The sequence below is a fragment of the Microtus pennsylvanicus genome, chromosome 5, assembly GCF_037038515.1.
Source record: "Microtus pennsylvanicus isolate mMicPen1 chromosome 5, mMicPen1.hap1, whole genome shotgun sequence".
NCBI lineage: Eukaryota > Metazoa > Chordata > Mammalia > Rodentia > Cricetidae > Microtus > Microtus pennsylvanicus.
In genome coordinates, this window is record NC_134583.1 from 34,583,045 (window position 1) to 34,727,223 (window position 144,179).

A 144,179-nucleotide genomic window follows, 5' to 3' on the forward strand; every position below is an offset into this window, starting at 1 on the left:
CTGTTAGTCTAGTGTAGATGAATCTCCTGCCCCCTGAGGATTGTTTCTAATGAATGGCTTGGATATGAGCTTTGATAGAACACGTGTTCTGTAGCTATAAAATTTTCAGGTTGATTTCCACTGTCTACAAAAAAGAAAATCCACAATTTATACCAATTTTGTTTGTTTTAATGGTGAGAGATGGGGTCTCTTGTTCACCACAGCATATGCCAAAATGGCTGGTCAGTAAACACAAAGGAAGTCTTCAGACCCCACCTCATGGGAGTTCTGGGATCACAGATGGACACCCCACCTCATGGGAGTTCTGGAGATACAGATGTGCACCCCACCTCATGGGAGTTCTGGGGTCACAAGTGAACACGCCACCTCATGGGAATTCTGAGATTACAGATGTATACTATTTTTTCTGGCCTGAGGTGGGTTCTAGAAATAAAAACTCAAACTATTTCCACAACCTTTTATTTAATGTTTTATTTAAATTGCATAAAGATAGAACTAATTTAAGCCAACCGTGCATCTTTAGATACTCTTTTTCTTTCAAAAAGAAGTCACTGCATTACTGATGAGGGAAATTCCACCATGCCCCTTCTTGCTCTGAAACAACTGGAAATTATCTAGAAAGGTAAAGCTTAATAGTTTTGAGCCCTGAAACGTCCTTTATTGCTATAAATTATAGAAGTTATGCTAGGCTCCTACTACCTGTGCCCTAAGAACTGTTTATTGTGGAAAACTGTTCACGTGTTAAATACAATGAAGTGGGCAGGAGAGCTGTCTCTGTGGTTTAATGCACTTGCTGCTCTGCCAGAGGATTCAGGTGGCTCACAATTGTTATCTGTAACTCCAGCCCCAGGGGTTATGATGCCCCCTTCTGGCCTCCTTCGCAATGCCCATATGGTGCACTGACATACAAGCAGGCAAAACACTCATACATGTAAAAGCAAATAATTTAAAAAACAAATAAAAAAAAACCTCTGCTTTATGGAAAGAGACATTCAAACATTTTCAAAACTATTTTACTCTTTAGTTGCACTTAATGTTCCACTTATATAATTATTAACTTTTTTCCTTATTCCTTTTCATCTAAGATTTAATTAATTTTTATTTTACATGCATGAGTGTTTTGTCTGCATGTATATATGTGCACCATTTGCATGCATGGTACCCACAGAAGCCAAAAGAGAATGTCAGATCCTCTCGGACTAGAATTACAAGCCTTGCAAGCCAGCATGGGGATGATGGGAACTGAACTGACCTCTGCAAGAGCAGCCAGCACTCTTAACTGCTGAGCCGTCTTTCCAGCCTCTAGCATCTGCTCTTACCAGTTCAAAATAATGGGTTTTGTGGGCTGGCCTTAATACATAAGTATGACATAAAACATTGATCCCATTGGAGATTATATAACAAATATCTGAAAAGCAGCTTACAGCAGAAACTCCCATCAACAGAACAGCTCAGAAACTCTTGGACTTCTCTTTCTATTATGAAAATACTTATTTCCTTATTGAAGGTTTAGTCCGGTGGTTCTCAACCTGTGGGTCGTGACCCCTTAGGTCACATATCAGATTACATTGCAATTCTTAACAGTAGAAAAATTACAGTTATGAAGTGTCAACAAAAGTTTTATTGTGGGGGCTCACCATAACATGAACTGTATTAAAGGGTCGCAGCATTAGGAAGGTTGAGAACGACTGACTTAGTCCACACATTCATAGACACAAAGCAAAACCATACACTCTTACATCCACAAGCTATGACGGGTGTGAGATCTCAAACTGCTGCTCATAAACTTTTCATTATTCTACAAGGTACCACATTAATCGTTTAGGTATATTTTCTATCTAAAATACAGTTTCAAGTCCAAAAACACTTTTGAGTTTCCACACAAGTGAATAAGTCAGTCACTGAGAACATGTGCTTTGGAAACAGATCAGCCTGAACCCAAATATTTATTGCTGGTTCTGTTCATTTGTCCAAGCTGTTAACCCGCTTAGGTCTAAAATTTTACAATGGAGAGGATAGGAACATCTCATAAGAGCCACAGGATGTTTAAACAAAACAAAGGTGTTTATTATGCCACCACTACAAGCTAAGTAAAGGTATTGATACAAATAGTTCTACTTACCTGTCCTGCTAGCCAACAATCGAAAATAACCCATTGACACAGACACTAAGGAGAGACAAGCCGCTGTACCACTCCAGACAGGAGCACTGTTGGAACGTGGAAAGCGCAAAGCTTGGTAACTGGTTCTCAATTTTATTTTTCTTTCCATCTTTGATTCTTACTTTTATCACATTTTGTGGCATGAATCCAAACACTTTTTTTTACATAATTTTAAGAACAGAAATACAACGATTCTATAAATGGAAATATAACCTAGGCCTTCGAGGTTGCATGGTCGTTCCTCCCAACTCAAATAACAAAGCTGAAGGTGTACCTGTTTTTAATTAAAACTCTAAATCCCTCTGGCCAAATCCAGGGGGCAATCGCATATCGAAATGATAGATGAATTGTCAGATAACCACTCCCCACAAATAATTTCCTTGTAGGAGCTGGAAATGACATTGATTGAGAAACAGCAGGCTATTACTCACAAAGGCTGTTAGCTGAGACGTCCCTCGCTCCCCAGGGTGGCGTTCCAGCATTCAGTGCCAGTCCAGCACTGAGGTGTGCTCTGAAGGAGAGCATGTCCACCCGAGGCAGCACTTCCCGTAAGGCCTCTGCGGTGAGGAAACGGGCTCATATGTCTTTGTCTGGAGAATCCATCTTCCACTTAGTTTCCCCATCCCCTGACAGATGAGGGAATGTTCTTCCAATCACTCAAATTCCAACCAAGAAAGAAGAAAAATTGAAGTCTAATTAACCTACTGGTGGAAAACTGAAGCTACGATTCTCCAGCGTAAAAGGATTCTGAACACTGGAAAATGAGTCTTGGAGAGTCCATTAATATTAAAGCCTCAGGCACAACGCAGGTGCATCTGGCCACTTGGTTAAAAACCATTCTGAACCCCTCTGACGTTATCCACCCTGGGGGTGACAATTCCTCCCAAAGGACGAACCTCCATTAAAGGTTAGACTTTCAAATACTAAACAGGGAGAACTGAAAGTTTCTAGAATGCCAAAATGTGCCTTGTCCTTAAATATGAAATACCTCCTTCCCCAAAACCCAAAGGCTCCATTAACACTGACTTCCCTTCCTCTGCACACATCACTTACCCCTCTATGTTTGAGTATAATATAATAATCAAGGACAATAACAGAATTCTCTTCCTTTGCATTCTTGGTTTCTTTACTTTTTAGAAGAACATATACCACAAATATATCTCCCCACTTCCTGAGAACAGATGAACAACAGCCTTTATATTGAAACTATATAAAAAAGAAACTATTCTCTGTGCATGTCTCTCTTTTTACTATAAGCTCCTAAGAAAGATCTAAGCCAAAAAAAGCATCCTGGAAGTATTATGCATGACATTGCCTGGAAATTGCACTTCTGTTTTTAATCTAATGTGTTTGCATTTCAATAAGACTCAGCATGAAAAATATCTGTGGCTAAATTTGAGAGTGAGTTTGAGTTGATATTATTTAAAGGTGAAGGCACTTTGTTTCTGTCAAATATTAATGTGTTATCTACCTGTGGAATCAGAACCTTAAAAAGTACATCACTTCATGTAACGAAGGTAGCATTGCAAATCAGGGAGAAAAGCAGGGATCCTGTCAAATCGTGTTTGAAAAACATAAAAAGAAACATTAAGTCTTTCACATTAACAAATCAAAGATCTAAAAGATAAAGGAGCAGGAAATTGGCTGTGAGATTATGGATGTCTCCTCAAAATGTCGGAGAAGCTACACCCAGGAAGTCTCACCAACATGGCTGTCTGACCATGGCCTGAGCAAGGAAGACACCAATAGGCATGCTAGTGTGATAGGGGAAGGCTCACAAGGCCTCAACCCTACACAAAGGACAGGCAACTAAGGAGTATACAGAGCAATAGAAATAGTCTTCCCCAGGGAAGAGCACACCAACTGCTCATTTAATACAAGCCTGAGAACACATACACAAAAATAACATTAAACTGACTGAAGAAGTTGCATTTATATATTAGGAAGATATGTGACAACATTTAAAGAAAAAGAGGCCTTGAAAAAAGTGAATATAATATAGATGTCTGATAAAACATATTTTGTGGCATTCATGAAATTTAATAAGTTATCAATACGTATTTTTGCACAGTTTGGAATAAATTGTTCTAACACTGTCATAGCACATTTAGATGTTATCTTTTTTGCTTTGCTTTAAGACAGGCATTTGCAATGGCACCAGGCTGGCCTCAAACTCACTAAGTCAGCTTTGATCTTACTGTGCCTCTGGCCTCCAGGTCTTCATGCTGAGATTATAGGTATCCATGGCCTCGCATGGCTCATATAGTGTCTTTAAGACAGTGCTGCTTGCCTTGTAGGGAAGACCAAACATTCAAGGTCATCCTGACCTATGTAGAAAGACCCTGTCTCAAATCACCAAAATGAATTAAAAGACAGGTATAGAAGAAGAAGTGAAATGAAAATAGGAGGAAAAAATAAAGGAAGGAAGGAAGGAAGGAAGGAAGGAAGGAAGGAGGGAGGGAGGGAGGAGAGAGGGAAGGAAGGAAGGAAGGAAGGAAGGAAGGAAGGAAGGAAGGAAGGAAGGAAGGAAGGAAGGAAAATAAAAACTTATTATGTTCCTGGAGAGATATCTTATCCATTAATCTATCATAACTTTTCAACAGATTCTGATTGTTAAATTTAACAGCACAAATTCTTTCAGATAATTCTGTCAAATTGATTCTGTCCCTCTCCATAGTATTGATCTTCTCAACTAGCTGTCCATCATTAGTCTGTAAAGACTCTGTTATTTCTTTCTTTTTTTTTTTTTTTTTTTTTTTTTGGTTTTTCGAGACAGGGTTTCTCTGTGGCTTTGGAGCCTGTCCTGGAACTAGCTCTGTAGACCAGGCTGGTCTCGAACTCACAGAGATCCGCCTGCCTCTGCCTCCCGAGTGCTGGGATTAAAGGCGTGCACCACCACCGCCTGGCAAGACTCTGTTATTTCTAAAAGTGCCTCATTCTTGGCCCTGTTGTCAAACCATTTTTAATGAGATAATACAAAAAACAAGACTAATTCCTAGAATCAAATAAAGGTATGTAGATGGAAAATAAGCTTTGTAGAATACCATCCATAGTATCAGCAAAACAATTATTGAACTCCTGGATAGTTATCAGTAATTTTGGAGGTTTCAGTTCTTACCTGTCCTAAGGCAATGACAATGAATTGGAACAGGTGTAATAATTGTTATTGGCCAGAAGGTGTCACAGTTGCAGCCACATGGCCTAGAGACACTAGCAGCAGAGAACAGCAAGTGTTGCTTACTTGGGAACTGAAAAATATGTTGTGTTTAACAAAATAAGAGCAGTTATTAAGGTGATCAAATGATTCCGAGAGGTGGGGCCCAGGAAAAAGTGAAAATCCAAAGTTTTCATTTAATGCAAGTTGTGGACTATGTGTGCTGGGGGTCTTAACAGCCCACCTGAAAGCTCTAGAAAAAAAAGAAGCAGACGCGCCCAGGAGAAGTAGAAGACTGGAAATAATAAAACTGAGGGCCAAAATCAACAAAATAGAAACACAGAAAACAGTCCAAAGAATCAATGAAACAAAAAGCTGGTTCTTGGAGAAAGTCAACAAGATCGACAAACCCCTATCCAAACAAATGAAACGACAGAGAGAGAACACACAAATAAATAAGATCAGAAATGAAAAGGGGGACATAACCACAGACACAGAGGAAATTCAGAGAATCATTGGATCTTACTACAAAAGCCTGTATAACACAAAACTGGAAAATATAAAAGAAATGGACACTTTTTTAGATAAATACCATATACCAAAGTTAAACCAGGACCAGGTGAACAATCTAAACAGACCTGTTAGTCACGAAGAATTAGAAGCGGTTATCAAAAACCTCCCTACCAAAAAAAGCACAGGACCAGATGGTTTCAATGCGGAATTCTACCAGAACTTCAAAGAAGAGCTAATTCCTATACTCCTTAATGTATTCCACAATATAGAAACAGAAGGGTCATTACCAAACTCCTTCTATGAAGCTACAGTTACTTTGATACCAAAACCACACAAAGACTCAACCAGGAAAGAGAATTACAGGCCAATCTCACTCATGAACATCGACGCAAAAATCCTCAACAAAATACTGGCAAACCGAATCCAAGAACACATTAGAAAAATTATCCATTATGATCAAGTAGGCTTCATCCCAGAGATGCAGGGCTGGTTCAACATACGAAAATCTATCAATGTAATCCACCATATAAATAAACTGAAAGAAAAAAATCATATGATCATTTCATTAGATGGTGAAAAAGCATTCGAAAAAATTCAACACCCCTTTATGATAAAGGTCTTAAAGAGAATAGGGATACAAGGATCCTACCTAAATATAATAAAAGCTATTTACAGCAAGCCAACAGCTAACATTAAATTGAACGGAGAAAAACTCAAAGCCATCCCACTAAAATGAGGAACACGACAAGGATATCCACTCTCTCCATACCTCTTCAATATAGTGCTTGAAGTTCTAGCAATAGCAATAAGACAACATAAGGAGATCAAGGGGATTTGTATTGGAAAGGAAGAAGTTAAGCTTTCGTTATTTGCAGATGATATGATAGTATACATAAGCGACCCCAAAAACTCTACCAAAGAACTCCTATAGCTGATAAACACCTTTAGTAATGTGGCAGGATACAAGATCAACTCAAAAAATCAGTTGCCTTCCTTTACACTAAGGATAAGGAAGCAGAGAGGGAAATCAGAGAAGCATCACCTTTCACGATAGCCACAGATAGCATAAAATATCTAGGGGTAACCCTGACCAAGGAAGTGAAAGACCTATTCGACAAGAACTATAAGTCTTTGAAGAAAGAAATTGAAGAAGACACCAGAAAATGGAAGGACCTCCCTTGCTCTTGGATTGGGAGGATCAACATAGTAAAAATGGCAATTCTACCAAAAGCAATCTATAGATTCAATGCAATCCCCATCAAAATCCCATCAAAATTCTTCACAGATCTGGAGAAGACAATAATCAACTTTATATGGAGGAACAAAAAATCCAGGATAGCCAGAACAATCTTATACAATAAAGGATTGTCTGGAGGCATTACCATCCCTGACTTCAAACTCTATTATAGAGCTACAGTATTGAAAACAGCCTGGTATTGGCATAAAAACAGAGAAGTCGACCAATGGAATCGAATAGAAGACCCTGACTTTAACCCACAAACCTTTGAGCACCTGATTTTCGATAAAGGAGCTAAAAGTATACAATGGAAAAAAGACAGCATTTTCAACAAATTGTGCTGGCAAAACTGGATGTCAATCTGTAAAAGAATGAAAATAGATCCATATCTATCACCATGCACAAAACTCAAGTCCAAATGGATTAAAGACCTCAATATCAGTCCGAACACACTGAACCTGATAGAAGAGAAAGTGGGAAGTACTCTACAGCACATGGGCACAGGAGACCACTTCCTACGTATAACCCCAGCAGCACAGACACTAAGGGCATCATTGAATAAATGGGACCTCCTGAGGCTGAGAAGCTTCTGTAAAGCAAAGGACACTGTCACTAAGACAAAAAGGCAACCCACTTACTGGGAGAAGATTTTCACCAACCCCGCAACTGACAAAGGTCTGATCTCCAAAATATATAAAGAAATCAAGAAACTAGACCGTAAAAGGCTAATCAATCCAATTATAAAATGGGGCACTGAGCTGAACAGAGAATTCTCAACAGAAGAACTTCAAATGGCCAAAAGACACTTAAGGTCATGCTCAACTTCCTTAGCGATCAGGGAAATGCAAATCAAGACAACTTTAAGATACCATCTTACACCTGTCAGAATGGCTAAAATAAAAAACACCAATGATAGCCTTTGCTGGAGAAGTTGTGGAGAAAGGGGGACACTCACCCATTGCTGGTGGGAATGCAAACTTGTGCAACCACTCTGGAAAGCAGTGTTTCGGTTTCTCAGGAAATTCGGGATCAACCTACCCCTGGATCCAGCAATACCACTCTTGGGAATATACCCAAGAGAGGCCCTATCATACAACAAAAGTATATGCTCAACTATGTTCATGGCAGCATTGTTTGTAATAGCCAGAACCTGGAAACAACCTAGATGCCCTTCAACGGAAGAATGGATGAAGAAAGTATGGAATATATACATATTAGAGTATTACTCAGCAGTAAAAAACAAGGACTTCTTGAATTTTGCATACAAATGGATGGAAATAGAAAACACTATCCTGAGTGAGGTAAGCCAGACCCAAAAAGAGGAACATGGGATGTACTCACTCATATTTGGTTTCTAGCCATAAATAAAGGACATTGGGCTTATAATGCATGTTCCTAGAGAAGCTAAGTAAGAAGGTGAACCCAAAGACAAACACATAGGCATCCTCATGAATATTAACCTTCATCAGGCGATTAAAGGAGACAGAGACAGAGGAGCACGGGACAGAAATCTCAAGGTCCAAATCAGGAGCAGGAGAAAGAGCACGAGCAAGGAACTCAGGACCGCGAGGGGTGCACCCACACACTGAGACAATGGGGATGTTCTATCAGGAACTCACCAAGGCCAGCTGGCCTGGGTCTGAAAAAGCATGGGACAAATCCGGACTAGCTGAACATAGAGGACAATGAGGAATACTGAGAACTCAAGAACAATCGCAGTGGGTTTTTGATCCTACTGCACGTACTGGCTTTGGGGGAGCCTAGGCAGTTTGGATGCTCACCTTAGGAGACCTGGATAGAGGTGGGCGGTCCTTGGGCTTCCCACAGGTCAGGGAACCCTGATTGCTCTTTGAGCAGATGAGGGAGGGTGACTTGATCGGGGGAGGGGGAGGGAAATGGGAGGCGGTTGCAGGGAGGAGGCAGAAATCCTTAATAAATAAATAAATTTAAAAAAAAAAGATTTCCTCTCTCCAAACAACTTTAGCTCGTGTCAAGTTGACGTAAAACTAGCCTGCCCAAGGCCCTGCACCTCACCAGAGCAGCACAACTGAGCCAACAGCTATAGTACAGATATATATGAGCCAGGCCCAGACGTGACCATGGGAGAGCTGTCCCCACTTTTCACCTGGTGACCAAACCCTACAGCTGCCCAGGCCCAGACCCAGGGTTATAAGGTTATGACTTGGCCTGCCCCAACCTTTATCTCATCAATGATCTGCTGGAGCATGTGAAGGAACCTTACCAGCAGGCCCAAAGCTGCAGGATCTCCACAACACAGGGCACCAGAAGGATGTCCAGCAAGAGTCCTAACAGGGGTCCAGCACTGGAAATGTAGTGGGGATGAGGGGCCTCAAACCAGACTCTTCACAATGAATACTTACAAGTAGAGATTATGGACAAAGGAGTACACAGCATGACTTGTTGGGTCGCACTGCAGTATCTGTGACAAGATTTTAATTCCTTCCCTTTTTTTATTTTACTCATTTTATTTCCTTCCTTTTTTTCTCTTGAATTTTGTTTAATTTGAAGGGAATGCAGGAGCAGACAGCAGATGCAAAGGGATAGGAGACTAATTGGATCAAGATACATGATTTAAAAACACATTAAATAAATTAATAATTAAATAAATAAATGCAATTAAAAAATAAGGAAAGGGAAAAAACTTGTCTGCACAAATACCTTAGATTCATTGTATGTTTGATTTTGAATTAATTTTTGGTTATTGCACATTCATAAAGATTTCACCATTGCCATATTTTTCACAAAACCCCCACTTAATTATATGACTTTATGTGACTCAGTTTAAGAATCTATAATTTGAAATATATAGAGTACTGTCTTTAGGTTATATTTAAATACTTTATTGCTGTATATAAGATGCTTAGGAAACCACATATTTTGGTATCTGTGGAAGATCCTCTACAGTTACCAGTAGATATCTCATATTACCTACAAAGCTACTATATTTATTAATCAGGGTTATCAAGAGAAATAGAACCAAAAGGAAATAATGATAGATGCTAGATACATGGTAGACTGATATAGATAGATAGATAGATAGATAGATAGATAGATAGATAGATAGATAGACAAACAGATGATGATGATGATGATAGATAGATAGATAGATAGATAGACAGATAGATAGATATACAGATGATAGATAGATAGATAGATAGATAGATAGATAGATAGATAGATAGGCAGATAGATAGGCAGATAGATAGGCAGATAGATAGGCAGATAGACAGGCAGATAGAAGATAGATACATAGATACATACATAGATAGATACATAGATAATAAATAAGATAATGGTTGATTGATTTTTTTTTAAAAAAATTAATTAATGTAAAGGCCCTGTACTGTTTGTGCCTTTAATCCCAGCACTTGGGAGGCAGTAGCAAGCAGATCTCAGTGAATTCAAGGCCAGCCTCATTTACATAGAAAGTTCCAGGACAGTTAGCATTACACAGAGACCCTGTCTCAAAAATTATTATCATTATTAGTGTTACTATTACTATTATTATCATTACTGTGATTATAAAAACTGGGAAGCCCTACATTAGGCATTTGAAAGCTGGAGAAACAAGGAGACCAAAAAAATGTTTGTTCCAGGGGTCTGGAGAGATGGCTCAGAGGTTAAGAGTACTGGCTGCTCTTCCTGAGTTCAATTTCCTGCAACCACATGGTGGCTCACAACCATCCATAATGAGATATGGTGCCCTCTTCTGGCCTGCAAACATGCATGCAGACAGAACACTTGAAAAAAAAAAAATATTTGCCACAGTGTCAAGACTACAGAAACATGGCACATTTCCTAGTCTAAGAGTGAAAACTGAGAGCCTAGCAGTCAGTCTACTTGCAAGTCCCAACTTCTAGATATTGAAAGAGATGGAGTTCTGGTATCCAATAGAAGAAGAAAGTGTCCTAACTCTGATGGTTAGATTCAGTTTTCAACTTGACACAATCTAGAGTCACCAAGGGAAAGAATTAATCTAGATTAATGATCTAGATTAGATTAGTCTGTGGGTACATCTGTGGGTGATTATCTTCATTTTGCTAATTTGGGCAGTAGAGGTGACTCACTGGCTAAGACTGCAAGAACTGTTCTTACAGTGGACCTGAATTCTATTCTTAGAACCCCCATCAGGCAGCTCACAATGACTATAACTCTAACCTCAGAGAAACTGGTGCTCTCTTCTGTCTTCTGTGGGCATGTTCACTCACATGCACACGCGCACACACACACACAAACACACACACACACGTGCGCGCACATGCACACTTACAGATAAAATAAATATTTAATTACGTTCATTCTGATGTAAAAGAGTGAAGAAAGTACGCTGTGTGCACTAATGCATTGCTCTCTGCTCCTGACTATGGATGGAATATGACCAATTGCTCCAAGTAGCTGTTGCCTTGACTGCCCTGCAATGATAAACTACAACCTAGAACTGTGATCCAAATAAATCCTTTCTCTTTTAAGTTGCTTTTGTCAAGGTATTTGATCATGGTGACAGGAAACAAGACTGAAACTATGCTTCTACTTTTTGTTCTTTCTGAATCTCCAGTCAGATATGTGGTGCCCAACCACCTTGAAGGAGAATCTTCTCCACACAGTCCAATAACATGCTTGTCAGTCTACTGCAAAGAATACCTACAAAAATGAGTTTATTTTGGTTAGCTAGATGTCCCTTAATTCATCCAAATTGTCACTCAACATTAACTACTATTGCTCTCGTAATCAAAAATAACATGGTAGTGGCATAAAAATCAGGCATGAGGACCAATGAAACAGAAAAGGGAGATCAGGAAGATAAAAAAATAAACTCAAATATTTACCATCAGGTGATTGTAAGTGATGATGCCACTTGTATTTCATGATAAAAAAATATAGAATTAGGAAAGGCCAGCACTTTTAATATGTAGTTGGGAAAATGAATATTCACGAGTAAAAAATGAAATTGGACCTCTCTCTCATACCATCCACATCGCAACTCAAATTAGACTTAAACATAAACACAAGCACATGCACATCTGCTCCTGCTGTGTGAGGATGGGGGAAGACGTCCCGCAGTGGTCAGGGGGACGATATTTTTATATGAGCCCCAAATACAGGCAACAATAGCAAAAAGAGACAAACAGAATTTCATCAGGTTTAAATTTTATTATACATCAAAAGAGACAACATAATTTAAAGACATAGGGAAATATTAGGATTTCCTATGGAGCGGAAGAAAACATTTCAAACTATACCTTTGACAACAGTTTAGTACCAAAAGCATATAAAGAATTCAACCAATCTATTTGGTTTCAAGGCAAGAAGCACGCTAGCTGGTGCCTCCCCCCCATTTCAGAAACTTGCATCTGACCCCACTGTTGTGGATAACAGGAAGCATGGAGAACTAAGTCCCCCAGCCAACTACTTCTGCTAGTCAGGCCACAATGCATAAAGGCGCTACAACCTCCCAGGACAGTGTCATCAGCTGAGGGGACTGAGAGCTTAAACACACCAGCCTGTGGGGGATGTTTCATTACCAATCTGTAGCAAATCCGAATAGATATCCATGAAAGGAAAATAGGGAAGTCTGGCAGGTATGGGGAAAGGTTTAGATCACCATTGGTCACTGAGGAAAAGGCCAGTGAGGTAACATGGCAAACTTATTCAGGGTGATCCTAAAAGACAGAGGGAATGAGTGCTAGCAAGAATATGGAGGGGGAAAGCTAGATATGACATTGGCGGTGCAGCCGTTATGGGAAACAGTAAGTGCCTCACAATGTTTAGAATGCCCTTGCTGTACAGTCATCTTCTGAGCTTATATCCTGGCAGTGGTGTCGGCATGTCAAAGAGATATTTGCATCTGCAGGCTCCTTGCACAGTCAAGGAGAAAACCTAAGAACTCATCAGCAGAAGTATGTGTAAGATATCATTTCTGTTGCAAAACCTTTGCTTCTGAAAAGGTCATGGTTGCTAATGTCTGTATATACTTGCTATTACATTCACTTTAAATATATTTTCTATTCGAAAGCAATAAAAAAAGTCTTAGATGTAAGTACAAAAACTTACGCCTCTAGCTGACATAATGACCATTTTCCTATAAAATCCTTTTGATAATGGCTTTCTGAATTTCAGAATAGGCCATAAAATAAGAATAAAATTCTTTTAAAATAAATTAAGACATAAATTAAATATGAAATGATGTTATAAGATATATGTAAAGTAAAATAGTTACTAAGATAAAACAAATTAATGTCTCCATCATTTCATAAAGCTTCAAATTTTCCCCATTTGTGATTTTAAAAAAAAAGCTGTGAAATACTCATTTAACACAAACCCTAAATATAAACCAGGCATGATGACACATCCATGGATCCCAACATGTGGGAGGCTGAGACAGAAGGATAAAGAATCGAAGGCTGCCTGGCCTATAGTGAGTCCCAGTTCAGACTGGGCTCCATGGTATGTGCTTGTCTCCAAGAGCAAATGAAAATCCTGAATATAACGCACACCCATGAACTGGGGCCTTAGGTCTTTCTAGTCATCTTCATCATACCCATTCTGTGTTTAGGAACTTTGGCTTAAATCTAAAATTAGGGAATTCCTGCCACCACTCTGACTCTGATAGCTAATGTTTTCATCTCTTTGTCTAGATTTCTAGATACTTGATCTCTCTCTCTCTCTCTCTCTCTCTCTCTCTCTCTCTCTCTCTCTCTCTCTCTCTCTCTCATTACATACATAAATGAGAACTAGCAGTCTTCTTTCTGTGCCTGTATTATTTCAGCTCAGATGATGTCCTTTCTTGTTCCCACAACCCTTGGGGCCTCTTAAATGAATCACTCATTTTACTCTTTAACCTTACAAAGGGTGGGTGCTGGAAATAAAACATTGTAAGTCTTCATAAACCAATTTTATTCACTCACCACAAAAGCAAACTAACCTAGTAACCCTCTAGTATCAGAGACTGTTTTCTTTCTTAAACAGGCATTACAAGTATTCCTGAATTCCCTAACTACATAAAATCTCCCTTATTACAGGTCATAGTATAGGCTATCCTACATGGTGCCCATCCTCAAGTCTATTCTTTCTGATGTATCTCGTAACAGTGCAGCTCTCTACTGTGCTTACGGGGGCTAGTGGCAGGGGCTTGAGTTGGATGGAGCCCACAGTGCTCTTGCCTCACTTTCTACACTGCCTCTTTAATCAAGAAGAAGCCTCACAATTCCTAAGCAACACCCAACACTGCTTAAGCAACCTTATCCCCACTTCTAAATTTTTCTTCTGCTGTTAGCCAAACATTTCCTCAACATGAATCCACCTCCGTGGTTGTTTTCTCCTCGAGATAAATTTTATGACTATTTAGTAGATGACTTATTCTAATTGTCTAATATTTTCCTAGAAACCTCAGTGTACCATTGGTTAATAATTCATATCTTGAAGTAACATCGTTTTTGTGCCATGTGCCTATTTTCTGTAAGCTATCTCATGAAAGGCTCAAGCTGGCATGGCTTGAAAATTGATCACAACAGCTTTGTATCACAACCCCATGCAGCAGCACCTAAGAGAGAGTGCTTTGTGAACGACACTCATTGAGGCGTACAGTTGGGCTCAACGTCTCTGAAAGAAAAGGAAAGAGAAGCAAGATTGGCAAAGCAAACTACATTGTAAAACAGGACCTGAGAGTAGAACATCTTTCAGAACTGGGACCCATTATAGGAAGTCCTGAAGCTAGGCTGATCTTTCAGAACTGGGATCCATTACAGGAAGTTCTGAAGCCAGGCTGATCTTTCAGAATTGGGACCCAACATAGGAAGCTCTGAAGCCAGGTTGATCTTTCAGAATTGGGACCCACTAGCAATGGATGAGTGTACCCCTTTCTCCACAACCTCTCCAACAAAGGCTATCATTGGTATTTTTGATTTTAGCCATTCTGACAGGTGTAAGATGGAATGCAAACTTGTGCAACCACTTTGGAAGGCAGTATGGCGGTTTCTCAGGAAATTCGGGATCAACTTACCCTTGGACCCAGCAATACCACTCTTGGGAATATACCCAAGAGAGGCCTTATCATACAACAAAAGTATATGCTCTACAATGTTCATAGCAGCATTGTTTGTGATAGCCAGAACCTGGAAACAACCTAGATGCCCTTCAATGGAAGAATGGATGAAGAAAGTATGGAATTTATACATATTAGAGTAGTACTCAGCAATAAAAAACAAGGACTTCATGAATTTTGCATACAAATGGATGGAAATAGAAAACACTATCCTGAGTGAGGTAAGCCAGACCCAAAAAGAGGAACATGGGATGTACTCACTCATATTTGGTTTCTAGCCATAAACCAAGGACATTGAGCTTATAATTAGTGATCCTAGAGAAGCTAAATAAGGAGAACCCAAAGAAAAACATATAGGCATCCTCCTGAATATTAACCTTCAGCAAGCGATGAAAGGAGACAGAGACAGAGACCCAAATTGGAGCACAGGACTGAAATCTCAAGGTCCAAATCAGGAGCAGAAGGAGAGAGAGCACGAGCATGGAACTCAGGACCGCGAGGGGTGCACCCACACACTGAAACAATGGGGATGTTCTGTTGGGAACTCACCAAGGCCAGCTGGCCTGGGTCTGGAAAAGCCTGGGATAGGGCCGGACTCTCTGAACGTGGCGGACAGTGGGGACTACTGAGAACTCAAGAACAATGGCGGTGGGTTTCTGATCCTACTGCACGCACTGGCTTTGTGGGAGCCTAGGCAGGTTGGATGCTCAACTTACTGGACCTGGATGGAGGTGGGGGTTCCTTGGACTTCCCACGGGACAGGGAGCCCTGATTGCTTTTCGGGCTGGGGGGAGACTTAATTGGGGGAGGGGGAGGGAAATGGGAAGCGGTGGCGGGGAGGAGACAGAAATCTTTAATAAATAAATAAATAAAAAAACAAAAAAAAAAAGAATTGGGACCCACTATAAGAAGAAAAGGCTGAAATTTCACTCAGAAATAGTCAGGCTACAGATGAAGGATTCAGAGGGAGAGAACCCACTTTGAATAAAACAAACTGGAGATAATTTTTAGAAGTACTAATAACCAAACAGTAGATCCTTCCAGAAGGGAAATTCAGCATCCTGTCACAATTCTACAGATATGGCATAGAATCAAATCTAAATTTATAAAATACTGCAATCAATTATGAAGAAGGAAGAAATGACTTGCCTGCCTGCGCTCAATGTGCCAAAGAAATCTTTGTTAGAAATTAAAGCTCACTTTGCTGAGGGGGAAAAGTCACTCTGTTTGTAGACTGTGTTACACAAAACACCTTTCTGATGCTTAAATGTGTGTGTCAGCTTAACATAGCCACATCTGATGTTTGGCATGTGTCTTAGTTACTTTTCTGTTGCTGTGAAGAAAACACCATGACCAAGGCAACTTATTAAAGAAAACCTTTAACTGGGGCTTTGCTTACAGTTCAGAGGGCAAGGTCATAACTATCACAGCAGGAAGCATGGCGGAGGCAGATAGCTATGGATTGGAGAAGTAGCTGAGAGTTCACATCTGATTCACAAGCCTAAGCCAAAGAGAGAAATAACCAGGAGTATCATGGACAATTGGAACTTAAAAGTCCACCCCCAGTGACACACTTCCTCCCAGAAGGACACACATCCTAATCCTTCCCAAACTCTTCCAACAATAGGAGACCAAGCTTTCAAATGAGGATACTCTCATTCAAATCACCACAGCAAACATTATTATTATTATACTGTTTGAATCAATAGACTAAGGAGAGCAGGGTATCTTCTCCATTATTACTGGGCATCATCTAATCACTTAAGTGCCTAAACAGAAGGAAAGGCTGTCTCTGTCAGAAGGTCTTTCAGCTTCAGCCTCAGTCTTGTACCTTTGTGTTTGGACTAGACCTTAAACCAGGAGCTGTCTTGTTTCTTGGGATCTTCTCGCCTATATAACCATGCAAATTGATTCCTAAAGATAACTAAATAAATCAACCTTACACATGGTTATTCTGTAAGACATTCATTCTGCTTATCTAGAGACGCTTAACTAATACAACTCATTACTGATTGTGTTACTAATGGTGTTAAATGAAATTTTCCTCTCTGACCAGAAGAACTTTATCAAAAATAACCATCTATCCTTTTAAGAAAGAGAAACTGTATCATCACTGCTTGCTGTATAAGGATAGATTTAGATATTCCTAAGTCATTTCTATCTAGAACGGCATGAAATACTCACCGTGGCAAAAGCAGATTGGTCCAAATGTCTCAAAAATACTGGGAAAATGTTGCATCTCAGTGGTAAACACTTGCCTTACATGTACAAGGCCACAAGTTCAAGGCATCACAAAGTTTATAAAATATGTATATAATACATGATATATATATATTATATATGTACATATTTTTCCTGTATAAGGCTAAACAAGTGAACCACCCTTGCTTTTTCTCTAATAATCATAAATATGAGGAAACCACAAAAACAAGGCAAGATTCACAATTCCACAAAAAGCTCAAACAGACTTTAGTGGTATTTCTAAACTCTTCTGGTCATACTGAAGTTTCCTCTTGCTGGAATCATAATATTCTACCTTTGGAGAGAGTTGCTGTGTGCTCTGAATTTCCTCTTTACAGATGATATGCTCTAGAGGTCATAAGTTCTTTCTTTAAGATATGTGAAACAGAACTTTCATCCTCTATTAGCCTCAAAGTTCTAAGAAGGTAAAATTTATTAATTATACCCTTTTCACATTTTATTTTGAAAGTTTTAAGTATTTAATATAGTGCATGAATGTTTCGATGAGCTGTATACCTTCACCTCCACTCACTAATTTTAACATTTTGCACATATTCTTTTTAGCTCTCTCCTTTCTCACTCTTGAATAATTATATTCATATTTCATATAAATAATAAAATTTTCATAATCCCTACTGGACCATTTGAGAATTGATTACCTATATGATGTCCCTTTACTCCTAATTACTTTTACATTTGCCTAAGAATAAGAACATTGCTCTACATAAACAATAGTACAGATGTCAAATACAGAAAATCCTATATGATTTAATATATTATAATGTGCAATCTGTGTTACAATCTCACCAAGTATTCCAAAGCAATCTTTATATAGATTTGTATTTATCCGGAATCTAATCCATGATCACTTACTGCAATTACTTCATATCATTTAATTTCTCTTCATCTAAAAATATTTCTTACCTTTCTTTGTTTTTACCATCTTCATTGTTTAACAGAGTGTCCTCATAATATACAGTTTTAATGCTTGCCCACCATTTGTTACATGTATTAGGTAAGAATATCATTGACCCACTGTCCCAATAGACAGTGGTGCTGGGTATCTTCAAAAGGCTCCTCAAAGGATAGGAGAGGAAAGGGTAAGAAGAAGGAATAACCAGCATTGCAGATGCTTGAAAAGCTACACGAAAGTCTACTATTATAAAGTTGATATGATATCTATATTTGTGTGTATGAATATATTATATTATAATAATATATATGATGCTTTCATACAAAAGAGTTTATCTGCTCCCTACACAGGAAGTCTGGAGTTGCCAAACACCAACCCGAGTTTCAGGAATACTTTCTCCATGCAGTTAGGAAGTGACCTATCATCTTTCTTCTTCAAATATTTCTTCTATCCCAGTTCCTTATAGAGCAGAACATTATTGTCTTACTCCAAAACAAAACCTGGATATTCTCTGTATTCATTAGACAAGGGTATAATTGCTCCTAAGTTCATTGAGTGCACAGACTGAGTTTCAATATTTCTTAGGAAATATAGATCTTCAGGGATGAAAAGGATGGCTCAGTAGTTAAAAGAGTGCATACTGCTCCTGTTGAGGACAAGACTTCAGTGCCGAGCACTCAGGTCAGGTGGCTCACAGCCATCTGTAATTCCAGCTACAGGAGATCCAACACCCTCCCTGTTCTCAGGCAACTGTAAAGACACAAGCATACACTCTGAAAACACACATGCATACATAAAATTTTGAAAGGACAAAAAATAATTCTTAATAAAAGAAATATATGCTCTTGGTATCTCAAATAACAGATCAAGAAATGTATAATTGTAAATATGTATGGTACTATGGCTTCATGTACCTCTAAGTCTACTAACATAACAAGATTCTTTCCTAGTTTCTCCAGTTTCAGATATGTATCTATTATCCCACAGAAATAAGCCTAGATCCAAACAATGAGACTACATTAGTTCATTTTATTAACCTTACTATATATGCAAAATGACTTTGGAATTTCATCACTGTACTATACAAACAATGAATTATTTAAAAATATTGGAGATTTTCTTTAAGGATATAAAATCAAATTAATATGTTTAAAAGTTTTACATTGTTACTTAAAACCAGAATGGTCTTATTTACAAAAGGATTTAATATCCCTCATCCTGATATAGCTTAAAATGTAAAATACATTATAAAACCTTCACTCCTTTATTAGATAGTAATAGATTTTATATTTTCATTTTTTATATTTTCATTTTTTGAGTATTTTCCAGACCTATGGTCAGATTTGAAGCCATAGCAAACAGGTACTTGCTGCATTTCCTAAAGAAATGCCTGTGAACACGGCCCTATGATAGTCACCATGTGGTTATATACAAAGAGACACCACTGGGACCCAATCTTAGAACTAGATTGAAAAAAAAAATAAGTGCTTTGAACCACTGATGTTAATATTGCCAGCACTCAAACTCCAGAGAATTCCACCTGTGGGCTCTCCCTTCTCAATGCAAACACATAAAGAATCTTGCTGGGTGATTATGCACCAGCACCGGAATTCTAATGCCAGCCTCACTTAAAGACCTACAAAAGCAAGAAGTTGACAGAATAAACAGAGAGTTGCTATAGCAGCCAACCTGTCAATTATAGATTTCTTGTGCAGCCCATGCCCTTCCAAAAAATATTAGCCTCGGCACATCTAACTCATGTAATTCAGTTGAATTCTAGCCTCATGCCAGAATTACTAATATCATCTATTGATTAGGAGCCTCAAATTCACCATGGAATGTCAGGGAGCAGAAAGAGAAGAATGACTTATACTGCAAGTTATGGTCACTATTTTCCCATCGATCAGTTCAGAACTATCACCTGATTTTCCGAAGCTGACCTAAGTTCCTGCTCTTTGGAATTAGACCAACATGCACTCAGACAGCCACTGACATCAACGGTGATTATCTTTATATTCTCTCAACACACACCCAAGGGATCATTTTTCCTGCATAATGGGATGGTCTATCCAAGCTACTGCCTTCAAAATGTGACCTGTACTTTGTCAATATCACTCTGCCTTTGCAAGGATTGAGAACAAATCCTTTTGTTTCTTTACCTAGAAAAGACTGCATGATGATTTATCAGAGAAGCCTTCAAAACATATATATATTGGTTAAGATAATCCTACTTAATAAAATTGTCTCTGACTATTTGTAACCAACACCTGTATAAAAACTTCAAGAAAAGCCAGGTGGTGACATGCCTTTAACCCAGCACCCAAAGGCAGTGGCAGGTGGATTTCTGTGAGTTCTCAGCCAGTCTGTCCTACAGTCCTACAGAGCTTGTTCTGGGACCAGCCAAGGCTACACAAAGAAACCCTATCTGAAAAAAAATACAAAAGAATAGGAACTTCAAGGAAAGTGGAATCATTAATTAATTATAAAGGATAAAGTAACATACTATTCAAAACTGATATTCCTAAGAGTGTGTGTGTGTGTGTGTGTGTGTGCGTGCGTGCGCGCGCGCGCGCACGCACGCTGCACTGGAGATTGAATTTAGGACTTCATACTAAGTAAGGACTCAACCATTGAATAATACCCTAGTGCTTGTTTTGTTTGTTTTTGGAGATGGGGTTTCTCTGTGTAAATGTGGAGCCTATACTGGAGCTCACTCTGTGACCAGGCTAGCCTTGAACCCACAGATATCTGCCTGGTTCTGCCTCTAAGGTGCTGTTGTGCACCACCACCTCCCAGTTTGTTTTACATTTTATATTGAAGATACTATCACTAAAATATCCAGGAAGGTCTTGGATTTGCTCTCTAGCTCAGTCAGCTCTAGAATTTGGAAATACTCCTGCAAGTCCTCCCAAGAAGCTGAGATTATAGGCTAACACCACCAGAGGCAGCTCAGATACTTTTTTATATCCATTGGTATTTTGTGTGCATGTATGTCTGTGTGAAGGTGTCAGATCCCCTGAAACTAGAGTTAGAGATGCTGTGAGCTGCCATATGGGAACAGGGAATTGAATCCAGGTCCTCAGGAAAAGCAGTCAGTGCTTTTAACTGTGAGACATCTCTCCATCCATCAGATATTTCTTAATGTTTATGGTTATCCTTATACTTATTTTGGTACTGAATAATAAAGAAGCTGAAAACAGTGCACTGCCATTATGCCTTGCTGACCACATTGTGGTCTCACTGAGCTATAGCAAATATACCATAAACTGGAGGCTTATAGACTTTAACATGTGTTCCCAACAGGTCTGAAAACTAGGAGATGAAAGACTGAGGGACAGATTTCTAGCTGTGTCATCGCACACAGAAGAGCAAGGGCACTCTCTTGGGTCTCTTTTATGAGGCACCAACCCATTTACCAGGATCCATTCTCATGACCTAATCCCTCTCTATTGCCATCACCTAGTTCTGTCATTGTAGGGCTTCAGCACATGCATTGGGGACATGTGTAAACTTCAGTTCATTAGAGTGCCACAGCAAAAATATTAGGACATCATGGCTCAACTAGTCGATTTTGACCAAAATTATCATAATTCATAGATGGTAGTCTCCAACTGAGAAAATTAAAGTGTTCAGGAAAAGTCTAACAGAGACTTGAACAAGAACCACGTCATTGCTTTGTGCTGCTTTCTGTCACAATATTTTGCAGTAAACTCTCCCTTTGTAGAAAACATTTCCCCTAAGTTTTAACTAATCAACTTGCCCAAGGACAAAGCTATGCTTCCGTGTTGCTATGTCTGCAGTGACTTCTGCATTCCCATCCCTTCCCTTAATTCCAGAACCGACCTTCGGCACATGTGACTCAACAACAGCCCTGCTTTTAATTAAGCTAAATACACCTGAGTCATTCTTTTATCAGATGATATTGAATCTATTCCCTTAATGGTTGGCTCCCATTTACAGAAAGCATTGAAACAAATTAAATGACCACCACACTGGATATAAACAGCCACATCCAAAATGTTAGAAGTTTCAGTAAAGCCATTAACCCACTTTCCATAATAAACAGAAGACAGGAATCTGAAACAAAGAAGGGAGTTGTGTTGCAGTATAACCTCATTTGAGACTTGCAGAGAAGAGACTTGTAGTGAGTGGTACTTGAATAGTATTTAAAACAAGGCTCCTACAGAATAGCATTATTAAAACAATCATGAAAATGTTATTGTGGACTGAGTGTTAGATGGTATCAATAAATTATAATTTGTATCAGAAATGTGGATATTTTATTAAGGATACATACTAAGAATTTATTTAAGTAATGTCTTAGATTTCCTTTTAAAAAATGTCTCAAAGACAAAAACAAATCAGTGAAAGCAAGAAAACCTTAGCAATCTTTTTACTTCACTGACGCCCTTCTTCCAAATCAGTTCAAATAGACCATGACAAAATTTTAAGTTTGATGTTTTTATGCTTTGATATAAATATTTGAGTCTTCCACAGCTCTTGGAATGCTCTTTCAGGAGAGGACCTTTCTTGTGCATTCTAAATAGAAACTCAGCAATGTATTTGAGAAGATAGCAATTTATTTGGTGGTACAATAAGTGGGAAAGAGTTGCTCATTGCTCTGGTTTTGCTGAACAGAATCCTAAAAATGAGTGGTTTCTCAGCCCATAATTCAGAAACAACCAGCACCCCCCAAAAAAAACTGAAAAAAGAAAGAGTCCTTCAAGATGTGAAAAGACAAAGAAAACTGAAATGAGATTCTATGTTCTTCAGTTTCATTTAAGACTGTGTTAATGAGTTGAATTTTTTATCAAGTAGCCTTTCAAAATGCTGCTATGTCTTTTCATTTAGTTCTGTTTGATAATATACTAGGAAAGAGTGGGAGAAGTTCAGAGGGTCAAAGAATTAGTTAATAAAGAACACACAAAAAGATCTCTCTGGAAGCCAACGTCATGTAACCCTTTTAGAGTTAAGGTTAAAGTCCTTTTCCTCTTGAAATCTTACTCCTTCCCTACCCATTGTAACAGAAGAATTTTTAAGCAACAAACAATTAATGTTAGCTAAATAGTCATTGTAGGGCTCCCCTTTTAAAGGAAAGAGCTTGTGTAAGAAATAGAATAGGTCATATTTCCAGACTTCTTTTCTGGGCACTTCTAGGACCATCACACTTGTATGCTCACGCAAGGCTTGTGAACTAAGAAACTGAGTGGAAACCCGAGGGCAACCAAACTCTTAGCTTCAATAATGTCCAACTAATATTCTCCCTGGATGTTAAGCTGCAAAGCAACTCAGAAAGAGAGGGAAGATGTTGTAGTAATGACTGCTAAGACAGCAAATAATTTTTCAACCTCTTCAATATAATGAAAAGATTAAGTTTATTAGGTTCAGACCAGTCTTTTATGATTAGAGTGAGTTCATTTCCCGAAGTTCAATTGCAAAACCATCAATAGTATTTACTTATTTCACTAAGTCTCTTTGCTTCTGGGGCAAATTATTTTAATTACTAATATACATAACTCACACAGAGGCATAAAGAAAACCTTAGGTACAAAAAAAAGGACATAAAAATTAACTAAATGTTCTTGAGTTGTAGATAATTAATATCTGAGGAAAATAATAAAATACTATTTATTCATCATCTCAAAAATAGTGGTAAAATACAAACATGGAGAGATTGTGTGTTAGAAAGATGATGACTGCATTTGCTTTCTGGACACTGCAATGAAATGGCATATATGGGCTCACAAGGCAAGTGACAGAATACAGAAGACATACAAGAGTTCCAGCCAGATACATTATCAGCATGAGGACAGGAAGTACATACAATGTTCCATCCCTAAAGGAGGAGCTTTGGCAATTGGCAGTCTCTTGGAGAGGCCATATCATTTTTCTTTAGATATGTGGCTCCTACTAGGTCAACCAAGATCCAGTGGACAGTTTCACACGCAAGAGTATATGGGCAGCACAGTTGAACTCAGTGGGTTAAAATGTAAAAAGGGGACACAAAGTCAGGTGGGTAGGGAAAGGATGCATCTGAAACAAGTTGGTGCAGGGGTGAATATAATCAAAATACATTGTATTAAATCCTCAAAAGGCTAATAAAGATAAAAATAATGCTAACATATAAACAACACAGACTGCAATGTTAGCAAAAAACACCAGATCTTTCTCTATGGGTTGACTTTCTTGTCAAATAATACATATGTACATTTCTACTAAATACTATTTTTTATTTCTTAGCAATCTATACTGATATAAGCATGTCAAAAATAAAACTACTAATCAATTAGCTATTTTTTCAAGTGTGATTTTGTAACTACAAAATATCCTAAATTTCTAAATACCTGACAACATCTGTGCTGTCTTTGTGTTGCTTTCATTAATTAATAAAGAAACTGCTTTGGGCCTGTTAATAGGGAAGAACTTAGGTAGGCAGGGAAGACAGAACTGAATGCTGGGAGAAAGAAGGGAGGAGTCAGAGAGACGCCATGGAGCTGCTGCTAAAACTTTGTGTGTAGACCATGACTTTGTGATAATGCAAAGATTAATGGAGATGGGTTAAATTAAATTGTAAGAGTTAGCCAGTAAGAAGTTGGAGCTAATGGGCCAAGCTGTGATTTAATTAACATAGTTTCTGTGTGATTATTTCGGGGCTAAGCTAACCAGGCAGCGAGGACGAACAAACAGCTCCCTGCAACGCATCTGTGACTCATTTCTTTCTATTTTTTTTTTGTAATCAGATGAAGTCAGATTCAAGCAATTCAAGTGCAGCAATACTGTTTCATATTTTAGTAACTTTTAATAATTACTGTGGGATTATTTCCCAGATATTTGATTTATTAATAGCAAAATCATATGACTGTATTGGATGACATCAGCACCCAAAGCAACTGTTATTCTCTGATCTGGAAGGAAACCAACCCCTCAGGCCTCTTCTCAGAGACAAGTGCAATAGGCTGAGCTAGAGAAATAAAAAGGACGCTAATACAACTTTGACTTCCACAAGTTCAGCTTGTCGCCATTGAAGGAAACAAAGTTTGCCTTTGTTCTCCAACTAGTGTGAATCCTATTGACTTCTGTCCTTTGAGAGATGATTAAGACATAAATAAACAATATCATGTCTGACACATGCTTTCAATATGAACTCAGCAGAAGTGGCTGTAAGTACTGACACAGAGCTTGGAGATTTGCAATCATCTCAACAAAGTGTTGCTGCTTATTATAATTAATGTTGTAAGCATTTATTGATCTATCATGTGAATCATGCATCCAAGTGTTATTAGAAAACTAATAAAGGTATTTATCACTTGGTCCATGCTCTTTAAATGTTTCAGTGTGTTACAGCCATAAACACAGCCACAGAACCTACAATTAATTGTGTGTTATAATAATGAAAGACACTTATATATGGTAACCTGTCAGTTAAACAAAATCCCTATGCTACTATCCCTAGTCTACAGTAGACTTTAAGGGTACCTGTTCTTTAATCTGAGTGATTTCCAGTAGCCATCAAAAGCATTTGCTACAGGAAAATATGACTACAATATACTCTGTTTTATGATAACATGAGCCAAGAAATTCCATTTCATTTTCAGAGGCAATGTGTGGTTGTTTGGTTCTGGTTTTCTTTCTATTATTTGCAAGCAACTGTGCTCTAACTGATTTAAAAGATGATTGTCATCTTGTAAAGTTAATAACATTTTATTATGGAAGAAGGGCTGTGTTTTTCTTCATTTTATACTTTTTAGACAATAAGGAAAAACTTAGCTGGGTTCATAATATAATAATACTAAAACTTCATTAAAGAGGTAGCTGTGGAATAGCTGAGCCAACTGAAGAAGTGAGTAAATAGACAAAGTGCTGCATAGGAAAGAACTTTCCTGTTTCTAATTTACCATAATTTCCCAGATCAAGAAGCATGGTAGCACACTGCAATACCAAAAGAAAATAAAAAGCATTAATTAATATAGACCCATATCTTTTAATTCATGTCAACCTCTCTTCCTGTTGACAATAACTCATTATCTTTCTGTTTTGCAGACTCATTATCTTTCTGTTTTGCAGTAATTTATATTAGCCTATTTGCTCCCTGCTTGGCATCACTGGAACAACCATGCAGAAGTGCGGTGAGGTGGCTATCACCCAAAAAGCCAAGAGAGAACAATTGAAACCACTCATTTCTATTTGTCTCTGTGTGCACTGACTTCCTTATCACATTCCTGTCCATCAGGACGGCACAGTCACCAGAGAGTGAGAAAGGAGGACAGTAGAATGAGTGTTTTGTTTTGTGCTCACAAGAGCAATAGATCTCCCTGACATGCCAATCGTAGCTGTTAGAGACATTATGCCATGACTGAAGGCCCTGTCCTCCAAGAGAGCTGAAGAATGTATAGGGACAGCACACAGCCTGGGAAGAAGGGTGTGGCAGAGAAAGATACTAGTTACACAGGCAAGCAAACTACCCTATGAGAAGGAAGACGCTCTCACATTTGTACTGAGAGATGGCTTTTGAGGGGGAGAAAACGGTAATTTATTTCCAGCCCCTGCCGATTTCCATACTGTACCATAGTCGTAGGCCTGTCCAATGACAGGAACAATAATTTCTGATCTTGCTGCTCGGGAAATAATTTTAGTGATCTCCACTTTATTTTTTTATTTTTCCAGTGACTCAGCAGGTCAGAAATGCTCCCGTTCCAGTAGTTTCCTATCATTTAGCAAGTCATCCAGAGTGTTAAAATGCCTTTACAAGTTAATGGGAACTGCAGAGTGATTTCAGCACCAAGGAGAGTGCTCTGTCTTTCCCTCTTGTGCGGTTCAGCTGTGCAAGATGTTAAAAAGAAATTTTAGAACATAAATTAATAGCTACCAAAAAGCTTACTAATGGAATAAAACAATGTTGATACCTTTAAAATTAGACAGTGTTTCATACATGTTCATGAATGCAACAGCGTTCTTTTTTTTCATCTCTGAGATGAAAGTAGCTTTTCCTCGCTATTTTAAAATACTTAAGCCACAATTTCTCCATGGATTTAGGTTAATTTGATGGCAACACGATAGAATTCAGTCATGTTGGATTAAAAATTTCATAAGCACAAGTCCAAAAAATATCATTGCTGCTGTTTCTTTGGTGTTGTCAACATGCTCAATAAATGAATGAATTGAGAAATAATAGACTAAAAGTATGTTTAAGTGAATGAGTGACTGCCTTGTTTATAACTGGTTTCAAATGCCCTTGCATGCCATACTGCTTAATCTGAGCTGTGAATGCAGCTCTCTTACTCCTTTGTATCATGTCCTTAGATGGAACACATCTCTGTGCCCAAGTAGTCAAGGGTTCCTTTGCTGTGCTAAAGAGAGAAAAGGCCAGGCCTCCCTGTCCTATGAGACTCTCCTGAGTTCATGGACTCGGGAGTCCAACTACACAAGGAGGAAAGAACAGTAGCCCTGCTCATTCCTGAGCTGCCACCACAGTCAGACATGAGCTGGTTTGGGAAGTCCATCATCTGTTAGGGAAGTCAGCATCCACCAAGGACAGGGCCAAAGGTGAAAGAGAAAACAAGAACACAGGCTTTAAACAGATTCTCCCGACTGGGCATTGGGATGACTTCTCAGACCCCTGAGTCTTTCCCTTCTCCTCGTCAGTCTATGCAATGACACATGTTTGAGCAAAGTATAGCCTCCAGGGTACAGGTAGGCACAGCCCAGTCCTTAGCTCCTAGGAGGCTTCCAGGCTAAGGCGCCACTCCACTTGGACTGTACTATCAGGCTCTAAAATGGGGGGAGCTTCCAGGCAAGGACTGATTTCCATTTCAAACTGCATTCTGGTACTTTGTACTCCAGCACCATTGGCCGATCAATATTTAATGCTTGGAGATTCTGACTCTGCGGGAGTCATGTCAGGGGACCCTGGGAGCCAATCTGCTTGAGCTTCTGCGTGATAATTATTCATAGGCTCCTGCCTCCTGCTCTTTCTCTAGCACGGTCCCACTCTGCAGACTCAGTGCCTTACTCAGACTCCTCTCTCGCTCTCGCCGCGGCTACAGCAGGACCCTTCTTTGCCTTTGCCACCACTTCGCGTGCACATCCCTACAATGGCTAAAACAGCAATGGGTAAGAATCGCGCTTCTCTCTCCCCAAGCTCAAGCAGAAGCCCTTCTCTCTGAGGGCTCTGAAGACATTGAGAGCTATTTTATAAAGGAAAAGACATTCATGATACATGGGATCTGGAAAGGTCGGAGGCAGGAGGAGGATATGAGAGGGTAACGAGGAGGTCTTTGAAAACCTAACGCTAAGGATTTATTTTTTAAAAGATAGACGTAGATAAGTTGGCCTCCGATGGGTAAAAATTTTATTCTACTTCCGTATTTAAAATTAAAATGCCATGGGAGGGGAAGGGGCTACCTTAACTCTGCCTTCAGTGAGAAGAAGGGACATTTCAGAAAGTGGTTTGTAACGTCTTATATTCGTTCTGTAGTTTATAAAGAAAATAGAACTGGTAGGGGTTGAGGTTGGGAGAAAAGAGAAAATGCAAAGTCAAAGCGGTCCCATCCGGGCGGTTTGAGCAATGGGTGGGAACGGGGGAGGGGAGTGGACACATTTAATGGTATTGTCTCTGTTGGAAAAACCGCTAGTCTTGGGGCGCGGTGCGGGGAGGTAAGCGGCCGGAGGGGTGGGGTAAGACCTTAGCTTCTTTGTTTTAGGGAGAGGGAGGGGAAGGAGGAAGAGGGCGTGGAGGGCAGGGATGGGCAGCTGCAGGGGCGGAGAAGCGTGTGAGGCGGGGAGGGGTAGAGGGACCAGGCTCCCAAGACGCCGGGGTGGGGTTTCTTTGTGTGTGGAGATACGGTCCCCCGGGTGGGGAGGGGGGCACCTGCAGCGCTGGGCACACTGTGTGGACCGCCCCACCCTGTGCGGAGTCAAGCGGTCTCCACCCTGACCTAGCTGCGCGCTCTCAGTGGAAAGGGGGGCGGGTGGGAAGCGCAGCGCGACACCAGAGAACCAAGCCCTGCGTGGACAGAGGAGCCCCGCCACGCCCCGTGCACACACTAGCAGCCTGCTTATGCCAGAGACCTGACCGCTAACCTCGGCTGCCGCACCCTGGCCTCATTGTTCTCCAATAGGGCTAGAGGAGAGTGGGTTAACATATTTTTCAAAACCACATTAAATAGGATATTCAGACATAATAGCAAAAAGAAAAGGAAAAAAAGAAAAACGGGTTACTCCCAACTCCTTTGGTCGTTTCGGGGCGGGGGGCGGGGGAAGAAGAAGTTTAGGGGAGCCTAGAAGGCTGTACAGAAAATAATACAGATAAAGAAGTGTGAGCATGATAAAAGGCAAAAGAGGTCAAGGTCTTTAAGAGGAACCACGTGCAATTTCCATTTTGTGGGTCGGACAGGGCCAATTATTAGGAAGTCTTTTGAGCTATGTAAAACCGTAGGAGATTCCAGATCCAGAGCCTTCGTTCTGAATAGGTGCTGTGCCTCGTGTGCGTGGCCCAAGGGTGAATAGACTGTGAGGGGCCTGTACCCAGGAGGAGACTGGAAGTTCCCCCCTCCCCATGCCCGGCTCTGGGTGCGGAGCAGGGAAAAAGATGTGGACTGGCTCCACCCTGCCCTGCCCCACCCTGTCCGTGGAACCCCGCAGATTCAGATTCCAGGCTGACTGACCATGAACTTGGGTGGGGCTCCTGAACAGTCTGCAGTACAGACACCCTTCTTCCAAGCCCTGCTTCCCAGAACAGCCCTGAACCCCTCAGGGGATGCAGACACCTGGCCTCGCTCATGGTCGCAGCGCCAAGCCCCTCCCAGCGGAGGGGGGCTGTGCAGAAAGGCGAGCCCCGCCCGGCCACACAAAGACTCGGCCGCGCCCTGCCAGACCTTGGACCGCAGAGGTGACCCCTTCTCTGTAGTTCGAGAAGGTGTCCTCGCCCACGCACAGCCCACAGAGCCCAGGGACCTTATCCCCAGCCCAAGCCCATGGTCCACTGTGTTCCAGGAAAGAGACCCCCATTGAGGGTCCTCCAGTGGGGCGTGGCTCGGCCCCACCCCTCGCTGCTAGACCGGGAGTGGCGAGCCAGGCTGGCGCGCACGTGGTGATCCCGCGCGTGGACTGTGGCCAGCCCTGCAGCGCTCGCCTTTCGGAACTGGGCGTTCGCCCCCGCAGGAGCATCCCAGGAGAGGGTTCTGCGCAGTGTCCTGAGCTACTCCCGCTTGCCAAGATGCGCAGTCAATCAGCTTGTCCAGGGGGCTTCTGATGTGGGTTGGGGTGATCTTCATGCACTGTACTCCCACCAAGAGGTTTCAGCTGCAGACGACTGGCTAGTTACTCCTCATCACCAGAACTGTGATTCCAAGTCACCCTGATTGTTATTCCAATATTCACTCTCTCCTTAGTCTCGGCTGTTCAAAAGGAATGCTCGTCCTTTTGATACTGATAAACCCCTTGCCACTAATTCTTCTTGATCATCTTCCCCTGCCTCCACCTCTTCCCCACCCACAACCCAAAGATGATTTTGTCTCCTATTATTCAAGTTTCTATCAAGCAAATACGTTTTGGCTTCCCTTTGCTGTTGTATGTTCATGAGGCTGGGACGCATGTGCTAGTGCTTGCTAAGGGCAGCCTCCTGTGCGCCAAAGATCGCTGAATAATTCTCCACGGAATTGTTTGTGGTTTCAATGGGCAAAACCTATATATAATCGAGATTATACCCCTCCACAAGAGGGTACATATATAAACATTTAAATATAGGTTTTGCACACAATTTTTATTGTTTTCCCCCCCAAATCTGCTCTTAGAAGTGCTTTTTGATACAGTCTCAATTCTACCCAGAAACAAGGATCGTGAAATGGTAACCGCCAACCAATGAAACGCCCACCCCACATATGACAGGTGCAAAGGTCTTTCTGCCTTAGTCTGCACTCGTGAACCTCTGCAGTGAGAAAAGTGCCATTTTGGCTTTTGGGTTTTGTTTTAAAAAAAAATTTCCAACTGCAAAGAATAATCAGTTAATGTACAAGACAAGTGCTTTTCTCCTGATTCCTTAAACAATTAATGCAATCAGTAACCTCGTGCTAAGTACGTATTGCCTACTCTCTTCTCAAATGGAGCCGCAGTATAAATTGATGCATGCATAACTAGAAATAAAAAGCTGAAGATTTTACAAGGATGTCGGGGTGGGGGGACTGAAAGAAATAAACGGGTCTTTGTCAACTGATTTCACATATCTAACTCATACTAGTTGGGTGGGCGGCAGCAAGCTTGCTACGCCCAGGGAAGCACAACGCCAGTCGCTGGCACAGTGTTGTGTATTAGGGGATCATTGCCTGTGCTGTGATGGAAATCTATGACGGAAAGTCCATTTCAAAATGATCGTTAATGCTGAATGCTTTGTAATTTTAAAAAACAACTAAAATCCTGACCTCTGTTTGGCCAAAATTCCTAACGGTTTTGCACTGACTTACAAACAGATCTCGGGTAAATTTTCTATGATGAGAGGAAAGAGGCATGCTTTCTGTTAGAGCTGTTGCTATTTCTTAATAATTTAAAATGTTTAGCATAATTTAACTTTTTGTCTTTAAAAGTGTTATCATTACTTTTGGTTTTAAATTTTTAATTGTTTATGGATTAAGTTAGAAGAATAAGCCTTAGGTCATTTGGAACGGTTTGACTTTAATCAAATTCTCATTGTCAGTCATAAAAAAAATGCTACAAGGAGTTCCTTCCAGGATGTCATGAAGCTGGTTCATATAATAAAATAGTTTCCTTTTGTAATTTAGGATCAAAATAGTTACTTAGTTCTGTGATTATTTGATGATATCTATCAAGCAAGATTTTTACATAAAACCCAAATTACTAAATATAAAATGGACGGTGAATTCATCTCGAATGTCTTTTCGTTGATAAATGCAGTATATCTTCAGGAAAAATGCTATTATTCTATCCATTGATGGTTTCATTCTTTTAACTAAGATGGATTTCATGATCATGTCACTCCAGTAGCCAGTTGCCTGTGTACAGCTAGATAAAACTGGTCTCAGACAGAGCATGTGACAGCTAACAGCACAAACCCAGACCTGGGTGTGGCCAGCCGCACACTGATGATAGTTAACCCCAGCTCTCACAAGCCCCACACTGATAGTTAACCCCAGCTCTCACCACTTTTCTTTTGTTTGTGGAAAAACACAAATTGTTACCATGCAACCTGTAACAATCTGTGAAGTGTGCTGGTTCACAAGAAAACACTCGCTAGTTAGTGACAGAGCTTTTGCTTTCTGCTTCTCTCAATCGGAGACCAAGGAGTCTGTAGTATTTTTTCATCCCACTAGAGGGCAATCAATTTCTCTAAGAATGATTTCAAATGGGCTTCAAAGACTAACTGTTCAATAAAATCTTTCTTTTTATTGGGATCATTCAATTGTTGATTTAATAAAGCAAAGCCATGCTCTCCCCCAGTGAGGGGGAAGGGCATCTACATCTCCACGGTGAGATGTGTGACTGTAATCTACAAGTTGGCGGAGCCCTGGAGAATTAGTCCCTTATGATCTTCCTTTCCAGTTTCATTACAGCATAATTATTATATCATTTATGTTACTTCTGGGGTTGCATGCGGCATAAATGGTAGAAAAAGTCAATGGTAATAGCAAAATTATTTAGGAACAGATGTTTTAATTTGTAAGTAAAGGCATAAATTAAGATCATGTTTACTTATTCATTTACTTAAATATGCTGCACGCTGGGCAGAGCCCTAATGTCAGAGTCTCCACCTTAGAGGGGGCTGCAAAAGATATAAGTAAAGCAGGCAGAAAAATGTGATCCTGGGGGCCAGATCCAACCTGACCACAACTGCTTTCCCATGTTTGAAGACTTTCAAAAAGGATTTACCTTTTTAAATCCAGTCTGATAGTTTTTGTGTGTTTTCAACAATCAGGATTTACACGGGATATATTTATAAGTATATATGTTTAGAGATGATGATTTCTGAAAGATGTTGAAAAATTAGTCTGAAACCCTCAGAATAGTTTTATTGTCTATTAAATAACTGATATCCATTTTAAGGAAGAAGAAACAAGTAAGTATAAGCTAATTTTGATGGTTATCAAAGTAAATTCTTTCAATGTACAAAAAAGGAAAATTCTTTTTATATATTTTTACATAACTATAGTCTACCTGTGAGGTGTTTAATAGTTTCATAATATGGTATTTCTCAAATTCTAGTATAGTGTTCATTGTAGTTTAGATTCTTATGGGGTAGGACTGGCTGGAGGCGGATCTTCAACTCTGAGACCCTGCTGAATGATGCCACTTCTGACCACCGAGCCATCATGCTTAGAATACAAAGCTAAGACATGCATGCATCCTCATAGGAACCTCCAATGTTATGTCTTAGGACTTTTAAACCTGTAGCAATGAATTACAGAATATTTCACTTCCAAACTCATGCACAGGGATTTAATTCCTCGGAGGATTATGTATTCTGTGCCATCATTCTTTCTTAATTAGATTGTTTCAAATATATTTATATTAAAAAACTAAACAGAAGACTTTCAAGAGAAATTGTGGGAGAAATAAGATTTTGACTGTGTGTATGAATGTATCTGTGAAAAGAACATAGCTGTGGCACAGTTAAGAAGGGATAATAGAAAATGGAATGATAGATTATACTAGATTACTGTCATTCTCAATTAATATGTAAAACAGAAATTCAACCAAGAGCCTTTGTAGGATAATGCACAATTTACTAGACAGTTAACTCGGCATGTATAGTCCACACAGGAAATAAAGTAAAGCAGCATTAGCCGGACTGGAGTTAGTATTTATGCATAGTTATTACATACCAGATTATTCCAACAGAGTATTCATCCTGGATTCTGAATAAAAAGAGAAGTATTAAGGACTCAGTGGGTTATAATGCCTCAATACTGGGAAAAATATTAGGTTTGGTATGATATCACATGCCTATCAATCCCATCACTCAGGATGATGAGGTAGGGTTGTAGGTTCAAGGCCAGCCTGGACTATATTGTAAGAACCTAATTAAACACATTAAGTAAATAATGTTTCTCTTGCTTTCTTAAGTCAATAAGGGGCCTCCATTATTCAGTATTACCTTTATAAGAAAGTTGGTCTTAAATGGAAAAAAACAGGTCTTTAAGGAATATCATCAAAAATATCATATGTCAGTTCACCCATGAAGTGAGTGGCAGACAATGAAGACATTACTACATTTCTGGAAATTCTGCCCTGCAAAAATGATACTAAACACAAAATGTCTCATTTAAAACATTATCCCAAATGAAAACTGGCGCAGATGGTAGAATGTAGTGACAGCCCAATACTGGAGGAAGGTTGGCCTTTGGCTTGTTATTGTTTTCATCTCATCCCAGGTCTCTGGAAGCTGGAAAACTTTAGATCACTGGTTGCCAACCTTCCTAATGCTGCAGCCCTTTAATACATTCCATCATGATGTGGTCACCCCAATCACACACACACAAAAAATTTACTACTTCATAATTGTCATTTTGCTACTGTTATGAATGCACAGGATATCTGATCGGAGACCCCAGAGGGATCCAGACAAACGCGTTGAGAACTGCTGTTTTAGATTGTTGCAGGTGCGAATATGTCCTTTGTTTAGGGGACTTAAGTCTGTGTTTTGTTTTGCTTTGTATTGTTTTTAAGAAAGGAATGTTAAGACACCAATACAGGGGTGCTGTATATTAAGTGCTTAATCCTGGCAGTTTTAGAAATAACATTTGGAGATGACAGAAATTTAAACTGACGACCTGTAGTGAGATTTTAGTCTCGCAATCAACAGCATTGCTGGAGTGTTGCTTAAAGAATTGTTTTTCTGATGCAGGCCAACTGCATCTTTCACTCCTTCCACAGACCCCAGGCAGTTAATCTTAATATTTAGTTTTACGAAAGAAACTGGATTTAAAAGAAAAATAGAGCCGAGGCATCTGCTTTTAATAAAACTATACATTATTTCAAGATTATCTTACTAGTTCAGAAGCAGACAGGCAGGAGATCTGTGGGAAGGCTCTGACTCCCTGGTGCAAATTTTTTAATTATCTTTAATAAAAGAATCAGGCCTTGTCATTTGTCAAGGAGACATTTGCAGCAGTAAAACCTGTATTTATAATAACCCATTTTTATTAGTCATGATTAAAGATAACATTTTGTGTACATTTGTTCTTGCAAAACACGTTTATGTCGATGTAAAGGTTAATTAATGCATCCTGGCACTCACTGTGCTAGTCACCTGGAAACAGCACGCCCAGGGCCTGTGCCTGAGAGAAGCACCATGTCGTGCTATGAAGCAGAACCAAATCCCTAAGAATTTGTTCATTTACAGTGTTGTTGACCTTAGGAAAATTGTAAGTTCCAAAATTTGCCTTTGACAACAAATAGATAATTACCGTTCTCAACACATTAAGAATGGATTGTTTCAATACTGAATGTCATTTTTGCTGGATCATACTGCAATGCCTTTATGAAGATCCACTTGGAAATTATCCTTCTGCAATAATTATACTTGGATTCTTGGAGACGATGCTGTATCCTCAGTTGTTCAAGAACCTGGGAAAAAGACAGATCATCAATACTGTGAACCTATGAGTCAATTAAATGTCCTTATGTCAAGATAAAGATACTTAGATTAAATCTACTTAACTCTTATCCCCAAAATACATTTTATAAGAGATATTTTAAAAAATACATTATTGTCATTAGTAATCTCTTCACCCTTTTTAGAAGATTTTATTTTTCTATGAACATCAACTATAAAGTTTAATTTCTATTGAATAAAATTGACCACAGCAAACCTAATAGTCTGCCAGTTTAAAAGAAACATAACTTCCATGGAAGAAAAAACCAACTGGAGATTATATATATATATATATATATATAATTCTAAAATTGAGGCCAGCACAGCACAATTATCTATTGCTATTCTGTAGCTCCCATAGCAAGTGACCAGCTGACATCCTCTTAACAAACGCTCCAAATTACCAATCAATTCAAGTCTGGCAGATCACAAGACCACATTCCTGTCTCTTGAAAATGTTTCTTTTCATTCTACTTCAGCCAAAGCAAACTCTTTCATTTACAGTTTTAAGAAATGAACATACAAGCACAGAATAATGGGGGCTGTTTGGCTTTTGTTTGTTTGCTCTTAATAGATGGCTCAGCAGTTGAGAGCACTGGTTGCACTTCCAGAGGACCCAGAACCTACATGGTAGCTAACAACAATCTATAACTCCAGTTCCAGGAAAGCCAAGGCCCCAGAAAACCTCTGCAGGCCCCAGACACACAGGTGGTACACAAACAGACATGCATACAAAGCACACAGACACATAAATATTTTTAATTAGACAGTATGATCTGTCTATTTGGGCAAACATACACTTGTTTTGTACATTCTTTTTAAAAAACTTTTATTAAATAATTTTTTTCATTTATTTTTGCATACTGACCACAGTTTCCTATTCCTCCTCTCCATCTGTTCCTTCTCTCCAATCCCTCTCCCATTTACGCCCCTCCATCTCCTTCTCCATTCAGAAAAGGGCAGGCCTCCCATGGGCATCAAAAAAGCACCATCCACCCTTTTAAAGTCTATGTAATCCCTATGCTTTGGACACAGCATAGAAGCAACTCTATTAAGGGTGAGCAAATTTAAACCTAGAAGAATGGACTTGGTCAAGTGTACATCAAGACCAGAAAACACTGGTGACCAAGGTATGAATCCATTTCAATATAGATTTGATGTGAATAGAAAATGTATTACAGTTAGTACTTGTCCCTCCATCCTGAAGGTCAAACATATGCAAAGAAGAAAAGTACATGCTAGGTATATTTTTCTGCAACCCTAAATCATGTCACTTAAGAATGTCATTTAATAGCCCTTACATAAAACTAAAAAGCTATATACTTACTCTTAGTATGTGAATGCTGACTCTATTCAGAAGCCTGTGCCATGTATCCTAAGAGTATAAATTGGTCTTGTCCTCACCCTTGGATAATTTACTATTTTGAAAATAACAAGATCTTATACATAATAACAAAACAGAAAGGCAATAGCAAAAGTTATAAATACATAGACAGCTTCTGCATTTTAACAGTGCTGTTACAGCTTCCAAGCTATCCAGCAAGTCGGTGCATAACAGGAGCATCAGTGGGGAAGGGCTGAGATCCCTGAGATGCTGCAAGTCACTTCCACTTGGAATCCTTTGGTTAAAACATGTCTGAGAGTTTCCTGAGCAACAGCAGCCCTTTGGGGAGAGATTCTGTCCTGAGAGTTTGAAGTTGGACCCATGAATTGCCATATCTAGTTGCTAGATGGTGCTACTGCGACTGGTCTAGACCCACACCAGAATAAAACACACAGCATAGTAGTGACCAGGGAGGAGCCCAGTGGTCCTGCAGGGGGAGGGCTCCTTCCTTGCTCTGCCCTTGTTCAGTGCAGACTACTTGGCTTCCTCATTCTTACTATACGTTGGTCATGGTGATTTCCTTTGTGACTCTCTCTAACCAATCACTAGAGAAACAGCAATGCTATCTGCCTTGTCTATGTCAGAAAGTGATTGTCAGGATCCAGGAAGTAAATGTGAAAATGAAATGAATAGTGTTTGTCAGGTAACCGTGTAAATGCAAGAGCTTGTGTTATTTTGTCATTAGCTATAATAGTTCTGTGTGTGTGTGTGTGTGTGTGTGTGTGTGTATGTTTGAGACAATGTTATCACTCTGCAGCCCAGACTGACCTCAAACATATCTGTTCCTCATCTACTTTTTAACTGCTGGGACTACATGTATGCACCACCACACACAAGTTTGGGGGATAGGGGTGTCCCATGTAAACATCAACTAGCATGTATTCAGAATGAATAAAGGGGAACAAGAAACATAGTCTGAACCTGAAATCATCTGCTTTTGAAAGATACATTCAAAATAGTGAAAAGTGAATTGAAATGATGATTGAATCTCTCAGGCCATAGCACATACTACTTTGAGGGGCTGGATATCAGAACCCTGCTGAGCAATCTGAGCCTTCTTCTTGAGAAGTAACAATGAAGTCACCCAGAGTTCCATTGGTATTCCTGCTCAACTTTCCTAGCCTAGGCTTCTTCAGTAGAAGATGATGCCCAAAACAGGAATCACCCATCAGAGAGAACCTCTGGGCTAGCACAGACAGACACAGAAAACATAAATGGGCTAATAAGAGACAGGTAGAACTCAGATTGCTTAGCCTTCACTTCCAGTTCTCCTGCAAGCATGGTCTTGACCCTTCACCTCTGAGTCAGAATCATTGAGACAGATCAAATCCTAATCAGAGGAAATACCCAGCCCAATACCCATGTGTGCTGATAGCTTCATTCTAAAAGCTGCTTTTGAGATACATTAGAAAGGCAAAGCTCCCTGTCATAGGAGCATGGAACACAAACAGATGCCAAGTCCCGAGGGAATGAAAATGTGGCTCTTCAGTTCCCAAAAGGGCTGCAGCTGGACCTGCCTGTTCCAGGTGAGAGAGAGCTGCAGGAGTGCGAAGATGCATGGATTAGACAGATGTAGCTTTGCTGTGCTCACTCCCTACGAAGCCCTGAGCAGAGTGCTCATCCATTCTACAGTATTAACATAATTCTCACCATTTCAGAATGGGAACTAATGCCTACTTGTGTGTTGCTCACTGAAACAACTAGGTGAGCAACTGATAGCAAGCATCTGACAGTTTAGAAAGAAATCGATCACCTTCTCTGATTCCCTGAGCCAGAAAAAAATATTTTTAAGATTAAACACCTTGATTCTTACGCTAACTTCTACACATAATGGTAACCATTGGAAAGTACTTTGACCTATGGAAACAATTCTACTCAGTAATTCCTGGGTACAGAAGGAACTTTGATATCCTACCCAGCTGCCCATGTAGTAAATCTCCAAGACAAATCCATTCTAAACAAGGCCAGAATTTGATAGTCAATGCATATCATCTGGGGCAAAATACTATAAATAAGAAAGACAAAGTAAGGGTGTATTTTCTTATCTTTATTTCTGTCACATTTCCCTGACATTAATATCTCATCATACTTCAGCAATGTAGGTAACATCGGTAAAGTTGAATCTTCTTGCCTATTCGGGAAGGTTAATCAGTATAAGACATCAATTAAATCAATAGAAATTAAAATTGACTCCAGATATGCAAGTCTACACTTAGACCTCTTGAAGAGTAAGATAAAGGACAATTACAACACGTGAGCTCAAGCTCACACGCGTACACACACACACACACACACACACACACCTTTCCTAAAATGCCATTGAGTCACCTGTTTCCCAGACCCCAGTTCTCCTGCCCTCTGCTCAGTCATCCCACCCCCCACCCTCCAATCTCCTTGTTTGCCCTGCTCTCCCACTTCAATTTCCAGCATCCTTGGTATATCTCCAAAAGAGCTATTTACAAAAAAGCATGGTATATAAACAAGGGGTTATATTTATTATGTGAGTATAGATACTTTAAGAAAAATCTGGGCTCATACTTACAAGTATGTTTCAGATTAGATATGGCTTATAATGATCATAAAGAACTCAATATTTTGTCAACTTTACGAGCTATAGAGTTCAGCTGGTATACTTCTACTTTCTCATAAACATGGGATAATGAGCAGAAGGAGCTTCGTGTGGAAGCAGCAGTATTATTAGAGCCTCACAAACTCAAACCACATCATAAGAGATGTGTTTTGCTCTGAAAAAATGCAGCCACTCTCCTCCCTTTAAAATCTCAGGAGAGCTGAAGCTCACACGGCAACAGGCAGCGAGAAGAGTGCTTCTTCTCTCTCGGCCTTGAGAGTTGAAGTCTAATATTAAAGCAAATAAGACGAAAGTCAGGATTTGGGGGAATTTATTTTTCCAACTTCAGGACTTAAGCACCTTTGAAAAGAACTGGATTGCATTTGCTGAAAGTTTACCAAAAATGATATATAAAAAATGAGGAGCACACACAGTTGCAGTCTGTGATATTTATAAGCTGTATTTTAGCTTACCTATGACAAAGTCACATGCACAGACAGGCACACACACACATGCACACGCATGCATGCACACACTGTCTCATACTTGCATGCATGCACACCACTTGAGAAGGAGCACTGGGCTTTTATATCTGTCTCTCATGACTGTAAAGAATTTTAAAGCTACACAATTTAAAAGATCAAAATTAGAAGCTATTGCTCCAGAGGAAGTCCATAGCTATGATGCTGTTCTGTCCAGATCATTAACATTTTGTCATCTTTGATAAACTTTATAGCCATGAAGACACTAACTAAGAATAATTAGCTAAGAAACCAGATTTCCTGCCGTTGCTGTGCCTTGTCCCTGAACAGACTGTGGCAGGTTCCCATGGCAATCTCCACAGCCCCCCTTGAACTTTCCTTCCTGAACTCCTCAGGATTGTCCCATGGCAAACTTGGCAACTAGCCATGTAGTCCTATTATAGGCTTTTTCTTTTCATATTCCCTCTGCTTTCATGGTTCTACACCGTGAAATGATTTTCTTTTTCTTAATGTAAGACTCTTCTTTCTCTTCTTTTCTACTGTACCTGGGTCTTGTCTGGGCCAGACACATTCTCTTACTTCATCTTTACCGTAGCAGGTTTGTTTCTTGCTGGATGACTGTGGGCTAACATGCATTGATGTCTGTTACTGTGACTGTACCAAAACCAATATAAGTATTATCATCTACATTTTTACAGGTGAGAAAAGAGGAGAAACACAATTGTGAATTTGAAATAAGCCCACTTAGTTAATCCCAATCTACAGTCTCCTTGGACAGAATAGGGGTTCTGGTTGTTTTGGGTGGTCTTGTGGTAAGAGTGAGGTGAGAAATGGAAATCCGCAGTGAGCCACAATCAAACATGGCTGTGAAAATGGGAGTGTCTTTTAGAAGAAGCTCATTGAGTAGTTCAGTAAGACAATGATGGGGAAGGATATGACAAAGCACATCATATGCACATGTATGAAATAAAGCACATATGCACATGTATAAAATAAAGCACATATACACATGTATAAAATAAAGCACATATGCACTTGTATAAAATAAAGCACATATGCACTTGTATAAAATAAAGCACATATGCACTTGTATAAAATAAAGCACATATACACATGTATAAAATAAAGCACATATGCACTTGTATAAAATAAAGCACATATGCACATGTATAAAATAAAGCACATATGCACTTGTATAAAATAAAGCACATATACACATGTATAAAATAAAGCACATATGCACTTGTATAAAATAAAGCACATATACACATGTATAAAATAAAGCACATATGCACTTGTATAAAATAAAGCACATATGCACATGTATAACATAAAGCACATATACACATGTATAAAATAAAGCACATATACACATGTATAACATAAAGCACATATACACATGTATAAAATAAAGCACATATGCACTTGTATAACATAAAGCACATATGCACATGTATAAAATAAAGCACATATGCACTTGTATAACATAAAGCACATATGCACATGTATGAAATAAAGCACATATGCACTTGTATAACATAAAGCACATATACACTTGTATAAAATAAAGCACATATGCACTTGTATAACATAAAGCACATATACACATGTATAAAAATTAAAGCCATGAAAGCATATTTCTTTTAAACCACAATTGTAAGAATCAAAGCTCCACACACTTAGTATCTTTTTTCTATTGATAAAATACCACAATCAAAGCAACTTGAGGAGGAAAGGGTTTGTTCAGCTTACAGTCCAACATCACAATCCATCATAAGGGAAGACGAGGAAGGAACCTGGGAGCAGAAGCTAAGGCAAGGCCGTGAAAAGGTGCCACTCATTGGCTTGCTCCTCAAGGCCTTCTCAGCCTTCCTTCTTGTACCATCTGGAACCACCCACCTGGGGTCCCACTGCCCCCAGTGAGAGATGGGTCTACCCACATCAATCATCAGTCAAGAAGATGCTCCCACAGGCCAATCTGAAGGAGACACTTTCTCCTTTGAAGTTCCCTCTTCCCACATGACTATCTTGTGTCACGCTGACATAAGACCAGCCAGCACATTTAGCTATAGCCCTTTAAAGTGTCAAAAAATAAAGATCAACTTGATGATATTTATTAGGAATACGTCAACATTTCACGTTCTCAATACATCACCTCAGCAACTACAATAATATTCTCTCCCCATTTGTAGACAAACTCATGCTCAGAAAGTATGTAAACTAAGATGAAGAAACTCATATTCGGAAGACATAAAATGTGATCTAAGATTGCTTCAATTCCAACCTTATTTTCTCCATTACCCTCAGGGCCTATTTACTCACCTCTAGCTATTATTGAGGGCAGAAGCAAGAAAAACATATAAATAAGCAGAAGAAATGTCTCATCTTTCTCCTGGCACAGTCAGATGTCTTCTCTAAGAGGAGGCCGCAATGCACAGCCAGTGAATTTAACTACTACTCTCTGGGCTGCTGTTTGCACATAAATGACAGCCCCTCCCTGCTCGGCAACCAAAGGATAAGCATTTGTGGAACAACTGTTAGCTACCGAACATGCATCCAGGCAGGGGAATATCAAAGACATTAGGAGATACGCCCTCCCTCACTCTCAGGAAATGAATGGCTGAAAAGAAATGAGTAGGAAATCAAGCAATAGAGGAAAACACAACAAACTCAAAGGGGAGCAAGCCAGGAAAAGGACGGTTTCCTTGAAAAGCCAAGGGCACCCCTAAAGCCTTTGCAATAGTAATCTTGAAGTTTGATTCTGGTTTTAGGGAAATGCATACTTAGCTTTGGGAACACATGACATTTACAAATGGTCATCGCATCCTACCTAATAGGCCTGTCCACTCAACCCATTACAGTTTGTCTGAATCTCAAAATGTGAGCTACAGTCCAAAAAAAAACTATTTTTGTGAAAAATATTTAGCATAAACAAATCCAGAGTGAATAGGACATAAAGAAGGGCAAATATTGTGTCTTTGGCTTTGTGCATCACCAATTGGTGGTATTTTGATAAAAAACACATTACCATGCCAAACTCCAATTCATATGTATCTATGCAGATCAAATGTTTAATTCTATTTTTATTGTGTTTATAGCCGCATATAGTATTTGCTGCCGCAAATAAAGTCCATAGGCCATCCTAATCTTTCAATCCAGTTATACCAGCTTGCAGTCTTCGTAGTATGAGAAGGACTCTCAAAGAGAGTTCCGGATGGCATTCAAAAGGCTTATGTTTTATGTATCACTTTCTGCCTGTGAGGAAGAATATTTGAAGCTAAAAATAGACCTTTTATGAAGCATGGAGAAGAGTGGAATTTGCTCCGAGAGTTTAGCAATTTGAAATCAGAGACATGGGTTGCTTCCTGAAGCATTTGATAATATTCACACTGTCAGACACACAGCTACTGTGAAACACAAAGATCCAGAAGGAAGAGAACATTATAAGCCAGAAATATGAAGGCTATACTGCTTTTACTTAATATGAGGTGCAATAAAATAATTTATCTAACATAAGGTAGATAAAGGAAGTCTTTACTCCAGAAAACAATGTGTATGCAATGGCAAAAATACTCCATTTTAAAATCTATTGAGTAAAAACCAACTATGTATGACAGTCAGTAGGATACAGAGAGGTGACATAATATGTTCAAGGCATGCAGACCTTTGGGGTTACAGATGTGGCCCAATGATAGAGAGCTTGATTCCAAGAACCAAAAAAGGGGGAGGAAGGATAAGGAATTTAAGGTTTGAAAATTTCTTAAAACTCATATAATGCAATAGCAACTCATAGTTCATTTTTCTACCTGTAACAACAAAAAAATCAACCCAGACCTATATGAGCAGCATAATCTCACTTGAAATAGTGGGAACACATTCTATACATGTATAAAATTTTAAAAAATGCCATTTTCATGAAAGCTTTGTAAGTGGAGACTGTTGAAACAGCAAATGTGCATGAGCATGGTGATGGTCAGAAGCTGCAGGAAGCAGCCCCTGGAGTCTTCCTCCAAACTCCATGCCCACAAACGTGCTAGTCTAGATCATCAGAGGTTCTCTTCACATCCCAGGGTAGACTGCTTTGAAAGTCTTCCCCTAAGTTATCTGGAGGACATTATTGACTACAAAGGTCTGCTACTAAGAAAAGAAATCATTTTTATTATGCAGCAAAAACATATAAGCAGATTTAAAAACAGGAGAATTAAATGTTAGTAAAAATCACAGATTTCTTCTAAAAGCTCGCCTTTCTCCAACCATGGCATCCCATTTGTTCTCCTCCCTGCTCCTGCTATGCCCTCTGGCTACAACAACCACCACCTCCGAAGCAAGGAAGGAGCCCAGGGTGAGATTTCCATAGATATAGTAGGAGATCGTCTTTAGGCAATTTTCTCTGTTGTTTGGACTCCAAAATGGTGATTGATTATTATAACTGTAAGAAACCAAGTACCAACTTATCAATAATCTGTGCTTCTCTATATCAGTGCATTTAAAGTAATTCTTTGAAGTGAATACTTACTGATCTGCATCAACCGGCTCTTAAAAGGGGAGAAAAATGGAAATGCAACAACCAGAATAAGTAAAAACTCCTCGCAGCATGGTTCCCAGAAACACAAAGAGAACCTCCTGATTTTATCGGAATCCTTACTGCTATCCTTCAGGTTAGCCATGGTTAGAAAACTATCTGCAGAAAAGCATGACTGCTCCTACATCTTTTCAGCTTTCCTGCATCGTATCAAGAATAATCTGCTGATTATTTCAGGTGAACCAAACCCAGTCCTCAACAGCACTATCTTGTAAATGTGAATCACTTACAATCAAAGGCGTGATGGTGGGAGTGGACCTTGAAAGAGCAGCGACCTTACATTTACCGTGGCAACAGCACACAGACCTAACTGCTGACAACACTCGCCATTTTTTTAAATTTAAATTGTATTTTTTTACTCAACTTCATTAAGATAGAATTCACAAATAAAATATATATGTATGTATGTGACTCAATGTGATGCCCTAACATTTATTTATACATTGGCAAATGATAAAAAATCTAATTAGCATGTCTCTCTGTCCATGCTTACCTTTGAGTATGTGCTGAGAACATATACTTTTGCCAAGCACGTAGTACTTTATAATGAAATTTCTAAAATCATTTGTAAACAAGATAGTTATAGCCTTTGACAGCATCCGTATTTCCTGCTTGGGTTTACCCTTACGTGCATTCCTTGTGTTCTCTTTAAATACAAAAGAGCCATAAAGCGTGGATGCCACTGTAACTGCCAGACTCATGGGACTTGCGTTCACTAGAAAAATTTTTCCTGACTTTTGTGTTTTGTTTGCATACACATAGCATACATGCATAAACCCTCAACACACACTTCTTCAGTGACTGACTAGTTTAAACTGTAATAGTGTGACTTGGAGATCCAGCCGCTAGGACAGCACTGTGGAAGATCTGTATACAGGGATTTTTGATACACTGTCAAAGGAGACCTTGTGTTTCTCTTATGTTTGGAGAAGCAGGGAAAATGTAGTTCCTGCATGGAGTTTCTGTGGCTTGTGCTTGAATAGTTACCTTCTACTAATCACAAGTAAACAAATAATACTGAATTAAAATAAATTTACTCACAGTTGATATCAACACTAATATACATGGCGTGGGTCTTTTTGATGTTGAGACAGATCTCACCAGGTTGCCTGGCTGATCTGGAACTGTGTGTGTGTGTGTGTGTGTGTGTGTGTGTGTGTGTGTGTGTGTGTGTGTGTGTGTAGATAGACCAGGCTGACCTCAAACTCACAGAGCTCTCTGCCTCCATGCACCACCACATCTGGCTATTGCATTGACTTTTTTCCAAAAAGGATTTCAAATACAAACACCTGTAAAAATCTGTGTATTGCATGCCCAAGCCTGAGCAAAATAAATCACAAAGGAAATCTTTTATCAAGGAAAAAGCTAGATAAGTTTTAGTCTATCTTTAGCAGATATGTTTTTCTCTGTCTTTTCCTTGTGAAAGCTTATCTCACGGCATAGATTTTATTAAAGATATTCTCAGGACTAAAAGAACGACATGAAGCCATTCAAATATATTGATACTTTACACTAGTTCAAGCAGAGGTTTGCATGCAAGCATATTCTAGGAATACTCATTGAACTTTTAGGAAATGTTCAAACTGATAGAAAAAAAATAAATCACATTATACCTGCTAGAGCTTGTAGTACAGGCTGTGTAGAACCCTTCTTAATCAGACTGTTCTACATAGATTAGCATATCTCTTTAGCCAAACAAAGACACTACTTCCTAGCAGTATCTAGGGTTTAAGGTGGAAGGAAACCTTTAGTGCTCACAATCAGGCTTGGTGATAAAATCTTGATACAGAAGCAGAATAAAGTGCTTCTAAGATGACTTAGCCTTGATGAACCTTGAGATTTTTCACTGGGGGAGGTTTAAGTGACAACTCTCCTCCGCGCTACAGAGTCAAGAGAACTGTGAGCTTCTCAAGTAACACAGTTTACTGCTTCTACTGCACTATGGGTAAGAACTGGCTCATATCTGCCCATTTCTTTCCTTTGTCACTATTGCTGATGCCAAGAATCCAGTGAGTTGAAATTTAAGAGCTTCAGTGACTTTTGTAAACACCAGTAATGGGTTGGTTATACTGTTTTGGTTCTCTTCAAATTTGTTTTACAAGAGAGCTTTGACCTACAAAGAGAACTGGAATGCCTTGGCTGGTTAAAATGTGAGGTCTTTCAAAGCCCCTCTGCTTTGGAGACCACAATTCCTGGGGTAGAGATGAGTAGAATAAATGTGAACCCAGTCTAATTTTACACTAAACTAATTAACATCACATCATCCCAGCAGAAATATCTAGAAACATTACCTCATAACAGTGTTTTTTAGGATGTTAAAAACTGACCTTTGGGGATTATTTGGTCTTCTTTTTCAGTGTTACATATTCAGTTACATATTCATCAATAAAACTATTTCAATGCTCGCTCCCAATTTAATGTTGTATGTAGGAAGTATCTTAAGCAAATTCACACTAATCTATTTCTTTGTGTGTGTGGTGTAGTGTGGTATATGTACCTGTTAGAGGGGTAAGTGCACCCTGTGCATGTAGGTATGTATGCTCATGTGTAAACACACATGTGGAGGCCAGGGATCCATGTCAAATGTCTTCCCTTGATTACCATCCACGTTTATTTTTGAGGCAGAACCTCTCATTGAATCTGAAGTTCATTGGTTGGGCTCAGTTGCCAGGTTGAATGGGCTTCAAGGATCCACCTATCTTTGCCACACACACACACACACACACACACACCCCTGAGCATTAGAGTTACAGGTGTAAGCACTGGGAATCTAAACTAACCTCATCAAGCTTCTACAGTGAGAGCTCCACCAACTAAAGCATCTCCTCAAGCTCCATCTCTTTTGTCTTTAAACACCACAGGGAGCTTCAAAATCTTCATAAATAAATGCCTACATGTGTGGCTCAGCTGGTACCCTCCTTGCCTGGCCTGAAGTAAGCTTTGGGTTGGATCCCCAGTACCATGTAAACTGGACATACTGGCACATGCCCAAGTCCTGGTGTTTGAAAGACAGAGGCAAATAGGATCAGAGGCTCAAAACTTTCTTTGGCTGTAAAGTATGTTCAAGGAATGCCCAGGATGCATGAGACTCTGTCTTAAAAATAAAAATAAACAAGCAAATAATAAGTAGATGTTTTCTAAGATGAAATGGTGCATCTGGGTAAAAGATAAATGATTTGGCCTTGACTTAGTGAACAAACCACCAGACACATACACAGCGTGGGCCCGATCTCGTTAAGGTAAGCCACAGGACCTGAATGCACAAAATGTAAAAATTTTAAACAGTCAAAAAAGGCTACTACCAGATAGCTAATTCCTGCCTCTAGCGCTTAGTCTTAGATTTTATCGGAATCAGCTAGCAGAGGGCAGGGTTTTTCTCATTGCCTACTGTCATGAGTCAGACATAGTGGCACACACTTTAATCCTAGCACGCTGAAGGCAGAGGCAGGAGAATCACTGAAACCAGCCTGATCTACAGAGTGAATTTCAGGTCAGCCAGGTCTGTATAGTGAGATACTATTTCAAAGGGGGAAAAAAGTAAATCTTTGAAACAAATTACAAAGACTGTAAGGGAGACTGGATGCTTAGTTAAGTATAAAAATTCTTTTTCAATGACAATATCGTTCTTTTAAACAGCACTGTTTGTTACTATATATATATATATAAGTGTCAGGTGTCAGTCAAAAAATTTTTCTTCTTTCTACTAGAAAGAAATCAGCATATCCAAATGCTATAAAACAAGGTGAGAGTCCTTGATTCCACATTCTGCGGTGTCTTGTTTTGTCCTTTGTCCCCAGAGAGCTTCCCAAAGAAATTGGAATCCAAATACAGGTTGAATCCAAATAGACTGTTTAGGATTTCCCAAGAAACACTCCATACTAGACTAACGTGATCACACCCTTTCTACTAGACTGAGTGGCCACACCCTCCCTACTAGACTGACATGGTCACACCCTCCCTACTAGAATGACATGGTCACACCCTCCCTACTAGACTGACATGTTCACACCTAGAACAAGCACGGCAAAGATCCATGAAGTGTGCAGGCTGACCCTGGGCACTCTTCCGCAAGCCTGGAGCCGGGGCTAGTTTTCCAGTCTTGTGAGCGACTGTACCCTTACCGCCATTGAGAACAAAGAGTAAAGACTGGAGACTTCTGGGTTCTGATCTCTGGCTCTCCCTAACTCAAAGCTCAGTTTCCTTTCTGGATCTCACTTTAACACCATTGAAAATAGGAGAGCCATGCTTTCCTCCCTGTCTATGATGTGATGGAGTAAAAGGGATAGGTTCTTATTAAGTTATGCTTAGAGCTCTTTTTAAATGACCCCATAGGCATTGTGTTTTTGTTAACTGAATTCTTAAAAGAAAAGTCATCATGAAAAGTAAAATTCTGGCTGGCTATTTATATATTGAAGCTTGTGGTGCAATGATTAAAATCATTGCAAAACAATTTACCACATAAGGCCAATAAAATGATAATTATGAGAGAAATGAAGCCAGTGTGCCAGGCCACAGACAAGCATCCCAGTAAACATACACAAATAAATATTTCTCTCATTCTCCTAAACATTTATCACAAACTCAGAGCTCTAAACTCACGCTTTCAAATACATCTTAACCATATATGCACTGTGCTTTGAGAAGAAAAATTTAACGGAGTTATTGACTACTAACGTAGTACATTAATGCCTAATATTTTCAGAACTTCCTTTGCTATCTTTCATATGTCAGCAAGAAGTCTAAGACATATCCATTTTCTCTTCAAATAATAGACAAAAGTAAGGATTCAGATATAATCTTGTCCAGGATGAATATCCAGAACTAATTTCTATAATATTGCCAATTCCAAATTACATAATAGCAATCATATGTATGATATGTCATATTAATGGTTACTCCCACATAAACCAAATGAAGTGGAAAATTGAAAATTTTTAAACCATTTACTTCTAATTGTTTGGGTCTTTAAAAAATACTGAAGTATAACATTTCGAATTGTGTATATTATTTTTGACTTAAAGTAAGACACATACACAATTAAGATAGATTTGAAAGGACAAGTAAAGCTTAGAGTTTGTGGGATATGGTTTAGATGAATGGAAGAAATTTTTATATGCCCATGTTGTATTTTCTAAAGTAAACTAATCTCCACAATGCTTTAATCTAAAACAAAATCATAACTAATTACTAAATCCATGTATTCTTCTAAAAATTGTTCCTGGAGTTTCCAGCCATATCTATACCAATTTATTACCATACATATTATCCATACATCAAAAAGTATTGCATTTTCCTTCTGTAAAGACACATAGGCATCCCTCTGATTTGACATGCATAGATTCAATCACAAATTGCTAGTATTTTTTAAAGGGTCCCTCAATTAAACATGTACACACTAATACTTCATATCAGTATTACCTGAGCCACAGCACATAACAAATATTTACTACCATATCATCATTGTTGGATTATTAGATATGAAAATAATTGAGAGATGGTTTAAAGTATCCAAAAAGATGCTCATACATATAAGTAACAGCATTCAGGTTATATATGCATATATACATGCAATAGAAAAAAAGACCATGAATTTGAAAAAGAGCAAGGCTGGGAGTACTGGGGTAAAGGTTGCAGGGAAGAAATGGAAGAGAGAAATGTGATTATTTTATGATCTTGAAAATAAAACAAATTTTAGCAATCATCCAGGAGGTAATTGTCAAATAATACACTCTCAAAAAAAAAAAAAGAACTTGGGAATCCACAGATGCTGATGTCTGCAGAGGATCCCAAAACCAGTCCTCGATGCATACAGAGGCCCTGGCGAGTGTATGTCTAGCTGTGCAATCAATGGCTTATGTGTGGGAAGTAAGGGAGGAAATGCCAAGGAGAAAATGTTTATACCTTCTATTTTATTAGTTTCTGGTTGGAAACATATAGACAGTGAAAATGAGAGCAAACCGCCCAAGGAAAAATTGCTGGAAAGGTGAGAGTGGGTGCGAAACTTGGTGGTGAAGCACTTACCTAGCCTGCACAAAGCCATGCACTCAACATCAGCACCAGAGACAGCGGGAGGGAGGGAGAAAAGAGGAAGCGCAGAGGAGAGAGACATAGAAAACAATAGATAAGGACGTGAACAGCTTGGAGCAGCATGTAAGAGGGAAAGAGTCAGACAGACTGAACACTTAGCATCCGCCGGAACTCACAGAATTTATCCCACATCTCTGAACTTTTTCTTCACTTATAAACTTGGACTATTTACTGGACCTTTCTCGGCATTGCCGAAATGGCTAAACAGAAAAATGTCTTCCCGATGCCTTAGTTCATTGTTTGTGCTCAACAAAGAGCGGCTGTTCCCATTACTCATGGTTCATTGTAGCCATTTGGAAGAATAGAAAAAGTGCGATTAGTGTTCACGCATCATTAGGCTAAGAGACTATTACTATATAATTATTACACTTTGTGTGGGTTGAATTTTAAATGAATTCAGTAGACAAATGCACTTATTTGTAAACATTAATAGTTAATAGCCAAGTCGACCAACACACCCCTGGGAAGGAATATATAGAATTACCTATTAACTCCCACATTCTTGCAAAGATGCATTCAGTTCTTCTTAGTTTGGAGGTTGGTAAAAGTATTTATATACATTGACCCCAAAATCCAAGAAAAGAAATTATTGTCAACTCAGTGTATGTAACACCAACAGCAAAATCATAAGCCTGTTTCTCACAGCACTTTGTATTTCCTGAGGAGTCCTTTGCTCTTACTTTAAAAATCATTCAAACCATTTATAGTTCAGTATATGAGCCCACACACAGTTATTCTACAAGCAAACCCTTCCTGTGAACTCCAGCTTAGCTACATTCTGCATGGAAAGTCTCCCTTGACCCCTGTTTACAGAGACCTTTTACCCTTCCTTCTGTGTTAGTATAGCTCTTTGTCCCAAACTCATTTATTTCCTAACAAATTTTTCATGAGATTTTGTGTTCCTACTTTGTTCCCTTCATTTCCTATGTTAATGCCACACACCACCTCCTGGGCATCCATTGTTTCTTCATGTGTCTCCTGCATTAAAGAAGATTTTCTTTTTTTAATATTTATTTATTTATTATGTATACAATATTCTGTCTGTATGCCTGCAGGCCAGAAGAGGGCGCCAGACCTCTTTACAGATGGTTGTGAGCCACCATGTGGTTGCTGGGAATTGAACTCAGGACCTTTGGTAGAGCAGGCAATGCTCTTAACCACTGAGCCATCTCTCCAGCCCAAAGAATATTTTCTTAAAGTTGGGCTGGGGAGATCGGAGAGATGGCTTAGTAGGTGAAGGTGTTTGTTGTGCCAATGCAAGGATCTAAGTTCAAATCCCCATAACCCCTGCAAAATCCAGACATACTAGCACTAACATGCATCTGTAATCCCTGTTATTCTGCAGAGAGATGGGAGATTGACACAGGAACTTCCCCAGAAATTCAGAGGCCAGCTAGTCTGGCGTTGTCAGTGGAAAAATAAATAAGAACTCCTGTCTCAAACAAGGTGAAAGATGAGGACCAACACTAGAAGTTGTCTTCTGACCTACACATACACACACAGCGTGCATCCCAGCATTCATACAAAACAACAACATAAAGGGAAGACAGGAAGGGAGGGAGAAGGAGGGAGAATGGAAAGAAGGAAAGAGGGAGGGAGGGAGGGAAGGAGGGAGGGAGGGAAGGAGGGAGAGAGGGAGAAGGAGGGAGAATGGAAAGAAGGAAGGAGGGAGGGAGGGAGGGAAGGAGGGAGGGAGGGGGGATCAAAAGAACAAAGGAAGGAAAAAAGGAAGGGAGGAGGGGAGGAAGATAGATTTTTATGAAATAACTTTTTTCAGCCTGTTTACTGGTTCCTCACTTCTGAACTGATAACAAAGCCTAACCTGGGAGACTTAACACTGAAAGGAACCATTACCAATGAACATAAACTGGAACCGTCGGAGAAACCGGGACTTGTGGCCACCAAACACACACTTCTCAAAATCTTTCTCAGGGACTGGGGAGTCGCCTCCGTGATTAAGAATACTCGGTGCTCTTCCAGAGGAGCCAAATTCAGTTGCTAGCACCCACATCAGACAGCTCCCAACTGTCTGGACTACACAAGCTCTGGGACGTTCAATGTCTCCAGGTGCACAGCCACCTGCACTTACACACACATGCCTGTGTGAGGATGCATACTATCTACACATAGTTAAAAATAATAAAGTACACATGCCTGTGTGAGGATGCATACTATCTACACATAGTTAAAAATAATAAAGTACACATGCCTGTGTGAGGATGCATACTATCTACACATAGTTAAAAATAATAAAGTAATTCTATTTTAAAATCTATCACAGATTATTCCTACAGAGAGCCTGAAGACTCAATTCCAAGGCTTAAGTCTCTTTTAATTGCCCTGTTTATTCACAATACTTTGACATTCTGGCACAGAACATTGTGTATGATCTTGTTCTTAATAGAAGCATAATGCATTCAGGGAGCAAAGGTTAAATTGTCTTACCCAAAATATTTGAGCAAAATTAACACCCACGAAGACTTACTCTTGAAGCCCAATTGAGTGTAGCTAAAAGGCTGCCCCTAGCATGCAGAGAATACCAGCCAAAGTGCTAAGAGAGAGAGCAGGCCAATTGGTACTTAGTTCTACATACAAAAGGTTTCCGTGTTGTCTCTTTAGAACCCATTTCCATAACAACAAAATAAATACATCTTTTCTGCTTTGTTTTCTTAAACACTATTCAATCCATTTTTAACAGAAAGGAGAGAAGGCTGAGACAAGGTTGGCTGGCCTCAAAGACATGGCAATCCTCCTGCCTCAGGCTCCGGAGTGCTAAGTTACAGGCATGAACAACCACATCTGACTACTCCTGTTCAGTCTTCACCTTCCAGGTCTGTTGTCTTTGAGTGCTATATGAAATCCAGGACACACACTTAAGGTGGAATTTCGGAAAAACAACAGGTGATGTTTAGTACGTCCTGGGCATAGCTTGTTTAAACCTTAGCTGAGTGGCCTGTGTTTTTATTGACTAAAACCTGGAATCCCTAAATGTGAAGCCCTTCTTTGTCACTCACCTCGCTGCAGCAGGCCGAGAGGTCTTCATGGCTTCTCGAAGTCATGTTTGCATCCCTGTGTCCTTTCCTGTTTCCATCTGTCTTAGTCTGCTCCATATCCTTGCCTAGACAGCAACGCTCTCCTATGTCTGTGTATTTCTAGACTGCTCCACAGGAACGCCTGCCCCTAGGTGGTACTTGCTCTTGTCAATGGAAATAGATTTAAAGTCAATGACCAACACAACTGTAATTTGTTGAGCAGCCACTTCCTGATCTCTCCCAAACTGTTCTCTGAATTGTTTTGCTGATGAGTAAGACACAGTGTATACTTTCAAAGGGTGCATAGTTTAACTAACAAAAATTATATATCAGAAAACAATATCTAAAGACCCTAAACAGTACACAAGTGAGATATCATAAGCCACTGAGAACAGCTAGAAACACGATAAGAGGGGTACTTATGGATGGGGGATCTGTATTAAGACCAACTTTGAGGAAAATTTGAGTGAGCTAATCGAACCCCGGGGCAATAAATGCCACCTGCCAAAAAATTCAGGCATAGGTACTGTGGAAGGGGTATAATTACCTCAAGGAGACAGCCAGGACTCACCTGGTGGTTGCAACTTGTTCTGTGGAGTTCCCTGGGATTCAGAGAATCCACATAAGTTGCAAACCACACAATGACTGCCTCTGGCCATACAGAGTCATTGTATAAAATTAATACTGAAACTAGCCATGTTGACACCTGTGTTTAATTCCAGAAGCAGAAGCAGGTGAATCTATAAGTTCAAGGCCAGCCTGCTCTACACAGTGAGTCCCAGGCTGTCCAATGCTACATAGTGAGACTTTGTCTTAAAAAACAAAATGTACTAAGAAGTAAGGACACTATTAAGGAAACCACCCACAAAAGTCAACTACCTTTTCCCCAGTGCTCCAAACCGCAATATTATACAGAATTTGCTAAGACATCTTTTCACAAATAACTTACCTGAACCAGGGGATCTGGTAAAGGTTAAATCGAAGGGCAAGACTTTTTTGGTGTCATTGCTTGGTGAACAAAATGGCTGTCTTTTGCTGTAGCAGGCTGAGGGGTCTCCCTTTCTGTTACATATTTGGGAATAATTCCCTAGTTCAGAACAGTTTACCACTGCCAGGCCTTTGTTCCTCTCTCCTAGCTAAGCACAGAGATCTGCCTTCCTGCAGTTATCTTTATCAGCAGGCATTTGGTCAGTGGTTAGGCAAAGAGCATCCCATCAAAGATAGTCACAGATCTCTAAGGACATAGAATTACTACCTGCCCAAGCTGCTCTTCTGGTTTTACCCCACTTAAAAGATTCTTAACTCCTTACGCTCACTTCCACCTCAGTTTACTGATGATTTAGTTCAGGACTTTCAAGGACAGCAGAAGGGATAATTAACTGCAACCCAGAGAAAGACCCACAATACTCACGATCAGAACGCTGATGACAGCATAGCCTGGAACTAGTAATTTAGAAACCTGAGTCTCTTCTCTTAGAACAGTAAGTCTAACTCCAGACCTAGGCCAGTAGAAACTGGTGTATGTGCTATCTGATCAAGAACCATCAGCTTCCCCCTGACTGTTTAATGTAGGTTTCCTGGTTAGACCAGTAGCCTCTATGCATACTGGGAGAAAAGAAGTGGGGCTAAAATACAATCTGTGCCCTGTTCGTAATTTTACTGAAAAAGAACGTTTTAGCCCTTTACTAACCACCTAAAAATGTAGCATAGTGCATTAACCGTCCCCTCTAGAATTCCCTGACAATTTAATTCCTCTCTTAACTAACTTTCTCCATTAAGGAGTTCACCAGACATGTGCTAACCACTCCCATGGATCTGTGTGTGTGTGTGTGTGTGTATGTGTGTGTGTGTGTGTGTGTGTGCATGCGCGTGTGTGCGTGTGAAAACTCTTACCTGATTTTCTATGGTGGAAAAGAATTCTGGCCCTGGAAGCTGCTCTGGTTGGGGAATTGCTGGTTTTCAGGGTATCTATTATATATGACTGGGAGTGTTTATAACGGGTAGAACTAAGGGACAGTGTGGAACTAAGAACAGTGTAGAACAAGAAGAATGAGTGGAACAGTGAGGAATGATGGATTGAAGGGAGAGGAATAAAGAGACATGGACAGACAATTCCTGTTGTGAGTAGACTCCTTTACCCTCAGATCTTTAGCCCCGCTTTAGCTATCCATGCTGCCTTTAACTGAACCCTGAAAGGAAGTCGTAAACGCTAAAGCCTTTAAGGACCTCACTACCCCAGGCTGCATAGTACAGCTTAGAACCAATACTTCAGTCAATTTTTCAGCCCTGGCCAACACGGCAGATATGATTTAACAAAGCTCCGGAGACTAGGGTTCTGTGAGCTGCTGAGCAGCTTGGTGGCACTCTGGTATGACTCTATTCCAAGGTGCAAACAAGGTGCTTTTTTGTGTTTTCACAGCAGAAAGAGTTGAATCTGACTCTCCCGCCCCTTACAAGGGCTCTAGACCACTCTAGAGTGAAGACTTGGACTTTACTATCTGATCCTCAAAGGTTTCATGTCTACGTATTACCAAATGGGGTACAGAGGATAAAAATCTTCAGTTATTAGCATAAATTGCTGTTCATCATTCATAGGGCTCCCCATGAGTCAGCCACAGGTGATCTGTACACCCTACTCTTCACTAGCTGGGAGATCTTACTGAAAATTACTGAAGTTTGTTACCAAGTCACTAATGACAGATATGAAGAGCGATTAGTATAAACTTACAATCTTGTATAACTCTAACTTGATATTTCTTTCTGGGTTAGAAAATCTTTTAGTTTTGTGTTTAGACTACTTCTTAGTAAGATTTGAATCTATTGTGTACATAGGATATACAGTCATCCTTCAATGTGCATGGAAATTATTTCCATGACCCCCTAGGAATAGAAGAATTGCAGGTGTTTAAGTCCCTATTTAAAAGGATAAAGTATTTGTCTGGAGCTCATGCATCTCCTGTTCTATACTGTAAGCCGTGTACTGATTACCCCATACAATGTGAACACTATGGAAATGGCCATTACACTGTATCTTTAAGGGATAAGAGAAGCATCTATATGTAGTCCACACAAAGCAGTTCTGAATGATAGTTGTCTTATAGTGATTACATGACTAGTACGTGCCATTGCAGAGGTCATTTTTATTTTAAATATATTCAATATGAGCTTAGTTGAATTCCAGGGTATAAAACTCAAGATGTGGAGTGATAACTATATACTTTATTTTGCAAAATGTTTGGAGTACCATACTATATTCAAAAAGAAAAAGAAAAAGGTAGCAATCCTATCATGCAAAGCTTGGTTAAACTGTTTTCAGTCAGTTTATGGAACATGTTAAGTTATCAAATATACTGTGCTCTGGTAGAAATTATGATTCACATGGAACATTTACGTGGAAAACCATCTTAGATATTTCTAAGTGACTAACCAAAAAGAAACAAGGCAAAGAAATATAGTTCAACTTTCTAAAATTGAAAATTTTATAAAATTTCTCCGAAAGGCATTGTCAAAAATGCCTGTGGCCCAGAACCAATCATGGCTTTCCTTGTTAGGAAGTAAGCTAGCAGAGATGCCTGCCGCAGGTCGTCTGGCCATGCTAAGATGAACCACGTGAAACTGACAAGGTTGATCTGTGCATGTGGCTGGATCTCATTCTCAGACACATAGCCCTACGGCCCCTAGACTGCGTTCTAAAGGAGGACTGGCTGTCTCCTTGGCAGCTCTGGTATAGATTCTTCTATCGCCTTTTATCCAGAGGCCCCATCTTTGTCATCAGTCATATGTGACTTTGGCCTCTGTGAGACTCGGTTCCCTCACTGACAAAATTAGCAGTTGAGTAGGTGGACTACAGATTTAAAAATCTTGTCAGCCTCTTGGCTGTGGCATGTCATCTGCAAAAGTGAGGCTTGGGGAACACACAGCTGAGTTACAAAAAGTTAAATCTAGTGGGGTTTTAGGTACATTTACTTACTAGTTTGCTCTAGCTGCATTCATTGCTGTCCTCGGCTGCATGTGATCATAGTCCATGTGCTAGACATGGTAAAATATCTGTTGGATCTGCTTCCGGCTTATCAATAAAAGATGTACTGTCAATAATGTCTAAATTCAGCTTCTAGAATTCCTTCTCCCTCCAAGGTCTAGGACACTGTTCTTTGGACTTTAAAAGTCCCTGGTGATGATTAAAAGATCCCACCAGCACAAATGTTACATGTGAGGTTACAATTTCCCTGTCACAAGCTACTATAAGGTATAGTACGCTCCTTATTTTTCTGCCATTTTCTTTAATTAATTTCACTAATTAAATAACCACCCAAAGTGATGGTGTCCTACCCTCTCATCCCAGATTCTGCTGTCTGGAGACCTTTGTGCTGGTGACAGCCATGAACTGCTCACCAGGTTTTCTAGGGCAGGACTATTAGAGGAGGGAGGAGGGGGAGCAGCAGGGCTAATCTCCAGCTTCTCTGAGAGGCTGGTATCCAGTCTGTGTTGCAAAGGGAGGGAGATCCTGATCAGATCTCAGCACATGGGGAGAAGGTGAGATAAGAAAATGCATTTGGGAATTAAGAGAAAACAGCCACAAAGCTCCCTGGAGGGTGCAGACGCTTAACAACTCTCCAGAGGAGTTCTGTGACTATCCCCAAATGGATAGTGGTGATGCAGGATGAACCCCGAGAATCGTAACTTGTGTGAAGAGGATTCACACATGCATTAATTAGAATGCACACGTTAGTTTTGTCTGTTTCCTTTGCCAGTGTTTTTCTGTCTTCCTTCCTCCTGGATCTGAAGTCCTTTTTTTTTTCTAACTCACTTTCATTGTTTATGTAGTCTACAATAATACACACTTAGCTTCCTCTATAGGGATGAGTATATGCCTCAGGTTTGTTTATCTTCTCATTCATTGAGGAAGCAAGCCAAGCAGCCTGCCTTCTGCAGAAGATTATAATTATTGCTCAAATTCAGAGAGGTGTTAGGAGGAAATTCAGAGAATGAATCTCTAATCTTACACCTTCCCTTGCAGCCTACAAGGAAAAAATGAAGGAGCTGTCCATGCTGTCGCTGATCTGCTCATGCTTCTACCCGGAGCCTCGCAACATCAACATCTACACCTACGATGGTGAGTCGCCTACGGCAGAGACACCTCTAGCTGCACAGCGGGCCGGAGTCTGAGTACATGTGCTTCTCTCCAGGAGCTCCTAACATAATTAGATGAGCATTTTATAGATCTCAGTGTTGATTTGCTGTGTCCAGCCATTAGGTCTTATTGATTGCCTATTGCTCACAGCAGTTTGAAGCCACTGCTACTAACGGCACATTAATATCTCTTAGGAAGCATGGTTGGCTTGCTACCAGCATCCTGATCAGCACATCACAATCCACCGGAAGTCTTTTCAAATAATGAAGCACACTAAACTACAATTACACCAGATCTTAATTTGCAAGAAACTATTTTTCTACACAGATCATTCAAAGACTAGAAAACATATCAACAGCACTGTTTTCTTTCTACAGTACCCATATTTTGTGAGCAAATGCAAACAAGCTAATAACAAAGATCAAATCCATATATATTATCCTGGCTATCCGTAACTAACTATACAGAACAGGCTAGCCTCAAACTCTAGAGATACTCATACTCCTGCCTTTGCCTCTCAAGTGCCAGGATTAAAGGTGTGCGCCACTGAGCCAGGCTGCCAACTGTCTTAATTCAAGTGCAGCCTTTTCAGTTTGCTTTATGCCAACTCATGGTGGTTAAGTAAGTTTGGTTTCATTTCTGGATCTTCAAATGTGTGTGGCCTCAGGCAAGAGGATACTTTGACTCTTTAATTATCATTTATTCTCCCTCCTAGGAATGTTGGGGAGAGGGTGTTACATGTCTTACCCTGATGCCTGAGACGTCCTCACGACCTGTTGTGATACTATTATTATCAACCTCATCTAACTCGGCCAACATAATCAAAGTAGGGCAGTCGTGTATACCAGAGCTACCTGAGACAGTCTGATGTTTGGTAGGCTCACAGTTATTCTGCCTTTCCACATGTGCAAAAGTCGTTAAAAAGAAGGTAAAGGGCAGGCGCCCAGTCTTACGTGCCTTCAGTTCTCTCTGAGATCTCAGAGCCTTGCTTCTTCCTGTGCTGTTCTGATGACACAAGCCTTAGAAGGCTAATTAACTTTCCAGAAGCAGCAGTCTCTGTATGCAGGCAACCAATCCATCTCCAACCAAAACCTCCACTAGAATACATGCAGCATGCCCAGTTCCTCTAAGTCCATTAAATCAACCGCATAGATCCATACTGTCTGTCAGATGTTGTTGTTAGCAGGAATCTGGCTGTGTTTCTTAAGAGACTATAAAATCTGGTCTGTCACTGAGATCCCATGATGAATGTGGCATGGCCCTTGCCTTCCTGGGACTTGAAGCTCTGTAGATGAGTCTTAAAACACACAAGAAGAGAAGCAAATTGTTGGGACCCAAGAACTGGGTGGTCTCTGCACTTTGGGACTGAGAGGCAGGAAGCGGAGCTGTGCGAGCTGTCTGAAACTGAAGAGACAACTCCACATGCATCGCTTCAAGAGCACTCAGTAGAGACTTTCGTGTTTCCAAACTGTTTACTCGGCCTTGTGTCCCTGCCTTGATAGTGATTATCTGAGCAACGTAGATCATGCAAAGTGCTCTTTCTGGACCTCAAAGGAGAGTGTTCTGTCATGTTACAGTAAGAGACTGGGCCATTGAGTGCTTGGGAATCCCCTGGGGGTCTTAGAACCACTCTGGAGGGTAACAAGACACACCTACACATGGTGACACAAAGCAGTGGCTTAATGCCAAGAAGTTTCTGGATGCAAACAAAGATTAGTGGATGAGAGTGTTGAAGCATGAGATCAAGCTGAAGACCAGTGAAGCTTTAGAGAAATCGGTAGATTTTCCTACATTGTGAGCTATGAAGTTACAAATGTCCTCGAAGACACTACCTATTATACTGTTTTATGCTATAAATTATTTCAGATTGTAAATGATAGCACGTGATTAATATATGAATGTATGATAATAAGCCTATCAATCATATTATACATGATTAAAGCGTGAAAGTCCAGTAATTCACTTGTTAGTACATATGGCAATGATAAGCATGGCTAGCAATTTTCTCTTCTTTAGTTTAATTAATAATTAAAAACTTATGTGTTACAGTGCATTCTTTAAAAAGATTTGTTTATTTATGAACGTGAGTGCTCTGTCTTCCTGTAGGTCTGCACAACAGAGGAGGGTCTCAGATCCCATTATAGGTGGTTGTGAGTGACCATGTGGTTGGTAGGAATGGAACTTAGGACCTCTGGAAAAGCAACCAGATCTCTCAACCACTGAGCCACCTCTCCAGCCCTACAGTGTACATTTTAAACACAATACACATTACATAATGATGACACCAAGTTAGTTAACATATGCTTACCTCATGTGTTATCATGTGTTTCTGGCAAGAACCCAATCAAAGAAAACAAATTAAAAATGCTTAGACCACTAACAAAATGGAGCCTTAATCCATCATTAAAAATAACAAAATTATTATTTGCAAGAATAGATTAAACTAGAGATCATTTTATTAACAAAATAAATCAGATTCAGAAAGGCACATATCTCATTTTCTTTCATAGGTCTTCATGTACACATATATACGCACACCATACACACACACACACACTGTGAAAGTAGCGGAAGGGGTATTTGGGGAGAAGGAAACCAATGAGAAAGAGGCAGAGAAAGACAAGAGGCGGTAATGGGGTACACATACGAACAAAGCACATGAGAAGAAAGTTGTAAAAGATCACAATCACACCCACCACTCTGCACAATGAACACGTGCTAATAACTTTCGAGTGTAAAACAACAGAGTATAATGTTACAGTTATCACTGCAGATCACATTGTGTGTCGGCTTAATGCAACCTAGAGTCAGCTGGGAAGGGGGAAGCGCAATTGGAGACTGACTCCATCCCACCGGCGTGTGGGATGACTACGGGGCATTTTCTTGACTGATGCAGGAGGGTCCAGTCAACTGTGGTTGGTGCCACCCTAGTCTTGCATTGTATGAAAAAGTAAGCTGGAACATCCATGGAAATGAAACCAGTAAGCAGTGTCCCTGCATGATCTCAGCTGCGGTTTCAGCTTCCAGGTTCCTGCCCTGGCTTCCCACAATGATGGGCTGTGATGTGGAACTGTAAGCCAAGTATATCTTTTTCTCCAGAGTTGTCTGTGGTCTTGGTGTTTTGTCACAGTGACAGAAAGCAAACCAGGACTCTCATGAACATATTTAATTTTCTAGCGAAAATTTTATACTGTTTAACCAACATCTCCCCAGAATCCATCGGCCTTGGCTGGCACACCACACTCTATATGCATGAGGACAGTATCTTTGCCTTGCTGGGCCCACCTAGCTTTCTCTTATACAGTGCACTCCAGGTTTACCCATGAGGTTGCAAATGACAGAATTTACTACATTTGTCAACAAAAACATTTACACTGTAAAAGTATGTGCACAGTCAAGCTGTGGGAGTTCGTGCATTTTGGAAGCACTTCGTTTCCACTTTCTAGAATGAGATGCCTCTTGAACTGCTGGGCTCATTAAAGCAGTTGCTTGATTCAGACGCCTACTTGACATTCTCGATGTTCCTTCCGTAGACATGGAGGTGAAGCAGATCAATAAGCGAGCCTCTGGCCAGGCTTTTGAGTTGATCTTGAAGCCACCATCTCCCATCTCAGAAGCTCCACGAACTTTAGCTTCTCCAAAGAAGAAAGACCTGTCTCTGGAGGAGATCCAGAAAAAGCTAGAGGCTGCGGAGGAAAGAAGAAAGGTAACTTTCTCCATGAGTTTTTGTTTTTCTTTGTTTGGTTTCATTTGGGAGACGAGATTTCTCTGTATAGCCTTGGCTGTCCTGGAACTTGCTCTGTAGACCAGGCTGGCCATGAATTCAGAGTTTTCTAAAGTCTCTACTTTCTTCCTTCTTCCCCTCCACTTCCATTCTCTCTTTAACAAAGATACACACACACACGGAGGAAGAGAGAGATGTCAAGCAGAGATTCCAAGAGACAATGATCCCCAAATGCCTACACCATCCCAACACCTTTAATTTTCTATAGTAAGATACTAAGAAATCTGTGAGCTTTAAGATTTGAGGCTGGAGAGATGGGTCAGTAGTTAAAAGCGCTTACTGCTCTTATAGAGGACCCAAGTCCCATTCCAAGCACCCGCTTCAGGGGACTCCAGGAGGATCTACTGCCTCTGGCTTCTACAGGCATCTACACTCCCATGCACATACCACCCCCAGCACACACTTGTAGAGTTAAAAATAAGTATTCGGAACAGGCTGAGGGCATTAAGGTATCCTAGCGAATCTATGGATTGAAGAAGTCCTGTCTGGATGAATCTGCCCAACAGGAGGCATTCCTTCCCGTCAAGTCTTCTTCCACCAAGCTCACACTTGCACTGGGCTTCCTCCTTGCTTTATCATGACATATTTTACTCTCCTGGGGTCACTAAGAGCATCCTGCACACACAGTTATTATAGCAGTAAACCTTCTCATTTTAATACTTTTGTGCTATCTATAAAAAAATCTGTCAATATATTAAACACTATAATCTATTAATATTGTTATAAATCTATATTATAATGGAGAAACTGAGCTACTAGCCCAAGTAAATGTACAAGATTTAACTGTTTGGCTACCCTCTTCTGCTTTACTCTCAGGAGTACCCAAATGTCTTGTCTAAAGTCCTGCAGGGTCTGTTGCACTTGTGCTAATTTAAGTTCTCACTCAGCAGAGGCATCTTCTATATAATGGGCACAGCACAGCAAGACATATACATGAAACACACACACACGCGTCCAAAGTTGACACAGAGCTCAGAATACAACATCAGTGACTGGTCCAAACTTAATATTCAGAAAGCAAAGTTCAGTTTGTACACTCATGACATTTCCAGCTACTGTACTTAATTCTCAAAAAATGGATAAAGGAGAAAGAACACAGAGCTAATCAAAATTAACTGGGTGTTAATTTATAAAACTCCCTGAAGCAACTAATTAATGACTCTGGTAAAACTTCTACATCCTGATAGCAGTAAACTATTAACAGTTATTTAAACAATTAAATCAAATTAGAAATGGACTGTGTAGCTAATGGACATTGACAAATGGAATCTGACAGAATTTTGATATTCAGAAAAAGAATGTTTTGGAACCTTTTTAAAATATTTTAAAATATAGTATACTCCATTATATTTCTTGTGCAATTTGGAAATTTTTCAATGAAAAAATCACCATGTGGATTATGTTCTCGTAGTAGACTTTTAATTAAGTGATAGTACAGCTAATTAAGAGAAAGTACCAACTTAAACATTCATTCATTGATTTTGTTTTTCTGTTGGATTGTACTGACTTAATTAGTACTCGTGTGGAAAACTGCTAAGTTTCTTCAGAGAGTCCCCAGCAAATGCATACAGCTCACTCGCTATGCAGGGGAGGACACACAAGTAACTTCAATCCAGCTGTGCTAGCTAGCTAAAGGAGAAAGTAAGTACGAGACTGGGAAGTTCAGAGTAGCTGCAGAATAAGGATGGCTGAATTGAGATAACGCTGCGTATCATCCAATGCTCTGGCTTCCAAGCCAGTATTTCTTCTCTTCTAACTGGCTTCACTGCCAGCGAAGTTTAGCTGCCCTCTATTTTCAATCACTTGCCAACAACACAGCAACTCAGGCAGAAACAGAGCTTCTCCTCCTTGCAACCGCTTTGCAGTCACGGATACAGGAGTACGATGCTCAAACTTGGGCCATTCACCCACCTCTGCCCTAAAGAGATGGTAAGGCAAAGTCTGGGGTAAGGCGAAAGAAAATTAAGACCTCACCAGAAAAATGTGGGGGTGGAGCTTAAAGATAGAAAACGGCAGGTATCCCCAGGTGTTGTCTGCAACACCTATAGTATTCCATACTCCTAACACAAAGCAAAATTATAGGTAGTAAGTTTCCAAATGATACCTCCTGAAAGTAAAATCACATAATTGACAGACAGATGTGGAACCTGCTATTTATTCTGACCCTGACTCTAGGAACTAAAGACACCCTCACCAGGCCTCCTGTCACTAAGGGACCAAGAGGACCAATAGTCAGTCATAAGCACACCATAGCATACAACACATCAAACATGAGCAAGAGAACAAAAGATGAGAGTAGACTGTCTGACGTGGGAAGAGCAGCAAGCGCCATCTCCAGGGTTCTGGTGAGTTTGAGAGACAGCACGAAGGCGTGCTGAGCTCAGAGAAAGGACGGGTGCTGACGTCAGAGGGCAGTGCTCTGAGGACTTTAGAGTTGAAGTGAAAGGAAGGCAGAGGAAGACAATGAAACCATGCCCATGCTGAATAGGAAACACAGCCCAGCTTTAAAGAAAGACCTATTTTTAAAGGAATTAACTAGAAAAATGGTGTTAGATAAATAGAGAAAATGGGAAATTGTTATAGACTAGAAAACAAACAAATAAAATCCACTTCATGACTAAGGGCACACAGAGGCAAGCACAGAGAAGATGTTTTGAAGGCAGTGGCTCAGACAGTGGATGGGGGAGTTGGGAGGGAGCACTAGATCAGACCCAATGTATAAGTCATAAAGAGGCCTGCATTTTTACATAAAAACAAATCCATCTAGGTGTTCAAAATAGCCGGCAGTAATAGCACATTCCTTTAATACCAACATTTGGAAGGTCAAGACAGGTGGATCTCTGGGTTCAAGTCCAGCCTGGTCTACATTGTGAATTCCAGGACAGCCAGGGCTACACAGGGAAATCCTGCCTTGAAAAAAAAAACAATAAGTAAATAATTAAAGCTTGAATAAATATTAAAAAGCTGCTAAAAACTGAGAAACAGAATTCAGCCATTGTCACTTTACACTGGGCCTATTTCCCTTCCCATACATTACAAATTTTTAAATATTCTCCCCCAAAGGATACATGGCATTTACATGCGTATCCGCAGCACTTTGCTGTTGTTATAAACGGTCAGTTGCTACTGCCAGCCAATAGCCTCAGTTATCTTAAGACAGCAAGCATTTTCTCAACAAATTGACACAATCCTAACTCCAAGCACAGAGGTAGACAAGGGCTGGGGTGTGAGATGCGGTTCTTATTAGGATGTTCTAAACACGAAACCACTTACTAGGATGTTTAAGGCCATTCCCTAGGAATCCAAGAGCCCTCTGTGGGCCAGGGGCCCGCCTGAGTGGTACAGACAGGGCTCTCTGAAGTCAGGGCTGGAAGGCTGCTGCCCAAGTGTCTCCACAGGGGATCAGATATACTGTGTATTAAATATCCTGGCAGTTTCCCAGAGTCCCTAGGCCACTTGGCCACAGTCATAGCTCTGACCATATGCTCACTTGCTCGGATAGAACTGCACAGGCTCCTCCAGCCAGAACTAATGTTCCATGGTTTAGCTGAGATAAAAGCTTATTCTAAGTAATTTTGCTTTTTCTCCCTTATTGAAGTACCTCTGTCAATCAGTGTTCATTTTTTGAAATTCAAGTCTTCATATTTCAGCTAACCACATTAGGGAATGGATGGTGACATGTTGGCCATTCAGGCCCTGTGCCCATTCGTTCAACAGTCCCTTAGCAAAAGGCAGCAGGCTTCCACACATCCCACCTAGATGATCCAACATGCTCTGCTGTTCCAGTGTCTCTGTTAGTGATTTCTCTTTCCCATATGTCCCAGTGTGGGGACTGTGTCTGATTATCTTCAGCAGACTACAGTTTAAAGGTGCCTTTCAAATCATCCCAAGACCACATCGTTATCAGAATGTCTGCAGTTGAGCCTCCACACAACAGCTGCTGCCCCTGAGCAAGTCATCTCAATTCTATCTCCTTTTGCCCATTTTCCGAGTTTGGTTTGTATTTTTCTTGTGGCTGTGATAAGTACCATGACCAAGAGCCGCCTGGGCAGGAAGCGGCCATTTCACCTACACTTCCAGGTCACAGTCCATTACTGAGAGAAGTCAGGCCAGGAACTCACGCAGAGCCTGGAGCGGAGACCACAGAGGAAACCTCAGACCTATAGGTTTGCTTAGTTTGCTTTCTCTTAGAACCCAGGCTCACCTGCCCAGGGGTGAGTCACCCCTGTGAGCTGGCCCTCCCTATATCCATCATCCATCAAGAAAATGCTCCACAGACTTGCCCACAGCCAGTCTGATGGAGGCAGCCCCTCAGCTGAGATCCCTCTTCCCTGGCGATACCATCCGGCATTGTCCTCTATTGAAAAGACTTGTAGAAGGTCCATGAGCTGTCGCTTATTCTTGATAAAATGCAACAAGTTCTGACTTTGCAAAAATTATGGTCCAGCAAATGATTTTACAAAGGAAAGTGGTCCTGATTAATACTGCCATATCGCACATTTCATAAATATTTTAAATATAAAGTGGTCTTGATCATAATACATAGAATAATCAAGGTGATAAAATAGATATATATTAAACAGGTCAGGCCAACTAAAACTGGCATGAAAAATGTTAATATCATGAAAAATGATGAAAATTTAATGATACTTACAACTTTGATAAACAGATTAAATTAAAAAGCTCCCCACTCAAACCTGTTCAGTAAGAGCTAATTCATGTATCAATATCACTGCACAGTGAATTCTAACGACCTATGAACCTCGGAAAGAGAAGTGAACTCCTTGCTCTAAACAAAGCGGGGTGAAAGGGAACCATTAGTAGACAAATCAGGTGTCCCCAGCTTCTTCATTTGTAACGCTAAAGTTTTAGAATGGGCTCCTCTTGTTCCCTTACCACATTATGGATTTGCCCCACGACGGCTTCTGCGAGGTCTGAACCAGGTGAAGTTTACACACATGGCTGCCCACTTCCCGCACTGCTGGCTCTCATTATGGAAAGGGGCCTCTAATTCCTGCCCTGACTCTAAGACACCTGACCTTGTCCTCCAGTGACGTGTTGCCGCCACTCAAAAATACAACTCTCACTTTAAATGGGGGTAACAGAGAGTTTATTCCTGAGTCAGTGACTCTAGCCCAGGAACTCAGTTTCCCGTTTCCCCAAATACCAAGTCACAACATGGTAGCAGTTTCTTTAAGATTTATAGTAGCAAAGCAGAAGGAATCATAAGTCAAGACACTTTTTAAATACACTGGGGTACAATACCTTAGACGGGCCACAGCAAATCGGAGAGACCTCTGCTCCAGGTCTCACTCTTGTCTGAGGTGTTGAAACTTGGTGGTCTGCTTAGGCTAATGTGTTGCAAAGGGCTCCAATTGATGCTTTCAAGAACAACAGGTCACACATAAAGGCGGATAACTACGTTCAAGGGCCAAAATAGACTGAGACAACTTGTATTTAGCTCCTAGCTCTGCAATACTGTAACACATCACCTTAAAGTTGCTCCTAGCCAGTCAAATTGGACAAACTTGGAAAGTATGTATTCTTTTGGGAATTGTAATCTGCAGCTGGCATCTTAAGTTGGTAACTGGCTATTGAGATGGAATATAGGGGAATTGAAGTAGTTTTTATATAGTCATAGTTTGATACTCAGGAAGCCAGCTGGCTTCATGGTCATAAAATCTTCTTATTGTGGTCTTCCGGGCAAACAAGAAGAGCATGCAGACTCTCTTCTTGTGAGGGGACCCCAACAACTCCATCCCAGGCTTCAGAACGAGAAGAGCTCATGAGGAAACTCCAGGTTTTCATCTTGTTAAGTCCCTCATGTGTTCCTGCTTTTCCGCGGGAAGTGAACACTGTGGTCTTTGCTTGGCACAACTACACTTAATTGTTATATTTGAGCACACACTTTTTTGCCCGTAGCCATGTTGACAATGTCCTTTCAGGATTACCAGAAAGCCCAGTTACAGGACAGCATCCAGCCTCCTAGTGGAAAGATCCTTTGGAACTAAGGGCTTTGGTGTTTGATAAATGGATCTGTGTGTCAAGTAATATATCCCACACATGATTAAAGGGGACAAGAAGATGGAGTGGCAGGAGTATATGTACTTCAGAAGTAAATGGGAAACCGGTGGCATCTACAGTGTCTTAAATCTCTTCTGTGCACGTAGATGAGTTTTATGGACCAGTTAACTCAGATTTATCATCCAATTCATTTGTGCAGCAATTAAGCTCTTAGACTCGGTAGCATGAGAGATGCTAATTAACCTCTCTGCACAATGTTCAAGCGTTTCTAAATGGACAATAACTCTTCTCCCTATCTCATTACTGTGCCTCCATGTACCTCTCGCATCATCATCCAGCGATCCTAAGTTCTGAGTGAGGATGTGCAGAAGAGGTGCTTACCAGCCATCTGCCTCAGTTTCGCAAATCCCATCTCCCCGGATGGCACATTTGAATGACTCAGTCTGTATTTGCCTCAGCTTACTTCTGCCTTGTACCAGCTGCCCTCTACCTCACCCAGTTCTCCGTCTTAATTCTCAGAGAGCTTCTGTGAAAGGCCATGATCCTCCAAGGCCATTACTTATCTTTGAAAACTTCACATGCACCAACATTTGCCAGGGTCCCTATTTTCACCTCTCTCTGAACACACACAGTCCATCTGCCTTGCTGCTCATCTGCCCAAGCACAGCACAGTAGGAAGAACTGTTTGAACATGCAGCGAGACCTTCACTCCCACACACAGGTAGAGACAGGCTTCCACTGCTTCAGATCATGTGTTGCCGTTCTTCAGCTTCTCGCGCATCGTATGCCATGCCTTTGTGTAATGTTCTGAAATTACTGCTTATCTTCTCACTTTACAGATAGTGGCATCAAAACTGATTTTCTTCCTTGACGGTACAACTGCCAGACTGAGGGAAGCGTTGATTTCTCTGAGGAACAAAGTCAGGGAGGGATGTTGCAAGCAGAAAGAGCTGCTTACACACTCCAGTAATGGAGTCCTAAGTCTAACTTCCAGCACTAGCCGAAGTACGGAGAGCTCAAGAGCCCTAAGCTATGGCATAGTGAAGGGTTTCTTTAAACATCAAGTGCCAGGGCTGGGGAGATGGCTCCATGGGTAAAATGCTTACTGCACAAGTCTGGGAACTTGAGTTCAGATGCCCAGCATCCATGTAAGCACAGGCACTTGTCTGTAGGCCCAGTTCTCTAGGGTCAGAGACAGGTGGGTGGTCCTGGGGTTCACAGCCCAGCTAGTCTAATAAATGTCAGGCTCTGGGTTCAGCAAGAAACCAGATCTCAAAAGCAAGTGAGTAGATGAAACAGAAATAATTGAGGATTGCATCCCAATACCAACCTCTGACCTCCATATAAGCCTGCATAGGGGAAAGCACACATACATATAATGGCATGCACACACACACGATTGCACACTCACATGATTGCACACACATGCACACATATGATGGCACTCACGCACACATGCGTGCACACGCACTCACGCAGTTTAATACTTTAAACCTGGCACTTAGAGGCTGTAGTAGGAAGATAGCCAATATGTCTCCAAAGAGCAGACTGTGGCCACCAGCAACAGAATCACTGAAATAGTTAATAAAAAGGCTAGGTTTCCTGACCTCACCAAAGAACCTTGGAAATAGATCTCAGCAGGAACATACTGGGTGCTCTGTCATTGCCACACCCCCAGTGACTGGAGTTGCAGAGAACCATCCGTCCTGCTGATGCTAAGGAGAGAGAGAGCATGCACAAGACATAGCCAACCCCATTGGCTCTGCTCTCACTGCTGAAGGATCACAGAGTCCCCGTAATTCCTCTGGGTGTCCAATTGAAGAATGACAGCAGAATCGGGGCTTTCTTCTGGGTTGGGCCAAAAGGACCCTAAACACGAGATTTGCACAAATGTTTTCAAGTCTCTACAGAGTATTTTACGTGTATGTATGCTTTGTCTGCATGTATGTCTGCACACCGTGTTCATGCTTGGTGTCCAGAGAGCCAGAAGAGAGCATTGGACTCCCTAGAACTGGAGTTGAGGACAGTTGTTTGCTGTTATGTGGGCTCTAGGTACTAAACCCTGGTCTTCTTCAAAAGCAGCAAGTGCCCTTTACCACTAAGTCATATCTCCAGTGCCAGGAAGAATTTAATAGCTGCTGGGAAATGGGACGGTCAATCATGTAATAAAAAGAGAAAGTGGATTTGATTGACAAGAAAAGCTCCTACAGGGCCCACCCTATGGTTGGTTAGAAAACAGTGGACAGAAGAAAAGGGAAGTCCAGGCCCCAGGCCTTTCCCATTTTCTTCAGGTTCTCAGTGAATGTAGTGGTCCAGTAGCTCATTGTAGCACTTCCTGTTGCAGATATGCTTAGCAGCATCTTATTTTTGTTAAAAAAAAATAAAAGAAAGAAAGAAAGAAAAGAAAAGAAATTCTTCAATGAGAGTTAATGCTATTTCTAAGACACTCTGTCTAAAACCTTGACAGTTGAAAATTCAGGGAGCCACTCACCCCGTCAACACATTCTATAGAAAGTGCCAAAGTCTGCAGACAAGAGTCGGTGAATAGCAGTGCTCATGCCTGCAGCACCAGCTAGCACTCAGCTAAGTCGGCTTCCCGATAACTAAAAATGATGTGTTTTCTCCCCAGTCTCAGGAGGCTCAGGTGCTGAAACAATTGGCAGAGAAGAGGGAGCATGAGCGAGAAGTCCTCCAGAAGGCTTTGGAGGAGAATAACAACTTCAGCAAGATGGCGGAGGAGAAGCTGATTCTGAAAATGGAACAAATTAAGGAAAACCGTGAGGCTAATCTAGCTGCTATCATTGAACGTCTGCAGGAAAAGGTAAGGATACCAGAATGCTGAGCAGGGGGAACAAGCCCTGTGCAGTCCAGCTGGGGAAAATGCCTGTACAGAACAGCTGGGAGACAAGCCCTGTGCAGCCCAGCTGGGGAAAATGCCTGTACAGAACAGCTGGGGGACAAGCCCTGTGCAGCCCAGCTGGGGGATGCTGGGTGCTGCAAAATGAGGTGGGACTGTCAACCTCAGGCTGCTCTCATCATGTATTTTGAATCTGTGACCTGACCCTATGGTGGAGAAAGGAAACTCTACATCAGCCCTGAAGCCCTTGCCAAATGTTCCACTGGACAGGGAGCCCAGGAAGGCTGGTCTCAAATGTGTATGAGTTCTGTACAAACCAATGCAATGAAAATTACCAAGTTACACATATTTAATATTTAACTTATCACATTAATTCTATAATACTTAATGTTAATAAAAATTAACATATAATATTTTTAAAATAATATATTTAACATAAAATATTTGTCATAATTCCAGCCTCTCCGTGTAAGAAAATCTACAAGAAAATCTGGAACATGGGAACACAGCAGAGGGACCATTTCATACATATTTGGTTGTCCTCAGGCCTTTCTCCATATCCCAACATCCATGTGCACACACACACACACACACGTGTGTGCACACACACACACACAAGCTTGCCTTTGAAAAATATACATAGTAGCTATGAATAGTTTTGCTTTGTCTGTTTCCAGAAACTGCATTAAGCTTGAAAAATAGGGACTCTGGAAAAGATGCAAAGATGCATCTACACTTCTCACCCTCCAGCCTGCTCCCACATCTACGCTATGTCAGGCCCTGCAGATGCAGAGAGACACTGTCATTGTCCTCCAAACACTGAGAGTTCATATTCAAACTCATAATCCTCCGACCTCAGATTCTGAACCCCAAATTGCAAACATGTATCACTGTACCTGTCTAAAGTCAAAAAACATTATTTCCTGGGTTGTTGTTGTGTTTTTTTTTTAAGTTAGATGCACTCTTTGTGAATTTTTGAGAAGGCTGCCTGAGAAGGGGCCTAGGCTCCAGCAGAGAAATAAGACCCCGGGGCTCTGGATGATGTGCAAACAAGTCCTAGGGATTTGGGCAGAAGCCAGGAGAGCCAACTTCAGGGCAGCTGTTTTAAATGTATAAGCAGTTGTGTCTGTGAGCTTCAGAGACACCCTATCTCCCAGTGTCTGACTTAAGAGTCAGAGTCTGGCTCACCACAGATCACACGTGATGGCACCAAAGCACTAAAATCCAGGACACCCTGGCTTTCCTGGAACTCATTCTGTAGACCATGCTGGCCTCAAACTCACAGAGATTCACCTGCTTCTTTCTCTCAATCACTGAGATTGAAGGTGTGTGCCACTACCACCTGACTCTCTGTGGTTTTATCTTTACCTATCCTCTCTCCCTTTTCTCATATTTGGATCAAGTATCTTTCATACATACATACATGCGTGCATCCATTTCTGCCTGAAATTGCCCTGAAAATATTCCACCTGTGAAGGGTTTTTAGCTCTAGCATCATCCCAGGAAATACCTAGTGGTCTTAGGCATTTTTCTACATCATGATAAAACGCCAGGACAAAGATAACTAAAGAAAGTATTTAATTTTGGACCCGTATTTCAAAGGGTTACAGTCCATGGCCATCATGCTGGGGATGACAGTAAGAAGGCAGGTTTGGCACTGAAGCAGTATCTTGAGAGCCTACATCCAGACCCATGAGCATGAGGCAGAGACAGTAAGACACAGGGAATGATGTGGGCTTTTGAAAACTCCAAGGCCACACCCTCTTATCACTCCAAACAGCACCACCGACTGAGGATAAAGTATACAAACCACCACACCAGCCATCCATATTTGTTTCTGAAAACTCTACAGCATTTCCAGCATATACCCAGGTTTGAGAACTAATCTATAACCTATTCTGATTTAAATTTCAGCTGACAGGAGTCTATTCTAACCCACACCACATGGGGCAGTAAAGGTCATTGCTAGAGCCAGGTTTTTGTTTTTTTTTTTTTGGCATTCCATAACTAAATGGATACTTTTCCAGTCACATAGACTCTTTAGCCGCTCACAGCAAACATCTTTTATCTCCTCAGTGAAATGGGAACACCTAGGAAGCACCAGATTTCCTTCTATGTGCTGTGTTTTAAATGAACTGGAGGTGTTGTGTAGTAAGAGTCATCTTCTATTGTGTCTGGGTCTGTGAGCACTAAAACTACTTCTTTCCTAAAATAGGACAAAGCAAACTTGCTATGAGCTATACACAGCCTTCTGGTTAAGTGAAGTCAAAAAGGCCATAGTTGTGTAATGCTGAGAGTGTAACAGAAGCTTTTCTGAAACTTGACATCTGGAAAGGCAGTTACTTCAGAAATTGCATATTAATGAGTTAATCACTCAGTGAGCATCTACAGGGCCTCTACTGTGTGCTTAGAAACCTAGAAGGGGAAGTAACAGAAAAGGGTCCTCTCCAGTCAGGCAAGGCAGACCTCACTTATAGTCCCAGCACCTGGGAGGCTGAAGAGGAGGACCAGACTTGGCTACAGAATAAAGGAGACCTTGTCAGCCGGGGGGTGTGGGTGGATAAAAGAGAGAGACAGGAGTGCCAGTTATCTGTTATCAGTAAAAATCACTCCATACCAGGCTCCCATACTAGGAAAAACACCCACTCTTGCCAAATGGGAAGAATTGAAGAGATGCTTTCTTCCCAGCCTAATGGGTGCTTCTCGGCTCGAATGCACTCCCGAGCAACCTGCAGAACCTTCCACTCGTCCCACCTGCCCATCTGCCTAATAGCAAAACAGAACTCACAGGCGTTTCCAGCAAGGCTCACACAACCAGCTTTGCTCTCACCAACTAGAGGTGTAGAATTAAGAAGGATCTCGGCATAGGCAGCAATTTTATGTTTCATTATCCAACCAGCAACAACTAGGTGCATTTGTAGCTGTTATTTTAGGGACTACCCTTGGTCCCATGACCACCAGCATCTTGATTTATGACAACAGGACTTTTATGAGCTCTCTCAACTTATTCCTAATTTATCTTTTATGCATAGCCTCATAACCATTAATAAAAAAGAAAGGGACCTGATTATGCTGACATAATCTTACATTTAAATAGACTTTGATAATGGAATTTTATAAAATTATTATCTGAGGTCATCTAGTTCAAGTTTTGATACCTACAGACATTAAAGAGGCATTAAAAGATAAAGGGGGGAAAGACCTCACATTTCTTGACTTCTAATAAGAAATCTCTAAATCACATTTTGTCAGAGGACCAGAAGTTTTCTTAAAGCCATCTTTCATACATACCCGCATTTAAAAGTAACGTTTCCAGTGTCAAAATACCACTACACTTCCCTTTAGCAGGAATAGGGAGACGAGGAATTGCAGAAAATGCGTGTTTTGTAAATTCAGATATGCTTGGGCCTAGCCTGGCCAGTAACTCTAAGTGCGCCTAGCAAAGTAAGTGTGAAATGTGTAATGAAGTGGATATTACTAAAGAAGAAAGTCCTTAGTGAACTCCACAGACATCCTGAGTGAACTCCACAGACAATGTCCCGAGTGAACTCCATAAACCATGTCCTTAGTGAACTCGACAGACCACGTCCCAAATGAACTCCTCAGACCACATCCTGAGTGAATTCCACAGACCATGTCCCGAGTGAACTCCACAGACCACGTCCTTAGTGAACTTCATAGACCACGTCCTTAGTGAACTTCATAGACCACTTCCCAAGTGAACTCCATAGACAATGTTCCGAGTAAACTCCACAGACAACATCCCAAGAGAACTCCACAGACAATGTCCCAAGTGAACTCCACAAACCATGTCCTGAGTGAACTCCATAGACCACGTCCAAAGTGAACTGCACAGACCACATCCTTAGTGAACTCCACAGACCACGTCCTGAGTGAACTCCACAGACCACATACCAACTTTATAGATAGACAGAGCCTCACAGCTACCCTAGGAGCCCCCAGCTGTAGTGTTCTGGTTGTTAATCAGGACCACAGGTTGATGACATCACTGCCTGTGCAGGACTACCCTAGCTTCTCCGACATTTTCATTCAAAATCACATCAACACATCAGGAGACTGCATTCCATTATTTAAAGTTCCCAAATACCAAGCCAGCTAAAATGCCTAAAAATATTTTTGTAGAAACTCAGAAGGATTATCTAAATTTTCTTTTAAAGTTATCTTGAACTCAAATTAAGTCTTTGATTTTCTTCAGCAAACTCATAACTTTACTAATTTGAGTAAGAAGTAAAGTCCAAAGGAAGCCAATAGCACTAACTCTAGTGTTTATGCTTGTGAAGCTGTTTCCTACGGGAAGCTTTATTATCTCCCAGCACAGGAGAGGTCTCGGCACTGCCCAGTTTTCATGAGAGCCCAACTTCACTAATGAGTCCCCATCTGCATGCAAAGCAGACACCGCTACAGCTTTGCCTCCTAATAACGGTACAAAAGAGGAATCACTGCATCTGTACCATCTCCCGCATTTCCAAACACAGCTTGATTTCTCAGCATATGCTTTGCTCCTCTTCATGGTTTCAATGGCATGAAAGGCTCTTTTAAACCAATTACATTTCTCTAGAGTCAACTTCCTGCTTCCACCAATTTTTAACTTTTGAAAAAGTACAGAGTATATGACACGTTTCCCTCCTACAGCCTAAACTTGAGGGGGAGAAGGTCACATTCATATATAACTAATGTTGAATCTCACTACCTGATGTAGGTGGGTCTTCTTTCTATGTGTTGCTTTCATTGGTTAATTAATAAAGAAACTGCTTGGCCTGATAGGTCAGAACATAGGTGGGTGGAGTAGACAGAACAGAATGCTGGGAAGAAGGGAAGTGAAGCAGATGCCATAGCTCTCCTCTCTGAGATGGACGCAGGTTAGAATCTTCCCAGTAAGACACCACTACATGGTGCTACACAGATTATTAGAAATATGTTAATCAAGATGTGAGAATTAGCCAAGAAGAGGCTGGAACTAATGGGCCAGGCAGTGTTTAAATGAATACAGTTTCCATGTAATTATTCCAGGGCTAAGCTAGCCGTGCGGGAGCCAGGCGGGACAAAAAGCAGGCCTGCTTCACCTCACCACTACAGAATGGCGCCCAATGTGGGGATCGAACCCACAACCCTGAGATTAAGAGTCTCATGCTCTACCGACTGAGCTCGGCAGTCCAACTGACCTCACATTTCTTGACTTCCAATAAGAAATCTCTAAATCACATTTTTTTCAAAGGACCAGAAGTTTTCTTAAAGCCATCTTTCATACATATTTTCATTTAAAAGTAATGTTTCCATTGTCAAAATACTACTACACTTCCCTTTAGCAGGAATAGGGAGATGGGGAATTGCAGATACATGCTGAGTGTTATAAATACATGCTCAGTGTTTCAGGATAAAGAACCCTGTAAGCACAGACACTTGACATGAATAGAATTTAATAATAAGATTTACTTTATAGCTGGCCAAGATGATTGTGAATGAATCAAAGAAACTATATGAGTAGAAAAGCAGTTTTAGAAAATGATACCATTATTAATAGTTAGCATTTCAAAGTTCAATTCAACAGGCATTGAGCCCCTCTATCTAAAACCACATGCCTTCGATCATCCAATGCAGAAGTTCAAGCTAAAAAATGCTAGATCCACCTTTTCTCCATCACTTCCCTCCACAGAAAGCTCACTTCCTAACCTAAGACCAGTATCTCTAATAGTAGGATTTTTTATGCAAATAAATATCCACCGACCCATGCAATGTACCATGCTATAAAATGACACAGTCAAGACTTTATAGCCAAACATAGCCAAGTAGACAAATTCTCCTGTTTAGAACTATGTGGCTGCCCCATAAAAGGGGAGAATTTCATTATGTAAGAGTTCAGATGCAATCGTATTGGTTTGGGGTCTTGGGAAAGCCCTTATGGGGAAGGATTGCTGTGACAGGCCTTACAGCCTGTGCTTACAGTCCTCACCAGCGGGAATGAGGGTGGGGACCCCAGACATTCGAAGTGGCATGAAAAGATGATTCAGCTGAACTGCCTCAGCAGGTGTGTGGCAGAGTCTCTGGAAACACTGCTGGGCTCAAGTTATGAAGGGCCATTTCAAACAAGGTTTTAGAAAGTGGTACATACCAAAGTCTTCTCTCTTGATCTGTTTCCCAGAAGGCCTGTGGGCAAGCACAAATCCCTCAAAATAGTCCAAAAAGAGGAGTTAAAGACTGAAGATGAGGAAATCAACAATGTTATATTTTATTGCCGGTCTCAGAATTCATACACAAGTCAATATATTCAAGATCTTATTATTAATTATTTGACATTTTAATCATAATTTTTAAAAGAAGAACGTTGTTGTTGTTGTTGTTGTTGTTGTTGTTGTTGTTGTTGTTGTTGTTGTTGGAAGTGCAGGATAAGGGTACAGCTCCTCAGTAAAGGGCTTGCCTATCACTTACGAGGTACTTAGTTCCAGGGTTTGATCACCAGCGAGGGAGGGTGGCGCCTGAGGGGAGGAGTATGGGGTGATAAAGATGTTTGTAGTCTTCTCTACTATGATGTTTCTTGGGCTCACATTCTCCTTGTGATGTGAAGAAAATTCCTTTAGGAATTTCGGTTTATGTAGATACCACACTGCGTGATTTCTGACCAAATATGTCCAGCAAAGGCTAGGTGGCCCTCCTAGTTCTCTGGGCCTCATGGACTGACCTCTTCTGCTTGGATGTCTTCTAGGAGAGGCACGCTGCGGAGGTGCGCAGGAACAAGGAGCTCCAGGTTGAACTGTCTGGCTGAAGCAATGGCGGGTATGGCACGCCCCTCCCATAGTAAATCCCTCTGCCTATATTATAATGGATCATGAGATATCAGTATGGGAAATGTATGACATGGTTTAAAAAGAACTCATTATTAAAAACAAAACAAAAAACAGAGTCAAAAATAAAATAAAATCAATGCGGTCCCTTTGCAGAATGTTTTGCTTGATGTTTAAAAAAAGTACCTTGGATCTTATTTTGTAAATATTTACATTTTTGTTAAAAAATACAAGTATTGCATTATGCAAGTTATTTCATAATCTTACATGTCCTGTAACAGGCTTTCGATGTTGTGTCTTTCCACTCCAATGAATTCGCTAGGTCTGTTCTTCCAGAAGCTCCCCATGTGGAACTCTAGTCCCTTCCCTTCTCACTCCAACAGAAAAATGAGGTCAGTAGACAGTATATGGTGCTAGAAACCCACCACTGCCTAGTGACCTAGATGACTTCACAATCTCTAGCTTGACCAAGGCCACGCCTAAATGACAGGTATCATGTCTCCATGAGAACCTCCACATATGCTTCCTGCCTAGAAACCACAAAGCCAGGCTAAGGAAAACACCAGTTCTAGTGCTTACTTCTGCTTCTCATGGACTATGTGCTACATGCGTGTTCAGGTCTTAGAAAGGGATGGATGGGAAGACAGATCTGAGCTCAATCGGGGTAGAAGCAAAAGGCTGAACACAAATGCGAAGTCCAAGGGTTCAAGGAGCCCTGAGGTCATTCTTCATGAAGTGGGCTTACTTCTCTTATTTCAGTTATTTGGGTGGAATGAAGTAGTTAACGTGTCGGGTGGCTTACTTGTGGATGCCATGGGTGATGATGTTCGTATTAAGCTTTTGCCTGTAGTACAAGCACATGATGCTACTGAGTATTTTCCACTTGGAGACTGTGAGCTGGTTGTTGCATTAAAAACACAAACAAAATCACACACACACACACTGTGGACTTTCACTCAAGCTGGTCTTTCTTCCCCAGTGTAGGGCAATCCTGCCTATAAACAAAACCACACCACTCCATCTGTGAGGCTAATGCAGCTAGGGGGCTAGGCAGGGCATTTGTGCCAACTAAAAGAATCAGCAGATACCCAGCATACGTACCTATTGCAGTTCTGAAGTCGTTTCTCCCCCAACTCCCCACTCCCGAAGGTTGCTGCCTGCATATTTACTCTCCATTAGTGCTATTTTCCTGTATGTCATTGTGAGCAAGCTGTGATGAATAAAGACTTGGAGTTCTGTGAACTAATAACGGTTTGGTCTGGTCTCTGGGCCCCGTATGTCCCGACCCTGGTGTTCAGATCATGATAGGGTGGCTGCTGGACGGGGCCATCTCACAAGCAAACAGGCTGTAATTAGTCTGGAGGAAGCCAATGGCCTGCTGGTTGACTTCCCTCAGTAAAACAGCAGGCCACTTCTTTTCCCCTCCCTCGGACACAGTGGGGAAGACCTTCAGCCTGTTCCCCTTAGCAACAGGCAGAGTGAAGGAGAAGCTGAAGGTCTGGACTAGTCATGCTGAGGATTCAAGCCTCATTCCAGGCATTGGGAGGTTACTGGCACCACCTCAGGTTCTCTTACGCTGCCCACAGGACACCCCCAGCCTAGACCGTCTGTTAAAATGTGACTTCCTTGCCACTCTGCCAAACCGTGTCCTGCCAATGAGCACACGGCACACATGGACACAGCAGGATCCTGCCAGAGACCCAGATGGATTTTGTAGGACCAGACAAACAGCATCCAGGTTGAGCAGAAAGTCATAGATGATTGAAACAATGTAGATTTATGAATAAGTAACTTGGGCTCATAAGAGCACTGGCTAAGCTTAAGGTTGAGGCCACCTGGTGTCTCTCTTGAATGTCCTTTAGAATTTGTGGGATAATAGCACAGTATAACACTGTAATCAATGATACATACACTTTATTTCTTTAGACAGGGTCTCTGATGTAGCTTGTGGTTGGACTAGAGCTCTCTATATAGATCAGGTTAGCTTCAAACTCACTGTCTCTGCCTCCCAAGTACTAGTATTGCAAGCCTACACAGTGAAAACATGTCTTTAAAAAAAAAAGATACACATGCTTTTTTAATTGTTTTTTTTTAGATTTTATTTATTTTTATTTTTGTGGATTGATGCTGTGCCTGCTCTATGTCTGTGCCCACATGTGTGTAGTACCCAAGAAGGGCAGAAGAGGGTAGTAAATCTAGGACTGGAGGCACAGATGGTGTGAGCCACGACATTGAGGCTACGAGTCCAAGCCAGGGGCTGTGAAAGAGCAGCCAGTGCCAAGGACTTGAGCATCTCTCAGCCCAGTGTACATGCTTGTAAACACTGGGCTCCTGGTTAGTCCAGGGAAAGCTCTGTTCTCATGCTGATTTGCATAAGTTGGTAGGAAAACGTGAACTTTGAGGCTTTTCATTGGCCCCTAAGAGTATGACCATGAATGACCACAAATCCCAAGATTAATTAATTAGTCCCCAAAACAGTAAGCGATATTGCTAGTCCACTTGGCAGGTTAAAAGAAACAGATTACTCCCATGAGGCTTTCTGAGTATTAGAATAGTGGACACTCCTCACACTCATACTACAGTGTGTCCCTCCCTAAACAAGAATTAGCCTAATGTTAAAAAAAAAGAAAAGGAAAGAAAGAAAAAACCGGGCACAGAGAAGTGACTGTCATGCTGCCAGTGCAGGGCCCAGTACCTGCCTTACAGCAAACACTCCCCAAATTTCACTGCTCTGGTGTAGACCGACCATCTGTGAAGTTGCTCTAGACCAGTAGTTCTGCAGGTTGTCGTGGGGGTTTGATCATAGCTGACTGACTGTTCACTTGCCTGGCACGCATGAGGCCCTGGGTTTGATCTTCAGCACTGGACAGTAAAGGGAAACAAAGAAACAAAAACCGAATTGCTGACCCCTGCCCCTTTCTTATCCCTGAGCTCTGCACCTTGATGCCAAACTGTTCATTGTTGCCCACTACCCCCAGGGGATGCTATGCCATCTTCCAAGCCTCACTGTAAACACACGGCTCCTGCTGTGTGGAGGAGTCCTAGCCACTGCTCCATGGAGGACAGTTTCATCTATGAGGACCATGATGGTCAGGGGATGAAGGGAAATGCATGCAATCCTACCCAAAAGATAGCGGAGGGTGGAAGGCATCCAAGAGGGAAGAACTGAAGTGCTGCTTGCATGGTAACAAATGATGTGGCCAGGCAGGGCTATGGTAAGAAACAGGCAAAGTCAAAGGACAATGACTTGGCATCTCACACATATTGTTTCACAAATGCCAACAATATCTGAGGTTTCTCCAGTCCCTTCACAAATGAACTAGAAGCTGTTTGTGTGGAGCCATGGCATTTAGAGAAGAGTAGTTCATAGCCTGAATCCACTTAGAGATATTCTTACCACACTCCTGCCCTGGTGAGGGTTACGTTTAAGTTCCATAAATGCCTCTGAAGTGGTTTGTGAAAATTCATATGATCCCATTCGTCTGATGAACCAGCCATCTCTCCCGCATCTTCTATACCCAAAAACCCATGGAATGACCACACAGCAAAAAATGCTGTTCTCCCCTCAAGAGCCTGCTGTGTCAGAATAGCTACAAGAACTACAATACCTAGAACAATTCATCAAGGAAGAAGTTTTAGCTCACAGTCTTGAAGGTTTCATCCTGTGATTGGTTGATTCCTTTATGCTAGGCCCTATTGAAAAGCAACCTCTAATGAAGTCTGTGTGGCAGAGAAGAATTGCTCACCTGGGGGGAAGGAAGGAAGGAGAGAGAGAGAGAGAGAGAGAGAGAGAGAGAGAGAGAGAGAGAGAGAGAGAGAGGAAGAAGAGGAGGGGGGGAAGAAGAGGAGAAAGAGAGAGAGATCCCACTATGCCCCATTTGTGTCCAGACCAAGATTTTAACACATGAACCTTGGGGGAACATTCCAGATTCAAACTTAAGTATCTGCCCATGGGTTCTTCACCAGCCTTCTCCACACGTCAGAGTAGGAAATAAAGTTGAAATGTGCCAACAGGCTTGACTGTACCATCCACTCTTCTGCTGAGGGAGAGCACCAGAAGAGAGAGATGTCAAGTCCTTGGCTTTAACATCCAGCAAACCACTCCTGGCCTTTTATCAGGCCATTTGTACAGGCACATGCAGGGCCTTAAACAAACCTTGGCAAACCTCAGAGCCAGCTTGGATTCCTCACCATGCCCATTACCATCTCCAAGTGAGCACCAAGCCGCATCAGCTATCCCTTAACACCATCCTCATCCTGGGTCCCTCTTCACTCCATAGAACTGCCTCCATCGGGTCCTCTTAGACACCCCTGACCACCTTCTGACACACCTCTGCTCCAGTCTGTGGCCACATCTGCACACTGATCTAGTCTGTTTGCCACCTTACTACCCTCCCATTCACGCACAGGACGACACTAAAGTGTCCGTGAGTCCCTCTTTCCTCACAATGCCATCCCCCTTCACGACACTGCGCACTCTGACACACTTGGTGTGGTTTCTTCAGACCTCCACATCTAAGCCATGCTCTGCATACAATTATGGTCACTACAACTCAAGACATGGTGAGAGTCTAGGTAAGGCTGTGATCTTGAAATATATTTTATAATCACAATGAATTAGAACTGCAGTATTTTATTTGCTCCTCCTGTTACAGAGCTAACATGGGTCTCTGTGGCCTTATGTCTGTGCCGTTTCTCACTCTGGAATCAAAAGCTTTGCTGGTCACTATAGAGAAGGGAAATTGCAAGCATGGCTTGTCAGGCACTGGGTGTTCCCGAGCTTCCACCCAAAGTAGCACACACCACACCAAAGCAAGTGGTACGGGTCCATTCTACACCAAGTCCACAAGAAGGTTCGCCCCCATCACAATCAGAGGAAGAAAACCAAGAATGTTTAGTGGGCTGCTCCAATGACTGCCACCCTGCTGGTACCAAATGTTCAGCTCAGATTTTTTTTACCCAGGTTCTATCACTGTCTGTCGCCCGTGTAGAAAACCAGCAAGTCATTTAGCCATGCATCAAGATCAATGTGGAGACCTCACAGCCCCTCCCCTTCCTTCCTCCATCTGTGCACGAGTCCAGGGCATAGCCAGTCTCCATTTTCAGTTTGACTGCATCTGCAATTAGCTAAGGAACATGCTTATGGGTGTGGCTTTGAGGTTGATTCCAGAGAGGCTTGTGCCAATTAAATGCCGGCCACACTGTCCATGGGCTTGGCTTCCCGGGCTGAATGAAAATGGGGACGAAAGAGAGCAAACTAAGCACCAGGATGCTGCCTGCCTCCTGCCTGCAGCTGCAACACGACTGTCTCTCATGCCACCCGCCCAGCCTCTCCTCCTTCAGGACTGGGCCCTCCACCCATGAACTAAAATAAAGGCTTCCTTCCTTAACTGCTTAGTCCAGGTGTTTGCCACAGCGGTGAGAGGAGTAACTCAGAGTTCTCTTCACTGGGAACAAATTTAAAAAGCAAGTCAGTGTTGAAATGGGTGAAACTGAACAGGAGAAGTGCACAGCTGTGCTCATCTAAAGGTAAGAGTTGCACAGCGCCCAGGCACATCAGAAATCCTGGAACCCCTGGACAGACCCTGTGCAGTGTTAGAAGGACCATTCTTCGATTCTGTCCCCATCTTACTCCCAGAGCAAAGCCTCTGCCGTGAATCTGTTGTTCCCCATGGTTACAGCTGGGGGGGGCGGGGAGACAGAGGGAGAGGCAGAGACAGAGAGAGACAGAGAACTGTATGTGTATACATGGCCCTAAGCGTGCGTATAGAAACATGCATGACACAGTGTGTGTTTGGAGGTCACAGGGAAACCTCAGCTGTCTGTCCTCCGACCATCTTGTTTGAAGTACGATCTCTTGTTGCTAGCTAGTCTGACCCCTGACGTACCAGTTCTCCTGTCTTTTCCCCTTACATCAGGATGCTGGATTACAGGTGACCACTACAGACTGTGACCTTAGTTGGGTTCTGGGGATCTGAACTCCAGTCTTCATACTTGTAAAGCCAGCACTTTATCCACTGAGCTCTCTGCCCAGTTAACTAATCTTCCTGGTCCTTTATCCTCCATGGCTGTATCTGCAGAGGCCACTCGGCATCTGTTTGCTACCCACAACAGAGGCTTGAGTATCCCAGGGTCGTTAATACATTTTTACTGATTGTCATAGTAGCATAGATTCCAGCAGGATAAAGGAAACAGCACCTTACAAAGAATAAGGAGACGTTCATGACAGTTCTGCTAGCATAGGTGAGAGAATGAAGAAAAACCAGTGCAGGCTATTGGAGGGCCTGGGAAACACAAGCAGCGAGAAACCCTCCCCAGCCGTCTCAAGATCTAAGACGTCTCTTCTTCAAAAGGACAACAGGGGTGAAGGGTGGTGAGCTCCAAAGATGTCTTTCAAGTTCCTTGAAAATAAAGCTCTCACCTCATTCTCTAAATATCCTTTATATGAATTGATCAAGAGAGGTGAAGCCAGGCCCCATGGATTCAAAGTCAGAGCCCGTTCAGTTATCACTCTCCTCCTACTGTGCCCTAGTCAGCCCTTCACTCTTCACCTCGGGATCTAGTTAGTGCATTTGTGCTGAGCGCTAAGGACCTAAGGGCACTGGAGACCAAGCCCCAGAGCATCATTCCACTAAACCCTGGGTACTCTGGGGGTGATGTTGTGTTTTGTTCATTTCCTTCTTAGCATGTACTCAATACAAAAAAATGGTGGGTGGGCTTGATTGACTTAGACATTCTCACGTAAGTCTATCCTGTACTTTTTTTTTTTGGACAGGGTTTCTCCACTGAACTCACTCTGTAGATCAGGCTGGCCTTGAACTGCCTCGCAAGTGCTAGGATTAAAGGCGTGTGCCACAACATCCCAAGCGTACTTTGATTTTTGTCTTCTCCTTTACCTCCTTCCAGTCCCTGACCACTCTCACTAGTATCTCCACTTCCAAAACAATTCATTTCCTAATCTACAGCGTACATATGAGAGAGAGGGGGGCATTTGTCTGTCTTCATTTCCTAGTCTACAGAGTACATACGAGAGAGAGGGGGGCATTTGTCTGTCTTCATTTCCTAGTCTACAGAGTACATACGAGAGAGAGGGGGGCATTTGTCTGTCTTTATTTCCTAGTCTACAGAGTACATACGAGAGAGAGGGGGGCATTTGTCTGTCTTTATTTCCTAGTCTACAGCCTACATATGAGAGAGAAAGGCATTTGTCTGTCTTCATTTCCTAGTCTACAGCCTACATATGAGAGAGAAAGGCATTTGTCTGTCTTCATTTCCTAGTCTACAGAGTACATATGAGAGAGAAAGGCATTTGTCTGTCTTCATTTCCTAGTCTACAGCCTACATATGAGAGAGAGGGGGCATTTGTCTGTCTTCATTTCCTAGTCTACAGCCTACATATGAGAGAAAGGGGCATTTGTCTTTCTGGATGTGGCTTATTTGGTGTCACATGATGAGCTCCACCTTGATTCATTTTTATACAAATATCATCATCTTTTTCTTCCTAAGAGCAGAATGAAAGTCCCTCGGGGATGGCACACTGTCTTCATCCAACCGCTCTCGGCATCTATACTGATTCTGGGTTCTGGCCGTGAGGCAATAAGCATGGATGTGCATTGGTTGGACTGAAGAGCTCTAGATGGTAACTATTACAAGAGTTTAGCAACAAGACGTTGAACACTTAAAAAATGAAACTGTATTTCCCGAAACTGTGCTCAAATAGGAGAATTAAAATCAAACTGCAACTACAGTTAATGCATATAAAACTTAAAAAATAAGAAAGTAGCCAAGCATGGTGAACCAAGTTTGATCCAAGAACTCAGGAGACAGAGGCAGACAGATCTCTACAAGTTCAAAACCAGCCTGGTCTACAGAACTAGTTCCAGGGCAGCCAGGGTTACATGGAGAAATCCTGTCTCAAAATGCCAAAAAGTAAAACTGATATAATAATAATAATAATGAAGAAGAAGAAGAAGAAGAAGAAGAAGAAGAAGAAGAAGAAGAAGAAGAAGAAGAAGAAGAAGAAGAAAATAAAATAAAAAGTATTAGTACTCCATCTGAATAAAGTTTATGGTGTACAGAAAATATTAATTCATTGCCAAAGACAAATAAGTACACACAGATGACCACGCACAGAGACCATGGATGGGAAACTGTACAGCAAGAGAGAGAAGCAGCAAACAGGCCGGGGTGGTCACTCTTCCGTCTGGAACAACAGGCCAGAATTAGTGGGAGACACTGAAAATCAATCCATCTCAGGAATGGGATCAATGCACCAAAAAGATAAGATAGCAAATATTTAGACATCAAATATTGGTATACTCAGTTTTATAAACACTACTGACTGTATATAAAGGGGTAGAGGTCCAGGTACAAGGACAGCAGGTTTTCTCATACGCTACTGTTTTGAATAAAGAAATGACACAGACGAAAATACCAACAAAGGAACCTCAGAGTTAAAGTGTATCGTACATCAACTGTACTTGGTAAGCATTGACGAGTTGCCATAGCAATGCATAGCTATAATCCCAGCCCCAACGGAGCAAAGGCAGAATTCAAGGTCATCTTTGGCTATATATCATGCTTGAGGCCACCCTAGGCTACATGAGAGTCTACCGCAAATCAAAAGCAAAAATAGACATCCACAGAATATTCCATCTAACAAAATACACATACTTAGCAGCCAATGGAACTTTCTCTAAAACAGATCCCATTGTAGGCCATGAAGGAAATTTTAACAAATACAAAAAGAGATAAAACTGCTACATGTACCCTCTCAGATAATACTAGAAGTCAACAGCAAGAGACAATGCCACACAACTCTGGGGGTGGGGGGGGGAGATAAAAATTCCTAGAAGCCAATGAAAACAGAACACAAGCTAGTAGACACAGCAAAGGCCATGCTCAGAGAAAACCATGACAATGAGAATCCACACAAAAAATCCAGGGAGAATGAAGCTCATAACCTAAAGACCCTCCTCAAAGTCTCAGAAAAAAACAATCTAAACCCCAAGCTAGTAGATGGAAAAAATTAAGAAAGACAAAAAGGTGATATTCTTCCTTCTTTCTACCCTATTGCAGGATTTTCCCTCCTCCTCAGCCAGGCTCTGGAAACTGGCTCTCCTCCTTCTCCTCCCACTCACCCCTCAATCTACCACCATCTGCCTCTCTTCTCACCTCCCCCAAGGAAACTGTTCCCACAAGTGCTAATGACCTCAGTTGTTTTCCACAGTTAGGTTTGAAATCTGACCCCACAGTACTCAGGCTTGGCCCCCAAAGGCGACCTTCCCTATGCGGCCCTTCCTAACCTGTGGCCCTTCCTGCCGCCAAAGAATCCTGTGCAAAAGTCGTTTCACAGCCTCCAGGCTTGGGTTCCAGCTGTGCCGATCTGTTCTTTCTTCATTAAATCTCCACTTTGTGATGACAGAGCAGCAACTCTGTCTCTTTGAGTCACTTGTTCCCTGCAGCCATGAGCTTGCAGCACCTCTCACAGCAGGAGAAACAATGTGTTTCTCCATCTTACTGATGGCCATGCACCCTACTCTGAGCTGCGCAGCAACAGTGAATCTGGTGTCTAGGTTAGAATTTGAAATGTCCAGGAGCCTAGCAGCTAACATCCCACCCTCTGTGATCACCATGAGAGCTTCAGGAAGTTTCTGAAACAAAGGGAAAGTAGAGGCATGTGAAGCAGATTTGAACCCAACAAAACCCAAAGCTAAGCCTGCTTGGCCAACAGCCTGCACAACAATATTTCAGAAAAAGTAAACTTCGGTTGAGATGATTCATGTAGTATCGATAGGCTGCAAAGACGATTAAGTGAGCTTGTGAGAAATGGCTCAGGCAGCACCCAGTACACAAGAAACGTTTGCTAACTAGTACTTATTAATATGCTTTACACTCTTGTAACTTCTGTTTGCTGAGTTGTTTTTATTCATTTAACCATAATCTCCTCTGAAACACAGTCTCTAGTTTTTTGTTGAGTTCCTACTATTTAGTAAGTGTTCAATGCATACAGACACTCCTTATGGAGTGCCTGGGAGAATGAAGAGCGTGAATTAATGTATTCACATGAGAATAACCCTCCACGTAATGCCTGGGCACAGCTAGTCATGAGTTCCCACCTTCTCTCGGGTCTCTATATTCTGCTAGTGCACACTTGCTATTTCCCTGATTGACTTTGAGGTTAAGCTTTGTGTCATACAAGGACTATGTTTTATTTTATTTATGTTCTTTTATATGTATATGCATGTTCTGCCTGCATGTGCATCCATGCACCATATCCATGTGAGGTGAATGTGGAGGTCAGAACTGGAGTTATGGATGGTTACGAGCTGGGAATCAAACCTGAGTCCTCTGCCAAGAACAAGTGCTCTAACCACTGAGATATCTCTCATCCCACAAAGGACTATTTTAAATGACAAGAAAAATAAACTTCGGTGAAAACTAGAACCCTCTGTCACCTAGCTGTACATGGCTCCATAGCTAGAAATTTAAGGCCAAACTTCAGCCCTGGCCAATACTGGTCCCACTGAGCCCACCTCCCGGGCTGCTGGCTGTCTGCAGACCACATTTGCACAAGGCAGCAGTTACACAGCTCTCTGAAACCTGAAGTCCCTGCTTGTTCCTAACAAGGTGGCATCTGAGTTAAGCTGTCTTCAGATGGGTATGTATACATCCACGCTGGCCTTGGGGTGTGGGATTCTGTACTAACGCTGTGTGCCGCCTTCCTTTAAACCCCTAACCCTTTCTCTCTCCTGTGGACTCTGCTTCCTCTTCACAGTTTGCAGGCACCTCAGGGAGATGTGCTGTGCATATTCCTTGTTATTCTACATGTGAAAAGTCTCCTACAGGTTCATGTGTTGAAGCCTTGGTCCACCCCATTTGCTAGATGGGGAAGTGCTGAAGGAAGTAGTATAAACCCATTAGGAAGACTCGCCTTTGAGAGTCAGCACCTATGCAAGGAAGGGCTCCACTCACATGAGATACCTGCCAAAGTGTTTCCCCGGTTCAACCATCCAGGCACTCAGAGGCTATTGTAGATGATGTCCTAGAGGGACCACCCACCAACCAATCCACCTGTAGCCCGTAATATCATCCACATACAGAATGCTGGAGCTCCAGGATCGTGGAGGCTTCCACTCAGTTGCATAAGGAAAGTCCTAGAGGCCAAATAACATGGAACAGGGTCAGATTCCATGAACATCCCCCTAAGGTGGTAATGTATGAAGCCCTGAAAGATACAATGGACACCCAAGAAGCTGAGAGATGCCAGGAACACAGGATACAATGTCTGACAAGATAGGCTGCCGTGAGAAGCACCAGTCCCACAGGACCACGAGGGCTGCATCCCACTAGACTGTAGGGCAGGCTGGCAGAGCCTCCTGGCGCTCACATCTGCCGCCAGTGTCGTTAAAGATGATGGCTCTTGGATTCGCTGAAGAAGTGAGGCAATACCTTCCAAAGACTCCGATCTTAGTGTGCTGTATGGAGCTGTAGCAGAACACTTTATACTAAGTAGCTTACAAAGAACTTTATCTGTGACTGAAGGACATAACCACCTTGGTGTTAGCATGCTGGCCGTGCATCAATGTGGCAAAGCAGCACAGAGGAGTCAAGCACATGGGTTGGCCCCATCTTATAACAATGCACTCCCTGAAGATCTAATGCAATTCCCGAATCCTAACCTACTCCCATAAGGCTTTACCCTCATCTCACCAAAGCTGTATGGTACCAACCAAGCTGCCAGTGACCCCATGGTGCAGAGTGGAGATTCTGAGTGCTCATTCCACTGACCGTGCAGGACTCTGTCCTCGTTCTCCTTGTCTCTCTAACGCCCACATTCCAGGCTCTCTCATTAGTGCTGCATTCCACTGTCTCCTTTGTTGGCTCCTCTTCTTCAAGCCAGCGTGGACGTGTTGGGCTCCCCCCAGGATTCAGTCTCCGAGCTTCTTCCTCCTACTGTCGCTGTTGCCCCCTTGGAGCACTGTGTCAAGCCTGCAGCTCCGTGTCCATATGTTAGCAATTCTAAATCTGTCTCTCAATCTGTCACCTGAACTGCAGTCTCCTGTGTCCAACTGGTGGCTCAACATCTCTGTAGATAACGATAATCTCAAAGTAAGACATCATCTACAAACTCCCAGCAATTCCTTCCCAGCCCACCTCACTTCTCATCTTGTATGTTTTCATCATTTTAACTGCTCAGCCAAAATTCTTGTCATCACCTTAGGCTTGTCTTATACTCTTTAAACAAGTACCAGGCAACTAGGCTATTCCCACAAGCCTGTCTAGACGCAGATGTGTGGATATTCTCTGTCATCTATACCTAATCCACTATCAAGAATCTGGATTCTGGAGCCAGCTTCTGACCCCCACAAAGGCAGCAGGGTGTACTGGGCAACAATAAAGATGTTTGAGCCAAAGGGCTCAGTTCAAACCCCATTGCCGCCACTTATCAGTCATGTAGCAATAAGCAGATTATTTAACCCTTTCTTGCCTATTTCTTCACTGCAATATAGGAACAATACACACTTTATTAAGTTGTAATGAAAATTAAATGAGGTGCTAGGAGTGTTGCTTAGTTGGCAGTGTGCTTAACTAGCACACGTTAAGTCCTAGGTTCAATCCCCAAAGCTGCACTAGCCAGGCTGACGGCTCGTGCTTGGGAGGTGGAGGAAGGAGGATAAGAAATTCAAGATTATCCTTAGCTACACAGCAAGGTCAAGGACAGCCCGAGATGAGTGAGATCTTATCTAAAAAAGAAAGAGAAGAAAGGAAGGAGGAAGGGAGGGAGGGAGGGGGGAGGGAGGGAGGAATAACAAATGAAATGAACTGTGACCCCAAGGCCTAGCAGCTATGCCTGACCTCTAGTAAGCAATGCATGCTCCTGTAAAGTAGAGCACTTTTTATCTTTATCATTTTTATCTAGAAGGAGAGGAGTGGGGTGTGCTTCTCAAGAACTGTATGTTAAACTCATCTCATCGCTTTCTGAAGGATTGTTTTGTGTCATAACTGCATTGCTAAGGTTCTTTTGGAAGCTTTATTAGAAATTTAATTTTTAATTTTGTCTGTGTCTGCAGTAAGAAGCTCTACACACACACAGTGTGTGTCTCTCTCTCTGTCTCTCTCTGTCTTTGTCTCTCTCTCTCTCACACACACACAATCAAAACACTACTACACTATAATAAGGACCCATATGTCATCAATTTTAGAGCAGAATATAAATAAATATATTTCCACTGATCATTTTGAAGCCCAGATATACCACATTTACCCTTTAAATCATGATATTTACTCGAGTGAGGGAACACATTGCAAAATGCAGCAATGAAAAACAGTTATAAATTCAAACAGCTGCGGGAAGTTTCCCACGTGCGATCCATTTGTCGGCTCATTAAGAAGCATTCACTCAGCAACAATATTTTGTTTCTATGCTTTTCGTGGTCCCCTGAGAGATCAACAATACACTATAAAGGAAATGATGAGGAAAAACAGAGCACTCCAAGAGTTTACCCAGCATTTACTGTTTTGGGTGCCTACCCAGGAAACCATTACCGTTCACACATTTGGCTTGAAAGTGGTGGTTACGGAAGAAGGAAGCATCGTCTCTAATGCAAAGCAGAAGCAAGCAGTCGCAAACGGAATAGCAAAAGCACGGGAGGAGGTGGGAAGTCTGAAATGTGAGCACGTACAGACATTTAGAATGTCAATTACAGCATCAAATGAAATCTTCTAAATTTAACTAGCTTGTGTTTGCTTGGCTGGGTTTTCTCTTTTCTAGAATGAAGCTGACGCCAAATGCAGGAGAACAAGGAAAGCAGTGCCGAGAGAAGGGTAGTCTTTTCTCGAATAATTCATCCATTGTCGTTGGCTCCACACACGCCAGCTAAGGTGGGGCTCTAATGGGGAAATCTGCTTGTGTCTTTTCCTCACTTACGATAGTTTGGTAAATCTTCCTTGCCCTGGAAAGAGTCTGCATTCCCAAATTACAGTCTTGTAGATGGGTAGAACATTATCACCTCCTTGAGTTTCTGGAAAGATCACAATGTCTAACAACTCGCCAGGTTCATGGCAGAAGCCTAATAAATAACGGTGGAAGGAATGAATGGCTGAAACAAAGACATAAACCTTACTGTTTTCAGATTTTATTCGTTTTCATTTTTTAAATGAATCCTCTAAGAAACTTAATACGATGGATTTCAGTCACAGTCCCTCCCCACTCCTCTCCCATCCCTCATAAACCACCCCTAATTCCCCATCCAGCCCCCAAATGTGTATCCCATGCAATCCACTTTGTGCCATCCGTGTGCTGCTGGGTGTAGAATCACCTACCGCAGTGTGGAGAACCTACCGGGGTCTCACTCTTCTAACGTACCCTCCCTCTCCTTAAAGTTGTCAGCTGCCAGGAACTCCCCGGCTAGGGCTAGGGCTTCCTCATGACCTCCCCTCCATGCTTGAATTTCGTCGGGCTTGAGTTTGCACCATATTATGCATGCTGTAACAACTGTGCGCTGCCCTGCTGTGTGTTCAGTGGATGTCCCGATCATCCTCTGCCTCCCGCTCTGCGAATCTTTCTGCCTCTCTAGAAAGTCATGTGGAAACCTCCTCCCATAGAAGCTTCCTATACATAGAACATTTAAATAGAGTTACCTGATAATAGGGCAACACTACCCATCCTAGACACCATAAGTTAGCAAATAAAAGGTTCAGTGCCAGGAATGGGTTACCTCCTTTAGGGTTTTTTGGTCATTGGGGTCCCCTAGACCCCAATCTTTATAGACTACTGTTATTGCTCTTGGTTACTCTCCAGAACTTGATGGTAAGATCATGCTGCTGAAGTTACAGAACACAAAAATCAAGTTGGTACCCCCTGGAAGATTCATCTGCACTGGCGCTGTGTACTCTACTGGAGGAGAAAAGTAATCAGCAGTCTTCCCCAGCTGGGAGCTACAGAGATCACCCTGACAGATGTGCAGTAGGACGGCAGTAGCAGGAGAATACCAACCACTTCCTGCTGTCTAAGGCCCACGCCCAGGACACTGAGATTAAGAGCCTCTGGCCAACAAGGCTTAAGGAAAATTGCCTTCTGTGTTCCCCTAAATGGACGTGGCTTTAAACCCACTTCTACTGACTTATCTCTGTATCTATGAGTTAGTGCATCCTCCAGCCCTCACCAGAGAAACTTTTCATGGTAGATGGCTAACTACCACAAATTAACACATAGACCCAGACACAATCTCCAGAGAATCAGAAACTGCAGAGTGTTCTTCTCTAAATGGAGAGACCGGAGCCCACATCAGGCAGCTTACACCTGCCTGGCTCCTCTTGCGGCCGCCGCAGACACTGCACTCACACATGTAAGTCCACACTTAGACACCCGCACACTTATAATTTAAGGGTGTTTTAATGTTTAGGTAGTCTCAGATGGACCCCATCAGACGGACCCTGACACTGCTGAACTGGTTAAGAACTGAGACTAGATACACCACAGATCCTAGATGAAAACCTACTACAATTATTCTTCTGAAACGTAGAAATAAAAACTCTTCATGACATAATCACATACCCATAGATGGGTATATACTCCACCCTTGTCAGAGAAGTTTCTCTCAGTAGATGGAAACCAACACAGACCCACAACTGCTCAATGTGTATGGTGACAGACTTTGGAGTGCTCAGACTCAAATGGGATGTCTCCATCAAAGCCCTCCCCTCGAGGCTCAGGGAGCTATTAGGAAGAGGGGGCAGAAGGAGGTGATAGATGATTCCGAGGAAACAGGGTCTTCCAGGCTCAACATTGACTGGTGTACATATCAACTCCCGGGGACTGTGGCGGAATGCTTAAGATCCACACAAACTCAAGCAAGTCAATCCCAGCCCAGAGAAGGGAACGTGGGCACAAAGTACCACCTCTAACTGACGAAGGAATATCGGCTTTCTCCAATGCAGTGGCCTGTATGTCAACTGTATTCCAGAGTAGGCCCCATGCTCAGGAGGAGCTGGTTAACACAAAATGGGCTCCATGATTTTTGTATGCTTTTTGGTTTGGTTTGGGTTGGGTTTTGTTTAAATTTAGCACTTGTCTTTTTAGGTTTTTTGATTGATTGATTCTTGGGTTTTTGTTTGTTTTTTGAAAGTGAGAACGAAAATGAAGTTAGTGGGTAAGGAGGTAGGAGAGACCTGGGAGAAGCCAGGGGAGGGGAAAGAATACAAACAAAATCTATTATATGAAAAAAATTAAAGTCAATAAATACCAAATAAAAAAATCTAAAAGGTTTAACAACTCGACCATCAGTCATGGAATGTGTCTGTGCACACCGTATCAGGCAAGAGAGCAGCGACATTGTGATTCTGTACCATAAACCAGTGATAGTGACCTCAAATGGACACATTTTGAGAAATGATTTTGCTGTACTGAAGCCTGAACCCAGAGACTAACACAACCAGGTACTGTAACATGTAGTAATCTACATGCCTAGTCCTGTGGTATTTGGTCTTTGTTTTTAAGTAGGGTTTCATTATGTTGCCCAAGCTGGTCTTGAGCTCTCGTGTATTCCAGGCAGGCTTTGAATTTGTGATTCTCCCTCTCGGCTTCCCAAGTTGTATGTACATCCTACACCACCAGCAGTGGCTGAAAATTGATTATTTTCATCCTCTTATTTGCATGATGCCAGAGATTATTTAAAAGACAAACTTTTAAAAATTATAATAGTTCCAGGCACTTGAAATATCACCATTGCGAGAGGTGAAGACAGGAAGATCAGGAGTTCCAAGTCAGCCTAGGCTATGGAGCCAGTTTGAGGACAGCCTGGGCTTTGTAAGACTTCCTCTAAGAAAAAGTCGCAAAAATGGTAATAAATAAAGTATTAAAATGTAATTGATCATTCAGAGGATTTCCTCTCTTGCTTCCATATTTGAAACCTTCCCAATTGTAGGGCTAAGTCTAAGCAAATCAATAAGGCTCTTCAGGTGAGGCAAGCAATTAGCACTGCCAGATAAACTGTGCAGTGAGAACTTAATTAATGCAGCTTCACAGTGCCCAGAGTGAGTAAACTCTGAGGAAAACTTCACAGGATCTGCAGAATTTTACTGCAACAATTTCAACTCAGTAAGTAGCCCTAGGGCTCACAGAAGCCCTTAACAAGCCCTCAGCACTGTTCATCACTGCTCACACAACCTGAGAAAACGGCCTCGTTTGCCCTCTGTTCTCTGGTCTTCCAGACACAAAACCATATTCTCGTCCCTTCAGTCTGATGCCTTCGGCTGTGCCAAGGCTATCTGTTTTTCATTCTCGTTCTTCATGACTCATGCGTTCGCGTGTGTGGAGATGGCTGTGTGGAGAGCAGAAGTACGTAGAAGAGGACCTCTAGCTTTGCCTCCGAAAACAATGTAACTGCTTCCTTCTCTAACAGGGGCTGTCACCGACCCACAGACAGTAAAAGCACAGCATCCAGACCTTGCAAAGCTCTGTCTTCTCCTTCCTAGCTGCACTTCCCGCCTCCGTCACTGCTGACTAGACAGCATCCTAGCACTTCATAGCCAAGTCCTTCCCAACTGTGCCTCCATCCATGCTATTTCCCTGGCTTGAAAACCCTTCCACCAACCACCTGTACTAACGACCCCACTTCCTGCTGCTTTTCAGGTTCCAAAGGCCTCCCGTGGGAACCTGGTTAGAACACAACTCCATCCCATGAACTTCTTTCTCAGAATGGGCAGCTCTCTTCTCTACCCTGTGACCCGCAGTGTGCCACACCCACAGCTACCACACTGAAACTGAGATCACTAACTCACTCCATGAACCTTCCTGAGGGGGCGTTAAGTGCCAAGTATTGGGTTGATACTAAATAGACAACAGTAACCACATGGAACGATCTTTGTAACCACAGGCTTCACTCTGGACTTATGAAGGGAAATTGACAATAAATAATAATAATAATAAACAATCAAATAAAATAACCTCTCAAATAATGAGAGTCAGAGCCTGTTAGAAAAATGGAGAGAGCAATTCTGGCCAATGTTCTGAAGGTTTCCTCTGAAGTGGTGGCCGAATGCCCTACACATAGTAGATAGAACACATAGAGCCTAAGAAGAAGGAAGAGCAGTCGCGAGGCACATAGGCTGGTGTCAGAGTGCAGTGAGGAGAGGAGAGCGTTAGGGCAGAAGTTACCATGGAGATGGACAGAGATTTGGTCCATTTCTTTTCTCACTTCCCTTTCAGGATAAACGTGTGAGATCCCTTTGAGCCACCAGGGGGCAGAGTCTGATCACGGGTGATGAGAGGTCCTACGACCTAGGCGTTCTGCACTGGAATCTTCGCGGAAACTATGCTGTTAGGAAACAGAGGACTCATAAGCGAAGTGTTATTCACTCTTTCCGCACTGCTAATAAACACACAATCCTCAAAGATGATAAGTCTTATAGTGGGACTGAAACCTATTAAAAACCTATTAAAGCAGAACACGCTCATACTCAGCGCTCTGCAGTTAGACTTCTCTGCTGGAACAAATCCCTGCTTCCTGGTCACCTGTCATTTCCATCGCTCCCCTATAGGTCCCGGCAGGTCCTCATAATGGGTGCAGAGGAGCTTTCCAGCTCTTCTTCGGCGTTTATGCTGTTTGAGCACTTCCAACCGCTGCTTCCTTCCTGGTGAATAGCCTTGTTTAGCCTCATCTTACGTTATTCAAACCAACGAGAGGCAATTACCGTTTTTCTCTTGGCAGTTAGGAAACAGTTGCTGGCTGGCACAGTAGAAGTCCTCACTCGCTGCAGGCCAGAGGGAGCTGGCCGTGGCACGCAGTCATTGCTTGACAAAACTCCCTGGCCAGGTGCTTTCCGGAGTATGTCATTCAAGACACCTAAGGGTGTGGTTCCCGACAGACCACTAGGACATGGGGACAGCACTGAAGGTCCTGGTCAGCCCCGAGAAGAGGGCCCCACAGCCTCAGTGACTCCCTTACCACAAAAATCTTGTGGGAGGGGCCAACACTGTTCCAGGAAGCAAAATGGCTTAAAAGTTGGAAGGAAATGATTCAAGTTTTGCTTCCTGGTTATTCAATCAACAGCAATTCATGAAACAGCATGCATGAGGCACTTGCAAGGAAAGCCATGTGGAACACAGACTCCTTATCCTGAGAAACTGAAATTGAAGTATTTTTAAAACATGAATAATATAGACAGACTGTTCCCGTGGCAGAGTTCACGGAGTAGTCCCTGGTCACCAAGTACCAAACATGGATGGGCTGCAAGGGCGTATAAGAGAGGTACTGGGGTGCCGAATGGGGTGGCATACACCTGCAATCCCAGACTAGGAAACTGAGGCAGAGGTCACATGGTAAGACCCTGTCTCCTCTTAAAAAGGAGGGAGGGGCTGTTACTCATTAATTTTCTCAGTTACTTTTAATGGACCACTTACATTATGTTAAATGGCAGAGACATGAATAACCATAATGCCTGGCAGACCTCTGGATAAGTCATTCGTTTCTAAAGTGTGGGGGGTGAGGAGGGTGTGGGTGTGTGTTTGAGGGGGTGTTTGTTCGTATACTCAAGTTCTCTAGAGGAACAGAACCGAGAGTTGTGTTAAGAAAGGTATTTACCAGAACATCTTGCAAACAGCAGCCACAATGACGTTTGAGTCTGAGGACCCCATCTTGTTTAGACCATAGAACTGGATGGTACTTCCAGTCTGGTGTTAAAGACCTAAAAGATCCTCAGGAAACCATAGTGAAAGGCTGCCGATGCTAGGTTCTGGCATCAGTCAAGGGCGGTGACCGCCACAGCAATGATGGTTTAAGTGCACTCCCCAGAGAGGCGCAAGGCAGACCTGTGAACAAGAACAGCTCTGCTTCCGCCACACCCACCCTCCAGAAGGTGCCACCCACTCTGGGGAAGGGTGTTCTCTTAGTTAATCCCAAAAGCACCCTTGCAAACCCATCCAGAAGTATGTTTCTTAAGTGAGTCCAGGTTTTGTTGAGCTGACAATTAAGATTGACCAAAATTCATTCCCAGACAGATAGATAGATAGATAGATAGATAGATAGATAGATAGATAGATAGGAAGATAATAGATTAATGTGAGTGTGATAATAGACAGTGGAGTCTTCAATGTGAGTGTCATGATTGGGAGAAGCACAATAAAAAGGTGCCGTTTATGGGTTGACAAAATGCCTCAGGGGATAAAACCACTCACTGCCAAACCTGAGTTTGATCTTCAGAACCCAAATGTTGAAAGGAGAAAATGCAGTCCACAAAACTTTCCTCTGACTTCCACAACACAACATTTATTAGTAGTAGTAATTAGTACTAGTCATAGTAGTAGTAATATTGTAAATAAATAAATAAATAGATTAAAAAAAGAAAGAAAGGAAAGGGAAAGGTGACATTTGAGATATGCTACATCCTTGCTTGGCTCCAGGAACTGACCTAACTGGGCTGTGAGGGAATGAAGCAAGGACAGATGCCCGGACACAAAAAGCTAGGGTTGGGTGGACTATACTCTCTAGAGGAGGAACTGAAGCACCCTAAAAGCTTAGTGAATTTATTACATCCAATCAAGCAGGGAGGAAGGGAGAAACTTGTTGTGTGCTGCTGAACAAGGAAGCAGGCTTAGCTCAAGTGGTAGGAACAGTCTCTGTAGCAGAGCCATCTTCAGACCCTACCATGGGGGAGGCACCACCGATGAGCACGTGCTTGCGGAGCTGGGCAGAGCAAGGCGCACAGCTCAAAGACACCCAAGCAGAGAAGGACATCAACAAACACAATCTATTTTTAACTGATGACAAACAGTACGTCCTTTTAAAGCATTTGCTTGCTGGGGGGAAAAGCATGGGGAGGCGCTATGGAGAACCTTTCCTGTCAACATTCACACTCAGACCTAAGAAAGGCTTTGCCGTACTTCTGAGCTTCGACCTGGTGGGGTGGGGGTCAGAGAGGTTCTGCCACTCCAGTAGAGCTGAAGCATGGGGGTCTTGACAGGGCAATAACGTCAACAATACTCATTGACTCGGGACTTCATTAGCTCACCACAGAGGAATACCTCAAAAGTGTGTTCCAGCTAGACTCCCAGAGGAAGGGTCTTCCAGTAGAAGGAACTAGATAGGCATAGCTCATAGCTCAGAGGCAGTAACAGTCCCAATGGTCAGTTACACCCAAGCTCAGTCAAGCTGTTATCTACAGTGGGAGGTGGTGGGAACAGCAAGGGCAGAAACTGATAGTTTTGTGATCCTAGGAAGGGCTTCTGCCTTACATAGAGGAGCATTGAACTTATCGGAGAAGACTGGGACAGTCACACCTGTGCTATAAAAAAGAAATTTCAATTGCTGAAGAGAATAATTTATAGCAGAACATAGTTACAGCTGAAATAACACCCAACGGCATAAAAGAGGTGGATAAAGACATTCAGAATACAGAGCCAATAAACGGGTGACCACTAAAGATTAGAGACAAAGAAATGCATCAGGGACAATTATTTCTCATTGGGTGTGCTTAATTCCTACAGGTCCTGGCAGGACGTGCTCACCACCGTTAATTCCTACAGGTCCTGGAAGGACAGGCTCACCGGGCTCTGTTGCTGACATTCCTTAAGAGGAAGCGTACAAAGATGAACATGAGAGATCCAGGAGCTCAGCTTTCACTGTGTCTAACTTGTCTCACGGTGAAACATCTATTGGAGATGACCCACTTGCAGAAATCCCAGGAAATCAGGAAGTGCTTTCTGGAAATGTCTGCATTAATCTGGATCTAAAATGATGGCATCTGCAGAGTGAGGTGCAGGAAGGAAAATGAGGGGACCCCTGGAAGTGGAGGGCATTCCACTCTTCCTTGTTTGTTTTAAGTCAGGGTCTCATTATGATTGCCAGGATAGCATGGAACTAGCAATTCTGAGTCAATCTTCAGAGTGCTGGAATTAACTGTCTGCCCAACCATGCCTGGCTCTGAGTATTTCTTTTCTCCAGGTTCTTTCCCTTTTACTGTATTGAAGGTAAAATCCAGAGCCATACACGTATTGGGCAAACAACATACCACCGTGCTATAGCTCTGGCCCTTGTTCTTCTAGTCTTCATGTGAGGGGGAGGGCAGCATGCATGGCGTGCAAGTGGAAAACAAAAGACTACCTGGGGTGTTGGTCCTTGATGCCCACAGCTTTTCAGCCAGAGTCTTCTTGTTCACCACCAGGCTAACCAGCCTGAATTCCAGGAACTCTCCTGTCTCCGTTTCCCACACTGCCACAGAAGTGTGGGGACTACAGATCGAGGCATTAATGTGTCAGACTTTTATATGGGTTCTGGGAATCCTAATTTAGGTCATAGTTTACTCAACAAGCTGGGAAAACTGAACTCTCTCCCCAGCCCTACTCTCTTATTCTTAAAGAGAAAGTCAAAGCAGTTGTGAGGACACTACAGGGGACTAGCCAGTAACTAGCCTACTGACTGTAGGCTAAGGTGATATGTAAGGCAGAATGAAGCCAGAGTCAAAGAGAAAATAGAAAGACCCTGTGGTGATAGGATGTAACACATGGTTAAGAGATCGGAAAATCAAGAAGAGGGGGACAGCGGGGGTCAGCATAATTTTTAGAGTGAGGATTGCAAGAGGATGCTGTCTCCCTTAACAACGTGAAGGAAAAGTATCCAAGAGCAGCATCCTGCTATAGAAGAGAGGCCACACAGCAGTTAAGTTTACTATAAGCTGTGGAAGTCTATGCAGCCTGCAACTTCTATCACTTCCCTGCAAGGCCTCCCTGCTGTGAGGAGGCTGCTTGTTTGTTCCCTGGATGCCCAGACTCCAGAAATAGTCACACAGAAACAATATTAATTAAATTACTGCTTAGCCCATTAGCTCTAGTATCTTATTTGCTAACTCTTATATCTTAATTTAATCCATCTCCATTAATCTGTGCATCATTGCGAGGTCGTGACCTACCAGCAAAGTTTCAGTGCATCTGTCTCCAGCTGTGGCTCCATGGCTTCTCCCTGACTCCTTCTTTCTTCCAGCATTCAGTTTAGTTTTCCCTGCCTTACTAAGTTCTTCCCTGCTATAGGTCCAAAGCAGTTTCTTTATTCATTAATGGTAATCACAGCATAAAGAAGGGAATCCCACATCACCTCCCCTTTTCTGTTTAAATAAAAAAGGTTTTAACTTTAACATAGTAAAATTACATGTGACAAAACAGTTATCAAGCAAGATTGCAGTTATAATATTTAGATCTACTTTATCTTTCATGATAACTAAGAAAAAGTATAACTATAATTACATATAATTTAACTCCATCAAAGACTTCAGAAGGATTTAATATTACCTAAGTAAACAGAAAGTACATTGTCAACAACTTCCAAAACTCTAGAAATGACAGAGACATCTTGTTGCCTGGACAGTCATCCAAAGTTCTTCTGTGTTGTTGTGGCATTCAATTTTCAGCCCATAGGCCCATAGTATCCAGCAGACTTTTCCATGAAGCAGGAAATTTGAAGATCTGTTGCCTTGAAATGGCAAAGTCCATCAGTTGCTTTCTTCTGTGTCCTTCACAATGTCTGGCAAACTCTTTCATGAAGAATAAACCCCAAAGAACAGTCTCACCTTTAGGCAAGTTCAGCAGTCATTTCTCTGTGGGTCCTGCATGTCCAGTTCATCAAGTAGTCCAGGCAAGAGCACTTTCTTGCCCAATGGCTAACAAACTCCACAAGGAGCCTCTTCAATGCCCATCTTCCTCTTGAAGTAGTTTGGTACTGCCAGGAGCGGATGTGTCTCAATGTCATGAAAAGTCCTAAGTTCTTAAACACCTTAAATTCCATATTCTGAAGGTCTTTGAAAGATTTGAAGAATCCCTACCCATCTGAAATATATCTCTGTACATCTAAAATCATAACTATCATGACTATAAGATTGACTATTATAGATGACTATCTATTATCCTATATTTCTTAATTATACATTACATTGTTAAATGAGCTGCACAAACACAATACATTAATCAATATCAGAAATACATATAACAAAATTAATTTTAAATTTGTATCAATAAATAAAGATCCATACCAATGCAAATCTCTATAGCATATCCCCTTTAAATGTAAACAAACATTTATAAACAATATTTGGGAATATGGGCATAGTTCTCTCCAAACTGATTACTGCTATTTATTGAGTTAAGTACTTTTAGAGGGGCATTCAAGGTGACCTTTGATGGGGTCTTGGTCCATCAAACCACATTAATTCTGGAAGGATTCTACAAGTTCTCATCCTCAGTGGAAATAAAAAAAGAACCTCTTTTCCAAAGCATCATATCCTTAGACTCAAATTCTGAAGTCAAGATACTTTTAAAACATATATGTTGGTTTAGCTTAGCAGCCCATACAATGAAATGTCTCTCTGTACTTAGCTTCTTCACAGTCAAAAAATTCAAATAAATCACAATAATTTACATAATCCAGACTCTCTGTGTATTCTCCATCTTTATGTGACTTATTCTTTTTTACTTCTTTTAATCTATATCTGTACTCTGTCTCTTTAAAGACTTTACCCTTTTTTCAAACCATTTACTTCTTTTTATAACTGTCTATATTCTTTTTCTTCTTTCTCCCAAGCCTACATACATTTATCTAACACTGTAACCCATTTTTTCCCATCTGAATTTGTCTTTATTGTGTATTTATAATTATTTTCTGACCAGGACTGCTTATTAAAATGCTAAGCATTCTTTAAAACCTAAGGTGCAGCATTTTTAGAGCAAATACAGCACTTCCTGCTTGCCCTGCCCAGTCCTGCATGGCAGAGCTGTTTGCTGCCTCTGAGAGCCATGCTCACAGCCCCATTTTAGGCACACAGCCAGTCTATGTTGCTATTAAGCAAGTTGTAGCACTCTGTTCACAAACCCCATTTAAATGCTCCATAGCCGGACCGCCAGAAAGAATCAGCAGCATGGCCCAGAAAGCCAGCGTTTCAAAACCATAGCTTTTTTCTGCTACCACTGAATCACGAAAAACTCTCTTAAAGAAGCCACAGCATGCTTCCATCAAGTAAAGCCCATTCAGGAAAATAAATGTGACTAAACTTTGGATTTTTTGTGTGTCTAGAATTCCTCTGTAAGCTCTCTCCGGTTTAAGTAGATTTTAGTTGGCCACATAAGCAACAATTTGTTGTAAGGAGGCCACTTGTTCATTTCCTGGCTTCTTAGACTCCACAAATAATCACACAGAAACAATATTAACTAAATCGCTGCTTGGCCCATTAGCCCTAGCTTCTTATTTGCTAACTCTTATATCTTAATTTAACCCATCTCCATTATTCTGTGCATTACCACAAGGTCGTGATCTACCAGAAAATTTTCAGTATGTCTGTCTCTGGCTGTGGCTCCATGGCTTCTCCCTAACTCCACCTTCTTCCTACCAGCAGTCAGTTTAGTTTTCCCTGCCTTGCTAAGTTCTTCCCTGCTATAGATCCAAAGCAGTTACTTTATTCACTAACGATAATCTCAGCATACAAAGGGAAATACCACATCAGTAGTGACGCTGCCTATGTTTACTACCTTCTTCAGTCCATAGCACTGTTTTACACATGCACTGGATTTCCCTGGAACTGTATGAAAGGATGTCATTCTCACTGCTGTCTCAGACAAGGAAATGGACAAGCAGTGATCCAGGAATGTGCTAAAGGTACTCAGCTGACAAGCTGTGGAAGTCTGTGCAGTCTGCATCTTCCATCACTTCCCTGCATGGCCTCCCTCCCAAGTCCTTGGCTCCCCCAACCCTGAACATGCTCTCAGAGCTCAGTCATCTGTGTCCTTTCTGTCACACCAGGGACAGGAGTGTGCTGTTTCCAGGGATGACCCACTCTGTCCTCTTGGCAGTGGTGACAAAGGCAACACTAGCATTAACTCTTTCCGACCATCAGCTGGAAACAAAGAAGAGTTCTGGGAAAACCAACCTGGCTTACAGAATTATCTGCTCCTTGCAGAATTTGCTTTTTCTTTGTGATGTCTTCAGAGCATTCCACTCACCCCTGAGCGCTCTACACTCACCATCTGGGTCCTCACTTTCTAGCCTACCCTGTCTGTTAAAATCATCTTTAAAACGTGCACTAAGGCAACAATAGAGACACCTGCATACCCATGCTCATCGTGGCACCTTTCACAACAGCCAAGAAGTCAAAACAACCCAGCTGCCCATCAGTGGATAAACAAATAAAAGGGGTCAAGAGACACAATGGGGTTTTATCCACCCATAAAGAAGTGTGGAACAGCATCAGTTGTAGGAAGTGAAATAAGCCAGATTCAGAAAGAGGACAGTCAATGTTATCTTTCATATGTGGACTCCAGATTTAAAACATTAAAAACAGATGGAAATAAAAGGGGTTTACAGTTTAAAAATGGGAGTCATTTCTCACAAGGAGGTAGGTGACAGATCAATGCATTGGGGATCAAGGGGAACAGATGGGTCTTGACAAGACCGTCACATGGGTGGTAGCTTCATGAGGTGAAGATGACACAGACATCTAAGGGCGGGAGGAAGACAGCTGATCATTTTGAGAAAGCTGGAGATGCGGGTGGGGATAACCAATCTGAGAGGCCAAAGAGAAGAAGTTTTAGCCTAGGTTGTCCTAGAGGTCAGGGAAGAAAAAGCAAGTGTGGTGGCTGATGGCAGCTGAACTCCTCCAGCTGCAGGGTGACACCAGTGTCTCGGACACAGATCCATAAGTGAGAATGACAGACAACTGATAAGTGCTCTGAGCTTTAAGAGAGGAAAACCAAAGGCCAGGCAGGCACAGCTCACAGCTGAGCAAGCACAGCAAAAGACTGAAGAAGGACGTAACAAGCTGCTGAGAGATAGAAGGAGAACAGGTAGAGAGCAGACAGAAAACAGGGCAGGGCAAGAAGCTCTACAGCACCCAGAGCTGTGAAAGTTTCAGAGAAGAGAGCAGGTGACTTGAATAGGAGATAGAGATGCCATCATAAGAACAGAGGGCAAGCATTGGACCAGAAGAAACGCCTGCCTTCATCCACACGGCTGTTAGAGAATGGCCTTAGATGAAGCAACTTGCATATCTCGGACCACTTCTGCTCATAGTTCAGGAGGCTGGAAAGGCCCTGTTCCAGTCCCAGACTCAGTGTTATGATTGTTCATCACTTTAAGAGACAAGCCATGCCTACTCCCTGAAGTCCCTCCATCGCCAGCCATCTTGACTCTCTCTGTTCCCTTTCTCTCTCCCCCTCCTCTCTCTCTCTCTGTCTTCCTCTCTTCCAGTTCTCTCTCTCCTCTCTTTCCTCCCTTCTCCCCCCTTTCCTTTGCATTCCATAATTTAACTAATAAATATCCAATTCTATTCTGTATAATGTTTCTTTCCATGTGCCTCCCACATGCTGCACTGCTAGCCACCAGGAAACTGCACCTTCGCCAGGAACTTGCACTTTCCAGGGACTCACTGTCTGTGGGATCTGCCTGCAGCCGCATGGTTGAAATCAGCCACCTTGGTTTGTGGGACCCCGCAGCAAGCTGTGTTGGGGGACTCGCAGCAAAAATCATAACACTTGGTGTCTGGACAGTGGGTAAATGAACTCTCCAAAGCCTCTCAGAACTGGCAGATCTCATTCGGGAAGGTACAGCCCTTGTGACCTACCATCTCCTGTGCCCCTGCATCTAAATACAGCTGTCTTGAGGTTACCCTTCTAACACAGGACTTTTACAAGGACACAAATGTCCAGATCATAGCACATGTGAAGTACACATAACAGATTAGTTCATATCAACATGACAGAAATATTTCAGAGAGTCTGGGGAAATGGCCCCCCGGGGGGGGTAAAGGATTTGTGGCACAAGAATGGGGTACTGAGCTCAGATACCCAGAACCCACATAAACCTGGCTGGGGATGGTATCAATGAAATGGAAGGCAGAGATAGGAAAATTACCGGAGGCTCACAGGCCAGCTTGCCTGAGAAGCAAGGCAGTGAAATGAGGTATCGTCTTAAGGAAGGTAAGAACTGACATCCAAGGTCATTCCCTTGACCACGTGTGCCGTGGCACATGCACATACACACGGACATAGAGACAGATACATGGATAAAGAGAATCCACCATGGCCCTGTTGGTAAAGTGTTTGCCGTGAGAACCTGAGTTCAGTCCTCAGCACCCATGTAAAAGCTGGCTGTGACAGGGTGCTCTTGTAAAGGAGGCAGAGGCAAGCAGAATCTCCCAGACTTGTTAACCAGCCAGTCACCAAATGGATGACCAGAGATCCTGTCTCAAAATACAAGGTGAAAAAATGATGAAATAAGACACGCAGAGCCGGTCTCTGGCCTCCACACGTACATGCATCCACATGCACCCACATGCACAAGCACACGTATGAACAGAGACACAATGTACACATCACATACAAACTTATTACATTGTATGTAACAGCCAAACAGAAGATGCTGTCTCAAAAAGGTAGGTAAGAACTGACAGTTGAGATTGACCTTTGACCTCCACACATGTGCCATGGCATATATACACAGACACATACTAAGAAAATAAAAAATTAAAACTTGTCAGAAATGCTGGTACCATCCATGGTGTCTAGAACATGGGGGAGAGGCTCTTTCATATTGCAGATGAGAGTGCAGACAGAATTGCTGTGACCTGTAACAGTCATAGGTGGTATATAAAATGTCTTTGGTCCAATGACATCACAATCTTGAAAGTCCATCACATACAAACAGGGCTGCAATATACTTCAAAATACTTAAGTTAAGAGAAAAGAATTTGAAAAACGTGGATACAGATAAGAGAATGATTGGCTAAACCACAGGATATCCAAACTATGAAACAGTGTGCATCTGTTAAAAATGATGTCTGTGTTTCATCCTCAGGGATGCACTGTAATTTTAAAGCAAGCCACATACTGCAAAGTAATATTTACTTGCATTTACATTGATTTGTCTCCTGTAAAAGACAAGGAAGAACTCGTTTTTACACACCAACAGTTGGCCCCTACTTGTGCTACCACAAAGAGAAGCTTCGGAAATGCATATCTACTTGTCAACTTGGATGGCTGGGTTGGGGATCAGAAACAAAAGCAACTTAATCAACTTTTCATGCACTTCTGGAATGAGGTTGATCTGTCTCTGCACATGTGGGGTGTGTGGTTTTTATATTTTTAAGCAATCTAAATATATAATCATAATGAAGAAGAGACAGAAAGTATCGGAGCCACAATTTTCCTGAAGAATGAACGTGAAGAGAAAGCCATTGACGTAAACATAACAGTGTTTTTAGGAAGAGATTGAGCGATGGCAAGGAGGATGCAGAAAGAATCTTCGTCTCAATAAATTCCAAAGGAAATGAACAAGAGCTGAAAATCAACCTAGCAAAAAAATGGAGGTTGATGGTCTGCTGTGTTCATCTTGTTTGCACGTATTTTCCACTGTACAAACATATGCAAAGGTGTGTGTTTGTGTGTGTAGAGTGTGTGTGAACTATTTGGACAGACGTGTGTACAATGTGCATGCCTGTGTGTGCACATGGAAGCCAGAGGTGCACATCAGGTATTACCTATCGCTCTGCGACTTCTTCCTTTGAGTTAGGGTCTCTCGCTGAACCTAGATCTGGCTGGGTTTTGGCTAGACTGACAGCCAAGAAACCCTGGTGATCCTGTTGTCACTGCCTACCTCCCCCATCCCATCACTATGGTTACAGGCAAACAGAACCATTCCTGGTGTTTTATGTGTGTGCAGGGACGCTGAACTCAGGTCTGCATGTTTGCACAGTGAGTGCTCTTGCCCACCGAACCATCTCCCTATCCTACAATGTTCGGGTTTGTTTTACCATTTAAACACTTTCCCTAGTGTCAGACCGAACACTTAGAGAAGTTGGGTTTCCCAGAGGAGGTAGAGAGCAGGACAACTGTCCCACACCCACGCTGGCCAACACACAGCTCACCCATGAAATGCTGACACTGTATTCCACAGAAGACTTGCCCTGCAAACCTTCTTGGGGACTACCAGGAAGCAGGCTAAGTGGGGAGTACTTCCTTCCATTGTAAAGAAGTGGGACAGAGGACTCAACCCAGGTCAAAATTAGCCTTAACTGTACCCAAGTTGAAGCAGAAGGCTGTCTCCAAGGAGGTGGCCTGTGGGAGTTTCTGTTCCTGTCTGCCACCAGAGCCCCATGCCTTCAGGAAACTGGCTTCCTCCCTTTGCCTCAGCTCTTCTCCCTCTGACTGGGATACCAATCTTCCTAAGAACCAGTTAAGACCAGTTGGCTTTTTTCCACACTTATTTCTTGGTAGAGAGTGCTACCCCAGCTGTCCATCCTCGTCCTTGGGAAGAGACTCCCTGGGAATATGGTCAAGAAAATGATTGCTAACAGACCATTCTACCCTCATTCACCTCTTGGTGTGAGAAGCCTGCTCCTGTGTCTAACAGACTAAATATAAACACAAAACACACCTGCTGAAAGCCACCAGACCACCAGAAGCTGTTAGGAAATCCTGATATCTGTAGCAGTCACTCTTTTTGTGTGAAAGAATGTGGCACATGAAGGCCAAGGCCAAAGGTGACCCAGCCTAACCAAAGAAACCCATGTGCAGCGAGCAAGTGTGCAAAATCCAATGTGCAAATGAAGCGGCAGATACCAGCTCCAATGGGGAAACCACAATTCCTTTCATTGCTTCAGGGTGACAAGTGATTCTCACGATTTTGCCACAGCTTCTCTAGGGCCATTGAAGAGTAAAACCTGCACATCCATAAATAACGGGGGTGCTGAGAGACAGCTGCTTGCCAGCACTGTTTCAACACCCAGTGAGAAGTAAGTTCCCGAAGCCCTGGTTTGTGGTGGTCTCCTTGCATCCCAGCTTCTTCCCGCAGTTCATGCCTGCGTTTCTGATGCAGGACCACACCCCCGAGACTCACTCAGTGCTGATACCAGATGTGAGGTAGTCGCACAGGAAAGATTTTCAGACACTCTACAGAGAAACACCAACAATGACCATGGGACTTTAAAACTTGATAACACAACTAAACTATCACCCAAACTGGTGGTCAGATGGTTAGAGCCTGTGTGCTATGAAGATTCTTTTTGTTTTTAGCTTCAAATTTTAGCAGAATAAACATATTGCCTAACTGTGATGTTCTGCTTAGGTAAACTCTCAAAATTAACCCAAAAAGGGATTTATTCTAAAACGCAATCCTCCAATTACTTACAGAGCATAAACCATGTGCTGTAGTTTAGTTATTTTGTTATATAATTTCTAGTGTGAGACTTAAGATTTTTGTGTAAGTGAGGGGGTGTGACTAATACTTTCGTTTGGGTTCCTTTGGATAATTACGATGGTGGTAATAGTGATAAAGATAGCCTTAAAGGGGCCTTGATCTGGGTTCTGTTGGAGCCCCTTAAGAAAGAGCTATTTCCTTCTGGTTAAAAATGGAATCTACCTCTGGCCTGGTTACATACCTAATATTCCAAACTATCCAAAATATAAAAGTTATTCCAGCTAGATCTGAGTTTCACCAGGGAGAGGCCACCCCTCAGGAAGTCTGATCTCTTCGTAAGAGACCCCTCTTTAAGAAGACATGCTAAAGGAATAGGAAGAGTAATTATTCTTTTACTTGGATATAATGTACTTTTCCTTCCCACAAATCCCAGTCCTGGCTTAGCTGCTTATAAAACCACAACCATATGATTCTGCTAAGGTCTGCCCACTTTTCTAGCTCTCTCTCTCTCTCTCTCTCTCTCTCTCTCTCTCGATACACACACACACACACACACACACACAAAGTTATAGTAATAGTTCTATAGTTTATAAAGATTTTATATTTAATAGTTTTTAGCTTTGGAGCCTGTCCTGGAACTAGCTCTTGTAACCAAGCTGGCCTCAAACTCACAGAGATCTGCCTGCCTCTGCCTCCCAAGTGCTGGGATTAAAGGCGTGAGCCACCACTGCCAGGCTTAAACTATATTTTTTAAAAGAAATTTTGTCATCTGTGCTGACAATGCTTCCCAAACCCCAAGAGTCACAGATCATCTAACAAAAATCCCCAACACCTCTTTTGAGTTGTTGGTCAGGGTTGTTTAAGAGCTTCCCAAAACATTACAGGCTATGACTGTTGCCCTTGGCTGCCCCCTAGAGGTAGAAGGTAAGTCTCTAATGCTGAAGACACCATGCGTTTTAGACCTAAGGGTCGGAGGTCCTCAAGCTAGAACTGATCTGAAAGGCTCCTGCCTAAGTAACAACTTTCATGGTACCAGAATGTGTCATTCAAGATTCCAAAGGAAAAGCACAATCAACAGCTTTGCACGGCTGTGATTCCTATGACACAATACAGTTACGATGCCTGGGAACCACAACAATGACGAGGATAGCTCCCTGACCCTCAGGGTATAGTAGTGCCATGTCTCATGGTAACCAAGAGCTCTCTGCTGGACTGGAGACCCACTCAGCAGAGGGAAACTATGCCTGGTACTGCAGATCTTGCAAACCACCCAGAACTAGTGATGTCACAGATCTTGGAGGAGAACCTTTAATAAACCAGCATAATATCAGTCTAAATATTTGCCCTTCTACCTACAGATAAGTGTGGTTCTCACCAATCATCAAGGAAATTTCTCTTTGCGACAGAGACCATTACAGAAAACCACAACTGATCAAAATGCAGAGTCGTGGAGCCCAATCCCGACTGATACATCTACAACACAGCTTGTTCACCTCAGGGAACACAGAGGAAGAGGGGCAGAAATATAGTAAGAGCCAGAGGATCAGAGAGTTTGCTGTAAGAGTGTTGATCCTACATAAATGACTGCCCCTGGGAAGGGGAAAGAGGTAAGATCTCCTGAGTAAAAAGGAAGGGGAGGAGAAGGGAGGGGGAAGGAAACAGCAGGGAATAAAATACTTGAGTTTGGGGGAGAGAGAGAGAGGAGAGAGAGAGAGAGAGAGAGAGAGAGAGAGAGAGAGAGAGAGAGAGAGAGAGAGAGAGAGAGAAGAGATATCCTGATAGATGGAGCCATTATGGGGTTAGGGAGAAACCTGGTGCTAGGGAAATTCCCAGGAATCCACAGAGATGAACCCAGCTAAGACCCTAAGCAATAGTGGAAAGGGTGCATGAACTGGCCTTGTTCTGTAGTCAGATTGGTGACTACCCTGTCATCATAGAATCTTCATCTAATAACTAATGAAGAACCACAGCTAAGCACTGGGCAGAGCTCCCAGAGTCCAGTTGAAGAGAGGGAGGGAAGATTATATGAGCAAAGGGGTCAAGATCATGATGAGGAAACCCACAGAGACAGATGACTCGAGCTAGTGAGAGCTCCCTGAATCTGGACTGACAGCTGGGGAACCTATATAGGACCCCACTAGGCCCTCTGAATGTCGGTGACAGTTCTATGGTTTGGGCAGTCGGTGGAGCCACTATTAGTGGGATCAGGATTTATCCCTTGTGTATGAGCTGGCTTTTTGGAGCCCATTCCCTATGGTGGGATACCTTGCTCAGCCCCGGTATAGGGGGTAGGGGCTTGGTCCTGCCTCAACTTGATATGCCAGACTTTGTTGACTCCCCATGGGAAGCCTTACCCTTTCTGAGGAGTGAACAAGGGGTTGGGTGGGAAAAGGAAGGGTGGGAGGAGGGGAGGGAGGGGGAACTGTGGTCAGTATGTAAAATGCATAAAATAACTTTTAAATATAAAAAAATTAAAAATGAAGATTGTGTCTCCTAGAATTGTCAGAAGCTGTTTCCATGAAGTTTCAACAACAGCTGCCTAAATATTCCCTGAACAACTATTGTACCACTAGGCATGCTGACCTGGGAAGAGGAAAGCTCATGGGGCCACAACCCTAGACAGACAGCTAAGGAAGGCTGCAAGCAGGAGAAACCATCCTCCCTAGAGAAGATCACACAAATTGGCTATTCAATATCAGATGGTCAGCCTTGAAAACATGCATACAAGTAACACTATACAGTCTGAGCAGGCTCTGTGTGTGTGTGTGTGTGTGTGTGTGTGTGTGTGTGTGTGTGTGTGTGTATTGGGGGCAGGTGGGTTTGTAACAACAACTAACAAAAATATGGGCCATGAATTTGAAAGACAGAGAAGATAGGGTACAAGGGACAGTGGAGGGAAGAAAGGGAAAATGATGTGATTACATTGTAATCTCAGAAGGTCCGAATGTCCCCAGGAATGTGTGGAACTCAGATGGGACTCCCCAAACGTTTTCAGTAACCATACAAACCTAATTTCATCTTCTGCTTAGTCATAATAAAATTATGGTAACCGCACTGATAACTTCCACATCTGTAGTCAAGTTTGTGCTTCAGGCACGTGAGAGACAGACCCAGGCATTTGGAGGCATCATAATTTAATAGGCAGGACACCTGCTTTCACAGGCAGAACTTCTGGTCGTTTTGAGTGGTTAAGTTCATTTTTCAATATTCTGCTTTGTTTTGTCTTTTTGTTTACTATGTAGCTGAAACTGACCTTGAGCTCACAATCCTGCTGCCTCAATCTCCCAAGACTGCAATCCCAACTTTCCACTGGGAGTACAGGTATACAACTACACTCGCTATGTTTAGTTAGTCATCTTTTCAAATTATGTTTCCTGTCTATCAACTGTGAATGGTCTAAAAGATGAGAATAGAATTAAAAGGCAATTTTCTATTTCCTTGGAGCCATAAACCATGATGTAATAAGAAAAGAGAAGCAAAGAAGATAAACTATATTAGGGCATTCAAAATGGAAGGGGGTCGTCTGTGTGGGCCCCTGACTTGCAATGAATAAATAACTTTTCCTGTATTGTATATATTAACAAATATTTTAAGAGAAAAAAGAAGAGAAATTGAGAGGAAAGGAAGTGAGCAGGAGAGAAAGAAGACAAAAGAAATGTTGTGGGAGCTGCGGGCTGCGTTCCGTCACCCAGCTCCCACCACTGGCTAGCTTTACCTGAAATAACAACACACAAATTATATTCTTTTAAACACTGCTTGGCCCATTATATCTAGCCTCTTCTCGGCTAACTCTCGCACCTGGACTAGCCCATTTCTAATAATGTGTGTAGCACCGAGGTGCGCTTACCGGGAAGATTCTAGCCTACATTCATCCTGGGTTGGAGCTTCATCGCGTCTGCCCCTGAGAGGAGCGCTATCGAGTTTGAGCTCACTTCCTCTTCCTCCCAGAATTCTGTTCTGTTTACCTATGTTTTAACCTATGAGACCAAGCAGTTTCTTTATTTTTTAACCAAATGCCTTTCTTCATCAAAGAAACATAGAAACCTTTTTATTATTTTGACGACAGTAAATCTTTTTAAACAAATACTCAATAACACCCAGATATAAAAAAGCCACGGAGTCTCCCGAGTGTATGAGGGTAGCCCTGGCGTCAAGCCTGTTACTCTTGCTCTCACCAAGTCTGGCCTCTCTACCTTACCATGTGTAAGGACCCACAGATGCGAGTTCATTCCACCTTGACTGGAAGGCAGAGAGTTCAGGCCTCTTCTTATTCCATCAAGAAAATGACAGGAAGTGTGACTCAGGGAGTGGCTGCCTACAGGACACTTGGTCTCAGGTATGGTTGCTGCACGTCCTGCCTAAACAAGAGAATGCTTAATTCAGGATATAGTTGATTTGATATTTCAGGTATTGAAGAAATAACTACTCTGTTTGTGTCATGTTAAAGCAGTCTTTTGTCTTCTTCCCCCACTTTTTTGAGTGGGGTATATAAGCATATGGAAAATAAACGTAGTAAAATTCAGTATTCGCTGGATTGCCCTCCCAATTCTATTCTTCATCTCTTTATTCCCTTTGTATCTCTGTTCTGCCTGCCTGGGGTTTCTAAGACACATGCCCTCATACCTGGAATGTACCCGTTGAGACTGGACCCTGACAGTCATGGAATCAGTGTGAAGTTTTAACTTGAAAACCTACATAAGATGTTGATCCAGCATGACATTTGCTTCTTTCCTGCCTAAGAGTAAGATGAAAGAATAGTTTCCTGATTTCAAAAGTTAAGGACCGTAGTGGCACCAGAGACAAGCCTGATGCAGACGCACAAGGCTGCAAGAAACTGCGTCAGCATTTGCTCAGCACTGGGAGTTTTGGTACCTGGCTCCAGAGTCCAGTTTAGCTAGGCCTCGTGTTTTTAAATTAAAGTGCCCGTGTTCTATTGATTCTGATGCTGCGTGAGGAATAAAGAAGGCATAGAACTAAGGTCCCAGGACAAAACAGCAATCTCAATATTTTCTTTCCCCTAGTACCCAAATCATGAACAAGTTCTGCTGAAACATGCAAGAACTTCCTTCAGAGGAAGTTAAAACAGGAACCAGATCTCTAGTATTGCCAGAACCCAGTCTCCTGGCCGTTTTTCCCCTCTCCATCCTTATCCCCAGAGCAATACGCTTTGTGAACTGGCACTCGATACTTAGGCAACCTTCAAAGCCTTGAACATGCAATCCTCGGCACCACATAGACAGAGCATGCTCGTGTAGCACCTGGGAGGCAAAGGCAGGAGGTCAGAAATCCAAAGCCATGCTCAGCTACCATAGTAACTCTAAGGCTAGACTCGGCTCCCTAACACTGTTGAGAGAAAGGGACAGAGTTGGAGAGAAAATCGTTCTTCAGTGCATACTCCACAATCTACATTCTCGCAGGCAGCGCTGAAAGAAATGGCAGCAAAGGATTCACAGACATGATTGCAAAGTACCTCAGGGATTCTGTACAAAAGACAACTGCACTTTCCGGACAATCTCAATTCCACATTTAATCGTGCTTCAAACTCAAGAGCACAATCCCTTTAAGTCTCACCTTCGTCTATGTCAGCAGCTCAGACGTCTTCCAGGCTATTCAGAGGGGCTACTCTGAAGAGTCGGGTCAAGTATATTTGCTCATAGTCTAGTCTGAGGTCCCAGAGGATTTGCAGGCAGAAAGGTGATCAGTCATAGGGAGGCTGGTGATGAAAGCCACTGGTAACAAGCAGTTCGATAAAAGGGCCTTCCTGAGGGCCATCAAGATCACCAAGATTAAGTGCCATCCAACTCTTCCGTGGCATTCAATCTCAGAAACAAATAGACCACACAGCCACGCAGGTAGAAGCGATGGCTGCAGGGTACCTGTGCGATAAAGTCCCGCCCCCACCCTGTTCAGAGCACTCTACTCTGAGTCCCCTAGGAAAGGAGTGAGAGAACAGAAGGAGGGAACGGTAGGATCTTTTAAAATCAAATCCAGGGTTACAGGCCAGCAAGAGGCTTAATGTGCTTCCACCAAACTGACAACCTGAATTTGATCTTAGAGCCCACATAGAGCGAGAGAACCAGCTGCTGTCCTCTGACCTCCACATGGAGGCCATGCTTATATACACCCCCCCACACTCACACACACACATGCACACACTCACACACACTCACATACACATGCACACACTCACACACACTCACACATACTCACACACGCAGTCACACACACTCACACGGACTCACACTCACACACTCTCACACAGACACACGCACACACACTCACACAGACACATGCACACACTCACAGACTCACACTCTCACACGCACAGACTCATGCTCTCACACACACTTATACACTCTAACACACTCACACAGACTCACACTCACACATGCGCACACACACTCTCACACAGATGCATGCGCACACACTCATACACGCAGTCACACACGCTCACACAGACTCACATTCACACACGCACACACTCACACACTCTCACACAGGCACACGCACACACACACACTCACACACACACACACACACACATGCCTAATGGTAGCTGCAAGAGGAAAGGAAAGGAATGAAAACAGAGAGATCACAAATTACATTTATTTTACTATTAGTAATTGAGCTGTTTCTCTCTTTAAGAATTCATCTTTCTAGTTTTCCTACAACCCCTAGTGTCCTATTAGGATATGAAAGCAAGGCAACCTATATGGTGCGTCCCTTACAAACAGGGCAGAGGGAGCTGGGAGACTACAGCCCCATGGGTTTGCTACACCAGAGTGAGGCTGAGTTCAAAGCCCTAGAGCTGTGCCTGTAATGCAAGGGCTTCTGTGATGAGACAGGAGGCGCAGACGAAAGAGTCCCAGAAGCGGGACTGGCAGCCTGGTGTGCGAAGCAGCAAGGAGACCCTGTCTCAAGCAATAGTCAAGACTGTCTTCTATCCTCAGCACACACACTGTGGCACGTGCATGCTCACACTCACACACACACACAACACACACTGTGGCATGTGTGTGCTGTAACACACAAACACACATATACAACACACACTGTAGTATCTGCATGTTCTCATACACACAAACACACATACACAACACACACTGTGGCACGTGCATGCTCTCACACACACAAATACACATACACAACACACACTGTAGTATCTGCATGCTCTCACACACACAAACACACATACACAACACACACTGTAGTATCTGCATGCTCTCACACACACAAACACACATACACAACACACACTGTGGCATGTGCATGCTCTCACTCACACATACACAACACACACTGTGGCATGTGCATGCTCTCACACACACAAACACACATATACAACACACACTGTGGCATGTGCATGCTCTCACTCACACAAATACACAACACACACTGTGGCACGTGCATGCTCTCACTCACACAAATACACAACACACACTGTGGCACGTGCATGCTCTCACACACACAAACACACATACACAACACACACTGTGGCATGTGCATGCTCTCACTCACACAAATACACATACACAACACACACTGTGGCATGTGCATGCTCTCACTCACACATACACAACACACACTGTGGCATGTGCATGCTCTCACACACACAAACACACATACACAACACACACTGTGGCATGTGCATGCTCTCACTCACACATACACAACACACACTGTGGCATGTGCATGCCTCACTCACACAAACACACATACACAACACACACTGTGGCATGTGCATGCTCTCACTCACACAAATACACATACACAACACACACTGTGGCATGTGCATGCTCACACTCACACATACACAACACACACTGTGGCACGTGCATGCTCTCACACACACAAACACACATACACAACACACACTGTGGCACGTGCATGCTCACACTCACACATACACAACACACACTGTGGCATGTGCATGCTCACACTCACACAAACACACATACACAACACACACTGTGGCACGTGCATGCTCACACACACACAAACACACATACACAACACACACTGTGGCACGTGCATGCTCACACTCACACATATACAACTCACTCTGTGGCATGTACATGCCCACACTCACAAATACATACACACATCATGTATCCATGTACACACAAGATCTAGTACTTAAAGGATAAAATTAAGAAAGACAGGATAAGTGTAATGCATGTCTGTAAACCCAAAATTTGGGAAGTCGAGTTAGGAGGGTTTGATGTTCTGGTCAGCCTGGGCTATATAGTCTGCCTTAATAAACAAATACAAGCTGGATGGCAGTGGCACACACCTTTAATCCCAGCACTCAGAAGGCAGAGGCAGGAGGATCTCTCTGAGTTCGAAGCTAGCCTGGTCTACAGAATGAGTTCCAGGACAGGCTCCCAAGCTATACAGAGAAACCCTGTCTCAAAACAAAACAAAAAAAAATCAAAACAAATACAAATGAAATTGCAAGAAGGAGGAGTGGATGAGGGATGACAGCGTGGGCTTAGGGGCTTGCCCAAGATTCTCACTGTGGCAGGGGAGATGGAAGCAAAATGATTTTTTATTTCGCTTTCCACTCTCTCCTCTGAGAAACGAAGTAAAGCTAGCCATCTGGAGTTGGCAAAGCTGGCAAATTTAGCTGGCATGCTGGTGACCTAAGAAATTCACAATACGGAACATGTTTCACAAAGAGAAAGTCATTTGGCTTTGGCTCTTCCTAAGTTCCTCTTTCCAAATGTTTTAATAGCATGTGCTGATCGTACACAATGGATCCCTTGTGACATTTTCATACATGTATTCAGCGCACTTTGATCGTGTTCACGCCCTGCTGCCCTCTCTTTAGGGGACCCGGCCACCTTTCTTACAGTAGCATCTAAAGGACTCCTAGTGGAGGCCAGTCCTTCCCGTCTGTGTGAGGCATTCCGCTGCAAATAGCCAAGGCTTCCCCACCGGGGATCCCGCCACACACATGGTTCTCGTTAGCTTCCCTTTATCACCATGACTACTCAGACATTCCTGCGCTGCCATTTCTCCTAGATGCACAGTATATACCTAGAGTTATTTTCCTTAGAAACACGAGACCCTTCTCCACACAGGCCTCCTGGTGGTTGAGATCTTTCCCTGGTATTTGCTACTGCTTAATTTAAGCAGCAGCAACACAATATGGTATCCTGGATAGGTTTCTCTTTGAGGGGTTAAAAGGTGATAATTGGATTAAATGTGTATGAAGATGTATGTCAAATGTTTAAATTAAAACATACCTGGGCATTGAAACGATTGCCCACAGAGTCAAGTGCACTGTTCTGGGAGACATTAAGGATCCTCAGCAAAGGCTGATTGATTTATACCATACACACAATGCTGTCATAGGTTTTTTAGCATAGAACATGTAATTTTGTGGGACATGATGGTGACTGACTGAAATACAGCTCTTCATAGGATGTGTAAAACAGGTAGGAACAGACAATGAAAAACACCATCTGATGCTCTCTATCAATCACTAGAAGGGCAAATAATCCTGTGTTCCCCATACCTAACACCCAGCAGACATCAATAACAGATCACAGATCACTAAGGTGAAATTATGGAATCCCTCAAATAGCTCTCTAGGCCACCTGGCAATGACTGGGCACTCTGAAGATATAGAATAAGGAGGAGAAATAGACACAGATGCTCAACAGTCAGTTCCAGATCTCTGGAACTTTAACTCCCGCATCAGAAAATTGGTAGAGGGAGGACTTTTAGTGATGTGGCACAGGGCGAACTTAGTCTGGATCTCCTGGGCTACACGGTGACAGAAGATTCAATATGAACTGATTTTAAATGGTAAAGAAAGTCACCACCTCACAGTGTTTCCTGCTAGCCCATAACATTACAGCTGCCTGAGCATTTGGACACCAAAAGTCACTTTTCGGGCCTCTCTTACACTAAGTGCCATCAAGATGTGAGCAGAAATGTATTTGACAACTCCTAAGAATCTTTCTTAAGAAACAAATAATACATTTACTTCATCTTTTCTTGTGTCTTTCCCCTTGTGAGTGCCTGGAAGACAGATGCCACTATTTGAGAACTCAGGGCCCTGGGAGCCCCACACCAGACTTGTGCCTACAGACTTTCACACGAGAACTTAAGATGCCTCATGCCCTAGTTACTGTTATTTCAGATCTGCACAGCTCACAATGAATCCTGATTATATATAGTATACTCAAATGCAATAATGCTCCAATAATGTGGGCTTTGGGAATGGTGTGATCTAATGACCATAGTGCCGTTCTTCTGTAATATTCCTGGCCTGTGTTCATCACGTGCAAGAATCATTTCTGGGCACAACAATATAGATACAGATGGGGACCTCAACACCTTCATACGATAAAACCAAAAGTAGAGGAGAAAGTGGCTTCCAGTCATTTTCCCAGAGGAGAAATGAGCTTCTTAAACAGTTCTGAGCAAAGAAAGGCCTAGGGGACAGAACTATAAACCTGGTAACCCAGGAGGCTAACCCAGGAGGTTCCCAGTTCAAGACCTGCCTGTGCATGAGCTCAAGACTAGTCTGGGAATCTTAGTGATACTGCCTCAAGATAAAATGTCAAGCAAAGGCTGATGACCTGTTTAGTAGCAGAAAGCTTGCCTAACATGGTTAAGGTTCCCGTTCACTCGCCAGCATCAAAAAACAATGAGTCTACTACAAACATCTCCGTTTATATTTGAGTTTGAATTGAATCCAGAAGTAAACAATGGAAAACAGACAGAATCCCACCTAAAAAAACAAACAAACGATACCTAGGTGACCAGAGAATGAAGGGTACTTGAACAAAATTAAAATTGTTATGGAAAAGAAGAAAAGTCAAGTCTATTTACTTACTAGCATTTCAAACTGCAAAAGCCCTTGGTGGCCAAAACTAACAGCAAACTTGGGTACCTGCAAGTCTGCAGTCTGCCAGCGCTGGCATCAACTGGTATCAACATGGGTTCTTGTGCCCGTCAGGCTGCTTCAGGGCTGCTGCATTCTACCTAGGCAGACCAGGGCTGGACTCCACATCCGCATTGTGGGTGCTGTGCACCCTGCCTAACTCAGTTTCCCTCCCCCTTCATGTTTCCTTTGTAGAGGCAGCCACAAGGGCCCACTCCGTTTCACAGACAGGAAATATAAATGACTCCTCTCTGTGGTCCAGTGGACCATTCTAGAAGAGCATATGAGACTTGAATTATCCCCACAACACTTGGAAAATGTTTTCTACCCCAAAAAGTGGATCTTGATATATCACCAGCAATGGCCCAAACTAACAAATACCCACCTGCTTCCTCTACAACATAATGGGATTTTTAAGTCAAATTTTATTTGGGGGTTACTGAGGATCAAGCCCAGTGCTTTATGCAAAAGCAAGTGTCTTACCTCAAATTACTTCCCTCAACAGAAAGGTAGGCATTTTAAGAGACAGGATGAAAATGCAAAGAACGGAAAGGTTTGTGACATAACACATTAATTAGCTGAGTTTAGCCATGACATGCTGCATACAAACATCACATGGCACATTGTACATCACATGTGCACTGTTTTTGTTCTATGGTTTTGTTATTGCTGTTGTTTGAGACAAGGCATGACTATGACGCCCTGGCTGGCCTGGAACTCTCTGTGTAGACCAGGTTGTCCTGGAGCTCTCTATGTAGACCAGATTGTCCTGGAGCTCTCTGTGTAGACCAGGCTGGTCTGGAACTCTCTATGTAGACCAGGTTGTCCTGGAGCTCTCTGTGTAGACCAGGCTGGCCTGGAACTCTCTATGTAGACCAGATTGTCCTGGAGCTCTCTGTGTAGACCAGGCTGGTCTGGAACTCTCTATGTAGACCAGGTTGTCCTGGAGCTTTCTATGTAGACCAGATTGTCCTGGAGCTCTCTGTGTAGACCAGGCTGGCCTGGAACTCTCTGTGTAGACCAGGTTGGCCTGGAACTCTCTATGTAGACCAGATTGTCCTGGAGCTCTCTGTGTAGACCAGGCTGGTCTGGAACTCTCTATGTAGACCAGGTTGTCCTGGAGCTTTCTGTGTAGACCAGGCTGGCCTGGAACTCTCTATGTAGACCAGGTTGTCCTGGAGCTCTCTATATAGGCCAGGCTGGCCTAGAACTCTCTATGTAGATCAGGCTGGCCTACAATTCACAGAGATCTTCCTACCTCTGCCTCCATATGCTGGCATTAAAGGCATGTGCCACCATACATGGCCCTGGCTTTTGTGTTTCTATTAGATAATAAACTAAGGGTATTCTTCCCTTGACAGCTGTGGTGGTATGAATAAAAATGGCCTCCATAGGTTCATGTATTCAAATGCTTAGTTCCCAGTTGGTGGGTAGTTGGGAGGTTAAGAACATGTAGCCTTGTTGGAGGAGGTGTGTCACCAGACTTGGAAGTTTCAAAACCCACACTAATCCCAGTCTCTCTCTCTCTCTCTCTCTCTCTCTCTCTCTCTCTCTCTCTCTCTCTCTCTCTCTCTCTCTCTCTCTCTCTCCTACTATTTGTGGATCAAGATGGAGCTCTCAGCTACTTCTCCAGTACCATAATCCCCATCATGATGATATTGGACTAGCCCTCTGAAACTGTAAGCAAGCCCCCAATTAAATGGTTTCCTTTGGAGATGCCGCCACCGCCGCCAGCGCAGCTGTGCCAGAGCCCCGAGGAGACCGGCCGCCCGACTCCGCCCCCCCCCCTCGCCGGCCGCCGCGTCCTCGGATTTGTTCCAACAATCTGTTAAAACATGGTAGATTACTATGAAGTTCTGGGCGTGCAGAGACATGCCTCACCTGAGGACATTAAAAAGGCGTATCGGAAACAGGCTTAAATGGCATCCGGACAAAAATCCTGAAAATAAAGAAGAAGCAGAGCGGAAATTCAAACAAGTAGCTAAGGCATATGAGGTGTTATCGGATGCAAAAAAGCGGGACATCTATGACAAATAAGGCAAAGAAGGATTAAATGGTGGAGGAGGAGGTGGAAGTCATTTCGACAGTCCGTTTGAGTTTGGCTTCACATTCCTGAATCCAGATGATGTCTTCAGGGAATTTTTTGGTGGAAGGGACCCATTTTCATTTGACTTCTTTGAAGACCCATTTGATGACTTTTTTGGGAGCCGAAGCGCTTCCGGAGGAAATATAAGCCGAGGTACAGGCTCGTTTTTCTCTGCCTTCAGTAGATTTCCTTCTTTTGGAGGTGGATTTCCTGCTTTTGACACAGGATTCGGTTCGTTCGGGTCACTAGGACACGGGGGTCTCACTTCATTCTCTTCAGCATCATTTGGTGGCAGCGGAATGGACAACTTCAAATCAATATCAACTTCTACCAAGATAGTTAATGGCAAAAAAAACAACTACAAAGAGAATTGTGGAGAATGGTCAAGAAAGAGTAGAAGTTGAAGAAGACAGGCAGTTAAAGTCCTTGACAATAAATGGTAAGGAGCACCTGCTACGCTGGGATAACAAGTAATTCAACGCACGCATTTAACAGAAATGTTAAACCATAACAAGCACCATTTGAGGAATAACAGGAACTTTTTTTTTGAAGATTTCAAACGAACTCAACTTTCTGTATAACTGTACCTAATCTAAAGTATTTATAAAACAGCTCATCGGAGCCCCTATTTGTCATAGACTTTTGAGTTTGTTGTTGGGACCACAAAATAGGACCATTTTTTTTTGTCTTTAAAATTGTTGTAACCTCTGTATGCACTTTGCTTTAAACAAAACAAAATGAACCATAATCCGAGGTGAGCCCTGTGACTCTTAAGTAGTGCTAGGACGAGACTGTTCTCTGACACCAGCATGGATCTGCTTCGCATTGTGTGGAACTGTGAGTGAGTAGTGTCAGCCTGCTGGGAAGCTAACGTTGCCAGATGAACCTTCTGCAGAAATATTTCAACTTTATTTTCAGTATTTAGTAATGAACACTATTACTGCATCAATGGTAATACATTTCTGGTTTAGTGTAAACTAAGGATGTTTTCTAGTTGTGCATGGATGCTGGCAAATTCGTCAGTTCTGAAAATTGTTTAAGTATGTAATGTTAAGCTTAGGTTTAAGAAAAAACTGGTAATTTGGGTCTTTGTCATTTGCTTTAAAAAAAGAAAATAAATGCGAATGTGTTTGGTGCATTCTTTCAAAAAATAAAATAAAATAAATGGTTTCCTTTATATGAGTTGCCTTGATCATGGTGTCTCTTCACAGCAATAGAACACTGGCTAAGACAGACATACTCCCTCCCCCCCCACACACACACACATTGTTTGGAGTTTTTCTTACTTTCTCTTAATAAAACTGTACCTGTTCTGCTTTGATAAATGAATAAATTGTTGGCTATGGCATATTCGATAGGTACGCTAAAATAACTAGACCAGCTCAAAACAACAGATATAATTTAATAATTGAAAACGGGGAACTCACACTACCAGAGAAAATCCGAAGTCCAAACGGGCCAGGCGATCACCGTGAGCACAGAGAGCCCAAGCACCTCTCTACCCCCGTTATCTATCTACCTGGCTCCAGGTGGCCACACCCAAGCCAGATGTGATTGACTGAGCTTCCCCATCAATAAATAAACTAAGGCCGAAGATGCCAAGTGCTAGAGCAGCTTGACAATGCCAAAGACGCGTTTCTGATGCTGGAGCGTGCAGAGGTGTTGCTCATGTCAGACTCTCCCTAGTGGGAACAACGCGTATAAAGAGCAGGGGAGGGAATCCCAGTAAGGACCTGGGAAGTACATCTCAACACACAAGGACATTCCTGGGCATGAGAACTCGATGCTAATAAAGCAAGCAGTTAAGCCCAGAGGGGCCAGAACACAGCTGAGTCAGCCCAACCATCTCCACTCTCTTCTACTGATTCAAGATTTATACTGTTGGCAAAATAATATAAGGAAACTCAATAGCAAGTAAAGGAGGGTCAGCACAGAGACAGAGAGGCAGAGACAAAGGAGGGGAAGAGGAGAGAGTCTTCTTTCAGAAGCTTCCGGTTTATACTGCCACACCTGCCCTGACCACATGGGACTAGGGCTGAGTATCTGTCTTGGCTCATCTGGCGCCATTACAGCAGAGTGCCTGCAGCTGGCTAACTTAGACAGACAGGACTTTATCTCCCGCTGTTCTGGAAGCCAGAATCCATGTTCAGGGACCCAGGCTTCCTTCACCATTACTATACTAAAATACCCTGACAAAGAACAGGTTAGGGAAGAAAGGGTTTGCTTTATTTCAGTCTCAGGCTCTGGCCATCATGGCAGGGAAGCAGGAAGGGAAGAAATTTAAACAGCTAGCCTCTTCACAACAGTGAAGAGCAGAGAGAAACAAATTCCTGTGTCATTTGCACTCAGCTCCCTCTCTACACTGACACAATCCAGGACCCAGAGCCAGGAGACTGTGCTGCCCACAGTGGGCTGGAACTTCCCTAGTCCACCAGTGAAATGGAGACAATACTCAGGTAGACAGGCCAACCTTATCTAGACAGTCACGCCCTGAAACACTCCCAGGTGATTTGAGACTGTGTCAGTTAACAATAAAAACAAGCATCATAGCAAGGACTTCCTCTCATGGTGGATGGAGGCGAGGGTAGCAGACAATGGTCCCCATTTGCAAGGCCTTTATGTTATCGCACTAATCCACAACTGGGTGTGAAGTCTTCATGACTTTAAACACCTCCCTAATGGCCTCAAGGCTGCATTGGAGATTAAATTTCCCACACAGGAGTTTTAGGGAGCACACTCAGACTGTAACATTTCCTATAAGTGACAGGGTTGAGTATGATCCACCAGGTGTTTCCAGTCCATTTCACATAGCAATTGTATTTCCTGGCAACCAGGAGGACAAAGATTGAGCTGTAGGGACCTCCGTGCTCTGGGCTCCTGCCACACTAAGAGCTGAGAAGATGGATTCCTGCTACACCTGTGGCCTGCTGAGTGCACACTGAAACCCCCTCGGGGACTTTCACAAGATCCCTCATGAAGAGGTCCCTAGAGAGCCTAATTTAGTTGATCTGGATATAGCCAGGACTCTTTTCAACATTTGCTCTACAGCTTTCGTTTTTGTGTTGAATTAAAATATAATTATATCATTTTCCCTTTCCCTCTCATTTCTCCAAACTCTTCCATGCCTTCAACCCTCATAACTCATGGCTTCCTTTTCTTTGTTATTGTTACACATGCTTATGTGTAACATATATATTATCTATATTATGTATATTAACATATACATATTATATTTATGTATATTATATATGCATGACTATATAAATACCACCTGCTGAGTCCATTTAATGTTGTCAGTATGTATATGATTTCTTTTTTTATTTATTAAAAATTCCACCTCCTCCCATTTCCCTCCCCCTCCCTCATCCCTCCTCCCCTACCATCTCCAGTCCAAAGAGCAGACAGGGTTCCCTGCCCTGTGGGAAGTTCAAGGTCCTTCCCCCTCCATTCAGGTCTAGGAAGGTGAGCATCCAAACAGACTAGGCTCCCACAAAGCCAGCACATTACGTAGGATCTAAACCCAGTGCCATTGTCCTTGGCTTCTCAGTCCTCCCTCATTCACTGCCACATTCAGAGAGTCCAGTTTTATCACATGCTCCATCAGTCCCAGTCCAGCTGGCCTTGGTGAGCTCCCATTAGATCAGCCCCAACGTCTCAGTGGGTGGGTGCACCCCTCTCAGTCCTGACTTCCTTGCTCATGTTCTCCCTCCTTCTGCTCCTCAGTTGGACCTTGGGGGCTCAGTCCAGTGCTCCAGTGTGGGTCTCTGTCTCTATCTCCATACATCACTAGATGAAGGTTCTATGGTGATATGCAAGATATTCTTCAGTGTGACTATAGGAGAAGGCCAGTTCAGGTACATTCCAGACTGTTTGTATAAGGGGTGATAGGAAGCTGAGATGATATTTATGACCAACATTTTAGGTTCTCTTTGGAAAAAGGGGCGTTGACTCAAGTCTGACTACTTCCTGCGGGCATGGGTGACGTGTGGAGCGGAGAGCTGGGTGCTTGTGGGTTCACACTGAATGAGAGATGTGGCTGGAGAGGCATCCTGTTTGCTGTTATCCCGGATGTCAGGCATCTGTTTCTTGAGAGAAATGAGAAGGCAGATATAGAGGAGAAAAAAATATTGTTATTACCCATCTTGTTTGTATCACCAAAGAAGAGTGTGCCAGGATGAGGAGTAGGTAGGCCCTTCATTGTGGCATCTTGGAAAACTGTAGGGTGGAAGGCCCTAACTGCTGGACAGACCAAGTGTCCTGAGAAGGTGCCCGCTTGAGCCTGGAGAGATGATAACAGAATGGGTGTCTTGGGAGCCGAGGGGGTGATGAGGATTACCGTGTGAGGTCCTGTCCTTTCAGGTTCGAGAGACCTAGAAGTTAACTATTTGAGAAGTACTCTGTCCCCTGGGGAGAGCGGGGCAGGTTTAGGGGCATTAGGGTCCACTGGTGTGGGGGCAGGTAGACACTTAAAAGGGAGAGGTAGGGTAGATAACCCACCAGTGGAGGAGTTTGGACTGGCAGGTGATGGTTAAGGAGAAAAGGCCTGCCATAAAGCAGCTCAAAAGGGCTGGGGCCCTTAGGGGAAAGTGGGGTGCCTTGAGGTGAGGAAGGGCAATGGGGAGAAGGGAGGGCCAAGATAACCTGAGTTCAATGGAGAGCTTGGTTAGTTGTGTCTGACGAGTCCATTGGCCCTCTCCACTTTTCCCGATGATTGTGGATGGTAGGGGGTGTGAAATTTCCAGGAGATGTTTGAAAGCTTCTGACATGAGCTCCATGACCCTGGAACCATTGTCCATCGGGATGGTTCATGGGACACCAAACCAAGTAATGATTTGGTCCAGGAGTACCAGAACCACCACATCTGCTGTTTCCCTGGAGACCAGAAACGCTTCTATCCATCCTATAAAAGTGTCCACCAGTGTTAAGAGATAGCAGAGTTTTTTATGAGTAGGCATATGAGTGAAATCAGCCTGCCAATCATCGCCTGGTTGGTGTCCACAAAGCTGGTGTAGAGACTGATGTATATGGAGAGCCCCCTGTGGGTTGGCCTGGGCATACATCTGGCAGGAAGAGTGAACTTGTGAAATACGATCTCAGAGATGGGTGGGGTCAAAGAAGGGCTTCAAGAAGTGGAACAAAGTTTTGGGGTCTATGTGTAAGGTCTGGTGGATGTCTGAAATGATTGACAATGCCTGGTCTTGAGGAAGGATGAGACAGTTATTTAAATAGAACCATCCATCCTTTTATTTTGTGGTCCCTCTTTTTATAAGCTCGTCTCTCTCTTTAGGTTGGTAACAGAACTGATAGGAGGAAGTTGAGAACAAAATATGTTCTGTGGAATCCAAGGAGCTGGAGGCCAGGCCCCGGGCCACTGAGTCAGCCTTGGCATTGCCTAAGGCCACTGGGTCCTTGGAGGACTGGAGTCCTCGACAGTGAAAAATGGCAACTTCTGCAGGGAGCTGGAGGGCCTCCAAGAGGTTGGCTATAAGGGGTCCATTAGCTATGGAAGTGCCCTTGGTAGTAAGAAAGCCCCTTTCCTTCAAAAGTGAAGAATGAGTATGGTCTATTAAGAAAGCATATGTAGAGTCAGCGTAGATATTAGCCCGTTGGCCCTTGGCTATCTGGAGTGCCCTAGTCAAGGCAATTAATTCAGCCTTTTGAGAGGAGGTTCCCATTGGCAGACGGGTCGCTTCAACTGTGTCAGTGGAAGTGACCACTGCATAAGCTGCCTGGAAGTTTCCTGATTTGTCTGTAAGGGAACTTCCGTCAACAAACAGGGTGAGTTGGGGATCTGCAAGTGGCTGGTCTAGAAGACCTGGCCAGGGTGAGGTTAAAGCCTCTACAGCCTCTGGGCAAGAGTGAGAGGGGGTACCAGAGGGGGACAAAACAGGGAGGAGAGTTGCAGGGTTTAGGGCAGGACTGGAGGCCAAAATAATTTGGGGGTTTTCTAGAAACAGTAAGTGAAAAGTCTGGACTCATGAGGGCCTGAGGAGGGAGAGAGAGGAGTGTCTCAAAGGTCTGAAAGGTGATTGGCCCAGACAAGGCGATCTTGATAGTCTCCCGAGTGAGTTCAGCTGCTTCTGCCAGGGCTCTCAAGCATGGCTGCCATCCACAGTGAGGTCCAGTGTTTGGATAAAAAGGCGACAGCATGGTTTGAAGGCCCAGCCTATAGGGTTAGAACACCCGTGGCCACTCCTGACCTCTCATCTGTACAGAGATGGTAAGGCTTTGCGGGGTCTGGAAGAGCAAGGGCAGGGGCTGTTAGAAGGGCATCTCGCAGTAGAGAGAAGTGGTGGACAATGGCTGGGTGTTTGAGAGGTCCCGTGTGGGTCTCTCTGGCTGCCTGGTACAGAGGCTTGGTTGTAATGGGAAGGTTAGGAATCCAGTAGTGGTAGAACCCAAGCAGGCCCCAAAATGAGAGGATTTGAGCCCCTGTGATTGGAGACTGTAAATCCCACAGGGCCTGGCCCCTGTCAGAGGTGAGGGTCTTAGACCCCAGGTTAAGTTGAACACCCAAATATACCACTGTAGGAGAACACAGCTGAGCCTTAGATGGCAAAACTTGATATCCCAGGGATCTGAAGTTCAGGAGCACAGAAGTGGCCTGTTGGGACAGAGACAGTATAGGACTGCAGAAAAGTAGGTTGTCCATGTATTGGAGAAGCATGTTGGAACCTAGGTCAAAGTTTGAGAGATCTCAAGCCAGAGCTTGGCCAAAGAAATGGGTGCTGTCCTGAAAATCCCGAGGGAGAACAGTCCATGTAAGCTGTCTGGAGGACTTGGAGTCACAGTCCTCCCAGGTGAAGGCAAAGAGGAAGTATGAGTCAGGGACAGTAAAGAAGGCATCTTTTAGGTCCAGAACAGTAAAGTAGGAGGTGGTAGGAGGGACGTTACACAGGAGATTGTAAGGGTTGTTAACCAGAGGGTGAACTAGAACGACTGCCTCATTTATGAGGCAGAGGTCTTGAACCAAGTGGTAAGCACCAGAAGGCTTACACACAGGAAGAATTGGAGTGTTTCAGGATGAGTCTAGAGGAATTAAAAGTCCTTGAGATAGGAGATGCGTGATAATAGGCTTAAGGCCTCTGTGGTGGGTTTCGGAAATAGGAAACTGGGATCTGGAAGAGAAGGACGAAGGGTCTTTAAGGCGAACTAAGAATGGCTGGTGGTGAGCAGCAATCACAGGAGTGGAAGTGTCTCATACTTGGGGATCTACTGGAACAGGGAGAATAGGGACAGAACAGTCTGGGGTAAGAACCTGTGAGGTCATTAAAGTGAGAAGAAAGTGTAACTCAGGAGAGTGTGTGGGGGCCAAAGTGAGTGTGGCCCTGAAGTGGCTGAGAATATCTCGACCCAGTAGAGGTTCAGGGCAAGCAGGTATAACCAGAAAAGAAGGAGAGAAAAATTGCCCTGCAAGAATACAGGACAGTGGCAAAGTTTTAAGTGGGGAGGAATGTATCCCCATAACTGAAATTGGTGAGGGGAACGTAAGGCCCGAGTGAAATGTTAAAACAGAGTAGGCAGCTCCTATGTCCAAAATAAAAACAATGGACTTATTCGCTACCTACAGCATTACCCTAGGCTCAGAGAGGGTGATGGGAGTCACAAAGTCTGGGCTGCGTCAATCCTCCTCAAGGCCGAAAAGTTCAAAGGCTGGCACAGTCTCACTTGCCAATGTTGGTGAGGCTGGACCCCCATGGTGTGGCATAGAGAATGAGCCCGCATGAGGGCATCGTGATTTCCAGTGTCCAGGCTGCTGCAGATAGGGTGTGGCCTCATAGGAGGCACAGGGCAATATCATGCCACATGGCCATTTAGACCACATTCGAAGCAGCCTGCTGGTGAGGTTGACTTAGGCTGAGCTCTGGCAGGATGGAGTCTCGTGGTTGACTTCCCTTGTCCCCCTTCTGGGGGTCCTGGTGGCCTAAGAGCAGCTGCTAGGGCTTGAGCCTGGATTGTTACCGCCTGTTGTAGCCTTGTCTGTTGGGAAAATTCTTTCTTCTCAGGCATTAAAAACTTTAAAGGCCATTTTCACAAATTCCCATATAGGGGTTTAGGGACCTTCATCAGCCATTTTTAACTTTTTTCTAATATCTGGTGCTAACTGAGAAATAAAATGGATAGCCAGGACCATGGCTCCTGCTGGGGAGGCTGGGTCCAGTCTGGTATATTGGACCATGGCCTCTTGTAATGGGTTTTAAAAAAATGGCTGGGTTTTCATCAGCTAGCTATGTGATCTCTCAAAGTTTATCAAAATTAACTACTTTTTCTGAGACCATCTCCACACCTTGAAGGAGGCAACAAACCATGATGCCCCACCTCTGTAGGCCATTCTGGCCAGGTTGGTAATCCCAGTGTGGTTCTGTGCCGACACAGCCACTTCCCCCACAGGGACTGTGCTGTCTATTAGGTGAGTCTGGTCTGCGTACTGTCTCACTGCTGCCCAAATTCTACTTCACTCTTCAGGAGTGAGAACAGAAGCTTGGATGACATAGAAGTCGTGTCAGGTTAGATCACAGGCCTGGGACAGATAGCGAAACTCTTTAACATAAACAGAAAAATTAGCAGAAAAGGAACCCAGCTGCTTTTCTATCTGAGAAAGATCTGGAAGAGAAAAGGGAACATGGACTTTAAGACTGCCATCTGCTTCCGCGCTACTTCCTGGAGAGGGCAGAAAAGGACAGGAGATCTGGTATGGGAGGAGAGGGGGGATTGGGAGGGGTTATCCCAGTGTGTAGAGGGGGTCCAAGGGAAGGAAAACATGGTAGGGGGAGAGGAGGGAAGGTGAGTGAGGAGAAAGTTGACCTTAAAATTCTGGTTTGTCCGGGAAGGGAGTAGGTGGGGTGGGTAGGAGAGGACTGAGGAGAATGTTGCTCCACAGTGGAGGGTTGGATAGAAGGATTTGAGGGAGTGGGGGAGGGGCCAGCAGGAGCTATCAGGGTCCTAATTCCCAGATTGTTGGGAATCTGGAGGTGCCATGACCCTAGCGACCAGAACCAAAGCTACAAGACACTGGCTACTGAGGGAAGGGCAAGAGTACAGTGCCTAAAAATCATGGACATATGAGCGTTCTGTCCATTTATCCCCACAGCGACAAAAATTTTCTAGGTCCCGGAGGGCAGCTAACTCAAGGATTCCCTCTGGTGGCCCTGGCATCCCATTGTCAAGGTCATATTGAGGCCAAATCTTAGTGCATAGAGAAATTAGCCACTGGGGACAGGTTGTATCAGAAAGTCCCAATTTATAAAGATTTTGTAAGAGGCATCCCAGGGGCAATAATGTATCTGGCTTCGAAATGCAAGCACCCATTTTAAAAGTCTATGTCCAATTGTGTGACTCAAGTCTATCATAGCACGTCCACTGAGACAATCATTGGGCCAAAATGGGGCTATAAAAATCGAATGGCAGGCATCCCTGGCCATGCAATCTTTACCTCAGCGGAAGCCCAGCTTTCATTGTATGGGTCAGGCTCCCAGTGTGGACCACAACTTCAGCAAAAGCCCAAAAAGCAAGTGTGTCTCTCCAATCCCTAATAACATAGACAAAAAGGAGTCACCAGGATGAAGCTGATCTAGCCTGGAAGCCAGTTTTAACCTGGCAGAGAGCATGGCGGATAAGGGCATTTCCAACATGTGGCCTTGGGCCGGTAGGAAAAACAGCTCCCCTGATGGGACCTACAAGATGTTAGGAATATTTCCTAACCATGCCTCTCCACTGATACAAAATAATCCCATTCAGACCAAATCAGACCAAACTAAAAGATGTCTAGGTTTAATTAGACACCTGTGCTCTTGGGTGGCCCCAAGGAGAAACAGAAAGTCGCTGATGCAACCACCAGAGAGAAAGAGGAAAAACCATGTGTTTATTTTCTGGGGAACAGTTTAAATAGCCTGTGGGAGTGGTCTTGACCTTTCCTGGGGAGGGTCAAGGTTCAATGGGCACAGGGGAGGGGCCTCCGAAGATGGAGGCAAGAGACTGAGATTATAATACCTTAAACAATAACAGAAATATACATATAACAAAATTGATTTCAAATTTGTATCAATAAACCAAAGTCTATACCAATGCAAAGTATTTGCCTCTATATTGTACCCCTCTATAAATGAAAACAAACAGTTATAAAGAGTCATTCTGGGAATTTGGGCATCGTTTTCTCCAAACTTCTTCCTGATGTTTGTTGGACGAAGTATTTTTAGGGTTCACAAAGATCTTTCTGGGAATCTTATTCAATCAAACCACATTAGCCTAGAAGGAATCAATAGGTTTGCATATTCTGTGGAAGCAAGAGCAGAACCTCTTTTCCAAAGTAGATTCTAATTTTGAAGTCAAGATACCTTTAAAATATATATGTTGATTTAACTTAGAAGCCCCCAGAATCCAATGTCTCTCTGCAGTCAAAAAATTTAAAGAAAACACAATAATATACAAAATCCAGACTCTCTGTGGCTATCCATTTTATGTGACTTATTTTTCTTTACTTCTTTAATCTATGAACCTCTGTACTCTTTTATACTACTTTTACTGTCTCTTTAAAGACTTTGTTTTATTTTTTTAAATAATTTACTTTTTTAATAACTGTCTACATTCTTTTTCCTCTCTCTCCCAAGCCTGCACACATCTTTTAAACATACTGTGTCTAATTTAGAGCTCTTTGATGTCTGAATCAGTCCTATTGTGTATCTGAAATCCTTTTCTGACAAGGAGCATTTTAAAATGGTAAGCAGTGTGGTCGCAGCAGCCCTGGGTGCTGGCTCTGCCTCTCTTTGTGGAGGTATGTTCACTATCTCTGCAAGCCATGCTCACTGCCCCAGCTCCAGGGACACAGCAGGTCTATGTTGCCATTAAACAAGCTGTAGCTCTCTGCTCACAAACCCCACTTAAGTGCTCCATAGCCAGACTTACCTCCCAAAAGAGCCAGAGAAATTTGTGCTGCTGGCAAGAAGCTATTTCTTAAAGAGGCCATGCCTCTGCTTGTGCCCAGCAAACAGAGCCTATCTGGAAAAAGAACTGGGGCTACCAAGAAGTTCCAACTGATTCTCTTTTTATGGGTCCAGAAGCCCTTTTTTATATCTTTCTGGGGATTTATGTGGATGTACATTGCCTAATTTGGCTGCCATTTTGTAAACAGAGATTGCTATTTCATTTCCCGGCCACCTAGACCCAAAGAATCTTACAGAAACTTTATTAATTTAAACACGGACCAATGGTTCATGCATATTTCTAGTTATCACTTACATCTTAAATTAACTCATCTCTATTAATCTGTGTATCACCACAAGGCTGTGACCTACAGGTAAAGTTCCGGCATCTCCTTGACTCTACCTACTATCTCTATATATCCCCAAGGAATTCCCCCTTCCGTGACAGCATATCTATTGGTGTTGTCCTTCTCCACATCAAGTTTAAGCAGCCATATTGTTGAACAGGTGAAGCGTTCCTGTCATTTCTAGTAGTCACCATCTCAGCAGATTCCACGATGCCCCCTTTTTCTCCATGTTCCCAGTGCCTCAGACACAAGAGTTGTAAATGTATCCATTGGGGCTGGGCACCCCATGATCACTTGTTCTTTGTAGTTTTACCCATTGTGGTATTTTATAATGCTCCCATCTGTTGCAAAGAGAGACTTCTTCAATGAGGAATGAGAGTTACACTTATCCGTGGAGGAAGGACAGATTCACTGCTTTTGAACCCTGATCATCAAAAACAGCATTTTAGACTCAAGAACTCAGAGTTCATCTTCACAGCTGCAGCTTCTGCCTGTAGTAGCATTTCATCGTCACTCTACAGGGGAACAGGAGCTTGCTTGTGAAGGAAACGCTGGCTCTAACATCAGTATGATACTAAACTTCCAACTGTAAGAAGTCTCTGAATGGTTATAATTTCAGCTGTGACACATGAGTCCCCTGGGGGTGTTGTTCCTGGCATTCCTAAAGGGAAGAGAAATTTTGTTATTAGACACTAAGGAATTTGAACATAAATAACCCAGGCTAGGAATGGATCTGTACATCCAAATCACTTATCTGCAAACTGCTCCCTGCCTGTGACAAATGCAAAGCAACTCTACCTTGGATACTCAGCTTCTGAATGTGTGCTTCATGTTCCGGTAAAGGAGGCTGGAACCACTGCAGCCATTTCAGCAGCAGAAGCCCTGAGCTATACTTCCCTGACATGGGCTATACTCCTATTTAAATATTTACTTTTATTTGTGTATTTGTGTGTATAGAAACATTGTGAAAGTGCTCTAAAACTGGAGTTACAGACAGTAGTGAGCACCCAGTGTGGGTGCTGGAAATCAAACACTAATCCTCTGAAAGATAAGGAAGGATTAACAACAAGGTCATCTTTCTCCAACAGCCCTTTAGACTTTTATTTCATCAATGTAGTCATAGAAGAACTTATTTATTCCAAGATAAGCCACCCACCAAGTACAGCTTCTCTGCAAATGATTAAAGGCTGTCCAAATCACAAGTAATGAATCAGAGAGAACAAGTCTCAGAGCTGCTGCCCAGAAAGATGGAGACTAGTACGTAAGACAAAAGCCTCAATAGCTTAGAACCGAAACGAGACATTCATACAAAAAACAATAAATAACACTGTTCATGAGCCTGGCTAGACTCAGCTCTTGAATGGATGCAGTCTTTTTTGGGTTGCTATTGCTGTACTTTAATCCCATGACCAAAAGCAACTTAGGGAGAAAAGGGTTTATTTGACATACATATCTTAAATCACAGTTGTTTAAGGAAGTCAAGGCAGGAACTAAACCAGGAGGGAATCTAGAGACAGGAGCTGATGCAGAGGCCATAGCAGAGTGATGCTTACTGACTTGCTCCTCAAGGTTTGCCCAGCCTGCTTTCTTATAACTCCAGGATTACCTACCCAGGGGCTGAATCCTCCATTATCAATCACTCACTGAGAGAATACCCTGCATGCTTGCCTGTAGCCCAATCTTATGGAAGCAGTTCCTCTATTGAGGATCCCTCCTCTCAGATGACTCTAGCTTGTGTCAAGATGACATAAAAGTAGCCAGCACAGAGGCCTACAGTTCTTGACTCATCGAGGCTGGTATGATGAGACTGTACCAGGTGTATTCAACTCTATTGTCAGCTCTGGGCCCTGCAGCCACATACACGGGGAGCCATAGGGATTATGCCTGGCAGGTATCCGCTTTTGACAGGATGTGATTTTGTGGTCATCAGTTTCTTGTCACTGTGACAAAAATACCTGAAAGAAATGATTGCAAGGCAGAGAGTTATATTTTGTCTCCTGAATTCAGAGGGTTCAGTACCTAGCTGGCTGGCTGGTTCCACTATTTTGAGGTTATGGTGAGGGGAACATCATGCTGGGAGACTCATGGTAGAGCAAAGTTGCTCACCCACCATTGCCAAGAAGCAGAGAGAAACAAAAGGAAAGAGACAAGATAACAGTGGCCCTAGGACTGAACTAAGCCTGGAGGGAAAGTTGGTCAAGGGGACTCAAACTCACATTAGCTTTTATTTTCACGAGAATGCATCCAGGTAGTACTGGGTAACTAATAACTGATTGCAGGAAACTATCTCACGTTACAGCGGAGCTGACTCTGAAACCAAGCCTAGTCTACCCCCTAGCTTTGCGCTCTGAGCAACACTGACCACATTCCACTTGTCTCCATTCAGTCAAGGTGGAAAACAGATAAGACTAGAGGAAGGTCATCTGCAGCCCAGCCAGCCACAACTATGCTTCAGTGTCCAAGCTGAGCGTACACACGAAACAAGGTGGTTTTAAAAAGTATTCAAAATTCATACACACAATGTATTTGAATTAAACTTACCTCCCCATTGCCTCCACATCCCCTCTACCACTTTTCCCTCTCAAATACATGTGCTTCTTTCTCAAAATTTAATACCTGCTGGTTGCACTTTAATCCGTGCACATGTACAAGCAAGCGACCATCTACTGGAGAACTGGTAGCCTCTCACAAATACAGGTCCTAAGTGCATGATCCTGTTCTACACAAGGTCTTTGACGCCAGCATAACGTGATCTTCACTGAGGTTCTTGTGCTCCTTGGTGACCCAGAAGGAAGGATTTCTTTTCTTTTTTTTAATTTTTGAGACAGGTTTTCTCTGTATATTCTGCTATCCTGGAACTCACTCTGTAGACCAGGCTGGCCTCGAACTTACAGAAACCTGCCGGTCTCTGCCTCCCAAGGGCTGGGATTTAAGGCGTGCGCCACTGCTACCCAGCTCAAAAGAAAGAATTCTCTTACAGGAAATCTTTCTATTTTGGAAAGAGGAGTTTGAAAGCACGAAACAGCTAAGGTCAAAAGCCAAAATGTGTGTTTAGTCTTCATCTGTTTTAAGTTCTTTCTAGACCATGGACCACGAAGGGTATTCTGCTAGGAATAGTTTATGGAGACACAGGCTTGCCATTGGGATTTACACAGGGAGATGGAGCAGTAAAGAAGCATGCTAACACATAATCTTCTTTGCACAGCATTGTTGATTCATCCAAATGCCTCACAAACACCCACAGCCAACTCCAGCAAACCTGTTGAAGTCACACACAAGAAACTGACGAGAAGGCAGAGTTGGTTGTTAAGCTGAATTAAGTGTTTTATGTGTCACTTGGTGAAAAACAAGCTGCATGACACATTTACCAGGCCAGAAACTGCAGAAACTATTAAGGTTTGTGCATGCTCCAGACGAAGCCTTGAATATGTCTTGATTCCCTGGCAAGAGATGTTTCCACAGGGAGGATCACAGAGGGGATTGTCCAAAGTAGATGTGAGTTATCACAAAAGAGGTGGCTGATCTGCCTGGGCAGATTGTCTCAACAGCTGAGGCACAGGGACAGTGGCACACCCGGAGTCACAGGGCACTTTGAAATCTCCTTTCTCTGAGTGAGAAGGAATGCCATCACACTCACCGCTGCCTGCAGCAGTCTGCTGCATCTTCTCCCTCCTCTGAGTGCCATCTGCAGGATTACAGAACAAAAGGAAGCCAACCTTTGAGTAAGAATGCATTTGTGTTTTCTCATTTAGATTATTTTAGCTCTGAGTTACTGTGGATTTCATAAATAAATCTCTGCCTGGAAAACGACTCAGTGGTGGGCCAAGGCACTTGCTTTGAAAGCGTACCACGGAGTTCAACCCCAGGAACCCACTTATGTGTGGAAGCAGAAAACCAGCCCCTGAGAGTTCAGACTTCTACACTACAGCACACGTAGCTGAGTTCTTTAAAAGAAAGAACACACTGATGAGCTGAAGGGTATATCCTCAACAAACCTTGGAAGAAAGACTCAAAGGATAGATGAAGAAAGTTCAAATCTCTTTGGACCACTGGAGGCCAAGGCCAATGAGCTGAGCTCTTGAGAGGGAAGGTGGGCTTCTGTACCCACTGTCTCATGAATGTGGTTGCCTCCCTTGCAAAAGAAAGGAAGCAAGTAGGCAAGCCTCACAGTGTGGCTAAAAGGGTGGCAGCTAGGAAGATGGTACTGACTCTCCTTTTTATTATCTTATTTAGGAAACGTGATGACTACAAGCGTTAATGAATTTGTGTAACAGGTGTTTGAACTATACCTGTAAGAGCTTAGTCAGGTGCCAAGTATGTACTGAGCACTGATGGAGGAGGGTCACCTGTCTATCTGCAGCTTTCATTGGTTAATTAATAAAGAAACTGCTTGACCTGATAGGTCAGAACATAGGTGGGTGGAGTAGACAGAACAGAATGTTGGGAAGAAGGGAAGTGAGGTCAGATGCGATGAAGCTCCGGCCCAAGATAGGTTATAGGACATAGGTTAGAATCTTCCCAGTAAGCCACCACCTTGTGGTGCTACACACATTAATAGAAATGGGTTAATCAAGATGTGAGAGTTAGCTAGTAAGGCTAGAGCTAATGGGCCAATCAGCTTATAATTGATGGAGACCTATGTGTGATTTTCTTTGGGGCTAAACAGTTGTGGGGTAAAGGGCAGGATAGAAACCCAAACAAGCAAGCCGGCCCATTCATGTTACAGAGCACACGCAAAGTCTTCGAGTGTTTGACAGGAGGGAGAGAAAGAGAAACAGTTGACATAATAGCTCTTCACAAACTAGTGTGAGAACTCAGACGGGCCCACACCAGGCATGGGGCTGGATAGACATCTGAAAAATAAATCCTGCTACGGGGTGCTTTCAGCTTTGATTAGCAGGAAATCTAATTTACAGCCCTTTTAACACGTAACAGGAACTCTAGAGGTGAGTGGTTGCTGTATTCAGTAATAGGCTAACAAAACACAGGGCTGACATCTTGTTGAAAGTTCTTGACGTTTTTCTCATCTTTGTTGGACGATTGGTTGGTAAAGGCTGCCCCAGTTTCTGGGATACCGTTAAGGAGTACCAAGGATCAACTGAGCCATCTAAGTCTGTCCTAAAAGAGAAAACAACGATCATCGCAGTGGCTGTGGATTTCCGGGTACTCATCTACAAGCACTATGCGTCCCATACTGCATCATGAAAAAATACCCTTTCTCCTTGTTGCTGACTCAGCTTTATACATCACCTTTATACATTTTTTTCTGTATGCTGCCTCTGGGAGGACTTTTTAATATTGCCTCAAAAAATTAACTCATTTCTTAACAACATTTTTCATTATGTTTTTCTAATGCATACAAAGCTAATAGAATTTTTTTTAAAAAATCACCCAGCATACCAGATAAATCATTTGTCATATCCACTGACAAACTCTCAGGAGGTGTTATCCCGGCCAGTCTGCTGGGGATTTGCTGCTTCAGGCCTCCTCAGTGGTGGCCGTAACCCTATTACCATTTACGAAGGAATCAGAAATCTCCAACGTGAAGCATTCAGACTGTTTTCTGTACTCAGAAAATGCATGTAACTAAACAGAATGCCCAGCAGTGACCAAGACTCTTTTTTCCCCTTTCTTTCAGCAGTGAGATAAAATTATATTGTTTGCAAGTTTCCCATAATGCATATCATCTGCCACTGTGCCTGGGGAAATGATTGCTTATAAAACTGCTGGATCGCTTCTAACCAGAGCCAGCTGAACTTCATTGACACCAGAATAAAAAAACAATGGGGGAAAAAGCCCCAAAACCCTCCAAACATCTCATTACTGATATTTGTGTCTGGGACATTCAATTAAAACAGAAAACAATTCTCACACAGCCAAAAGTTTGGCAATGGCTTCATATTTTAATACAGAGTGCTGGGGGCTGGGGACAGGGGTAAGGAAGGAAGAAAAGAAATAAGATTTATGTAGAATTATGGAAAACCCTGGCAATTATTAGGTCTAAACATAGTTCTTTACATAGGTTTTTCTTCCCATTTGCCTCTCTACCCTGTGACTCTATTGTCAAAAAATATTTGAAGACTGTTTGTGGTGATGTGTCCAATAATCTAGCACCGGGGATGCTACCGCAGGATTGCAGGCAAGGTCAGGTCGAACCTGGGCTGCGTGTGTAGATCCTGTGTCAAAAACAATGTTTTGAAACACTCTGTTAAATGATCAAATGTGTTCAAATGGATGGATAGAGATAAAATGTAGAAGATAGATAGATAGATAGTAGATAGATGATAGATAGATAGATAGATAGATAGATAGATAGATAGATAGATAGATAGATGATAGATAGATAGATAGTAGATAGATGATAGATAGATGATAGATAGATAGATGATAGATAGATAGATAGATAGTAGATAGATAGATAGATAGATATAGATAGATAGAAGATAGATAGATAGTAGAAAGATGATAGATAGATAGATGATAGATAGATAGATAGATAGATAGATAGATAGATAGATAGATAGATAGACCGACTGACTACAACTTGGCAAGGATCCAAATTTTAGAAAGAGAAAAATAAAAACCCCAAAAGTGCAAAGACCCAGAGCTGGCGTCAGCATGTTCTTTTTCACTAGGTTGTGCTTGCTCGTGACAGGCTGATTTGGGCTTCAGTTGCCCAATCAGGGCAGGCATATCCACGACGCGGAGGACCTTGCTCGCAGTCAGAAGGCCTGGCATTCAACCCCAGCTGTGAAACACTGAGTGCAAGCCATTGAGCCGTCTAAGCCTCAATTTCCTCTTCTAGAAGATGAGAACGACCACACCTCCCCTCAGAGTTATGAGCTATTCAAATCTGTGGAGGAACACCTGGCATTTGACAAACGCGTAATACGAGCAACCACTTAAACAGCTCACGTAATCCATTGAAGAGGAAAGAAAAGGGGCTACGTGGGAGCAGCTGATGCCAGCAAAACTGCAAAGAGAGTCATGATAAGAGAAGATAAAGATCCCACACTTTCCCTGGCAGCACTTGAGTTTTGACTTTGAATCAATTATTGTAAAAAAATAAATAAATGAAGTCGTTCACACATAGAGGTCTGGCAGTGGCGTCAACAGAGAGCACTCGGTGTGGCTGCACGTGTCTAATGCACACAGACGTGTGATGGCTGGAATTTAGTAGTCTCTAAACCGGACGTAATTTGTTTCTTCACAGATTTGCCCAGGTGGCTGCAGCATTGACCTTCCTGTGTTTTCTTTAGGCACAGCTGAACTCCTAGATCTGCATCTCTGTCCCCAGATCCCCACACATCAATGGAGCCTGCAGCTTCCTCTCTTGAGGGAGGTGGGTGAGTCCATTGGACCAGATTAACAAATACTAATGGATCAAACAGTAAACAAGTAAGTGGGAGGCAGATTTTCCCAGATGGATCTCCCCAGAGGACCAGAGACTTGACGCACATCTGGTCCCTTTCACCTTGGCCTAATCGCACAGCTCCAGATCTACCGAGATTGCTGCCAGTGTCACATTCCACCTCTGCAAGTCACCAGCTGCTGGGCCATGATGGCTTTTCCATGCCTCACCTTGCCCTGTGTGAGCTCGCAAAGCTACGGGATTTAGAACCATTTGGATTCATTAAAAAAAGAAGGAGGAGGAGGAGGAGGAAGAAGAAAGAAGAAGAAGAAGATGATGATGATGAAGAAGAAGAAGAGGAAGAGGAAGAAGAAGAAGAAGAAGAAGAAGAAGAAGAAGAAGAAGAAGAAGAAGAAGAAGAAGAAGAAGAAGAAGAAGAAGAAGAAGAAGAAGAAGAAGAAGAAGAAGAGGTGCACCTGGTCCAGCTAACCCTGCTTGCTGGGATGCTCAGCCCTGGATCCCACACAGTGCTATTTCCCAAACTCAACACACAAAGACCTGTCAGGAAGGGCACAGCTAGTTGTCCCCGTGGTCTGGGAACAACAAAATGGTGTTCAGTTCTCACTTGTGCCTCGTTTTACCTGCAAGCATGAGGACCTGCGTTTGTTCCCCCAGTACAGCGGGTGTGGTGTGTAACTCTAGTCCGTACACCGGGAAGCAGAGAGAGGCAAATCCATGGGACTCACTGCCCAGCCAGCCTAGCTGAGTCAGCAAGCCCTGGTTCAATGAGAGACCCTGTCTCAGACAATGAGGCAGAGAGATAGACACTGAAGAAGACCTCCAATGTTGACCTGCAGCCGTGTGCACGCGCACGCACACACACACACACAGAATCCTTTCTTAAAATGGTATAGGAGTCACTGTTCTCAAAGCTCACACAGCTTATGAAGAAAAAGACATGAGGATAATTACAGTGTCATGCAATGCCTGCTCTATGGGAAGCCAGCAAAATGGTGCAGAAAAACAGAACAAGGGCCCAAGTCACAGATGTTCTGAACCATACGCTCCAAGAGAGGGCCCTGACATTGCATGGTAACCTGGCTCAAAGTGTAAAATTTTCAGGCTTACCTGGTCACGTTCTGTGACCCTGTGAGAAAACAGAGTGACCTGCCCCCTTTTCAAAGCCCAGAAGATGGTCTTATAACAAACACTCCCCCAAAGGACTTTGGTCACTCAATTTGTTTCCTTGAGTTCACTCCACACCAGTGAGTCATTCACCTGTCCAGGAAGTCTTCTGTCAGGCTCTTCCCATAAGGATGAAATGTCAAGGTCAATTTTTTTTAAGTTGAAAGAAAAAAATGACACTGGTGTGGGGGGGGATGTCTTTATAGAAGGTTTTATGAGAGTAGGAACACGTCCTACAGGATAAGGTGGGAGGTTCATTTGAAGAGATGTTCTCATTTAGACTAGAGAAAGCCCTGGAGAAGTCAGTGCAGGAACCGAACCCCGGAGACAAACTGGCCTTTCAACAGCTGCAGTTCTCTGCAGTACACCTGTAGCCACGCCTACTGGGTTGTCAAGATTTTACACAGGAAAAGGCGTACAAGCTGGAGTAGCCCTGTGGCATGACATCCCAAAGACCGCTCGGTGGTGTGCGAGGTACGCCCAGGTGCCGAAGGTACATGGAGAGGCCCTGAGTCCGAGTAAGCTGGCTCCAAGGAGCCCACAAGAGATCTCAAAGTACAGCCGTTCCAACTTTGGTTACCGTACAGGATTCATCACAGAATAGCCAAAATGCAAACTGGCCTGTTTTCCACAAAAAGACTGTGGAAAGTAAAACTTAAAAAGAGTTCTGCCCCATTCCAGAGCTATCTTTGATGGTCAGTCTTCAATGTCTGGGGGGATGCTTCCACAGAAGCTGAACTGGGGGGACCCACTCTGAATGTGGGTGGCACCAATCCCGCGGATTGGGTTTCCCAAATAAATTTTTTCTCACTATTTTTAAATTTTATTTTTTTAAAAGAAAAAAAAAGTTTTCATTTTGTATACCAATCCAAGTTCTCACTCCCTCCCCTCCTCCCATTCCTTCCACCTTCTCCCCCACCCCTGGCCCCATCCATCCTCCCCCCAGAGAATAAGGCACATAGCTCCAAGGAAGGACCATGCCCCTTCCCACTATATCTAGGCTGAGCAAGGTATCCATTCAAACAGAATGGGTTCCAAAAAGACAGTACAAGAAGCAGGGCAAATCCTGAGGCCACTGCCAGTGGCCCAGCAATCTGCCCCGTTCAGAGGGTCTAGTTTGGTCCTGTGTTGGTTCCTTCCCTGTCCCTCGGAAATGGTGAGCTCCCCTTAGCTCAGGTAAACTTTTTCAGTGGATGTCCCCATCATGGTCTTGACTTCTTTGCTCATAATCTCACCCCCCTCCCCGATTCTTCAACTGGACTCTGGGAGCTCAGCCCAGTGCTCCACTGTGGGTCTCTAACCCTGTCTCCATCCAGACTGAATTTTTTAAGCCAAGTTTTTTAAGGAGGAAGGGAGCTGAGCACCAGCAGTCACCTCTCTGCTTTCTGACTGTGGACACAGGATGTGACCAGCGGAATTGCTCTTCTGCCACCACCGCTGAGCCACCCTCACCGCCATCCCACTTTCCCCAGCACGAGGCCAGAGAAACCCTTCTTTCCTTAGGCTCCTTTCTCGGGTGTTTTCTTCCAGTAACGAGAAAGCTAGCTAGTTCTCTGTCCCGCTAAATAAAGAGAATTTAGACTGATGTTGTGGATGGTGCCAATTGCTGT

At 42.6% G+C, this 144,179-nt stretch overlaps 1 protein-coding gene and 1 pseudogene across 1 annotated transcript; both read left to right on the forward strand.

The window, feature by feature from the left end:
• The first annotated feature begins 28,051 nt into the window (after nucleotides 1-28,051).
• Nucleotides 28,052-79,864, forward strand: Stmn2 (stathmin 2). The gene is made up of 5 exons (XM_075971473.1): nucleotides 28,052-28,391; nucleotides 59,037-59,132; nucleotides 62,684-62,856; nucleotides 71,588-71,779; nucleotides 78,537-79,864. Exons 1-5 carry the CDS (start codon nucleotides 28,373-28,375, stop codon nucleotides 78,594-78,596), a joined length of 540 nt encoding a protein of 179 aa, XP_075827588.1. The 5' UTR covers nucleotides 28,052-28,372; the 3' UTR covers nucleotides 78,597-79,864.
• Nucleotides 79,865-122,398: 42,534 nt separating this feature from the next.
• LOC142849413 (dnaJ homolog subfamily B member 6 pseudogene) lies at nucleotides 122,399-123,833 on the forward strand (annotated as a pseudogene).
• The last annotated feature ends 20,346 nt before the right edge of the window (nucleotides 123,834-144,179 follow it).

Coding starts and splice junctions, on each gene's coding strand:
- Stmn2 (XM_075971473.1), top strand. Junction 59,133..62,683: donor CAACATCTACACCTACGATG/GTGAGTCGCCTA, acceptor TTCCTTCCGTAG/ACATGGAGGTGAAGCAGATC. Junction 71,780..78,536: donor TTGAACGTCTGCAGGAAAAG/GTAAGGATACCA, acceptor GATGTCTTCTAG/GAGAGGCACGCTGCGGAGGT.